Source organism: Stegodyphus dumicola, chromosome 8 (genome assembly GCF_044657685.1).
Source record: "Stegodyphus dumicola isolate Sdum_Otavi_A_Nest chromosome 8, ASM4465768v1".
In the NCBI taxonomy this organism is placed as follows: domain Eukaryota; kingdom Metazoa; phylum Arthropoda; class Arachnida; order Araneae; family Eresidae; genus Stegodyphus; species Stegodyphus dumicola.
In genome coordinates, this window is record NC_140775.1 from 54,673,767 (window position 1) to 54,817,945 (window position 144,179).

Sequence of the window (144,179 nt, forward strand, 5' to 3'; positions counted from 1 at the left end):
AAACAGTCGAGCCACCTAAGTCTAGGTCTCCCGCTTTTTCGGGTTCCGAATGGTCTGGCCGAGAAGATCTTTTTAGTTACTCGATTTTCATCCATTCTGCATAGGTGTCCTGCCAATTTAATTCTCTGAATCCTTATATATTTTACTATGTATATTTCTTTAAAGGATTTATAGAGTTCAAAGGATTTATAGAGTTCTTTTCCAGATAGTGTTAGATTTTATGCCACCAGAAATACTTCTCAAAATTTGACTTTGATGAAATGATACTTTTAGCTTTTTCTGTCATTGCCCAGGTTTCAGCAGAGTCTGTAAGAATGAGTCTGATTAAACTTTTGTAAATTAAAATCTTCATTTTTCTGCTAGTGAAGTTAGACTTCAAGTATTCTTTGAGACCAAAAAAACATCGATTAGCATCTGTGACTCTACTATGAATCTCAGGCATTAAATCATTGAGAGTATTAACTTCTGATCCTAAATATTTAAATTTGCTAACAGTTTCAAATTTGTAATTCCCAATTTCAAAATAGGGGCTGCTGTTATTACCACATGGCATGTATTTAGTTTTATTTTGGTTGATTGCTAGATGCATTTTGCTGGCTGCAGCCTCTAGAGATGTAAAAGCCTCTCTAAGTGACTTGGGAGTGTGTGCGACTATGTCAATATCGTCAGCAAACGCAAAAAATCTGAACAGACTTGTTAAAGATAGTTCCACGAGTATTAATGTTGGAGTCTTTTATTATTTTTTGGAGGGCAAGATTAAAATGCAAGCAGGCCAGTGCATTACCCTGTCTGAGCCTATTTGAGACAATAATAGGCTCAGAAAGATTATTCTGGATTTTAACCCTAAGTTTTTTCTCAGTAAGAGTAATGGTGACCAAATTTATAAGTTTTTCAGGTATTCCAAATTCTCTCATAGCTTCAATTAAATATTTCATAAAAGTGCATACACACATACATGTATTTCTGAATCCAGTTCCAATAACAGAAGAGTACATAGATTTTTCTATATATAAAACATAAAATTTATGTGTGTAGTTTCTTATAAGGAACAATATTTCTGACTCGAATCAGTTGTCATCAACTAATGTAAAGTGCAAATGAAAAACAAAAGAATAATTATATAGAATTAAGATGTAATGTATATTTAAAAATATTTCATTCTTGTAACTATTCTTTTATTCATAGAACATTATACTTCTATATTCATTTATTAAATTAGTAACAGTTAAAAGTGAATAGTGATTGGCTAAATATGGATATGTTCTTGTGTGTTTCATGTGATTCTATTTTCGGTATTTACTCTGTAACATACTGAATTCCATTTTTATTTGGAAATTGAATAAATTAATTGTGATGGTGTGTGCTGAGAGATGGAATTTTGTGAAGAATATTTAATACATGCCAATAAAAATAGGAATAATTTTAAAGTTTCTATCAGCATTTTTTATATTGTTATCAAAATGTGACTTTCAAAAATTCTTTTATCATTTTATTTTAATTCCTTCATGAAAGTAGTTAATCTAAAAGACACACAGATCTCATTAACATATGAAAAACATAGCTCAAGTAAGTTTTATAGGCATATTGAAAAGAAAGAAAGGAAAAAAAAAAAGGGGGGGGGATATTCAAAGATGTTTTAAAGCAAAAGAAAAGAAAACTGTACACTATAGTTCTATTAGCAACTCAAAATATATATTGTGATATATTCTTAAAGCAAAAATCATATAATACATAATGATATAAATTAAATATAGATATAATAAATATATAAAACTCTATAATGAATAATGATCATAATTGTATAATAAATGCGAACACACACTATATCATCATATATAGCACTGCTGTGAAAGGAAGAATATTTGATTAGAAATTTACCTTTTATATATAAGGAGTGGCTATTAATTTCCAGGACTGCTCTAATAACACCAGAAGAGATGATGTGAAAAACGTAACCTTTTAATATGTTTCGAAGTAATCCCCATCTGCCGTAATACACTTCTGTGCTTGGTTGTATAAGTTGTGGAAACAACTTTTAAAGTCCTCTTTCAGAAGGTTGTTCAATATCGACGTCACGTTGCATGACAATGCCTGCCCCACATTGCGTTGCCAGTGAAGAGGTTTTTGGCCAAGAATGAGGTCGTGAAGCTGCACCATCCGCCATACTCTCCTGACTTGTCCCCCGCAGACTTCATTTTGTTTCCCAAACTCAAAACTGTGATCAAAGGAACACACTTTGTGGATGTTGAAGACATCAAGAAGAACGTGACGTTGACATTGAAGAGCCTTCCGAAAGAGGACTTTAAAAGTTGTATAGCCAAGCACAGAAGTGTATTACAGCAGATGGGGATTACTTGGAAACATATTAAAAGGTTACGTTTCTCACATCATCTATTCTGATGTTATTAGAGCAGTCCTGGAAATTAATAGCCACACCTTGTATATTTGATCACACAGAAGAGTAAAATATAAAGATGACAAAAAGTTATGAAAACAGGCTATGCAGCATAAGAAACAACAAGTTATATGAAATAACCCTTTAAGTTACTGCAATATCATGAGACACCATAAATAACCATATCATACATCACTAACACCATAAAAAACCATATCATAAGACACTATAACTTAAGACAATATCTTAAGACATATTACCAAGATTAAATACAATTTGTTCCTTCTTTTACATCATTAATAAGTTTTTCTTTAAAAATTTTAATATCGAATGCTAAAACAAATTTATTATTGGTGCCTTTGATGCAAGGTCACACAAAGATAAACTTGATTTAGCAAATTTCTGAAAACATTAAAATCAAACGTGTTAAATTACAGTAACATCTATTAAACTATTTTAAGTTCAATAGAAGTTAAGAAAGCAATTGTCTGGCAAATTTTAATTCTTATAATGAAAACTGAATTAAATTGTGAATAAGTGACTAAGCTTGTACAGTTTTTTAGAAGATATTTCATGTTCATACATTTGAAAAAAATTGCTCTTAAATGAAAGAGCTGGAAATATAGTCTGCATGATGCATAAAATATGATCAAATCTATTTGTTTAATATTTAAATTAATGCTTACTTTCAGGGATGTAGCTAGAGGGGGACAGTTTTTATATATCATTTTGAGAAATAACTTAAAATTGATTTGCAACACTTGGTATAAATAAAGATATTTTTACCAAAGAATTAATATTATTTTCAGACTTTTTACTGTCACACTAAATGTAGAAGCTAGACGATTTGAATATTTCATCTAGCCTCTTCATTTAATAGACTTAATGTATTTTTGCTCATCCGAAATATTTTAATGACAAATTTATTCATTCATTTAGAATGTTTATCAGATAATATCAAATCAATAGGTATATCTGGTGTATCAAATATATCTGGTGTTGTTAAAGGTTTTATTATTCTTAGCATTTTTTATATGTATTATAATTTTCTTAGTAAAAGTCCTGTATGCAAAAAATTACATACTGGCAATGAAAATTTTCTGATTGTGCCAGTGTTGACAGTGAAGAGGTTTTTGTTTCACAAAAAAGCAGCAAATATTTGTAGAATAATGTCTAATAAACAATTTTTAGCCACGAGTTAAAAAAAAAATCGCTAAATTTTCTTAAAAGCACTGATGAGGCCTCCAATATGCATATATTTTTTATGAGGCTTATATTCACAGGTATCAACACTGCATAGAATCTATATAAGCAACGCGATAAAATGAAATTTTTATAATGACATAATAATAGGTAAGAGAATTAATGCATATTTGCCCTAGGTATACAACTAACACAGAATATGTTTGAGAATATAAATATGGTTGCATCTTTAAATAACTATGCAAAATCTTATTTCTTGCAACTAAAAGGCTGTGTATTCATGTATTATTCTTATTATACTAAATGTTCTTATGCTTCTAAATAAAAGCTTGTTATAAATAAAATAGGAATGCATAAGCAATCTAATAAATTACTGATCTGATCCAAATCACTGTCCTTGCCTTTATTTGCTAACCTGTATATTTGCATACACGTGTCTGTGCACGCGGTTTCATTTACTCCAAAGTTAATTAGTTATATGCAATCATACTTTGAATAATGGCTGAGAAATGAAATTACCTAAAAGTCTCTTCCCTATCAATATTTATCACTGAACAAATACTTGGGTGTTTTACATTACAGAACAACATAAGCCAAAAAATTTTCGCAAAAAAGATACATGTGCCTGTTTGATACTTCCAATGAGAAAACATACCTTCATCATTAGCTAATTTTCACCATGGAAAAATTTTTCTAAACTACTTTTAAAACTTTTTATTACTAATATTTACTTCAAAACGAACACTGCTATAAAAGATAAGAAAAAATGTTTAACTGTGCTCAGCGAGTAACAGTGGTATGTATATCGTTCTATAAGAAATGGTTTGGTGCATGCTATTCTATAGTGGAAAAGATTTAATATCTGTAATACTTTTTATACTATTACTCATACCAGATAACCATAGCTATTTTCTGAACTTGAAATTTTTTATGCTAACTATCCTCAACTACTGTAAACGGCTGTAAATAGTTTAAGAGGAAATGACTCGCACGTAGAAATTTTAACATTACTAGAATATAAAATTCAAAGTTCATTTAACGTTAAAATACTTAACTCTTATTTTTATATGTGTCATGCTATAAATTTTCATTTAAATCATTGCTAACATTAACTGAAACAGAATTTAAATTTCTTCAGGTAAAATATGTATGAAAACCTAATTGTATATGTATGTTTATTAATAATATTTAAGAGATCAATGAGCTATAATGATTTATACTTCAGTATTCAAATATGCATGTTTACTTTTGAAGAACACACACCATTTATGTATACATAATATACGAGAAAGAAATTTTGCACATATAAAGAAAACTTTTCTGATGAAAAAAAAATGTAATCAGTTTTTTTTTTTTTTTTTTTTTTTTTTTTTTTTTTTAAATGTTTAGAACGCACTTTCATATAATGTCCAATTTTCTTTCCAATTCGAAATATGCAAATCCACTCTTTTCTTCGTTTTGCTATTTTGTTCAATATTTTTCGAACCAAGAATGTGATGGAAGCATAACTCAGGCCCCTTGCAAGCTCGTGAATTACACTGGGGTACACAACAAAACGTGTGGTCTATACTTCTTTCTAAGTTATACATAATGCTCACAACAATCAGAAATAAATGTTTACTTTTCAATCACAACACATTTCACAAGCTACATAGTATTGTTAATGTACAGTGGATGGACAAAAATATGGAAACACCTTGTGAAATGCATGTTTGAAAAGAAAGATTGATTTTAATGAAATATGTAGGTGGCGCTGGCATTTTTGACTACTGACGCCACCTATACAACTTCGTAAATGTGCTAAACAGTTCAGTTGTTGTTGGAGTACTATTATGTGAGGTTGTCATTGCATTATGTCAGAGTTAACAGACTTCGAACGTGGGCAAATTGTTGGAGCACGTATGGTAGGTGCTTCCGTAAGCAAGATAGCAGAGGTGTTTAGTGTTTCAAGAGGTACTGTATCGAAGATTTATTCCGCATATTTGAAAAGCGGAAAAACATCATCTGCTAAATCACAGCACGGACGAAAGTGTGTCCTGAGTGATCATGACAGACGAACATTAAGGGCAATTGTGACGAAATATAAGAAGACCACAGCTGCAAAAGTTACTGCTGAAATGAATGTTGTGTTACCGAACCCTGTGAGTACCAAAACAATTAGAAGGAAGCTTCATAAACAGGGAATTGCTGGCCGTGCTGCAATTGAGAAGCCACTCATCAATGATGCTAATGCCCGTAACAGGAAAAGGTGGTGTTTAAGTCATAAAGCCTGGACTATGGAGCAGTGGAAGCGAGTAATATGGTCTGACGAGTCTTCTTTCACATTGTTTCCCACTTCTGGCCGAGTTTACGTCTGGAGAACGCCATCTCAAGCCTATAATACAGACTGCTTATTGCCAAGAGTGAAACATGGCGGGGGTTCTGTTATGGTTTGGGCAGCCATATCATGGTTCTCTGCTAGCCCCATGATAACTGTGTCAGGGCACATGACTGCCAAGACTTATGTGAACATTTTGGCCGATCAAGTTCATCCCATGGTACAAACTTTGTTCCCCGATGGTGATGGTGTCTTTCAAGATGACAAAGCCCCTGTTCACACAGCTCACATTGTCCAGGACTGGTTTTCTGAGCACGAGGATGAGTTGTCCCATCTCCCCTGGCCACCACAGTCACCAGACCTGAATATTATCGAACCTTTGTGGTCTACATTGGAACGGAAAGTGCGTTCTCGTTATCCACCGCCAATATCATTATCTGAACTTGCCACCGTTTTGCAGGAAGAATGGTATAATATTCCCTTGGCAAACATTCAGGAACTGTATTTATCCATTCTGAGAAGACTGCAAGCTGTTTTAAATGCCAACGGGTTTCCTACACCATATTAAGCAAAGAAACATGTTTTTTTAGAGGTGTTTCCATATTTTTGTCCAACCCCTGTATATACCGTTTTTTTTATGTTTCCACCTTTTAGCCACTAGATGGCATATCAGAGCGCTGGAATTGCAGATATTATTTCTTTAAAAATAATGCATCGAGATAATATTTGATGGCAACATCGTTTTATTCATATTGCAATTTATTTTTTTTATATTATCTGTATTATTTCTTTAAAAAATACATAGTGGTAACATTTGGTGGCAACATTTGAAGAAATATGAACAAAAAAGTGAGGTTTCAGACTAATATAGCACTAGATGTGTCAATAGAAATTTTATTTTATTTTTGTGTCTTTGTTATAGGGATTTTTTTAACTAATCTTCGTGAGATCTGTAATATTTTTTGTAGTGTGATGTGTATATTTTACAGAGAAATACGTTGCAGTTTGGAAGAAAATTACTTCCGATTTTAGATGTTTGTGAGAAATTTTCATATTTTTATGCATTTTCATATTTTATGACATTTATTATGTTGCATATTTCCATGCTTTTTTCTATTTTCAGTTGTGATGCCATAAATACTATATCAAGAATTTGTTGCCTTTTGCAAGGACATCCAGAATTACTTCAGGGTTTTGGAATGTTTCTGCCACCAAGTCTCAATCTGCAGTTGCAAACAAGTGGCAGTTTTCTTATTAAAGCTATGAAAAATCAAACCAGTGATTCTAATAGTTTTTATGCAGGCAAATGGAGAAAAATTTCAGAATTATTATTCATTTGGTGAAGTAAGTCCATGATTATGGAAAGTTTTAAAAACTGTAATGACATGAAAGTTTTGGTTAAGATAGTACTTTATTTTTTTAATTGTATAGGTAAGTCCTGTGATAAATGGTGAAGGTTTAGATGATAGTATGGATTATTTAAATGAATCACTCTTAGAAGAAAAAGAAATCTATGCTACAAAAGAAGTTGATGATGATTATGCTATCTTATTTCTAAGTAAAGTAAAGGTAAGTATTAAACTTACCTTATTAAGGTATAATGTTATTTGATTTGTTTATATTCATGTCTATATAATTGAATATATAAATATAAGTTTTTCAAAGTATATATATTATTCATTTTTTTAAAATCTGGTTTTAACCAATGCATTTCTTTTTCCGTAACATTTTTCGTAAAAAAAGAGTCTATGGTAAAATTTCTGTAATTCAAAATTTTTGATAAGTTGAATTGAATGTTTTCCACTGATAATATAGGTAATGGTATTGTTTCTTGGTAAGTCAGATTTCTGTAAATAAAGAAATCAATAAAATAATTTATTTTAATAGTCATTGAAATTTTCCACTGTTTTTAATTTCTTAATAAATTAAATCAATTATTGTTCCCAAAACATAAAAGTATAATGCTTCAAACCTTGTAGAATTGAAGCTTGAAGGTAGGAAGTTCGTAGAATTCTCAAACATATAGAAGTAATTTGCATATCAACAAAAAGTCATATTTTTGCTTTCATGATTATTTAACAATGTATTTTTTATGGAAATTTAAATTTTTATCCGAATTGTAATCTGTATTTCTATGTGGAACTGAGTCGAGCTGTTAAATTAATCAACTGTTTATCATTTTGCATTTTTTTTCTTTGTTTGAAAATGCTTCTTATATTTTTTTAAATAAATGAAAATAATGTCTTTTAAAATATTGTTTTGGTTATTTTGTTTTTGTTAATATATTCATATAATAGTTCTTCTATTGAAAGACAACGAAAGGAAACAAAAAAGGAGAGGAAAAAGAAATGAATAAATGAAAGAATTATAAATTTCATTATTACTTTTATTATTAGGTTATTACTTAATGGACATAATTTTATCTATTTCTGCAAAAGAGCTGTATGATTTCATATCACTATCACTTTCTCAGAACACCAACCCTCCTTTTTTTTAATTTTTGAAATTTATGGTGGTATATTTCTCAGATTTCATTGTTTCAACACAATACTTTTCATGATTATAGCTATACAATAATTTTTAACCTTCTTTTTGAAATATTTGAAGATGTTCATGTGTTTTTAGATATAATGTACCTTGAAATTTTGATTACTTGTATTTATTTGTGTTCCCTTCAATTTTGGCTTATCTGTGTATGATCATTTCAACACCTGTCAGAATAAATAAAAGCCAATATAGTACCTTAAATTTCAAATAAATAAACACAAAGTATTTGCATAAAGTACAACAATAATGGGCCTTAAATGCTAAATCCTAAATTTTTAATACAATTAGTAATTTAAAAATTGATATGCGTTTAAAAATATTTCTTATTAATTATGTATACTGACGATTTCAGCATCTATTTATTTATTTTAAGCTTTGCTGTTAATGTTTAGCTACTGTATTTTAGTGTCGCGGTGTGCGGAATGTGACAATTAATATCTGAGATTCAGGCACGCGGTTGGCGAGTAACAAAAACAAGTTCCTTTAGTATCCCCCACAGTAGAAAGTTGAAAAGTTTTGAGCTTCACATGGGAAAGAAGTGGTGCTAGATAGTTGAAATATTGTAGAATGTTATGTTGGAGTCTTGTGACGCACTATAATTATATAAAGTCAACTTGTTTGCTTCTCTGTTTTTTTAACGTGGAAAGTTAATGAAGTTTCAAAGAAGAGAGTGGCTGACAGGGCCATGATTTAGTATCTCTGTCAGAAAAGCCTCAAAATAAGAGAAAATTACCAGGACATGTTGCAGATGTTAGAAAATGGAGACCTATATTTAAAATTTTTAAATAGTCATTGAATCAGTGGTATAGTAGCTGAAGACAAATCATTCTGTAAATAACTGTAAGCAAATTACAGAAAACATAAGTGCTTCGATATATAGAGGATGAGATAATTACATAAAGAAATCATGAACAGAAACTGTGACTCAGTTTTTTTTTTTTTTTCTCTTCACCCCTTTTGTTGTATAAATATATCAGAATGGTAAAGTTTTCTTTAACAAAAGGTCTTTAAGATTAATTTTTTCCTTATAGTGTATAAATGAATGAATCATATCAAATTGGAAATCATTCTTATCTTGAAAGTTTGAGTAAAAGAAGAAAGGGCGAATTGTTATTTACCATCGGGAAACACAACAATGTTAAAAGATGGTGGCCAAATTCTTAGGTCAGAAAGCAAGCGAAATATGCAGATTTCACTGTTATACAGGAAAATAAATTCACGAGGAATAATGTAATACATTTATAATGAAAAAGATGCAAATTGTTAATGGTATAATTTTTTGCTTATATATTAGCATTTTCTTGCTTGTTTTATTATAATAATGTAAAATGTAGTAAATTTCTATTGTATATGAAGTTTCTGCAGGAAAAAAAATGAGAGTAAAAAACTGTAGTGATTGATACTTGATTTAAAACCTATCTGTCTATAAAATGGTGAACTGTCATGTTTATAATGAATAAATACTTCTTATTGTGAATTTTTTTTAAAAATTTTTTTATGGATTCATGTAAAGCCCATATCACACACACATTTGTTTCACACAAACAACTGTTTCGGACAGTCTTTCTGCCTGGTTTACTATTGAAGGAAAGGTGTGCGATTTTTTCCATCCTTTCGAAAAGAATTGCGAGTTTTTCGTTTTCAACCAATTAGCTATCAACTTTGAATGCTATCAGCTTGTTTGTAATGGAGAGTCAGTTTCCTCTGTGTTAACTGCAAAGCAATCTGTGGTGATTGGCCCTTGTGACAAAGCAGAAAAATTGTTCCAAACAGTTGTTCTTTAGAAACAAACGGATATGTGATAGCAGCCTTAGGGATGCAACTGATATCAGATTGGCCAGATGTTGCATACTGAATATTTGGTTTGGTTCTAAACCAGATATGCAGTTATCTGTTTATCAAACATGAAATAGCTATTTATTTACTTAGACTATTTATTTAGTTAAATTCTGCGTAAAATAAGGTTGAAATTATAATTCCAATGTTATTCAAAATTCAATGTTACTTGAATAATTTCAATGTTGAGCAGTATTTTCACAAAACATATAGTGGAAGTTACTGAATTTTTCTGAACTGCAGCAATAGAAGTAAATGAAAAAAGTAAAACATTCTAGAAAAGGGATTCAAAAGGAGGTATTTAACTTTTAACCATATAATTGATGCTTGCTATGATGGTATAATTAATGCTTATATATTATTAACTGTATAACTATAACTGATGCTTGTAAATGAAAAAAGTATGAACTTCTTTTTTATCTGTATCATGTTCATTGGCCTATACTTCAAATGCACATATACAGCATGTTCTGATTAATATTATTATTAGCATTAAAGAAGTAATGCTTTTTAGAATTTTCTTAAAACATATAATTGGGGCACTGGATAAAATCCAAAAAGATAATAGTTCTGTTGCATATGGTTGGCACTTACTGCTGATATTAATCTTATGAAAACTTATAACAGAATAAATGTTATATAATATAGAATAAAGAAACAGAATAAATGTTAATCGGTTAGAAATAATTGATATCATATGCTAGCTTTTATGCATTACCTAAATTATATGGCTTCTGAATTTTCTATTAAGCTGGAAGAAAGTGCAAGGACATTACTTCATGGTCATAAAATATAATAGCTTTACATCATGCATGTTGAAGCAAAATCAGCTCATTTTCTTAATACATATTTGTCTAATGAAGTGTTGCAAAATGTTTCTGCTTTTGTATGGTGGTCTAGTTTTAAGAAAATAATTGTAAGTGAAGATTTTATGACTCTTATTTGTGTAATGATGATATTGCTTACAAGTAAAGCTAGTTGAAAGAATTTCAGCAGCTTTTCATTCATTTAGAAGAATATTCTCCAGTTTTTTATTCACAGTAAATTGAGAAATTCTTTAGACTTTAAAATTGCAGTTAAATTGGCCTTATGCTATAGGACTACTTCATGGAAAAAGTCAGATTGAATTTTAATGGTGATATGCAACTTTTAACGACTTTTAATAAGTGTTGTAAACATTCTACTTGAACTTGTTCTGTTTAAAAAAAAATCCTTCGGCTACTTACAATATTTGAATTTTTGCCAGTTATTGCCTCTTATGGCAGAAATTGGTTTTTACCATGCTGGTTTTTAACTATGAGTATTTTGATAGAATGCATACCCTCATTTATTATAGTCTTATCGTTTGGGAACATTTTATATTTTTCACTGTAATGGAATATTCATTATAATGACTGATCATTAAGGCAAGCATCAACTGTATATAGATAAATAATTAGTTTGTTATGATATGGTTTTAATTTTGTAAAAAAATCTTTACTTGGTGAAATTCATTGAAAACTCAGATTTTTACCCATAATGTAGTTGATTTGTCTATTTTATTCTAAATATTTATATTTTAAATATAAAGATTGTTTAAAATGATGTTGAGATTCATGAACAACATTTTTACAGCATAGTGAATGTGTTATCTATATTGTCATACAGATGACATATTCAGTAAGTGCATACTGAGTGTAATAAAATTCTAAGTTTTTCAGAATATCATTGGCTACTAGTTGGAAATTGTTTACATTGTCTTGGATCTTTTAAAGAAACTATTAATGGAGTAAGATCACCAAAATCAGTAATTTTAGAAGTTATTCCAGTAACTTCAAATTGATCCTCAAAACCAATTCAAAACATTGTGAATTATGTGTTGTTGAAACCGCAAAAGGTTTATTGAAGGGAAACATATAACAACATTTTTCATTAAATGAGTAAAATGAAAAATTTTTAGTAGCAGTTACAGAAAACTATCTTGTAGTGGCCATCTAATAAAGAGATCAATATTTCTAATTATGTGAATAATCATTTATTCTGGACATTGCCTCTCCAAGATAATTGCTTCACAAAAGATCAAAATCACTTGGTACTGGGGATGGTACAAAGGGTTTGCTATGTTTTTGGATACAAAATTTACTATATTTTCAATAAAGACCAAGATTACAATGAGATGAATGACTAAACATATTTCTCTCTTATAAATAAATAAATAAATAAAAAACTGGAATCAGAATGCTCTCAAAGAAAATCAAAGATCGTTATTAATGGAATTAAAGTCCAAAATCCTTAAACTTCTAATTACGTTAATAAACTCCATCATTTTTTAACGTCTTTTGCACTTAAGTAATCTGCACTTCAAATATGTAGGATATACAACCAGATGACCAATTAATTTTTATTCTGTTGTTAAAAATTCTGTAGTTATTATCTTGTTTTTGGTGTTAATACCTTTCTAAAGCAGTTATAGAAACATAAACATCACTATTTTTCTGGTGGAAAAAGAAGACAGTTGAAACAGTATTAGTTCTGCTATGTCTAAAACAGTTATCTTCTGATATATCTAAAATGGTTACTCATCAGCTAGTTAGTATGTTTAGTGAAAGACTGTTTTGAAGAATGAATGTACTTTATGAAAAGAAGCACAGCAGAATTTTGCCAAAACATGTTGCACATTTATATTTTTTGCACCATAATTTTACTAATTCTGAAAGTAACAAGAATGTATAAATACTCAGTGAAGAAACTTTGAAGCATTATGTTATTTTGTAAAATTAATATATTTGGTACGAAAAAAATAGTTTGATTGTTTTTAATTAAAATGTATTTTGTCATGGTAATTTTAAAGCAATAAAAATTCAGTGAAAGCCTTGAAATATAGAAGGGACAAAAGTTGGGAAATTTTTTTGTTTCTTTTTTTCATACTAATTTTGCTGAGTAATTGTAACTGTTGCTGAATATTTGCCATTTAGATTGGATATGCCAGGTAACAGTGTTAGATTTATCAACACTCTTAATTCACTTATTTCATATTACAACGATTTCAGATTTCAGTCTGTGGTGCATTTTTAGTTTTTGAGATGGAAGCTAAAGAATCAGATTTAAAATATATAGTTTACATTTTTGATAGATTTGCAGTAAGACGGCAGTCTAGTTAGTAGAAAGTAAAGTGCATTATATTCAAGATGAAATCTTAATTCAGACTTAGTTTTGGTACTCTATGCATTTTGAATGAAAAATTAATACCGCTGTAAAATTATTATTGGCTGTTTGAGTTTTAGTTCCATTTACATCATCAGAATTATGTAAGAGTCATGTGACAGGAATTAGTCTCGAAATGATACTGTGCAAAGAAAAATTACTAGATTTTAAAAGAGAGAAGAGAAATTCAATTATAATTTATCTTTCATATACTCTTTATTTTTCTTACATAATATAGATGGAAATACAAATAATTTTTTAAAGGAAAATTTATAATCCTTCCAAGAATTTCTGTGCATTATGCCACTGAAAATTGATCAGTAAATATGTAAAAAAAAAGAAATTTAGAACCAATTTTTCGCAAAGACCAAAAATTGAAATTCACAAGCAGTAAATTTCAAAAAATTGTATAAATGTACAAAAGAAGAATTTAGCAAATGTTAAAACTAAAATTCTGCAAACAAGTAAAACCCAAATTCAAAATTTAATGAAAAAAAAAAAAAAAGGAAAGAAGAGGAATTCAAATAAATTTCAATGCCATGTCATCAGGAGGAAACATTGAAACCAATTAAAATCTCTCTTCCATAAAAAAATCCGTGCTTTTTCTGTATCCAGAATTAGCTGATGATTCCAATATATTTAAATTATAATAGTTCACCTGAAAATTCTGGCCCCTACCCAAAGCAAAGGAAAATGGCAAAAATACAAAGTAAAAACATAAAAAATATCTTCCAGTTTAAGAAGATTTTTCTAATCTAAAAAGAATCTTAAATAAAAATGAAAACTTACCCTTAAAATGTAGAAAATTTTAAAATTCTACATTGAAAAAAAAAGAAATTTCAAAATAATCTCAACACAAAACTTTGCTGGAACATCTCATCAAACACCAGTGAAAGTGAAGGAAAATGGCAAAAATGCAAAGTAAAATATTAAAAAGATCTTCCAATTTTATATATACATAAACTTAAAGCATCTAAATTAATTAGAAAATTGGAATAAAAGCTAGGCAATTCCTCTTATAATAATTGCAACCGTGTATAATAGCTAAAGCTTAGGATAGGTTTAAAAAAATGTTATTCGAATTTTTAGCCTATATATATATATATATATATATATATATATATATATAATATTTAGCTTTGTAATAAGTGTTTTAACATTTTAAGAGGTTTTTTTTTTCCTTTTTTTTTATTTTTCAGTAAATGAATACTAGTATATAAAAACATTATAGTAATTATTTTTATATTTCCCAAATTGATTTTCTTATACTTTGTAAGTTTTAGCTGTGTGATTTATATAAGTGTGTTTTTGTATATTAAATAGTTATTGTTATATGTACCTTACATAATCAGTAATTTCTTAATTTTACTTGAAGGAACGTTTTTTAAATGTACCTGATGTGTTTGAAAAATTTCTGCAACTATTAGACTCAGTTAGGAAAGATTGCATTGTAAGTGTTTTTGATTTCATTTATAGATTTTTTATATCATTTTACAGTTTTTCATATTTCTTATATTAATCAAAAGTGCAGCAGTTGGGTAATTTGTGGAAAAATATTCATAATTAAAGTCTTCATCAGTTAAAAGTTTATGTGTTCTGATTATATAACCCATATCAGTCAATGATGTTACATTTCCCTTAATTCCCTTAAAATTTAAAGTGTTCCCTTAAATTTATGTGTTATTGATGCATTTCATGTAAACATTTAATTTTTTTAAATATATGTAAATTTTATTGTATAATATTGAAAGAATATTTTTATTGTGTGATTTATTAATTCTTTTATTTTGTTTCTAATTAATCACTGCTTTAATTAAAGCAGTAATTAAGATATGCTGTGATAGTTCCAGCATTAGTTCACTTTCTTTGCTATTGCATCTGATTATTCAGAAAGTCCTGAGTTTTTTTTTTTTTTTTTAATGATACATACAAATGAAGGAGTATAAAAGTTAAGGAATTTTTATTGAATTACCTAAGCATCATTTTAATTTGCTGTTGCCAGCAGCTAGAAAAATCATTTTAAAAAGGTCATTAGATTTATTCCTAAAAAAATTACTTAGGTGGGCTCTGCCAGTCTCCAAAGAAATAAACTCCAGCTCCAATGGAGAGATAATTTTGAAATGATCTGAAGAGATGAAATTCCATTGGGGCAAGATCTAATGAATATGGGGTTAACACAAACATCCCAGCCATTCATCAAAATATGAGGCCAAGCATTGTCATGATGGAAGTCAATACTTCGATGATTGGTCAATTCTGCATTTAAAACTGCCATTTGGGAACAGTATTTTTCTGAATTTATTATCTGACTTTGGTGGAACAAATCATAGCATACAATTTCAGGTCCACCATACAAAGAGTATTACTCTTTTGGGATGTAGCTGCCATCTTGATCTTAGTAAAGGAGAACCATTTGACTTACCCATGATCATTTTCTTGTAACATTACTTTACAGTAGCTATGCTTTGTCTCCAAAAACGAGCTGTTTCAAAAAAGCAGCTTCTTCCCCAACAAAGAATCATCACATACCAAAACTTCAAACAAGCATATTCTGCTTTATTAAAGTATGGTGTACCTTGTATTAGCATTTTACATCCCCAGTCTCCTTCAAATGACAGTGTGCTGTATTTTTGGAATATTTGATCTCTCTTATAACTCCTGTATTACATGAATTTTCAGCAATAGCTTCTTTTGGTAGGTCCTTGTTTACAGAGGATGGTTATTATACTTGTTACAGTGGACATCGCATTCAAGGCTGAAATTTCAGTGCTTAAATTTCTCAAATTACATTTGAACTGTGTCATATCTTTTGAAATAATGGGAAGAGATCCAAGCCACAGCAAAGCGGTGACATCTCAGCTAAACTGAGGTGATCAGAGTGGCAGATCTGTTCAGTGACAATGCCATGTTCTATTCCAGGATCATCATAAAACAATTTAAAAAGGAAGAAACTCGCTTAAATAATTTTTTTTTAAACTTGGATCATCCAGAAGCCAAAGGCAGATGGAGAAGACTGGCAAAGACAATTTAAATTTCTACATTCTGTGAAAAAGATTGAAAAGTCAGACTAAACTTGATTAAAAAGTTTTGGAAGTGTGTACATATGCAGTGTTCGTAAATATTTTTTAGAATATCCCAGCATTTTAAGCATCATTTGTGTTTTTAATGTATTGTAAAATTTGCTTACAGTATTTTAGGATTTTCATTTGAGCTTGATAGCTGTAAAAATTGTTCCCAAAATGAACTAGGGAGAACACCATACAATGAATATTTACTGTCTTGGAACAGATTGAGATGTGATACACCTCTGTGTTTTTCTCTTAAATTATGATATTTATTGTTGCATTAAATGTGTCCTCTTCATTAAGTATTTCAAAACTTTTAAAATTATAGACTAATCATCAAGTATTTAATAACCTTAAATCAAATAATTTTTATTAGTTGATATATTATATGTTTTTTAATATATAGGCAGTAATTTTAGTAATAATAACTGCATAAAGTGGAGAGCTAATGTTATTGCTACATACTTAATAAACCACTTCACCATTTCCTCCGAGACTGACTCATCGCTTGAAAAATGTCATCAGTAGATTTAAATGTTTTTAATAATTTAAATAATATCAAAAGGCCAATGCCCATCTTAAATGCCGAAGCAGTTGTGTAAAAATATGTACAATTTACATTTTGTATAAGCTAGTTCAAAACTTCTGACAACACTTTTCAAATCAACAAGTCTGTTTCAAGGAAAACGATGAAGTGGTTAATGCTTAAAGTGAAAAGTTATTTTGTTGAACTGTGAGGACTTTTTTTGTAGTTAATTGGAAGCCAATGCACCTTGCTGTGTTATTTTATAATACTGAAAACCTTCCTTTGATTTTTTAGAAGGATCTAGCATGTATAAAGCTTTGTAATAGCTGAGATAATTTCAGGTATTGAGTATTAAAGAATTGAGAATTCAATTTTCTAAGTAATGAGGTTTAAGTGCTAAAATTTTCTGTGAGTGCATTGTACAATTGCTCTGCAGTCATCACGTTATTGATTTATGAAGCATTCTAGTCAAATAAATTTACAGTTATTGCACTTTAAAAAAAAATTCAATGCATTAAGTCTAATTTTTATTGATTCTTTTACTCTATCTTATGGATTTGTAAATAATTATTTTTTCATGAGCTCTTTGTTTTCATCTCTATTTAAGTATTTGAATTTGCATTGGTTGTTATCATATTCACATCAATGTTTCCATTCATTTTATAAAATTTTCCCTTTATTATGTAATAAATTTAATTAAAAGTTTTAGCTTTTGAATAAAATCATATGCTAAAATTCATAATTCATAAGCTACAATTCAAGTGCTATTTGAAGTTGAATTTCCATAATTTTTTCCTATAGGGTGCTCAAACAGATATTGAAACTGATGTATATTTGGAGGTTTGTGATTTATTTCAAGGCCATGATGATTTAGTTGAAGAATTTAAGACTTTTGTGCCTAATGCAACATATATGGACCAAGAACAAGTACGATTTTTATGCTATATTCAAATGCCAACGATATTTCGCAGATTTAAAACTTAATTGTTTATTACATTCAAAAATGTATCATAAAATTCAAATAAAAAGGAAATTTGAAAAGTGGTTTTTAGTCCAAAGGGATTTGAATCCCGAAGGACTATTAGTTTCGTTTTGGCATTTTGCGTCGGACGGATAAATGTCGTTTCACTTTTCAAACTGTTGCCATAAAATGTTAGAGTCCTGCATTATATTTGAAGAAATTAAATAATGAAAATCTGCATAAATGTATGTATATTTCTCACATTGTCATAAAATAACGGTACATAGAGTCATCGAATTTTGAATAACGTAATCCTCCAACGAATATGAGCATGTGGAAGACCAAATTTGAAATTTGTTTTATGATAGATTTCCTATTTTTTAAAACTTTGGTGAATTTTTGATTAACAAACTCAAGGATTTCAAAGCGAGCAATGGCAACGTTGTGCAGAAAAAACATTTTTATCTCCAGCGCGTGAGTCTCTGTATCGGAAATTCTAAAGATATGCTCATTTTAAAACTATTTTGCGATATTGCTGTTGCACTAGATCTTATGGTTTAAGTGCGAGGAACATGATATTTAATAAAGAAAGGTAACACACAAAATGTTAAAAAACGCCCCTTTGGACGTAATTTAAAATCTGAAACATTTAAGATTTTTTTTAATTTTTTTTTTTTTTTTTTTTTTTTGCAGGCATATTCATGTATAGTTAAATTAGTAAATGCAATGATGATACAGGTGGATAAAAAAGATCTTAAGAAATGGATAAAAGTATCCTTAAAATGCAATTATATTAAACATTTGTACCATAAAATTAAAAATGTTTAAATTTAACTTTTGAATAGAAGTATTTTTATTTGCATAGAACTTTGTATGATATATATACTATTTCATGTCTTTCAGGATTGTGTAGTAACACCAGATGCAACAGCATTTAGCAGTGAAATAATTATGTCTTCATATGAGTCTTCTGATTATGTGAGTGAAAAGTTTATAATATGATTATACAAACCTGTTTTTAAAATTTTATTGACTTTTGCTTAAGTTTTGTTGTATTTTAATGACTAAGTTTCTTTTTAATGAAATATAAAGCCTGACATGTAAAAGAAATTAAGGTAGGAACAGTTTTTGGAGTATTTGCTCACATTTTTCATTATCATATGTCATTATTCAATAAATTTTTGGTTTATAAGATTATCCAGTTTTCTATATTGTTTCTTTTTCTTTTTGCAATTTTCTTTCTCAAAAAAACTAGATAAAGTTTAATTTTGTGTAATTTTTGTTCCTAGCAGTGTTTGTCACTAAAAATACCCCCACAATAATGTTTTTAATCATTCTACATTTCCGAAAATTTCATATTTACTTTTTCTTCAAATTTTTGTATGCAGATGTGCAGCTATCATATATTATATTTTTGAGACAGTATGTAAATTTTTCTATCTATGAATAAAAATGTAGGCTCTCTGAATAAAGATGAATTTACTAATGATATGCTATGATTGCTCAATTTTCACCTGAATGATCACACAGTAAATGGTGATCACCAAATATTATATTTGAAGGTAAATTAAGTGTCAATGGATTTTATTTTTGCTTTAAACAGTTGCAGCTTATTATTTTTTAGCCTGGATGCTATTTTTTTTATTAAATGTAAACTAAAGAATTATGTGGATTACAAAACATCAGATGCAATGAGCAGATGCAAAAGGTAGCCATATTATGAACTAAAATGTGGGATAATAATGTGACATTTAATTTCAGCCTGGAACTTACTCTATAGTGCATGACCCATCCATTGCTCCTGTTGCAAAGTATGGTTCATATGAAGAACATGAATTTTTTGACAAAGTAAGTCATGTATATAAAATCTTAGTGTATATAATCAAGTGTATATAAAATCTTATATTTATTTTTTGTAGATACTGTAGATATTATGCGTTCTAGATACTGTAGATATTTTTAACAAAATAAGTTCATGAAGTCTCTCTATTTTAAAATGCATAACTTATTTATGATAGAAAAGTATTGTATGGGTTTGTAATAGATTGAATGCACCAGTCCAATAACAGGTTAATAAAATTTATTGTTATCAAAAGGAATATATCACAACTCTGAAATTTCCCTCAGAGATATTTGTACAGGTATTCACAATATTACTCAGTATAATCAGTAGTTCTACTTCAAACTACTAAGAATGTTAAACGTAGTGCAATGCGAAGCTCATACAAAGAGAAAGCTAACTCGGATATCAGTTCACTCGGAACTAAACAACTCACAACAACAGTAACTAAGCAACTGAGAGCAGATGCTCTCTCTTCAGCCTTAAATAGTTTTCAACCAGCTATGCGAGATATTTCTACTACTTTTTGCTTCTCGAGATTTCTGAAAAGCAAAAAAGAGTGTGGAATTATGGTTGCAGCTAACACAGGGGTCAATTAGTTCAATTTCAATGCAAATTACCGAGATACCCATTTACTCAATGTTAAGTGCTTGTGCCCCTGTATTCTTACTTTTCTGGCACAGCTTTCTCTTAAGATTTGTATTACCCTGCATTGAATGGGGAAATACAACAATTTTAGTTGTAATTCTATTAAAATTGTCTATCTAAATACATTCTAAATAAATTAACATTATTATCCAATCACTTTCGTAAAAGTTTTCCAATTTTGAATGATATTAGTTGTGTGAAAAGAATTAAATCTGACACACTTCTTTCCTTCTCTGTCTCCTTTTTTTTTTTTTTTTTTTTTTTTTTTCTTACTGATGCACACTCCAACCAAATGTTTTGCATTCTGCAAATTTAGACAGTGGCTGAAACTGTGCCAATATACTACCTGATTGGAGACACGACTTTTTGAATAAACCACACAGAATTTGAAGGTATTCAAACTAACTGACATCTGAATTATCACACTATTCACAGGAATCTGACTTATGAATATTGTATTCCCAGAGGTAAACAGATCTTAGGTAATACAATAAATAATCCAATGGGGATTTTTAATTGGTTTTTTTTTTATATTGTTACAAAATGTACAGGCGCGGTAAGATGGCTTCCCCGCACAGCAGTTTTAGGGTTGCCATAAAATGGTGAAAGAGAAGGCAGGCTTGCTACATCTGGTGCTACATCTGGTCGCCCATTTGGCGACAAATGGGCGCTATCAAAAAGGCCATAGAACATTTCCATCATCATTATCTCTATGGCAGAAAATTCTTATTGCAGACCAACCATGCTTCTCTAATCTGGCTACTGAATTTCAAAAATCCCGAAGGACAAGATAGCCAGATGGATTCAAAGACTGCAGGAATATGACTTTGAGATAAAACATCGTAAAGGTTACTCCCACTGAAATGTGGATGCTTTATCCAGGAAGCCTTGTCTTGCACACTGCAGTCATTGTTCAAGAGCCGAGGCTAAGTATGGGTTGGCGAATCCAAGTATCCCGCAAGTAACATCTTCAACATCAACTGATCCAGATCCGTGGAGTGATGAAAAAGTTAGAGAAGACGAATCAGTGGATCCTGACATTAGGCCAATAATAGAACTGAAGGAATCATCCAGTACAAAACCCAAATGGCAGGACATTTCCATTTTAAGCAAAGCACCTAAAAGGTACTAGGCTCTCTGGCATTCACTCCACTTCTGAAATGGAGTCTTATACAGTACAAAGTATATAATCTGGATGTCTATAATCCGGAATGATCGATAATCCAGACCTCAAAGCTACAAACTTTACGCATATGCGTTTAATGCGCGTAAAGAGAAGAGATACTGTTTATAGAGAGAGACTGTTTATAGAAGAGACATGTTTTAAAGGAATATACATAAATTTATTACATATTAAGTGATTTTATGTTAAATTAAGAACTTTTAATAAACTTTACTGATTTTGATCAACCAGGTGCCTTCTCAAGATCACATGACTTTTCCTCTGACTCCTCCACGCCAGCATAGCACAAGACAAAGAACATCTTTTGTTCTTATCTTACATACTCATGAACTCACATTTTGAACTTCCGCCTCGTGCGACAATGTACTAGAAGTACATCTTTGATTTCTTTTAAAACCAAGCAAATGTTTAAATGGTTATAATTTCCAGGATATTGGTTAGAACTCTTTATAGTTAATTCCAGCTGTAAAGATAAGATCCAAGATCCATAGAAGAGAGAATTAAAGAGAACGTATTAGCACAAAAAACGAAGCAACTTCAACAACTTACATTGAAAGAAATGTTTAATAAAGTAAACAAATAAATATTAAGCTTTTTTTTGTAAATTTTGATATCCTTTAGATCATAATTGCTCTTTATTTCATAAATTACGGTTTCATATTTTTAATTTTATAATTTCTGCATGCCATCTTACCAGATTTAAATTGATGATCTATAACCCAGAAAAACTCCTAATCCGAAATCGCCGAAGTCCCAACGATTCCGAATTAAAGACTTTGTACTGTATCGACTATGGGAAAGTGACAATGGAACTAGTAAGAGGTGGCAGCTGCTGCTTCCTCGAAACCGAATACCTGATGTTCTGAAGGAAATACACAACAGCTCAACAGGAGGACATTTTGGCTGTATGAAGGCACTAAACAAGGTCCGAGAGTGCTTCTTCTGGAGTTGAGATGTTGAGAAGTGATGCCGATCTTGTGATGCTTGCACAGCCAGGAAAGGACCGAAGGGACATAGCCGAGAAAGGCTGCAACGATACAATGTAGGAGTGCCTTTCGAGCGAATTGCCCTCAACATACTTGGACCTTTTCCTCGGACCACGGATGGCAACAAATACATCCTCATTGTCATGAACTACTTTACGAAGTGGCATGAAGCTTACCCAGTTCCAGATCAAAAGGCTGTCACAACAGCTGAAGTTCCATTACAGAATTGGGTGTCCAGATTTGGGACCTCCCACCAGATTCATTCCGACCAAGGCAGGAACTTCACTTCAGCTGTGTTCAAGGGACTCTGCGAGTTGTTGGAAATCAAGAAAACGCAGATTACCCCATTACATCCGCAGTCTAATGGCATGGTGGAGAGGTTTAACCGTACAATCCTCAACCACCTCTCGCTCATGGCTTCCAAAAACCTGGGATCGCACACTGCCCCTGTTCCTGCTTGCTTACCGTAGTGCCGTCCATGAAAGCACCGGCTATTCTCCATCACAGATGCTCTTTGGTCGCAATCTCCGCCTGCCAAGTGACCTGCTCTTCGGCCACCCTCCGGATGTACATTCCTCGACTGAGGAGTACGTGCAAGACCTCCAGGCCTGGTTGCAAGCAGTACACAGGTTTTCTCAAGAGCAGATCAACATCTTGATGGACAGGATGAAGATATGATGCAAGAGCCACCGAACATCAATTCCAGGAAAACAACAAGGTTTGGCTGTGGAATCAAAGTCGTCGTAAGGGTGTTTCTCCCAAACTGCAGTCGCATTGGGAGGGTCCCTATACAGTCCTCAACAGATTGAACGACGTTGTGATACGGATCCGTATATCCCCCAATTCAAAACCCGAGGTCGTTCATTATGACAGATTAGCCCCATACTATGGCCATAGTATTTAGTGCTTCTCATTCTTAGGGGTACCCATAATTCTTGTGCATGAGTTTTCTTACCTAGTTTCTGTGTAAAGTTTGTATGTAGTGTTAATGTTTGTTTCTTTAGTTATGTTATTTGTTTGTTTTATTACCTTTTGTTTGTATCGAACTTCTTCCAAGTTTGTATCGAACTTCTTCCAATTTGTTTGTTTTATTACCTTTTGTTCCGTCAAACTTCTTGGCTTCTGACCAAGGTTGTACTGCCCGGGACGTGCAGTCCTTGGGAGGGGGCAGTGTTACGAAATGTACAGGCACGGTAAGATGGCTTCCCCGCAAAGCAGTTTAAGGTTTGCCATAAAATAGCAAGGGAAGGCAGAGTTGCCACATTTGGCGAGAAATCGCCTATTTGGCAACAAAATTGGCGCTATACCGTGGACGGATGGCAGGGTTGCCACGCTACCTGGAAAACCGGGAGAACCGGGAAAAGTCAGGGAGTTCGAAAATTGACCAAAATATTCAGGGAAAAGTCAGGGAATTTAAGTATTATTGTCAAAATCTGGAAAAGTCAGGGAAGTTCATACAACGATCCCGCCAAAAAAAGCGATTTTTGCGCTGACGTCGGAAGAGGTAACCTTTTTGGCGAATTATGCATCACGTGAGTGTCATTCGGGTAGCTGGCATAGAGCCAATTTTCGCAGCTCCAATTTGATTGTCTTTTAGAAAGGCAAAGTAACTTTCCCGCAACTTTTGGTTTCCAGTATTCTTGAGAATCGCATGTGCAGTGCATGAACTAAAGAAAGTACCTGTTCTTGTATAAAACAAAATGGGTTTAATCCTAGTATACAGTACCATGAAGGTTAGAATCAAAGAAATATGTATTGTAAAGAAAGAAAACCTCTCTGCAACAGACGTGGCTGTGGCTCCGTTCCATCATAGAGGGAAACAGCTGTGCATGTCTGATATATCTGTTGCCAAAGCTCGAAACCGGTGTCGAAGTTCGAAGGTCACGTTATCAAGAGTTCATAAAATGAATATCGTTTAAAATTTCTTTAACCACTTGCGCTAAAAAGACGTGCCACGCACGTCAAGATGCTTTTGTCTCAAACCGCAAGCGACGTGAACACCACGTCGATAAGCATTTATCGCAAAAATGAAAATAACGTGGTGCACATGTCGCCTAACAACGAGATTGTTTATTTCTCGAGTTACAGCTCTGGATTGCACTCGCAGATGCAGAGCGGCATAAATGAGACACTTTACCGCTTGTTATATTGTAGCGCACGGCACCGCAACCGTGAAGTTTACTTAGCGGAAGTGGTTAAACTCTAAAGGAAAAGAAAATATTTTTTGGCGCAAGTAAATTAATTCATGGATTAGTTATTTTCAGGGAAAAAAAAAACTACGAAAATCCGTTTTTAAAATTATTGCGAAAAATCCAAGAAGAAACGTCCTTTGATAAAACGTTTCTTCTTGGATTTTTCGCAATAATTTAAAAACGGATTTTCGTAGTTTTCTTTTTGTCAAAGAGTGTTTCTTCTTAACACGTGTTTCTCAATTTCCTGTACACATCGCGGAGAGGGAAATTCTGGCTGCCAGGTTCCGTCGCCAAATCCCTTGGCAAATTTTCCCTCCGCATTCTAGTGGCGTAATAGCATTTTACTTGTATGGAACCTTTTCTTCTTTACATAGACGTTCTTTGGTTAGAATAATAATGGGATTTGGCGACATCTTGATGCGCAGTAAACGGGTCATTTTGGTCTTGGCGACAATTTTCAAAATCGTGCCAAAGCCTTACCATATACTAGAATTTTACCGCAAAATCTTTTAGCCTTACCATATACTAGAATTTTACCGCAAAATCTTTTTAAACCTTTTTTTTTTCTTTTTAATAAATACCTTGTCATTTTGCAGTAAAATAAAAAAATAGTAATCAGTCATCTAGGCTAGCCATGTAATATAACTATATTCGCTAAAATATCGTTGATTATTCTAATTCAATTTTTAAGTAATTATTTTTATGTTATTCATATAATTTAATGTTGCTTCTTCCCTCTAAATTTATTTATCATTAGTAAATAATGTTTCCAAATTTCAGGAAATTTTCTCTGGCATAATCCTGAAATTAATTATAGCAGTATGATGACATACCATCACGAAATATAATGCACATATTTTTTCCTTATGTATGCTGCAAAATAAATATAAAATACCTCAATTTATTAAAATAGATTTCTTTCTTTCGTTTAGCTGCAGAATGTCTGCAAAAAAAGCCTTATTTTATTCCAGATTGGGAAGATTCTAATCTCAATCTTCAATGGAGAAAACAACAACTATTATAATTATATTTGTGTTTTCAAGTGTTAAGGTGCCTTTTAAGAACATACCTCACGCAAATTAAATTTACCTAAAATCTAACCAAACTATTTAACATTGCGTTGTGATTTATAAGGACCGGATTAGCCTCGTGTTGAACTGGTGATGATCATGAGTAATAATTAAATAAAACATACATTTGTTATCCAATATATATATCTTAAATTTTATTAAGTTTCTTAAGTGGAAAACTAAACAAAATTATCAAACAAAGTATACCAAGAATAATTAAGAATAAATGTCCTCTGGGATTTATTGAATAATTAAGTGAATTTGCTACACAATACAAGTAATACCATAATTAATTTACATCTTAGCACAGCCAACGTACATTACGCGGATAGACTGGAATTTTCTTGAAACACCTGGAAAACCTGGAAAAGTCAGGGAATTTCATTCTCCTGTTTGAGTGGCAACCTTGGGATGGAGAACCTTCTGGAACGAATTCTTACTGGTTTAGCCCAGGATGTTCATAAGCCGAAAGCTATGTAAACCCTGCTGGTCCGCAGTCAGTGTGTGTGTGTGTGCCTCTTCTAGCGAGCTGATAGTCAGTCATTGAGCGAGTGTCTCAAAGTCTAGCGCCAAGTTGGTCATTGAGTGCATTGAGAGAGTCTTTTAGTGCACCGTCGAGTTTTGTTTTAGACTGTGCTGAGTCAAGAGCTATACTCTTGTGTATTGTTGAGTGCATCATGTGGAGGGTATCAAGAGTATGTGGAGTTCGGAGAACGACCAAGCAGAGTTGGGAGCTGTACTCAGGTGCTTTGCAGTGAAGCTGTCCCCACAGTTATTGCCTGACAGTCTGAAGGCTGTGTCGCTGAACGTGTCAGCGTGTTTATAACAGTTCGACGACTGTAAAAGTGATTTTGGAGCTATCTGATTAATATTGGTAAATAAAGTGTGTTTCGATACTTCATCAAGTGTCGTTATTCACTCTAAATCTACAGACCCCACGAACGTGAAGGAAGAAAATAACGTAACATTATTGTAACTGAAAAATATGGTTGTATCAATGAATAATGATAATAACATATTTGAAATTCCTCATGATTATCAATTATCAAATTTAATTATTGAGGCAAATATTGTTCTTGTCTATATTTGCCATTTCGATGATATAGCTCTAGTTGTATATGAGTAATGCATGTATGTAATTATATATTGAGATATGCATTGAGATGTATTATATCAGAGTAATGTTTGAGTATAGTTATGTTATACATATAAAAAAGTTCTATAGAAGTAATGTGTACTACATAATATAGTGTTAGAATTTTGTAACATTCAGCATTGTATTCTCAGGTTACTTTCTTCAATTGTATGCCCAGTTCTTTGATACAATTGAATCTTGCTATAAAGAACCTGGCTTATAATGAACATGGAATATGATAATTGAACCTTTTAGTCCTGACATTTTCTATGCACTTAATGTTATTTTACATGCTGTAGCAAACTTTCAAAAGTATGAAAATAGGCATAATGAGCTGTATGGGTATCTTTGATTAGAATTTTTTGTTTTTTCCTCATTTCTTCCAGAATTTCTGCAAATCTTAATGAAAACATTATTAATTAAAAAAGTCATCATGTTTAAAATGTTAGGATCAACTTTCCATTCACATTCCACCTATAAAAGAAAACACCTGTTCATGATGTTACTTCTGTCTTCATCCCTACTTTTCAATTTGTTCTAATTAATGACTATGTGAGACAGGTATGACACGTAAGGCTTGGAGAACAAGGACACAAAAAGCATATCTTAGAGAATCATGTGGTGTATATGACATTAAACAAACAAACAAAAAAAAAAAAAAAAAAAAATTGAATGGTTTGTCTATTTCCATTCAGATTCTTTGATTGGACTGTGAGATGCAAGCTTTCTCTGAGTAATGAAAATTTTCATTACCCAGGGAAAGATTGCATAGTAAATTTTATGCCTTGGAGCTATACAGTTTATTATCTTCTAAAGATAAAAAGATTCTTCTTCTAAAAAGATTCTCAATTCAAAGAATGCATAACCCACTAATATCTGGACAAATACTTCAAACAAAAGTGAATGAATTTGTCAGATACTGTGGAGAGATAGCCTTTTTGTGCTCAAATAGCTGGCTGGATGGGCAGAATAACATTTCTTCAGGAAAATTTGTCAGAGAATCAGCCATTATTTCAAAACTAGATGGTGTGAAGTGTAAAAAATAATGTTTCAGATGATATCTCTAGCCAGCACCAGGGAAAAGACATTTTAAACTATGATATGGCCAGAGTTTTCTACAAAATGAGCCAAATTAAGCATTAAAATTTAAAGATCAAAAATACATTTGCAGAAAATTGTCAAAAGTGGGAAACAAAGTTCTAGTATGTGCTAATATGAACGGCATTGAGCGTCACAGGCTTTTGATAAGTGTAAAATATCATAAGCAAAGAGGTTAAAAATTGTGAAAACTCATCCTGTTTCCTATACATCCAATCATAATTTAATCCAATGCAATTTTAATGCTGCAACTAATGGACCAAGCTGTGATTAGGAGTTGAAGTGTCATTACAGGAAGCAGCTCCTTTTAAGTATGATGATGACATCAGTTATAAAATTTCACTTCTTGATAGAATGCTAGCACTAGAAAATCTTGGTGACTTTTTACAATAGTCTAATAAAGAGTAGTTAAGAGGAAGATGGAAACTAAGCAGCTGGGGGAAAAAAATGACATTTCAGCATTTTCAGAATGTGATATGGAGAAATTCATATGATGAAGGTATTGTGACAGATATTGTGAGAAATCTTTTGATGAAGATTCTTCTTCTGATGTTGATGAAAGCATTGAAGGAACACAATACGTGAAAAATGAGTTCACACAGCAGATGCCATTGGTGTGATGTGTGTCCTCTATCAGTTTTTGTTCATATTAATTGCAGAACTGAAAGTTATGGAATCCTTTCAGTTTTAAACAAAATACAGATAAAATCTTCTTGTTTTCTATATCACATTGCCTGAGAGTTAGAGGTTTTTTTTTTACATTCTGGAGTTAAATAAAAGTTAAAGATAATTTTGTCAATATTTTTTTATTATTAATTTTTAGTGGTTGTATATTGTTAGGGATAAAATATTTATTCATAGTTATTAATGTATGATTTAATCTAAGTAATTTAATTAATGAATGCAAAATTATGAACATATGGAACATTGGAAAAGAATGAACAACAGATTTAATAACTTTGTGTAATTATTATTATTATTTTGTTTTTTATCATATGCCCGTCCGCGGCAATTCTGCCATTAAGCGACAAGCAGCCCAGTAAATATTGAAAGTACTTGAATATGCCTCAACGTGTTTTTTATAGCATCTTCTGCCAAACCATCAATGTACACAGGGAGCCAATCATGAGGGTACCTACTATGTATAATAACCAGAGCAACACTTTTTAATTCTTTTTGTAAGGAGAGCTGTTTATTGACATTCCAAACAAGATCCAGGTGGCCCTCCAATATAGTTGATCTAGAACAATTCTTGAGAATTCTTGAGAAAAAACTTGGCAATTGGGTGTAGGAATATCGTAGGTATCGTAAAGATCATGGACAGTAGAAGGAAGAAATTGTGGGTTTTTAATCTTTCGTTTGCTGATCTGTAATAATTTAGAAAGTTATTTTTTCTTCTTAAGATTTTTTCAACGAGGTTTATGGGCCCCGTTTGGCACATTTCACTTAATGGTTCTAATTCAGTCTGAAGTAGCAACTATGGGGGTTGATCTAGCACCATCAGTGATCAATCTCATCATATTGTTTTGGAATAGGTTAGCTTGTTTTTAACAGGGCCTGAGGCAGTTATCAAGGCCTCCTTTCCATATTCCACTATAGGCAAACATAACTTCTATAGGCTGCACACAAGACATCTTGGGTTGAGCCCCAAGTGACACCAGCTAAACATTTAAATAGTCTTGATCTGGCATATCCTTTATAAACGGCTGAGTCAACATGTTTTGTCCAATTTAATTTTGGGTCTAAGTGACTACCTAAGTAGATGCTATCAAAAGTTCTATTCAGGTCTTTGTCATTAAACTGAAGTTGGATGTCGTGATGTTTTATACTGAGGGAAAAGAATTGAAAGGTTGTTTTATCAGTATTTATGACCATATTATTATCATAAGTCCAGGTGTTAAAAACATTAAAGGCCTGCTGTAGTGCACTCTCCATGCCAGCAAAATCAGATCCTGTAGTACTTATCATCACATCATCAACAAATAGTAAAATATTCACACGCTGGATAGAACTGGAAATAGTGTCTATTAAATCATTGATCATTATATAAAAAGAATCTGGCTCTGAACAGCTCCTTGGGGTAAACCCTGTTTGGTTTGACTATAACCTGACACAAGCATAACGATATCACTTATAGAGCTTTGGTCAAGAAAACTTTTATTCCATTTAAACAATTAGCCTGTGCCACAGGAAATCAGCTTCCTATGCAGTCTAGTTCTCCAGACCCTATCAAATGAATTTTTAAAGTCCACAAATACTGCAAGGGTACTTTGCCTTCTTTGAAAGCCATCTTTTACCTCTTGGGACAATTTGTTCAAATGCGCATCTGTATCTACGAAAACACCTGTCTTTCAGATATTAAACCAATTTTGTCAAGCACAAAATTTAACCTGTTAGTAATCAATCTCTCAGTTAATTTACACATTATGATTGTAAGAGAAATCGGGTGGTAACTGGCCATATTTTCAGCCAGTTTGTTAGGTTTGAGAATTGGTATTATCATGGCCTTTCTCCAAGTATTTGGCAAGCCATTTTTTCAAGTTTGGTTAATGAATGCCAACAAAGTTATTTTTGCAGTTTCTCATATTTACAAGGAACTCAGGACCTGCACTTTTACCTTTAACTAAGGTATTAAGATCATTTTTAATTTTCCAAATAGAGAAATCAGCATTAAAAAGTTGTTCAAAATCTGGAGAATTGTTGTCCTGAGGTAGTTTCAAATCATTTTTTATTTTTATTTTAATAGTAGGCCTGTAATTGCTTACCCTAGCATTATGCCTATGCACAGCATTTGAAATATCTTTATAAGCTCTTTAAAACCATTTTTTTTCCAAAGAGGCTTTGTCCTTGAAGGACTATAGTTTTCGTTTTGCGATTTTGCGTGGGTTTACTATAAATGTCCGTTTCTCTTTTCAAACTATTGCCACCAAATGTTAGAGTCTTGCATTATATTCGAAGAAATTAAATAATGAAAAATCTGTATAAAGTACGTATATTTCTTGCATTGTGATAAAACAATGGTACCTAGAGCCATCGAATTTTGAATGATGTAAAATCCTACTGCGAATATGGGCATATGGAATCCCAAATTTGAAATTTGGAATTTGTTTCATTATCGATTTCATATTTTGTAAATCTTCAACGAATTTTTTACTAACAAACTCAAGGGTTTCAAAGCGAGCAATGGCAACATTGTACAGAAAAAACATTTTTATTTCCAGTGCGTCAGACTGTGTATCAGAAATTCTAAAGATATGCTCAATTTAAAACTATTTTGCGATATTGCTCTTGAATTGAATTTTTGGTGTAAGTGCAAAGAATGTGATAGTTAATAAATAAAGGTAAAAGACAAAATAATTAAAAAATGCCCCTTTGAACATAATTTAAAATCTGAACGTAGTGGGATTAATAATTATGCTTATTCCGGTGCCTTTGGCTGCTGGATTGATTTTCAGAGGCTTCATTTAGCTTCATAGTCCTCTAGATTAAAATATTCTTCATCAAAGGTGACAGGTCTTTTAAGCTGCAAGACAATTTTTCTTGTTGCCTCCTCTTCGACACGGATGTGTAGGGGAAGGAGGCCAGACAACAAGAGAAATATACCCCTTTTGGGAATGAGAAATTGCAGAAACTTCGTAAGACAGAAATAAGGCTCATGAGAAGGCTCAAAATACCGGCCTTAGTAAGGACTGTATAGTTTTGCATATGAAACAGGCTATCTTAAAAAAAGCAATAATTGAAGCAAAGCCTTCCTCATATAAAAAATTTCTAGAAAAACTGGACTTTAGGAGGGATGGCATAAAAGCTCATAATTTCTTGTCCCAGATAAACAATCAAAACATCAGAAGAAATGAACATAATTTAAAATCTGAAAACTTTCAGATTTTTAATATGTTCATTTCTTCACACATCCCCTACACATCCGTGTCGAAGAGGAGGCAACAAGACAAATTGTCCTGCAGCTTAAAAAGACCTGTCACCTTTGATGAAGAATATTTTAATCTAGAGGACTATGAAGTTAAATGCTGCCCTCTGAAAATCCATCCAGCAGCGAAAGGCACCAAAATAAGCGTAATTATTAATCCCACTACGGCCCACCGTCCAGCACAGATTACCATCTTCACGGACGGGTTGAAGATAAATGAAAAAGTGGGAAGTGCCTATGTGTTTATGCTGCAAGATACAGTCATAGATCAATGGAAGGGTCAACTAAGGCAATTTAATAGCGTTTTTCAGGGAGAAGCAGTGGCCATTGCGCAAGCAATCCGCTACCTGCAATCTCACCACTCCCGCAACGCTACAATAAAGACAGACAGTCTTTCTTCACTATATACTATAGGAAACCCTGACCACCCATCCGGTATTATTCAGAGAATACAGGAAGATCTGCGAAAAAATTCCCAACTCCATACAAGACTTGAATGGATCAAAGCGCATGCCAGCCACCATGGCATTGAGTTGGCTGACCATCTGGCCAAAGAAGCTGCCACAGGACCAACAAATCAACATCCTATGGCCAGTACCTTACCTGAAAAGAACACTGCGCTTAAAAGCAATCGGGAAATGGAAGCAGACATGGGATAACAGCGATACCAGCCAACGGACTTATTACCATGTCAGCTACATGGACACAACCAAAAATTTTGCAAACATGCAATTGGTTAGATACATTACGGGTCACGGACCATTTCCCGAGTACTTTAACAAACGCGGAATAAGTCAGTGCGCCTGTGGACAGCATTATCTGACCTCCTCTCCCCTTACAGAAGGGCTATACATCAACCTTCCGTCGACCAATCGACAAGCCTTCTGTACGTTTTTGATAAAACAGAGGCACTTGGTTAGAAAAATAGGGCTTTTAATGGATAAACTGGCCGACCTTGACACAGACCTGTGCCATACTTATTCAGCCATATAGACCAATAGTAATTCAGTGTCTAGTACCAACTACTAACACCACATCATAGCTGTGAATTATTGTAAGGTGTATCCAACACTCCTAGTAATATAGCAGGAATCTACTATTTAATCAATTTGCATTATCCCAACCAACCGAATTATGTCTATTACCTGTACTGCAATATGTAAATAAGCACCATCTGTACCTGTTAATAAATGTATCTTAAGTGCCATCACCATGTAGTTATGTTCTATGTATGTATATGTATAATGCACCCAATGATTCTATACTCAATGTTAATTATGCGCCTTGTATTTGTATATATATGCTCTAGTCTAAATGTTACTGTATTTATTATAACTGTATTAATCATTGCTGTATTATTGTATTAATATTATTTAGCATCATAATATTAATAGCACCAATTGCACCTTATTACGTACTTTTAAGTCTAAGTATATTTATGTCTAAGGAATTATATGCATTAAGATTGTTACTATGTGCCCAATACTATGTATATATATCCTCGTATATATGATAATGTAACCAAGCATCCGAATATAACATCACGCAACATGACACTTTATCGCATAGTGTTAATCTAGAGTCTTAATTCTAAAAAATTCATTGCATCTACTAACTTCTATAGCATCTTATTATGTATCGCCTGTATATGTACCATGTATATAATGCTTATAAATCCAATGATTACTATGTGCCTAATAATTGTGTATACGTGTTTTTAGTATGTATATAACTGAATCCATGGCTCCATGCATATCATCCTGTAGCATGGCACTGTATTGCACAGCGTTAAACTAGGATCTTACACTAAAACTAACAGCACCAATGAATTGTACTAAGTATCTTATGTATTATGTATGTATATGCATAATGCACTTAATAATTATGTTAATTATGCACCTAATATTTTTGTATATATATGTATAGTATTAACAAGTAGAAATATTACTGTATTCATGTGTCAGTATTTAACATTGTGTAACATGAAGCCGTTTTGCATAGTGTTAAACTAGAATCTTACTATAAAATTAACTGCATTTATTACTTTCTATAGCACTGTATTATGAACCATCTGTTTATATATATATATGTATATAATGTATCTAATGTCTGAAAATCTGATTATTATATTATAAAAATAATGCATTTATACGCACCTTATAATTGCGTATAAATGCATTATTTTTAAAATTCTATAAAATTAATTGCATCAATTTATCCTCAGTGACACTCTACAATGTACCATCTGCTCATGTATATAAATGTGCCATGTACCTATTGATTATGAAATCGAATGATATAAGTATTGTAAATAGGTAGTACAGTATAGCATTGCAAATAGGAAGCTGTACCCATGCACCCGCATATATTTCTATGTAACGTAACACAGTAAGGCAAAATATCAACCTAGTGCCCTAATATGAATTTAAAAGCACCTATTACTAGTTATAACATTATTTTATAGATCTAGAGTTTATGTAAGTATATGAAGTAAGTAACATATGTTTATGCCACCAATGAATAATATGTACCAAATATAAGCGTATATATGCTTTTGTCTATATGTAATTGTGTTTGTATGCCCTTGTTTATATGTAATTGTACCCATGTATCTATTAGTATTATCACATATCTTGGCACTGTATAGTTGATGTACATCTATTAAGCACTGAATAATCGTGTACCTAATGTGTCTGTACTCAAAATGTCTGTATATGTATGTATATGAATTTATGTTCTGTATATATGATAATGTAACTATGCATTTGCACATTTTATCCTGTCACACGGCACTGTATCCCAAAAATCAAACTAAAAGTCCCACTCTAAAATTAATTGCACCAATTATCTGTTCAGCATTGTATTAAGTACCTATTGTTAATGTATGTTAAAGTAGCACTTACCTAACGCTTGGGTACCCACTGATTACCGTGTACCTAATACACGTGTTTTAATATCTTTGTATATTGGTTAATGTACTTAGGAAACAGCACAAATAATCCAATAGCAAGACACTGTACCACACATACAGTACTAATCTACAGTCTAACTTTTAATTCACTGTACTAATTACTTATTCCAGCATAACATTGCGCACCTAATATTTCAGTATGTGCATGTCTTGTGTATCTAATGGTAATGCTTCAAAGGATCATAGTGTACTCAACATATGAGTACACACGTTATGTATATATGCTATTGTATCCATGCTTTTGCGTACACCTTGTAACATGGCAATGTATTATCCAGTGTCTAACATTAATTAGCTTTAACGCCACTGTATTAAGTACCAAATTTGTATGTATGTTTATGTATTAGTATATTAGCGTAATGACCACGTATGGTTATCTAGATAAAGATAGACGTGGCGCTATACCGATTAACCGTATTGGTAGAGGGGTGATGCCTACGTCCTCCATCGCATATCGCATGTTGTCCTCTTGGGACACATAGAGAAGCACACTTTAGTATAGCATGGGTAAAGAGTTTTGAAGAATGTTCAAGATTTGGGGAAACCAAGGAGTTGGTTATAAATTTATCTGCGAGACCTTTGTAGTTGAACCAGTTTGCCTTTTTAAAGTTCCAGGAAACTTAACGAGGCTTCCTGAGTTGAAAATATTAAATGTTTTTATGATATGACACTAGCTGAACTGATTGAAATCATTACGTATTTGTCTTTTTCCATGATAACTATTTTAGGCTGCTTGGCGGCGCAAGCGCTTGTAGTTAAAGACTTGCATTAGAAGAGACATTTCAAAATCCTTTCAAACGTCCATTGGAACCACTGGTGCAGTTTGGGTGAGATTTCTGCTAACTTTCATGGCCAACGGGAAAAGTACAGCAAAGATTGTATATATTTTAGTTTCAATTATTACTCTGTATAATTTATATGGGTCACCAGTGCTGAGGCCGGGGTGATGCCAAGTGTTTCATGTTGCAGAATGATACCTTCGATCCCAACATCAGCTTTGCATAGCTGCCTCTGCTTTCCCCCTTTCTCAAAGGAATAAATAAATCTGCTATAACCTAATTCGACATAATCCAGAAAAGTCAATAAATAATACACCAATACACGTACCATTAATGATAGCTGCCCTTATGCGCCAACACCAAATGAGTCGATAATCATGATCCGTCAGCACCTGCTCGACCAGCCACTCAGTTGAAGCCACCACAGTTTCGGCAAATTCCGACCAAGTTGTGATTTGCTTCTCCCCCTAGCAAATAGAAAGTGATCGTCTGCCGGTGAACGCAGTTGCCAAGTTTCTAAATCCTTTCCAATCTGTTGGAAGGGGAACGTGATGATGTAATGACTGCCGGCATTTTACTCCCCGCCCCTCCGGGAGGGAGGGCTATGAACCCCAACAGGGGTAATCATAGAGGGATTTGGAAGTCCCTCGGTTCAAATTATTGCTTCGAAAACATTTGCTCAACTAAGGGGATTTATATTTTACCATACTGGATAGAAATATTTTGTCCCAGCATCACCAGGACTATCAATTAACTCATGCTGTATTTTACATGACAGAGCTGGGTGAACTAGGAGTAAATCAGGAGAGACACTTCCATTGTAAGAAAGGTAATCTGGAGAATTTCATTCATTCTCAATGAAATCAATAGGGTTGGAATCAATAAGATTTTCGACTAATACTATTTAATGGTGAATAATCCCAGCAAGTTGGGGGGGGGGGCATTGAAGTTTCCAAGTATAAGTGAATTTCTATCCCAATCGAGTATTAGTCTTTTAAAATAGGGTTTATTATTTGGAGGATTGTACAAGAAGAATATCTTACGTAGTGTATCTTGTCTGCATACATGTATTTTCAGGAGTTCTAAATTATCGTTAGTAATCATCCAGCGAGAGGCAATTAACTTTGCCAACTTTGCCTTTAAAGAAAGTTTTACAAAAACACTAATGCCAGAAGCAATTTGTCTTGATTGCTTTAACACAAATTTCCTATATCCAGGAATATTAAAATAACTTCATTGTTTGCAGCGGCTCCATTCTCAACAATGCCCATTACATCAAAATCATGATTAGAAATAATAGTCTTCAATTCAGTAAATTTATCATGAGTTAAACCACCAAGATTCCAAAAAGAAATCTTATAAGCTGGTTTAGTCCTAGTCTTAGAAAAGACGTTTTGCTTCATTTCTGTCTTTACTTCTAAAAGCCTTAAGAACTTGCACCTATCACCAAGTCAAAAATGCTTTCTACTTCTACATCAATGAGGGCCACTTAAGGCGATAGGTATCAGTTGTTTAGTTTAAATGGGGGCACCACTTGAAACAGACTGATATCACCCCTCACTTTGCATAATTATAATTGTTATTAAATCATATGATTTTTAATTGAGTTATTATTTACTTCTTTTGGCAGGTGTGACAATGTTAATCAGTTTTTAATGCATTATTATAAATTTTTACTTATTTTTGGGAGATGATTCATTTTTCTTAGCTAGTGGGAATAGCAAATTCCTGTATATAGTTAATCAAATTTCCAGTTCCTTGAAGCTTGTTATAATGGGGTTCAATTGTATTTTCAAGATAATTTATCCAATGTTATGTCCAAATTTTGTGTGCTGTTTTGGATATATGTATTCTCAGAGAATCTCCATAATTGAGAGAAGAATAGTGTGGTAGGATGCTATTTCAGTCTCTCAGCTTGGTTTGATTTGGTCTGGTACAGCAAAGCCTCGAGGGCTATCTGCCTAAGGGGAGGGATGCCTTCGTGGAGGGCTTTCTCAGTCTCTCAGGATTAACCTGAACTGAGTACTATCATGTTGCAGTCGTACTGAAATAGTGTCAGAGATATTTAAAATTATTGTGTGCAATCATATGTATTGTGTTTGTTTCCAGATTTTTGGGGTATTATTAAAATTCCTTATATTCACAGAAAGCACATATGTTGACATTTGTAATCATACTGATCTGCATTATCGATGGTTTGTTTGTTAAATTGTTTGTGAGTAGGTCTACTTTCATCTTAACAAATATATATAAGCTTAGCTTATGCTACAATTATGGATTTCATTACAGTTAGCATAATTTTCACATAAATGTATACCACTCTATATTATGACTTATTTTACACATATCTCGCTATAACAAAAAATAGCAATAATAATAATCTATTTATTTTATAGTTTTAATTATGAAGCAGACTACTAGTTAGTATATTTGCTATAAATAATATCTAATGTCTAAATCAGATTATTTTAGAATTTGTATTATATATAAATGAGTTTTATTGATATGATTTAAAAATTCTAGGTGAGAGCAGCAGTGGGACATAGAGAAGTTTATGATAATTTTTTACGTTGCTTAATGCTGTACAATGAAGATGTTGTTACAAGATCTGAACTGCTTCAACTGGCTACCTCATTTTTAGGGTAAAATTTCAAGAGTAAATTTAAAATAAAAAAATGACATAGTTGTAATATATATAGCACAATATTTATCTTTCAATTTCAAACTCTAATTTTTTCCTTCATTTTCAATTTGAGAACATTTATATATATGTGCATTTAAAGTTATATTTTTAAAGTTTTATATATTAAGAATATTTCTATGTGTATTTAATTTGTGTTTTAATGTCAGTGCATTTAGTGAAAAGTAAAACTAACATTATAAAAAAAGAAAGGGAGTAAAAATTTGAAAATATTATAATTAAATAAACTGAAATATTGTCAAAAGTATTAAATGCAGACTTTTTGATGAATGTGAAAATAAATACAAATAATACATTTTTTATGAAGAAATACAAATAATTATTACCACAGTGACCTTCATCAGACAAAACTGTTTGTTTTGTTTTTCATGTCGCTTCAAATTCATAAAGCATTCTGATTGGTGTTATAAATTATAATAAAAATTTTTAACTTGATGAATAAATAGAACATAGTTATATTGCTAATAGTAATGATACTTTTCTGAAAAACTTGAATGTATGAGTATATATTATACTTATTTAAATGAATGATAGAATCAAAGATAAAATTAAATATTTCTTAAAGAAATGTTTGTTATAAATACATTAGTATTATTTTTAGGCATCTGAAATTTTATTGTAGTATTTTATGTTTTAATAAATAAATGACCAGAAAATTTTTAAGTTTTTTAAATTAATTTCAGAATTTGAAAAGAAAGAAAAAAACTTTTTTAATTTAAAAATAAAAGTGTAGTTCTTTGAGAATATAATGCATCTAATTGCTTGAATATCTTCAAATTGCTCTGCACATTTTGCAGCTCCTGTAACATCCAAACAGTATTCTCTAAGTACAATGTAGATAATCCCCCCCAATAACAGATTTTGAACAATTACAAGTGTAACCCAGTCCATTAATCTATACATGGCTGGATGTGGTGGTGTCTTTATTATGGAGGCACCTAATAGGTGGGCCACCATCGCCTTTCCTATGAAGGGACGGACAGTTACAACCATGCCTTCTCCGAGATTCAAAGCCAGGCCATTCGGCATCACAGTCAGCTTCCCTGACCACTATACTGACTGGGCGGCACAGTGTAGATAATTACTGTACTTATCTTAGATTCTTATACAATTTCTTTCATTATTAACTGGCAGTTATTGGAAAATTGAGTTACTTTAAAATCCAGATCCATATTAAAGAAAAATTCTATGTTAGAAAATGGTAAATCCATGTTTACAATTGAGATGCAAGCAATGTGAGCCATAGTATTCCTTCCAGCATTGTGGAGTACATGAGAAAGCCTACACTGATTTCTCATTTAGTTTATGTTTATCCTTATTTAAAAGGTTCTGTAGTCAGCTATTTTGAATCAACTTTTATGGGTATTAACTACTTCATGATGTGAATAACTTACTAATGTTATGGAGATGTTACCAAATTGTATTGCCATAACCATCAAACTTTTGTTGACATCTGATATACATATTCAGTGTTATATTTTTAGTTTATGTAGTTTGTTGAATTTAACTTCACATTTTATTAGTTTATTTATATACTATGTGGCTTTTTTTGGACTTAGAATGTTTAATTGAACAGCTTAATAAATATGCATTATACTTTAGCTTCTCCCCCCAAAAAAGTTTGAGTAAATTATTTGAATTTTATGGTCATGAATAAAATGAAAGACATATAATGAATAGAGAATTCAGAATTTTTCATTTCGCATATAAATTGCAGTTTGTGTATTGGCGCATTATTATACAGAACTAGAACTGAAACTTAAAAATCATGTTCTTTTTCTGGTTAAAGGTGTTTCCCCCCCCTCCCCCTACTAACGTTCTTTTCTTCAATCCCTAGAAAATTTCCTGATCTTCTCAAGAAATTTAAGGATATTTTGGGTTTTAAAGAATCTGGGAATAATATAGAAATAGTGCCAATGAAAATTATAGCATTAGAAAACAGCAGGCTTGATCCTGAGGTGGCATTAGATATTGGTAAGTTTTAAAACTTTTATTGGAATATTTTTCAGTATTTGAATATGCATGCAATTTTTCAGAATTTGTGACAAACCGATCTAACTATATTCAGGCTCTATAGTCTTGCAATATCTGAAAATTTTTCCCACTCTTCTTCCATACCCCTTCTTTTACAATTTGCTGTTTTTCAGATAAAAAGAATTTTTTATTTAAATCCTCCCATTTTGATACATAAATGTAGCTGATAGAAGAATTTAAATGGATTGTGACTAACATAATTTTTAGATAATATGATAAGATATCATTGGTATGCTTTTAGTTGATGTAATTCACAAATACTCAGAAATGAAATACAGTACAAAGTCCAAGATCCGGACTCATTGGGACTTTGGCGATTCCGGATTTGAGATTTTTCCAGATATTAGATCATCAGTTTAAATCTAGTAAGATGGCATGCGGAAATTTAAAAATATGAAATCATGGTTTATGAAATAATGAAGCACTTATGTTCTGAAGTGTGTCAAAATTTAAAAAAAAAATCTGATGTGTGCACCACATGACTTCCTTGTACAGAATATTAAATTATACCCATTTTTTCTTGCATTTTATTTAAATTTATTGGATTGAATTAAATTTACTTCGTCGATTGTGCATAACCCAAAATAGAATAAATGTGCTCTTTAAAATTCACTATATTTGTTTACCATAGTGACACTCTGGCCCTAGGTTCACTTAACAGCATTACATTTCATTCATTTTCTAACTCAGAATGCATAAAATTTATATCATCTTAAGAATTATCTAATCATTGCCACATGTTGTATTCAAATACTATAATAAATCTAAAATGATGTATAAAAGAAATTAAGCAACTAACAACCGAAAAAAAAAAAAAAAAAAAAAAAGAAATAGTTTTTCACAGATGATTCAGTATTTCTCATTCAATTAATTCAATTCTCACTTTGCGACAAGGCAAAAATATATTAAAACTCAAGATGTCTGTATTGAAAATTATGAAGTAAATCTTAAACTCTTATTTCCTCGAATAAAATCCAGAATGGATTAAGCATGATTTAATTCGCAATAATAAAAGAAGGCATTATCTTTGTTATTGTGAAGCTTTGGCAACAAATCTACTATTCTGCTGTTTCAAATGTAAACAAGCAATGGCCGCCATGGAAAAAATTATTAGGCTTAGCGGCACTTAAACAACTTTTAAATTATTGATAATTCCACAATTATTGCATACAGATTTACTAAAGGCATAAAAACCTTAACCGGAAGATAAAGAAAACGTAATTAAATCATTAAAGCAAAAAATGCACAATTTACAAACATATAAGAATTAAAAAACTGAGCTCTCTGAGCTGAGTAACAGTGTGGATATATATATGCATATATTTATATATTTTTTGGTGCGGCTGATTGCAACCAAAATACGACATGTTATAGCAGTCCTACATGTTATAGCTGTCCCATATACAAAATTTCAACGTTCTGAGGCTACTCGTTTTTGAGTTATGCGAGATACATACGTCTTCAGAATTCATTTTAAATTAGTTTTATAATTTTTTTGGGGAAAAAGAGATGTCATGCAAAAACATCATTAAATTGCATTCGATAGCCGTGAAAATGGATATTTGCATTGAAATATGATGCCTGAAACTTTTTGAGATTACCATACTTCCTTTTTACTTCGTACAAGGAAGTAAAAAGGCTTAATATTTATTTGTTTACTTTATTAAACATTTCTTTCAATGTAAGTTCTTTAAGATGCTTTGATTTTTGTGCTAATAATTTCTCTTTAATTCTATATACAGACATAATTTTTTGTTCAGTTACAAAGTACCATTTTTTGTAAGTCCTGTAATTGCTGTGTCAAGAATTCTGACTAAACTTATCAATCAAAATTTTTTCATTTTCAATAACCTCTCTGTCACTTTCTTCACTATCGGTAATGGTATTTTCTGGATCTAGAACCATACTACAAATTTTGCCATCCGCTAATTGATTGATGATTGGGGCATTGCCATCGCAATGAAAAACTTCTGTTATATCATCTTCATTTATTAACACTTCTCCACATTTCTTTACAGAATCCATATATTGGAAAATTTCACCTTTGGTTTGCGATATCCGAAAACCTTCAAATTTGTGGTTATCACCTTCACCATCGTTACCATGAAATATGGTAACTGGCCATATATATATATAATTTACCGTAATTTCCGGAAAAAAGGCCGCATCAGCGCAAACGCCGCACTCAAGAAAAATGGCGGGAAAAAAATTTAAATTACACAGAAACGGCGTATCAGCTTAAACGTCGCAATAGATTAAATTGCGTGTGACATCGTCGTGGGCCGTATAGATGCAAAAACTCAACCTAAGTCCTGACATATGACATACCAGTTAAGAAAAATGTATGAAATGAAACCATAACTCAAAAATAAATTAAAGGTAAGAAATGTGGAAAATATATTTACCTTCACGTATATACCGTATATACCCGCGTATAAGTCGACGCCCCCCCCCACTTCTGAAATCCATCGAGAAACTTCGAAAAAAATGTTTTAAGTACTACATTTATTCTAAATCATCTGAGAAAAAACAGTAAATATACGATAAAAATACCTTGGTAAATAAACAAAATCAAAATCCTTCAACGTCCGATTCATGGTCAGATTCGCCAAACATTTCATAGAACTCTTCTGTCGTCATTGGCTCGTCATCATACATATTTTCAGTCTCGAACTCTGTATTGTTACAATCACTACTAGAGCCTTCGTCGCCATTTTCACTTTCAAAAACAGCATCATCTTCCATGCCGTCTAATACAACATTTTTTAAATGATTTTATAATCATTTCAGAGGGTATTTCGTTCCAAGCATCTTTAACCCACTAAGCAATTAATGTAATATCGGGCTTTTTAATGTTGCCTCCCTTTGTAAATGTTGGTCGATCGGAACTAATCCACTCTGCCCAATATTTTCTAACATTTACTTTGAACGGCTTATTGAGGCAGACATCTAGGGGTTGAATGACGAATGTCAATCCTCCCGGAATTACGGCCACAATCGTTTTTAGATTTTTTTTGACGTGTACGCCTGTTAACAAAAGTATTTCATGAATGAACAATAACTATTATAAAGACTTATACGTACGTAAAAACTATCTGCGTTTCTCTTTTCTTGGCGTGTTGGCTAAACTTTTTTATTGCTCGATATTGATCGGTTGTTCGGGGGCCGAAAATTCTTTGGTTTAATCGAAACTTACTCTAGTTAAAGTATGAAACTCTGTGATTAGTTCATCACATAATTTAAGTCATGAAATTACTTCAAGTAAATGACTTATTTGATAAGTCGTCCAATTTGAGTGCGGGAAGAAAACAACTGCATTATTTATATAAAGAAATTTTTGAACTTCCGATTCTTTTAATTTTCTATGGCCCTGCGTACAAGTCGACACCCCCACTTTGAAGTCTTTTTTTTGTCCAAAATATCTCGACTTATATGCGGTTATATACAGTACTTATATTTACCCACTAAAGAAGTCCATATTTGTAATACTCGACTATATTATAAAAAATGTTGCAACAACAAAATATTAAATTTGCATGACAAAAGGAAATTTTAAATTTTCCTTATGAATTACAGCAAACTATACATCATAGGAAGCCATCAAAATCTGATTTTTCACTATCTGAATTAAAAAGATTTAGTAAATCCTGATCTAAGTCTTCCAGATCGTCACATTCATCCTCTTGGTTTACAGTCTCTTTATCTAAGGATATAATTTCAGCTTCTTTGAACCCTGCTATTATTGACAATGTTTCTACCAATTTCCATGCACTTCCTGCCCACTTTGCAATTTCTTCATAAGATGCTGGACGTATTTTACCGCTTTTGGTTTACGTATGCAATCCTTCACTCATCCAACACTCCCACCGCTTTCAGACTTCAGCTTTGAAGGATTTATTACCTGACAAATCTAACGGTTGTAAGATTTTGTCAAACCACCAGGAATTATTGCTTCGGTCGTAGACAATTTTTGACATCTGGTTTTCACTGACTCAAAGAAATGAGCACGCATGGAATCCATTATCAATACCCTTTGGTTGGAAAAAAGATCCCATATGATACTACCAAACTTTTTGTAGCCACTCATGCATAATTGTTTCGCACATCTAGCCGTTCTCGTTTGAACAAATAATTACGTCATTAGGAAAATCTCGCTTCGGAACAGTCTTTCGTTTAAAAATGATCATTGGCATTAGCTTGTCACCGTTTGCGGCTCAAGCTAACACACATGTAAATGACGTTCTTTCATGCCCCGTCATAAACACAGATACAGTTTTTTCACCAGTTTCGTCAACAGTTTTGTTTGCAGGAGAGTCGAAAGCTAACGGCGTTTCATCCTTATTTATTATCTGTGACCGAATATTTTTTTTTTTTTTTTTTTGTCAATAATAGCTGTCACATATTTTAGAAAAGATGACTTTTTTATCCTGCCAGTCCATTGGTAATTGTTGCCCGATTGTTTTTCTAGTACGCATAGAAATATTTTTTCTTTTCATAAATCTGCTTTACCTCCTTTGAAATCATTTATGTTCATTCGTTTTGCTATAAATTTTGCTTGTAAGCAAATTTTTACAGTCGAAATTGCCATTCCCTTTCCTTGTTGCTCCTTTATCCAGTTTGCAAGGTCGTTCTCTAGATTTGGCCACCTTACAGTACCACTTCTTTTGGCTCATTTCTGTTGTGGCATATGCTTTAAAGTTCTTTTTCAGTTCTGCAACGTCAAATACATCTGTCGTCCACTTCAAACTCTCGAGCTGCTGCTCGATTTCCAATTTGTTTAGCACGTGAAATTACATTAAGCTTAAAACTAGCAGTATAGCTTCTGTGCCGTTTAGGGACATTTTCAAAAAATTTCCGCTCCCTTCTTACTTAAAAACTATCCAACAAGTACTTGTACCCAAACTGATGGGATCTGTATCTGGCAGAATGCCAAGAAAAATCCATTCATGCTGAAGGGGAAATCCGTCAGAGTTCCTTATTGCGAGGCAGGTGGAGTCGTGTCCGCCTTTGAAAAAAATTGCAGAAAAGGCAGGGGTGGGGAGAGGATGGGTCCTGGAAGATTAATTGAATGGCAGAGGAGAGAGACTATTCAAACTGATGAGAATGTTGATTTGAAAGGGAGAAGAATGTTATTGTTCTGAGATCTCGTTTAGGGTGAATAAGGCATGTAGGTCCATTCAAGGGAAAGAATGTAAACAAAATAACGTTCGCAAAAAGCAACTGAGTGGTCTTTTGTGTGGGAACAGCACCAGTCTATGCACAACGACAAGGCCATCCAAACTATGTACAATGACCATCATAGGAAATATTTTATTTTTAGTGCACCTAAACGCTGCACCCGCTGAAAATTTAAGTTTTAAACACGTAAACGCTGCGGCGTTTCTTCCAGAAATTACGGTAAACTAATTAAATTTAAATTTTAACATACATATATATATATATATATATATGTTATTGCTTGGCTTATATATATATATATAAGCCAAGCAATTTCTAAAGTATATCGTATATTGAGACACATCCTCCCACGATCTTGCAATGCTCCACTGAGCAGATTTCATGCTAAAATATTTAAAAAATTCTTGAACATTCTTGCCATTATTAAAGAAATTTAACATGGATTTTAAAAATGCTACTTTATGTTTGCATTTCAGCATGCGCACTATTACGATATCCACAGGCTGAATGATGGCTGTACAGTTTTGGAGGAAAGAACAATATGGATACATTATCTTTCACTAAAACTTTAAGTGAAGTAGGAGCCGAACAGTTGTCTACAGTCAGGACAATTTTTGTGTCATCAGATAAGTGAACCGAATTCAAATGTTGCCGAGCCTCGAGTATGAAATGATTTTAAATCAATCATTCATTAATGCTTGTGTCATCCATGGTCTTTTATTTTCAGGGTGTCTGTTATTTATAATGTTAAAATTCTTTGTTCTTTTAAATGCTGGAGTGTGTATATTTTTTCAATTACGAAAAGTTTACACTTGTGCATTCCTGCAGCATTTCCACATGCTAAAATTGTTAATTTTGCTTTAGAATCTTTGACACCAGTTAGAACTTTTCTATAGAGGTTGCCAAGGTATTTCGCATTACATGTTTCCAGAAAAGAGCAGTTTCATCAGCATTGTAAATTTGTTCTGGAGATAACTTTTCACTATTAACGAGTTCAATGAATTCATTTGCAAATAGTTCAGAAGCTTCAGACTAAGCTGAAGCTTTTTCATCTGAAATTTTTAATTGCCTTATACGATGACAATTTTTAAATATGGTTAGACATCCTGTTTCAGCCTGTGCACTCAGTTTTCAAGTTCATTTCTTCATGAAATATTTTGGTTTGAGCCATTAGCATTGTATCCGTCAATGGCATGCCCTCATTGCGACATTGTCTGACCCATTCAATCATTATTTTGTCATGATCATCACTTCTAGCATAACGAATAATTTTTTCTGTTATTCATTGTGAGTGGGGTGTCAGAATCACCAAAAATTGAAAAAATTCCTTTTTCTGTTTTCTTTTGTCATATACAGTTGATTTTCCAATGCTATACTCATCGCATAATTTAGAGATGGGTATACCTTTATCCATTTTTTAAATTTGAAGCAATTCCACTTTTTGTGTAATGGACATTACATCTTGACTTGATCGAAAGTTCAAACTTTAATTTTCATAAAATTCTTGTAGCCTGCAAAATATAATAAGCTGGATCAAATCAGAAAGTGAAGAAACAGGAGAATCTGCTGTATTAACTGAAATTCCATGGAATCAGTGAAGCATAATTTTAGCCTAGCTTAATAAAGTCCACTTTACATTATTGGCTATGTATCCTGAGATTGGCAATGAAAGATAAGTTCTTCTGCTAAATTCTGTCTTGCTTCTATTAACCACTGAAGCAGTTAAGCCTGAATTACATTAATTTAGTTATTTATTATACTTATGTCTATTTTTTACACATGCTTAAGGCTTATCTGAGTTCTGAATGAATAAATTTGCACATGTACTTAAAGCATATCGAGGGCCAGCGCTAGATATCTTACTGCCTGGTGCAGACTCTGGGGGTCCTAAATTCTGTTACTAGCATCTCCCTAAGTTCTAAACTTTTGCCACCCTTAAGGGCTAACAGAAACCCCTATACCGACAATGTTTAATTGGCCATTTTTGATGTATCTTTTCTCAAAATCTGCTGTAGATACAAGCTTGAAATTTTTTCTGTAATTAAAGTATACCTATATGATTATACTGAAATGTGCTTTTGAAACATTTTGAATTTTAGAGTAAATTACAGAATATTTTGTTAGGCATAGTAAAATTTAGCACTTTTCTCACGCAAAAAAATTAAAAAAATTTTTTTTTCTGAGTTTATTACAAAAAGCTCATTTCAGTAAATATTAGGGAACCTAATAAATAAGCCATAAAAAGTTTAGATACCTGTGAGCAGTAGTTCCTGAGAAAAGGTACATTGAGTATAAAAAAATCACATTTGGAGAAAAACATGTTTTTTTGTAAAAATCCTCATTGATCAAAGCAGTAGATGACAAATTAAAACTAGATTTTTTTACAGTTCTAATTTTCATAGAGATTAAAAAATGGTATTTTTAGAAAGATAAAAGTGTAGAGAATTTGAAAATGCAAAAATCCGAAATTACAATTTTTTAAAGATTTTGGGGTTCCAACACCCCTTAAATTTTGGGTCCCCGTGTTTTCCCTAAATTCTAAAAAATTTGCCATCCCTTAATTTGGTGTTCGGCACTTCTCAAAAGTCCAAAAATTTTGTCTTCCTTAAATTCTGTCACCCGGTGCGGCCATACAAGCTCTGGCATCGGTTCTGGATTTACGTGAATAACAAATCAGCTGCACTTAATTCAAATAGCACTACATATAATCTTCTGGCCTATGAGTATCATTGACAAAGTCTATTTTTAGCATATAGAAAGAAATTTTTGTTAAATTTTTCCTCAACATTTCTTAGCACATAAATCTGTAATCATCACCAAGCATAATGTCAACATAAAAGGTTACCATACTCTTTGTTGTTCAATTACTAATATAAAAAAATTGTTTAGGCATCACTGCCTGAGTCATTCTTCAAGTTGTCATGTGTTGATAAACATGCAGTGATGAAAGCAAAATATAATAAATAATGTATCACTTGGTTGGGTGCCAGGGATATAAAGTATTAGTAGGATTAAATTAGTATAGTATGTGTATCAATAGTGTTTCTATGTAGAATATTTCAGATTGAAATATATGCCAAGCAGATACACAGCTACAGAGCCAAATTATTGACCACAAAAATTTATGCTAAAATAGTTTCTTCAATAATGAGGTATTTTCTTTAATGGCAAACTGAAATTAAGAATCTGGACTCTCTACATGTGTTATTATGCGCGGAGTAAAGCATAAAAAAAAAGTTGGTGGTGGCTTTGAGGTCTGGAATTTAGATTATTCTGGATATTGGACGTCCAGATATCAGACCTTGTTCTGTATATATATATATATACAAAATTTTTTTTTTTAAAAAGGAAATATAAACATGCCTAGTATGTTCACGCATAAGGCTGCGTAAAGTCTATCAGCAAAGACATAAAGTAAGAAATTTAGAACTAATTTTTTACAAAGACCAAATATTGAAATTCATAATTAATAAATTTCAAATAATCCATTAAATGTTACAAAGAATTGAAGAAATGTTAAAACCAAAACTTTTAAACAAGCAATACCCCAATTAAAAATTATAATAGTTCACCTGAAAATTCTGGCTCTTCCCCAAAGCAAGGAAAAAACAAAGTAAATTCTAATTAGAATTTTGACCCTTAAATAAAAATAATTCTATTTTATTTAAAGAATTGAAAATTGTGAGGTAGAGAATGATGGCAGTTAATAATATTTTTCTTGAAATGTTGCTCTTCAAGTAAATCTTGAAATTTTGGCATCATTCTATCTCACAGACATCTTATTATTATTCAAAATTTTGTCAAAGATAAATTCAAAGGAAATAATCTCATTAAAGGATTTAGTACTTGATTTCATAAAATTCAAATTCGACTGTGCTTCTTCCAAAAATAAAAGAATTTTCTGTGCAACTACATAAAAATTATGATGATCTTCAACTTCGTAATATTTTTAAACAAGCCCAACAAAAATTTCAGCTTCCTTCAGGTACAACAAAAAACTTAGTTTTATTTCTAACCATAATGGAGAAAATTTTGCAGCACCATGATTTTGCAACAAAGAAAACTTTCTGCTATTTTTTGACAAAAAGCAAAAGAAAAAAAAGGAAATCTAGATATTATTCAAGATCAAGAGATTAGACTGCTTATGAAAAAGTCTGATGTGTACACCACATGACTTCCTTGTGCAGAATATTAAATTATATGCAATTTTCCTGCATTTCATTTAAACATATTACATTACCAGTTAACAAATTTTGAATTAAATCTACTTCATCGATAGCGCATTAACCACAATAGAATAAATGCACTCTTTAAAGTTCACTGTACTTATTTACCATAGCAACACTTCGGCGCTAGGTTCACTTATTACATCTCATTCATTTTGTAATTCAAAATGCACAAAAATTAGTTCTATTCAAATACTATAATAAATCTAAAACAATGTATAAAAGAAATTAAACAAATAAAAAACAAGCAATCTTTCACAGATGATTCAGCGACGCTTACCTAATGCACATGCCCTACTAATCACTAATTCAGTTCTCACTTCACGGCAAGGCAAAAATACATAAAAATTCAAAATATTTTCATTAAAATTTGAAAGATATATAAAAACATAAAACACCAAGTACTGTTAAAACAGTTATAAAAAATTTACAATTCAAATTACAGTTTCTACGCAAAAACAAACTAGTAACTTAAATGATAATTCCAGAATGAATTAAGCATAAATTAATTTGCAGTAATAAAAGAAGACATTACTTTATTCTTGTGAAGCTTAGTTCCTCTAGATTGGCAACAAGTCCACTAATCTGCTAAGTTTCAAATGTAAACAAATATGGCTGGTATGCTAATCAAAAATTAGGCTTAACTGCACTTAAAAAGCTTTTAAATTATTGATAATTTCCACAATTATTGCATGCAGGTTAACCAGAACAACATGATTCAATCATTTTTAAAGCAAAAACATGCACAATTTACAAACATAAGAATAAAGAAACTGAACTCACTGAGCTGAGTACTAGAGTGGATATATATATGTCATAATAAAAGCAAAGGAAAGGTAAAAGACGGAGCAGTGTCGATGCGAGTTTAGATCCATATTGAAGAAGCATTTTGATTGCGTAGTATGCTAGTAATGCTAACTTGGTAATATCTAAAGAACTTGGCAGTCTTGGCAGTTTTAATTCCATTTTTATTTCCAGTTGATATTTGTGTCCACAATCACTTGGCACTCTAGTTGTGCCTTTCCACAATAGAAAGCAAGTCAGCGAAATTACATCTTAGCAAAGTAGAGAGCAAAAAGCTGAAGTGCATCGTTATGAAAGATGGAAGCACGCGAAGAGAAAAGTTTCGGTTTGCAATTTGGTGATTGGTCGAGAGGGATCTGCATTATGGGTTAAGTAAGATCGCATGATTCGCATGATTAATTTGAATGACGCAGTTAAGACTTAAGCGCTATTTTTAGGACAGATAGAGGAAGTTCTCAAATGAAATAGAAAATAATGGAAGTTATAGTGAATTAAGTTTAGAAGTTTGCTTTCATATTTTTTATCTTACATATATCTTACATATTCCCCCCTTCAAAAAGAAAAAGGCGTAGTGACAGTGAAGCCTTTTTAAAGAGAAAGAGTTAAAGCACTAGCAAATAAAAAAGAAAAACATAACTCATAAAATTTTGATTCTATAATAGTATAATTTATAAATATCAATTTTTTTTTAAAAATAAATTTTTATAGTCCTATTGACTTTTTCAGCATTTCAGTCCAAAAGTCTTTTTGTTTGAGAGTTCACATAATCATAATTCTTTAGGGAAGGTTCTTGTTAACACAGAATATCACAAAATATACTTTTACATAACCTTTACTTATAATTAAATATAATGCGCATAAATATTTATGATACTTATTTCTATACTGATAAATTATAATTTAACATCATAAATAATAGGATTAAGATTTTCAGAATTTATGGTTTCACCGTTATCATCGTTCATTTACAATTCCTTTATTTTACCATACTGGAAGGCCTCGCAATACTTCTAAACAAACATATCCATCAATAGGGCTGTCCTCTTGAGCTAACCAGTGTGTTCTATACACTGGTGGCCTAGGGTGCCTAGGCAGTTACTTGAAAAGGCCTCCGTTCCTTGCATTAAGGTAACTGGCCTTTGAGAACTGCATTAATACATTCCATAATAAAAAATATAATAATAATAATATAAAAATTTACACACACTCATAAAATGAGAGCCTCCAACATTATCTTACTTGAAGAGGGTGAAGGAAACAACTGTACAGAGGTAATTACAGGCCTCTGTTGAAGGAACCAGTACACCCTCATCATACTATACTTAACACACAATAACCCATAAATTTTAACATGCATTTACCATAATTTCATATTACTTATCTGTACTAATTTCACTTATTTTTAACATCTTTATTTTTAGAATAATTATAAAATTCGTATTCAAAATTCTCAACAAAATTTAAAAAACATAAAAACTTATCTTAATATCCTTCCCTATGAATAATTTAAATAGCTTAAAATTAATTACTTAATTTGCTCACACATAATTATGAATAATTAGAAAAATTAATGAACAAGAATTTCAGATTTTCTCAAAACAAATTGCAGAAATTTTAACCAAAGTTGAAATGAAAACTACAGAATCCGCAGCACATTAAATAATTTAGTTCCTGAGCTAAATTCACACGAATGTAATAATTTTTGAGCTGTTGAAAAAGCGGAAGTGCAAATAATTTTCTGTCGCACATACTTGCAAACACTAACTCGGATCAACCTTGAATCCGCTGTAATGCTGAATTCCTAAACGGTAATTCACTGATGATTTCCTTTTCACTAGGCATTCGAACTTCTCAATTTATCGAGAGATTACTTTCAATCTGTAAACACTACACGAGATTATTTTTTGAAGTACTTGCAAAACACCACAGCAGAAGAATGATCTGTTATTTTTTAAACACTGAAAAAACAAACTTGATGATTCACTTCTTTCACATTCTCTTGGATTTATCACAAAACGATGATTTGAAGAGCTGAATTAAATTTTCCATTGAGGTTTATGTAAGATATATGTAAGATAAAAAATATGAAAGCAAACTTCTAAACTTAATTCACTATAACTTCCATTATTTTCTATTTTACCTACTTTACACTTTATTTTGATTATTTTCTCTATATGAACTTGACTAGATATTGAAAATATTTTATCATGAGATTTCAATGAAATTTCTCTAAATTTATCACCAATTTTGTTAAAATATTTTAACGGTAAAACGTTAATTTGCGATCCCGTATCAATAATACTGGGAATTTTTTCCTGTCCAATTTGGACATTCACTTTAAAGTAATATCATTTTTTAACTTCTCTTTTAGGAACCGTGTTATAATTAATAGCAGGTAATTGTGGATATCGAATTGGCCGATATGCATACTGTAGAGGTCGGTATTGCACTTGTTGATAATTAAAAGGTCTCACACTACGAAAACTTTGATAAGGAGTGGCTTGCACTGGTCTGGGATAATAGCACCTCGGAACAGTTTGCCTTGGAGAAACAAATTGATAATTATTATTTCCTAGACCATCCAACGGCATCTGAACTGGAAACAGTTTCCTAGCAAGAGTAATCCAGTCTTTCGGTGTGCCTATGTTTTGCACTGTTAACAGCATTCTTTGAGACTCAGGAAGTCCTTCCGTAAGTGCTTCCACCATTGTGGAATCTGTTAGTTTCAAGCTGGCTCCTAATTTCAACTTATTATGAAAATAAACATCAATATTATTAAATTTCTCGTATTTTAAAGACACAAAATCACTAAAAGTAACAGATTCCGATGTTGTGAAGTATGTCTCGAAAATAGCCTTTATGTTGTCCCAGTCTTTATCTAAACAATCTCGTAAATAGAGGGCTAAAGCCTCTCCTCTAACACACTCTGAGAAAACAAATTTCTTTTCCTTTTCTGGAATGTTCTTTGCGGCACATTTCTCTTCAAACAATAGAAGATATTTGTCTATTGGAAAATTTGTACTTGTGCCATCAAAAATAGGAAATTGAAATTTCATTGTATCCACAATAGCTATGGATTCTTTCTTATCAGTTGACATTTTTGACATTTTTGAGCGTGTTAACATTCCAATCACAAAATCTTGAATTTAAGAGTTCGCATACACATAAATTTGAACACTTTGACCTTAAAACTATGGCATGTCCTCGCCAACAGATCAGCGTGATTACTTGCTGATGGTTGGGGGGTGCTAGGTACAAATATCGAAAAACCTCCGTTGCCTAATAGAAGGTAACTGGTTTTTGGCATTGTACATTACCTCAAAGTGGTGTTAGAAAAATAAAAGATCATATAAAATCAAAATTATAAGACGGATAACTTGTATAATCAAGTTTAAAATATTTTCAATATCTAGTCAAGTTCATATAGAGAAAATAATCAAAGTAAAGTGTAAAGTAGGTAAAATAGAAAATAATGGAAGTTATAGTGAATTAAGTTTAGAAGTTTGCTTTCATATTTTTTATCTTACATATATCTTACATATATATATATACATATATTTATATACTTTTGGTGTGGCCGATTGCAACCAAAATAGGAGGTGCACATCTACATGTTATAGCAGTGTTATACACAAAATTTCAATGTTCTGAGGCTACTTGTTTTTGAGTTATGTGAGATATATACAAATGCCACAAAAAAGTCTCTTCAGAATTCATTTTAAATCAGTTTTATAATTTTTTTTTCGGGGGGGGGGGGGAAACTTTATTCTGTCCTTATGTCCAGATGTCATGCAAAAGCATCGTTAAATTGCTTTTGATAGCGGTCAAAATATATATTTTCATAAAATATGATACCCAAAATTTTTCTCAATGTTTCCTTTTTGCTTCGTATGAGGAAGTAAAAAGGAACGAAGTTTAGACCTATTAAATTCATTAATAAGTTATATTGCATAGAGAGATTTCTACAGATATTGGTAATTTCATCTTGAAAGTTAGTTCTCAACTTAGTTTACCTTCACGTCTATTTAAAGAATGGAAGAATAAGATTATTATTCAAATCAAAAAGAAAATTGAGAAAAATTCAAGGATTTAAAGGAATTAAAAACTGAAAAAATTAACTTCTGAAGTTTTTGCAAGTAAAAAAGCAATTTACCATAACCAAAATGGATAAAGCAAGCAATAATTTCAGTATTTTATGAAAAAAAAATTACAATATTAACTGCTATGCAAACCTCTACATGTCTCTGCTACTCAAAGAAATCTACGAGTCTTTTAAGAAATGACAGAATTTTTTCGTCAAATACTTAATATTCTGGATTTACAAAAATAGAAAGAATTTCTACATTTTTCGCTATACTATAATTATATTAAGCATTCACACTTCTTTTACCTGCAAACAAAGAATTCCAGTGGGAAGTTCATATTCCACAGATATATCACTTAATACTTGCTTTTCCAGCCATTTGATTTTAAAATTTTGCTGGCAAGTTATTTAATTTTAACTTCCTAGTTCAATCTTTAAATTTCTAATTAACTCCTTGTTTTAAATTTAAATTTTAAGGATTATATCATTTTTGATCTTCTTAAAATTTTGAATTAGGTTTTAATGTACTTAATGTATACTTTTGTATTTGAGATTGAAAATGAGAGTATCAGGGATATATCTTTTAAAGTGAACATCCCGTTTAGTTGTGTTCTTAGTGAGCAACTTAAATTTTAAAGAGTATTTGCTATTTATTTTGTTTAACCGGATTCTTTTGGCTTAAATGAACTAATGTCTTTATTCTGATTGAGTATTAATTTATGACTTGTGATTTGGATATAACAAAAAATTTAATGCTTACTTGGCCTAGCATTTGGAAGTAAGACAAAACACTCTCTCTTAATTAGTTGTTGTTAATTGGTGGTAGATTGGTTTATTCCTCTTTATAAGTCGATTAATCTGCAATCAATGACAATAGCTACTTCTCTTTACTTAAAAATGTTTATTTATTTATTTATTTATTTTTTTTTTTTTTTGTGTGTGTGTGTGTGTGTGTCTGTGTGTGTGATTAAAGATTTTTCTGTGCAGATTTTTAAAGCAAGAGGTCTAGAAAATACTAATTAAAATACTGAATAAAAATGTTTTCCTTTTCCTATTTCATGGTTTTAAATTGAATTTCTGTTCCTTGGAGATGGTATATGGAAAGCTTTCTTATAAATTATTATGAATTATTGATACATATATATATATATATATATAATCATCACTAAAGATAACAAAGTCATGATTCTTAACCATCAAATGATATGTGTGCGTATATATATATATATATATATATATCATTCCATGGTTGGAAATCATGTCTCATTATTATCTTTTTGTTAATTTGACTTTCAAAATTATATAAGGGGAATTTAAAATTTCGTAAAGAGAGTTTATACAAATGTTTTGTAATACATTTGTACTAACATGCATGGAGAAGTGCAGAGGCCTGTAGCTTCTAGGTATTTAAGATTTTATAAAATTTATTTGCATTGAATTTTATTTAAAATTATTTTACATGCTTCCCCTCCATATAATCTTGCATATTTCATTAGTGATAATTGTGTACGTCTTCTAGTTTATACTTATAATTAGTAGTGTTTATGAGAATTTGATTGTCAGTTCTATTTTTGTGTATTGTTTTTTCATAGGGATTTTGTGTATGGATACCCGTATTTTTATTGGTTTTGTTTATGGGTTTTTGTCCACTTTTTTTTTGTGTGTGTATGGTCTGTGGGTCTTTGGGTACTTCTTTTTTTTTTTTTTTTTTTTTTTACAGTCCACAGGTACCTGTATAGGTGTAGGTGTTTTTATAGAGATTTGGTCTACCCATACAGGTCTACAGGTTTTTGTCTTCTGGTTTTTATGGGGATTTGTTTTCTGGGTTTCTGTTGACTTTGTTTTTATGGGGATTTTCTTTTGGGTATCCATAGGCCAAATCCCCATACAATTTGTTATGGATCTGTATGGGGCATTTTTAGCAGGGTTGTCTGTATTGCAGGTATAATTGACACAGCTCTCTAGAAGCTGTAATAAAGACCGGTTTTCTTATATTCTAAGAAAATTGATAACAAATAATATAAATGATTCTCCCCTTACCCCGACCCATTCATAAAAGATTCTGAATAAGTCCAAGGAAACAGGTTAGGCTAGATAGCTTTGTCTGTTAAACACTGATAAGAGGTGGACATTAGGATAACAGCCATTAATGTTTAGCAGAAATGCAGGCATCGGGGGGGGGGGTAAGATGGTGCACAGCACGTGGATGGCCAAATTTACCCCGACCCATTCATAAAAGATTCTGAATAAGTCCAAGGAAACAGGTTAGGCCAGATAGCTTTGTCTGTTAAACACTGATAAGAGGTGGACATTAGGATAACAGCCATTAATGTTTAGCAGAAACGCAGGCATAAGGGGGTTAAGATGGTGCACAGCATGTGGATGGCTAAATTTAAAGGCGGCAAAATAAGTAATTAAAGTAATTAATTTTCAGATTTAAAGCATAAGGTTTGTAAAAAAGGGGTTACCAATTTTAATTTGCACCTGGGTGACCGATGGTCTAGGATCAGCACTGAATATGGACACGAGGTCCAGTTGGCTTTTGGTCTAATAAAAGAGCTTGTATTTAGAGAGTCGGAGCTCTGCTACATAGATTAACTCTAGAATTGCCATAGTTATCCGAGGTAAAAAAACAAGGAACCATAACTGATTTAATGAGCCATTCATGGTTTTGCCTTAATACAGCATGTACTTAGACTTGCATGGCTTCATTTTTGAGATAAGCATAGATTACTGGCAAGATGAACCAGGTAGTTTAAACTCTTTCTAAAATATAAAAATGGTTTATTTATAATAGTTGATAAAAGAATTGGCTATACATGCGAGCACAAGATGCATGCAGTGTAATCTTATCAAACATTTAAAAAAATGTGATCATGTCTAAATCTTCCAGCACGCACGCTTGGCAATTTTACATGAGTATGTGCTCATTGTATTTTTATGACATTCGTTATTTTATTGTTTTTGGCATGAAAAACGACAGAAATGAGTGAATATTGATAATAAATTTGTTAAAAAATAAAATATTAATCTTATTATTGCAAAATGCAAATGATATTGCAGTCAAATATAAGTAAATTATTTTTAAGTTCTTATGTTAGTGAGATGGAAATGCAATGATGTATTTCTTTGTAGAACATTTTAAATTTATTATTTAATAATTATATTTTAAAATCGAAGCTAATTTTAATATTCATCAAAGGTAAGTATAGACAAATAAAAAAGGAATACACCTTGGTAGGGAAAAAAGTAAAGTAAATTAGAATTACTTCTGCAAGGAAATTTACTTCGTACTGGTTACAAAACGCACTTTAAACTAACTTTAATATTTTTATTTATTTCTAAAAAATAGAAATAAAAGAAAATAAGGAATGGAAATAGCTATTGTTCTCCCATCCAAAGGTTTCTTTGTCTTCCTTTTCTTCATCAGATATTTCTTGAAGAATGTGAGCAAAATCAGCTGGTTGCGCATATTTTTTTGCCATGAAAATTTATATAAAATTTACAGCGCCAAATGTATTCAAATTAAAATAATACTCGCCAATTAAAAAAAAATATTTTCTGAATTTTCACCCACGAGCATGCGCATGTCGTAACTTTTACAGAAAAGCTGCCACAAAGCACAAATGCCCAGTTTAAAAAAAAAAAAAAGGTCAAATGACTTTCTGTTGGCACATTCCATGATGTGGGGAAGGGTAGAAATGAGAAATAGAAATGACGTTCAGACATCTCAGCTTTGATATGCAAAAAATGTGCATTAAAAACTGAATTTGTCGTAAATTTTGCTCATATGCGTGTACTGGAAGGTTAAAATAAAAAACATGAAAATTTGAGAATGACTTACTGAAATATAATATTCAGTGTTTAGGGAATATATTGCAATTTGACTTCATTTGTAAAGATATCAAAAATAAAAATGAAATTATTCATGAGTATGGCAGCTTTTCATGTCAGTGTGGCTGAATATCAGCATTCAGACTACATGCCTATTAATGCACATGTTGCTATTTAAATATTTAATATGATATATAGAAGATTTTTTGCTGTAATCTCATTGTGAAAAAAAATAAAGGACATGGTGGACAAATGATTATTTTGTAATCAGCTATGTAACATGATGTTGGAAACATTTTCTGTTAATTACATTAAAGGTGTAAATATTGAAAAGGATAATCAGTTCTGTATGTTATAAATTATTTTAATTACATATATTATCACAAAAATAAAATAAAGGTTAAAGACTATTGAAAAGTACAGGTATTATTTTAGCTATTAAATTTGTCATGAATTTTTGTTACTGAAATCAAGGTATTTCTCCAGGACAGGCAAAATCTCTGAGAATTGAAATATCAGCCATTGTAATCAGGTATTATTAAAATAAATATTCATAGTCATGGGTATCATGTGAAACATGATGCATATGCCTTTCTGAAATAGTGCCATAGTGATTTAGTGGTATAGAAATATCTAGATGACAGAACTGTGTTATTGAGAGCATTGTGATCAAGGTTACCAGGTATAATTATTAGAGTGAAGGGTATTTTGAGTGAAAGTGCAGAATATTTTCAGAAAAAGAACAGATTTTGTATGCATTACCATATTAAAACCATTATAAATTAATATAAATACAGTGTTATAAATATTTGCTATTGGATTCTGTTATTTTTCCCAAACAATTCTGTAGAAAAGTATGTGGCTCAAAAACTTTTTTTAAAGTTACAATATAATTCAGATGTATTTTAAATTAAACCAGTTAGCTGTATTAGTGAAGATGTAATAAAGATTTAATTATTAAAAAATGCATTTATTCTTTTTAAAGCAGTGCAGTTAAAATTAGAAAGATGAATTAAATGTCTCGACATACTGAGTGGTGAAACTCCAGGAAAATGCGATAGCAAAATTGCATGGAAGTTAAATTAAATATATAATATTTTGTACAATTGTTGTAATTCTATGGTTGATAAATCTATAGTCATGTAATGTAATATTACATTTCAGAAGTTTCAGAAGAATTCTACTAAAGTTGTTTCTAACATCAAAAGATCTGTTTGGGGTGTTTTATTTGTGAATTTCATATGTATAACAAAGATAGAATTTAAAAATAACTTATTATTTTAACTTATTCTTTGGGTACTGTCCAGAAATTAACTTCTTGAAAGCTAGAATTAATAAAGAGGGTTTTTGTTTGTTTGTTTGTTTGTTGTTGTTGTTTATTTGTTTTGTTATTATAGCAAAAGAGCTATTGGAATATACTTGTTTTATTATTATAAATTAATTAATATAAATTTGGAGTTAAATAATTCAAATAATTAATTAATAAATGATACATTTAACAGTTAGTAATATAAATTTGGAATGATTGCTTCATTCCAAAATGATGATATGTAATTCTGAAGATTTATTAAATTCAAATTTTATCGAAATCATTATATTTTTCTCCAAATGTTAATAAATTCCTAGCCTTGCAAACTCTTAAAATCAGGATAATATATTAATTGATAATTATTAGCATATTTTGCATTGTACAGGGCAGTTAGATTGAAATATTCAATTATTATTAGTAGTTATCTACCAGAATAATATACATTCAAATAATGATGAAATGATCGTTGTTTTTCTCATAATTATTAATACTCTTCAATAAATCCTTTTTCTTATATCTTATAAAACTTATGTATATCAGATATGTGCATTGTGAGTAATTTAATTAAGAATTGCCATTATTGAATTTGAATAATATGTACTTCATTTAGTAATAGTGTTTGATTGCTTTAAGATTATGCAACAGGTGGCAGAAATGGTGCTAGTTATAGGGCTCTTCCAAAAGATCATAAACAACCTAAATGTTCTGGCAGAACTCCATTATGCAAGGAGGTAAATTTTGTTACAGTATCTTTTTTTATATTTATGCAACATTAGGTATCTACCTTAACTGATATTAAAATCTATATTTTGAGGAGACTGTTACTTCATAATTAACCTTGTATATAGGATGTTAATAAGTCAATGAAAATTAGAGTATGTCATAATTTGCAAATAGATAAAACAGTATTCTGCATATAGTCAACTCCTGATTTACTGACGACAGATTAATCAGTTTGTGAATTAACAGGATCTTGTTTTAAAGTGGATGGTGGGATTTGTTTATTGCTGAATGGTTTAAAAAATTACAACATGGTATAAAGATTTCTTCTAAATATTGTCTTTTAATGCCATTTATAAATGTAGTTTCTTCATCACTAATGATATTGATTCTTCCATTATTTACAGTGTGTGGTTCTTACATTCGAGCCACACTTCAAAGGACCAGAAGTTTGGTTCGCATGTTCAGTCCAATGAGAAAAATGTATTATCTCATGAAAACATATAAAAACTGAATGATGAAATATGCTTAACATTGTTACGTCTACCAAAAGAAGTAAATAATAGATTTAATTAAAAAATATATTAAGGATTAATTACAATTATTAATATGTGCTATTGCTAAATTTCATTTTCATTGACTTTCGGTTTCTCTATATGATAAGTTTACAATTGCAACAGTAAATTTGTTATTCATTTTTTTCCAGTCTCTCCAAAGTATCTGGCAGATTTATTGGCCTTTGTTTAATGAATTTGTCGAAACTGAAAGACTACAATTTTTTGAATGGTAAACCATTTCAGCAGTGCTTCTTCAACATCCCTGTGCTCCATCTTTCTTAACTTTTCCTTATATCCAAGTTTTTTACACAAGCAGAAATAATAGAGCTTCAATTTTTTTTCATATGGGGCAACTATAGATTTTTATAAACCATATTTCTGGCAGATACTAATTTGACTGTATACATTTTGTATTTTTCTAATAATGTTCACTTTTTCTTCTGTGCAGAAACTTTATGTTTACAGCGTACTAAGCGAATAAATTTTTCAAATAGGAATAGAGTGCTGAGAATTTGGTCAAAAGTATAAGTGAAGGTTTTGCTCTCATGGAGTATACTTTCGGAAAAGATTGAAAAGAAAGATAATTTTGTCATCTGCATGTCGTATCCAATATCCATGTAGAACACAGTCATTTCCCCAAGATATGTATGGTTATAACACAAAGATTTAATAAGCATTATAAAGAATACTGTACGTTTGGCAAAAGACCTAAAGTTTTCAGAAACTCCTTTTTCAGAGGTAAGAACTTGCATTTATCTCAGATGGAACAAATGGATAAGGTTCTAAACATTTCATACTCTTAAAAGAAGAAACTGCAAGCTCATGAGATTCATTATTATTTCTTTCCCTGAAACTTTCAAAATTTCCATCATCGCATAACCTTATTCATTTGTTCTCTTTGAGTATAAATGCTCTTCAAATTTTTATCTCCAAAAAAGGAGTTTTTTGAAACTTTACATCTTTTTCAAAACAGAAGGTATTCTTTATAAAGATTATTAAATCTTTTTCCTGTAATCTTACATATCTTGGGAAAATAACTGTAGAGTCATTCCCCCAAGGCATCTTGGTCAAAGAACTTGAATAAAATCCATTCGTGTTTTTCAGTTCATGAATAAGGTTTTTAGTTCAATAAGCATATCATAAGACATTATGTCCTAAGATATGCCTATTGTATCCTTGTTCTTCTAGGGTTGGTGCCACACGTGTCTCACGCAGCCTTTGTTAAGAACAATGAGAAAAGTGGAGATCAAGATAAAAGAAGAATATCATAAAGGTATTTTTCTTTACAGAGGAATGTGGAACCTAAATGATGAATTTAACTAAATGAACTTAAATGATGAATCAATAAGCATATCAAAAGATGCTGTGTGGAATTCTAAGATATGCTTATTTTCAGTTCAGTAAGCATATTGTAAGACATTATGTCCTAAAATATGCTTATTGTGTCCTTGTTCTTCTAGGGTTGGTGTCACATAGCTTTTGTTTAGAACAGGGATGGGCAAACTTTTTAGGTTGCGGGCCCAAAATCGAAAAAAAAATGTTTGGCGGGCCAAAATAAATTTTTCTAAAATTTTAAAAACACTATACAAGTATTACAATTTAAATATGTTAATGAGATGAGTGAAATTGCGATTTCATTTTTAAAAGTTCCTTATATTGAGGTTTTAAGTGAGATGTACTGATTCCAAGGAACGAAGCTAAATGCTCATCTGTCAGTCTACTTCTGAAATAATTCTTTCTAAGGTTCATAGTTGAAAACACTTTAGTACTGATTTTCTGAGCGTAAGATATTAAATTTGGGAAACTTACTTTCGATAATGATTTGTAAAACTCTTACTTTGGCATATTTAGAAACAACTGCTTGAGATGATAATTAGATTGCAACTTAATTAATTCAAGCTGAAAATCTGACCTCACTGCTTTACAATTTACGTTGAAAGGCATGGTATCCAGTTCTGTATCCAGTTCTGTTTGAATGGCACTGAAATCTTGAAATCAACGCTCAAACTCAAAATGCAGTTTTTTTTTCAAGCCATCTTAATGATTCTTAAGCTTCCCTTCATTTACTGAGGTTATTGAACTTAACCTTGGGAAATGAGACAAGTCGTTCTTAACTAGCTGCCCAGCAAACAGATTAAATTTTAGTGTAAAACCTTTGATATGGGCCCAGATATTGTCGATAAATTAAATTTTCCCTTGCATCTTGACATTCAAGTTGCTCATATGACAAAGAAGATCTGTGTAAAATGCAAAGTCCGAAAGTCATTTCTGTGTCTTCTGACATTTTGCACTCTGCAGAACACCGTCTCTCATGGAAGAACGACACAATGTTGTCTTTCAGCTGCCAAACTGGCTCAAAAACACATCCTGCACTAAGCCACCTTATTTCGTGTAATACAGTAAGTACATCAAAGTATTCAGATTGCATGGACTGAAGAAATTGCCTGTGAGTAAGCCCACAAGATCGAATAGTATTTACAAGCTTCACGGGTTTCATATTCAATGCAGATTTACACAGAACATCTTAATGTAAAACACAATGTAGAAAAACAACATTGTTCCTGAGATAGTTTTGATTAAAGCTTCCAAGAAATCCAGATTGTTTTCCTAATCCAGATTACATATTTGGTGCTCCATCAGTCATAATATTGCATATATTTGTTATATATATTCAAAGTTAAAAGCCCTCCCTGAAATTCACGAAAATTATCACATCCCGTTCTAGTTCCTTTTAAGGAACGTATGGCACGCCACTTCCTCAGTACTTTCAAAGTTCTCATCAACACCTCTTTTAAATAATACTAATTGAGCAGTATCATTTATATCAGTGCTTTCATCCATAGCTTTGGAGCAAAATTTAAACTGTCCAATCTTTAATTGTGATGTCAAATTTTTACCAATGTCTTCGATTCTAGAAGTCACCATTTTTCAAGATAAGCTTACAGTTTCAAAATTATTTTTCTTATGTGTATAAAACATCACAAACTTTGAGCATGCATTGTTTAATGAACTCTCCATCACTGAGAGCTTTATTAGGGTGTAGCAATATTGTATGCTACAATGTAACTTGCATGTGTAATGCTTCTTGGATACTGTTTACCTTCTTGAAAAAATTTTCGGCCTGGTAATTTTTTGCTAAAACTTTCTGCATTTTGTTTTCTTTCATATTTGATGTTGCTCCATAATTGGAATTCTTATGAATAGATGTGAAAGGACGGGAAATGTTATATTCTTTGAAGACTGCTACAGCTTCATTCCAGATGAGACACACTGGTTTATCTTTCACAACTGTAAAATATATTTCCAGGTCCATTTATCATTAAAAGCATGGCACTCTGAATCAACTTTACATTTTTAGTACCCATTTTGGGATTGAAAAATTTTATGAATAACCCAAACAAGCACTAGCTACTCTTTACTTTTAATATTTTTACCACTATTCACAATAATGCTACATGTCTGCAATCTTTCCATACACAATTAATAATATTAGAACTCACGCCAAAAGAAAAAGCCGCTGGATGGATTTTAAAATGCACAGTCTGCCATATGGGAGGTCTAATTCACCTATATTGGAATCCCATATGTCTGCTCCTTGAGAAAGAAATAACGCTTGTTGGAATCAATCTACAGCTATAACTAACAAGAACTTCTGCTTTTAACACTTTACTGATTGAAAGCTGTCTGTGCTTGCTATTTCTGTCGATTTATGTTTTGTTGAACAAAAATAGAGAAAGTAAAAAGACCGTCAGTCCTTTGAAAAAAAAAAATAATATTTACACAAAGTAGAAAAGAACATGGATATATATAATATATAAATATATATTTCTTTCAATTTACCTCGGACCGGCAAATTAAAATTTTATTTGTGGGCCGTAGTTTGCCCATCCCTGTTTTAGAACAATGAGAAAAGTGGAGATGGAGATAAAAGGTAACCAAAAACGTTCTTGCCATTTTGGACAATCAGAAACAAAAAGTCATAAAACAAATAATAATCACCGCTAATCCTTAAAGTAATCACCTTCATCATCCAGTGCCTTTTGGCAATGAGTAGCTAGCTGTGCGATGCCATCATGGTAAAACTGAGAAGTCTTGAATGCAAAGAAGTCCATAAGAGCCTTTTTGAGATCTGGCTGGTTGTTGAAGGATTTTCCATGAAGACGGTTATCCAGGGAATGGAAAAGTTGGTAGTCTGTTAGCACGAGGTCTGGGGAGTATGGTGAATTAGGTAGTGTCTCCCAGCCCAGTCACTGGATGGTGTCCCTGGCCTCCCGAGCCACATGTACCGCCTTACGATTGACCAATGCTGGCTCTTTATGCATCAGTGCCTGATTGCACATGTTCCAACTGCTGCGAGTACAGGCCTGCCATGATGGTTTGGCCCACTGGCAGGAGCTCATAGTGCACCAGTTGGTGACTAGTCCACCAGATATAAAGCATGATCTTGCATGGATGGAGAAAAGGTCTTGCAATGTGAGGCACGGGGTCCCCATGGTGACAACCAATATGTGGAAAGCCTGGATGTGTCGTACTGGACCCACTTTTCATTGATGGTAAGTACTCCATCAAATATGGATGCATTGCAGTGCCAAGTAAGCAATGACAGACAGACAGCGAGGACACATTGCTTATGTGCATCAGACAGTGAGTGGCGTACTCACTTGCTCAGCTTGTATGCCTTTCCTATGTGGTGCTAATGGAGTCTGATCATTGCATCAGATACCTGAAGTGTGCAGCTAGCTCACCACATGTTTGGCTACTGTCACTCTGTATAGCTGCTCTCAGAGCCTCATTGTTCAGCGCTTGTGACCGACTGCTGTGTGATGCATCACTAAGAGACGTATCCCCTGACCTAAACTTTTGGAACCATTGCCTAGTGGTTCGTTCGTTAATGGCATCATCCCCAAAGGCCTGGCAAACTTGATTCTGCTGCAACAGGCCCACTTTAAAATCATACAGCAAACAGCTCAAAGAGCGCCTTTGATGCATCCATTTCAATCCGTTATGTGTGAGTTATGTTTGAAGTACTAATGCAATGCACTTTTATACTCTTCGTCAATGTCCAGACTCCCATTCTAACCACTTCATCACCAGGTTTGGTGACTATTTTTATGTTGGGGTTCACTCTTCCAATGTCATATCGGAAATGGCAAGAACTTTTTTTGGTAACCTTGTAAAAGAATAACATAAAGGTGCTTTTCTTTATAGACGATTGTGGAATGTGGAACCTAAGTGATGAATTTAACAGTTAGTAATTTTACTTTAAAACTTACAGAAATTCTGGAAAAAATATGAAGAAAAGTTTAAATTGCAGATATACATACAATTCATTAAATTCAGTTTTCATATGTTAAGAGGTTCATTATAACAATATAAAATAGTATTAAATGTAAAACTGAATGGGACCTAAATATTTGGTCATTATATCCAGGGATTCATTATAAGCTGGCTTGATTATAATAGTCTTTTTCTATTAATTATAACACAGGTTCTTCTTCTTTTTTTTTTTTTTTTTTTTTTTTTACCTGCTTTCAGATTAAATAATTTTTGAGTTGCCATTGGTGTTGTTCCTAGTTATCACTCTGGTAAATCGAGAGTTGACTGTATGTCTTCTAGCATAAAATAATTATCTAGCAACTATATTTTCATTTCTTAATTAGTGCTGTTTTAAAATTTTTAGTGTTAGATGTTTTGAAATTTAGCTTGTTTTTATTTATGAATTTTTATATGTTATTGGGCACATAGATATAAATTAACTGTTGGTACTAATTGTTGATTTAGCTTTATGAATATTTAATACTTGTCATAGGTTTTGAATGATACGTGGGTTTCCTTTCCCTCTTGGTCTGAAGATTCAACTTTTGTAACATCTTGCAAAACTCAGTATGAAGAAATGATATATCGCTGTGAGGATGAACGTTTTGAGGTATTTCTTTTTAGGTTTTGGTACAAAAGAGGAATATGAAAAATTTTTTCCCATTGTACAAAAGAGTGGTTCTTTTATATTGATGACAAAAGCTTCCTTTTATGTTAATGAAATAGCTTTTGTCCAAAATTGTGTATTATAATTACTTTTATTACCTTTCTGTCTAAAGCTTCATTTAATGTACAGAATAAAAAATTATCACTGAAAGTGGAGCAGAGCATTTGCTTGGAAAAAGTTCCCAGAAGTAAAATAATTATTTATAGTGCAGCAGCATTGACTCCTCCACACCTTGTTTTAGAGTGTTTTTAACATAGCCTGTGATTCCTTAACTGGGGGAGATTATCTTTGGCACTTAAATTAGTTTATTAGTTTACGTTGTATGCATATAAGTTAATTTTTTTAGCTTTTAGAACTTATCAGAATTTGATTATTAATATAAGAAAATTAGTTGAAGTAAAATATATAAAACTGTAATATTTTGCATAAATCTTTTTTAATAACATACAAAAAGGTTTCAGTTTTGTTGTATTTTATCAGTTTTTTAAATAATAAAACTGAGCAGTCTTTTTGCATAAATAAATGTCTTCATGAAAAACATGCAAAGGAAAAGAAAATTACTCAACTTTTTTTTTTCTTTTATACTATACAATTGTGTTAAGCTCAAAATGAATTTTTCTAAGTAAATTTCATATATTTTATTAATTAAAATAAGTAGTATTGCTGTGCATCTGTCAAAGTTTTGTTTTTTCTTCGTCTGCTGTTGCACATTAATTTTATTTAAAAAATGAACTTATGTGTTTGAGAAATAAACAATTGGTTCTCCTAAATTATGAGATTTTTTGAAAGAAACTGGTTATACATTTCATCAATAAATCGTATTATTGATGCAGAATATAAATAAGTAATATCTTCTTTTGAGTATTTTAACAGAAATCTAATTTGCTTTATAAAATGCACTAACTGATACTGATTTCATCATCCAGTAGAATTAACCTTGTTATGATTGAATAACTTGTTAGTATCTTATATTTTTTACTTTTTTCACCGTATTACAATTCTATGGAAAAGTACCAAAATGTTTATAGTATTTAATTGTGCTGCTGCTTTGATCCAGTTTCTATAAAATGCTTCTTGACTAGGGAATATGCATTTTTAAAAAAATTGTTCTCACTAATTTTACTTATATGAAATTATAAAAAGTGCATAAATAAATATCTTCATGAAAAACATGCAAAGAAAAGAAAAATTGCTCAACATTTTTTTTTCTTTTATAGTATGCAATTATGTTAAGTTCAAATAAATTTTTCTGAATATATTTCCTATATTTTGGGAATTAAAACAAGTGGAATTGCTGTGCATCTGTCATTATCAAAGTTTTGTATAAAAATAAAAGCAATCATTATCAAGTATTAATAATAAATGAATTATAGATTTATTTTTTTTTAACTTTGATGTAATTTAAATTATTATTTTTAGCTTGATATGGCAATCAGAACAAATGCTTGTACAATTCAAGTCCTGGAAAATGTCCAAAAGAAAATAAACAAAATGAGTGCTGAAGAAAAAAGTATGTTTTCTTTGGATGATACTCTCGGAGGAACATCAACTGTTCTTCACCAAAAGGCACTCCATCGGTAAAATTGTTATATGTTTTTTATTTTATTTTATTGTCCTCTTTGTAAGTTATATAAGTTTTGTGTAAATTCTTACGAGTAAGATCTATTGAATTCTTATTTGTCATTCATTAAATCATATTTAAAGCAATTTAAAATCAAATTCAGTTTCATAAAAATGACTGTTAAAGGAAAATGAGTGTAATTTTTACGTGGGATAGATTTGGAGAATGATACCATTAAATGAGTTCTGTCATGCTAATTTTTTTAAAAACGTCTGGATACTGTGTTTAACTTCCCATGGAATTCTGTTTTATTCAGGATAAAGGAACAAAGGTTATGTAATAAAAGGATTTTCTTTCATTAAATAGAATTTCCTGGAAAAGAATGCATTCCAGGAAAATAATATTGTACTAATAATATAGATCTAATATTTCCTTAGTAAAAATTTTCTTCTTTGTAAATTGATGAATTTTAAATTTTACCAACATAAAAGTTTTAATATTGCTATTGAAAAAATATTCAAAAAACTTCATAGATTACGAAATGTTGGACATATGCGGCAAAATCTATGCTGTTCAGGAACTATCAGTTGCAAGAATAAAATTTCAAAATGGTAAATTCTGTTTCCAAGTTAATTTTTTTTTTTTCAAATTTCTTTTCTGAAATAATTTGTAAAGTTTAAATGAGTTAACGTATTTAAACTTTACATAGCTTAAATAAAGTAACTACTTTTTAATCTAGTACCTTTTAAAAAAAGTATGTACTGTTAAAAAGAAAAGTCATGTTCAGAATGAGTTTTAAATTTTTATTTAATCTGAAATTCATGAATTCTTGCAATTCAGTCAGGCCATATGAGCTTTTAAAACATGAATGAACAAACCAATTGTTTTGCACTTGAACATTTTCCTTTCCAGTAGTGGATTTGATTCATACATAAACTGCCTGGAATGTAAAAAGCAAAGATAATTAGGATAATTGGATATGAATGAAGTAAACACATATGTTCTGTATATTCTACCACCGAACATACTTATTACTAGCATTTGACATCTTGTGTTTGATATTTTATTTAAGAAATTTATCAATAATTTTTAGAAAACATAAATTTTGCTATTATTTTAAGTATTATTTGCTTTATTTATTTATTTTTCAATTCAGATTATATGGATATATGCTAAGCTTATACATATATGTCAATAGAAATAAAAATAATCATTGATTATAATCTGTAGGAATTTTTGACTACCTCCTCCCCACATTGAACAAAGTATTTTATTTGAATCTAAACAAAACAAAACAAAACAAAAAATGTTCTGACTTAAAACCTGTTAGTAGCAATTAATATTTTTCAAAAACTTACATGATGCACTAATTTTTGAAACACTTTCAATTTTTTTAATGTGAGCAGATTTAACCCCTTAACTGCCATGAGCGTATATATACGCTTTGCTCAGCCGATGTGTTAACTGCCACAGGCGTTATATATGTCCTTCCAAAATGCTATCATTTGCTTTGCGCTGCTACCCGTAAAATTATTCACCAAGCTTTGAATGCAGCACCACAATGACCTTGACAAAGTATGCGAAGGACGATACTATTTCAGAAAAGTGTGGGGAGTAATTGGAGAGAGAGATGTGGGGAAGTGGCGAAAGTAATGACTGCGCGGTATTTGCTGGTGTTGTTTAAGTAAAAAAAATTTTTTTTTTTTTTTTAATTCTGTGTCCTCTGTTTTCGTTTACTTTATGTAGTAGGTTCCAGGAATAAAGAAAGATATAATGGATGTTTCAAACCCATTTATCTTTTTTGAATTATTTTTTTATGAACTGCTCGTGCTTCATACTGTTACTGAAACTAACCGTTTTGTAGACAAGTATATGAACCAACACCTTGCTAAGGAAAAATCAAGAACAAAATTGTGGCATTCAACCAGTTCAGAAGAAATATGTTTTTTTAGGCATACTGATTTGATAAGGTATAACACTGAAACCTGTTATTACACTTTACTGGTCTAAAAATAAATTGATCGAAACTCCATTTTAGGGATCTTTTTTATTATAAAAACATCATTTTTCTTATACTTACATCTTTTTATTATACTTTTATTCTAAACATTAAATTTTGTACATTAATTTTTTCCTTTTATTCCTTATTTTGTGAAAATAAACAGTTTTTAGAAAGTAAAACTTGCACTTATTTTTCCCCTAATACATCACATAACTACGCGCACCTGTGTGAAAAACCGTGGCACTGGGAAATAAATGAACCTTGTACGTTTTCCGCGGCAGTTAAGGGGTTAAAAGAATTTAATTAATTAATTTTAACACTTTCCAGCATTCAAATTTTTAATTTAAATTTAAATTGTACTTATAGAGTTTTTAATGTTTATAATTTGTTTTATATTTTTCAAAAATTGAGCTAATTGAACAAAGAATTGAAAAAAATTAATTAGACTTTTAAACTAAAAAAATTAAAAATTAATTAGATTTCTATACATTGATTGTACTATGATGTAATATAAATCAAATAATGCAATATAAATTTAATCCAATAATTAAAATGTAGAGAGCATGCAAAATATGAAAAGAATGCAAGTTTAGAATCATAATGTTTTTTAAAATTTAGTTATTACATTATGGTTTTAAATTCAGTTCAAGTCAAACAGTTTATTTACATTCTGCTTTCCAGTGATATATATTATTAAAATGCATTGCCATGCATTAAAATAATGTCAGTTATGAACTGGTTTGGTATAATGTAAAGATAAGAGTTGCTTTATTCTTTACTTTGCTTTAAAATTATTTTTAGGCTGTACGGGGATAAAACAGATGAGCTTGTTGAAGGCCTAAAACGGAACCCTGTGGTAGCAGTGCCTATCATTCTGAAAAGGTAAAGAACTGTATTTGAATTATGTATTTACTTTTGTCTTTCATATAGTATACTGCTAGAAAAAAGTAAATCTTTTAAAATATTTGCTTTATTAAACTATGAAATATAACTACTTCTGAATTACAGAACTAAAAATGCCAGAAAAATATAGTTTTGGGTGACAACTGTACTTGTCAACAGTGGTACCAATATGAAATAAACTTGAACATGCTTTGGAACTATGTTGGGGGGGGGGACTTTGAAGGAAAAGTAAAATATATAACTTAATAACTGTTATTATTTTAAATATATTAAAAAGATGGGTATCTGCATAATAGCTGGAAAAGTTCATTAGCAAAGAAAATTTCTCAGTTGCAGTATAATATTTTATCCCTTGGGAGTTATTTGCATGCTTTATGAAAGTAACATGCATCGGCAGTTTGAGAGCAATATTACTGCAATGGTAACAATGGTAAATATTACTCCCTCTGTCCCAAATTAGTTGCTACATTTGAATACCTTTGTACTGATTATTGATACTGAAAATTTTATGATTTCATGTAAACATTTTTCAGAAATTTCAGGGTGCTACATTATTAATCAACAACATTTACTTACCAAGCATTTGCTTCTTAAATCAGTACCAAATTAGTTTAAAAAATCCAGTGTACGCACACTCTTAAGCCACGCCCCATTTTGTAAGGACTCTTCCATCAGTAATCGCATAAAACTATCTTCTAGCTAATGAATTGTGAATTCAGTGATCTGTTTTGTGTATACAATTAAGTTCCCATAGAAAATCCTCCACAAAGGCATCCCTTCCCTTAGGCAGACAGCCCTGAAGGCTTAGCCATATAAAGCATGATCTTTCTAATATACTGGTAGTAGCGTCCTTACAAAATGAGGTGTGGTTTAAGAGCGTTTGAATCCTGTAAATTTGCTTCGAAAACAATGTCTCAAATTAAGTGTTACATTTGTGTAAAATAAAAACTGCGAATGAAAACCTAGTACACAGAGTTATATTCATTGTAATACATTGTATAATTTTACAGCTGTCAATCTAGACTGCATCGAAAGTTATTTATGACTCCACCTACTTGAAATGTAACAACTATTTTGGGACAAATTTTTTTACCTAAATGTAGCAACTAATTTAGGACAGAGGGAGCATTACTTATCAATTAATGTGGCAGGCTTCCAGTTGAAATGGGATTAATATTAGTTCTTTTGAAAGTCCTTGTATTTTTGGATAAGCAAGAAGAGGTGAAAGTTAACTGATTGTTCCTGTTTAATTTAATGCAACAAACTCGATGTATGATTTTGTTATGATAGTTTAATTTCTCTTGTATATTGAAAACTTATCAATGTATTAAATTATTCTGGAATGCATAGCTGTTTCTTTTCATCATGTCATAGTATATTTTTCAAGACAATCTGTTTGCATTTGTTTGTATAATTTATTTAATCTTAATTTGTTTTTTGTGGTACTTCAATTGCTAAAAAATTGCTTTCTTGAAACCTCTATCAGAAAAATGTTTGAAACGTGTTAAAAAATGCTTCATGCATATTAATGTTCTTTTGTTTCATATGTCTTTATTGTAAATGTCCTTAATGCCATAATGTATTTTGCATTTTTAATCTAAATATTATAATTTATTTTTTCTGTCCTAAAATCTGCACAACCTCTGGTCCCAAACATTGCAGATTTCTGGTCTTCTGCTGTGTTATTAAAGTAGTCAAAAAGTTTTGAGAGAATGTCTAAATATCAAGTTTCTGAGATTTTCATACCTATGATATCAGCAAAATATTCTGTGCTTTTTAATGAAACTGCTATTTTTAGGTTGAAAGGTAAAGATGAAGAATGGAAGGAGAAACAAAGGCAGTTTAATGCTATTTGGAGAGAGCAAATAGATAACTATTATTTAAAATCTCTAGATCACCAAGGCATCAACTTTAAACAGAATGACAGCAAAAGCTTCCGTTCCAAAAGTCTTCTTAATGAAATGGAAATGGTCTATGCTGAGGTGCATATTTTTTTAAATTTCCTTTTTCTAAATTATCTTGATATAATGCTACTAATAATTTTTTTAAATATGAAACAATTGCAATTTTTAATTACAGTATACGAATATCACACATAGGTTTTTTTTGATAATTTTAATCAGAAAAATCAAGGTTTACGGCTTATGCGAAACAAAACAATATAGGGCAGGTAAATGCAAGTTGGTCGGCATAAATTATTTCTTTTCAAAGCTACAGTATGCCCAAAAAATATAACAATATATTATGCTACTGTACCCTCTCAAATAATAAATCCTGGCCAGGGATTTGTAGAGGATATACACCTTTTTTCACCAAATTGTTATTCTCTGAATTTTTTTTGCTGAACTTGGCTTCTTAGAAATTGCACAAGAACTTGTTAAGAGCTTCAAAAAGTTCAGAATATCAAATAGCATGGATGGAAATGATTATTAAGCAGTGTGGGATGATAAGTTCCAGACTAAAGTTTCCAGAATAAAAAAGTGAGAAGTACCTACCTGTAGATTTTAGAGGATCACTCGGGACTTTTAAATTTATATTTAGTGCAGTGATTGTTCCCGACTGAAGCTATTGTTTAACAAATGAAATTTTATATAGCATACTTAAATTAGCAGTTTTTTCTTTCTGCCATAGAATTAAATTCGGCTAACCAATTTATTCCTTCCCATTAAAATGTTACTGGGCATGTATTGCTACGACCTTAGGTAGGAGCTGCAAAAGCTGCTAGTGGTAGCTCAGTATCATATTTCTTTGTTTCTTTATGCTCGTAATCCAGAAAAAAGATTTTTCCTGTAAATTAAGCTTTCCATGGGCTTGATGAAAATATGTACGTCATATTCGCAGGCATTTTTTCCTTTTTTGGAGCATTAAAAAAAAAATCGGGTGCGCATCTTATTCGGTGGCATGTGGTATTCGTGAACATAACGGTATACTACGAGATTTATTTTCCAGTTTGAATTTTTTAAAGTTCGCCATAATTTTTTCTTCTTAATATTTAAAGGCATTTAAGTTGAAACTATTTTTATCTTGATGTGTTAGTTCTTTTAAGATGCCACATGCTGCATTCATATAATGCATCTACAAATTCTTAGGACTGAATTTTTTTGTGCTAATCTTGGTGAAGCTGTGAGGTTAGTTCCAGTGATGAATAACTGCAGTCTTTCTCTGTCTGTCTCTCTCTTTTAAGTATTGTCTGCTTATGAAAAGTTTAAAGGGAGATTTTATTACACATACAAACATTTGTTATTATAGATTCAAAGATTAAGTTATAAGAAATAATAAAGTTTGGATTGGACTGAAAGATAGTTATTCTGATTTTTTCCCACATGAATAGTCATGAAAGTTGAGTATATTGCTCAAGACAGCATAATAATCGTCTACATGGATAGGAAAAAATTATATTGGCAACTGAAACATTGGTTTGAATAGTCAGTAAAGAGCATGTTGATGTTTAAGAGGCTGATTTTCAATTTCATTTGAAGGTGCAGATAATGAACTATGCTAACTAAAAAGAAGCTGACTTCTCAAAAGAAATCACCCTTTTAAAAGCTTATTTCATTTTTATTGCATGATGATATCTTTTTGCACAATGCATTTATCATCAAGTAATTTATTACAAAGGAAATTTTAACTGTAAAAATACTGATTTTTATTTAAGCTTTAGATTATTTTACGTTAAGCTATTCTTAACATTTATTCTTTGTAGTTTTCAGATTTCACATCAGTAGAATCTTTTTCAATCTTGAAAGGAAATTTCACATTAAAGGAGAAGAGTATTTAAGAAAATAAAATTTAAAAAAAAAATAGAATGAGGACATTAAAGATTATTATAATAATTAATTTCTACAGAGAATTATTTGTTGTCTATTAAAATTGGTTTCTTCAAGTATTAAATTGTTATGAATATAAGTTTCAAATTTAAGGCCGCTATGTGTGCAACCAAATTGATTCCTATAATTCCAGCCTGTAAACACCTCTAATTCTGCCTATGATTACACTTGAAATAAAACTAGTTTTCATCATAAGTGAGTTCCCCCCTCCCAACAGTATGACTCTAATGTTGCTTTCTGAGACAGGTTTCCCTGAAAACTCTTAATAATATTTGGCTGTATGTTTTGTGAACAGTTGAACTAGTAGCATAGTTATAAAAGATATTCCTAATGCAGAACTTCCTTTCTAACTCTTCTGCCTTCACTTTGTCTGCATCAAAAATAAAGACTGATGAAAATGTTAAAATCTAATATTGCATTAATTTCAACAGTCTGCATATTTCTGTCTACTTTTAATTTTTAAAGTAGTAATGTACCTTTACAAAGTATTTTGACAATTTTTGGTTTATATCGTTCTATTTTCAAAATAGAAATACAGAAACAAAAATCTTTTAAAATTGAAATACTTGATTATCAGTTAAATTTGTCTTTTATATATCTGGCAACAAGGCTGGTCTGTTTGCATTCAGAATACCATGATTCATGGTTGTGTTATTAGACTTTTTATGGCTTTTATGCATTCAGTCATGGAATTAATCCTTGCAAAATTTTTTCAAGGAAGGACTTCTAATTAATTGTCAAGAATCTTTAATTATTTAATGAAAGTTTTAGCATTCAATTTTTGACATGTAAATTTTTAGAGAGTCAGAGAGGAAATATCTGCAAGATAAACTCAATTGAACTTGCTTTACTATGGTAAAAAAATATGCAGAAAGTAAGGGCATCTGATGGCTAATTTAATTAATTTAATATTTCTTTGTAAGTGGACTCTTGACATTATCATCCTAAATTTAATAGTGTTTATCTAATTGAAAAATTTAAATTAAACTGAAATATGAGTTTCTTACTAGTGTAACATTTAACATTCATTAACTTGTAATATTTCAAGTTAAATTATGAATTGATCATTAGTAGAAAGGGGAATGGCCTTATAAAGAGCCATTAGAATCTGTTAAAGTGTATTTTTATGTAAATTTGAATGACCTATGTAGTAGACAACTGACTATTCAGTGTAACAGTAATGTGCAGAAATTAACTTCTTTTACAGAGGCAGGTGCAATATTGTTGCTTCTTTGAAATTTTCTCATGAAAAACTCAGTTATCATACATCATCTTATAATAAGTCATAAAAAGTGTACAAATGGCCTTTTCTCATTTGAGCTGATCATGTGAGATAAAGTTACTTGCTAATGCAAGTGCCTCAAAGGTTCAGATTTATTAGATGCTGTGATAGTTGTTATCAGGCTAAGTATAGTTTACAGTGCCTTATTTCCTGTGACCTGATGCAGTTGATTAAAAAGATTGTCATAAAAAGGTACATCAAAATTTATTATTGACTACCACAGCATTTCATAAATTCCTATTATAAATATGCTGCACAAAGCCTGAGATCAGGGCTTGTTGAAACTTTTGATTTCGGATTTGGAATTTTTCTAGATATTAGATTATCAGTTTAAAGCTAGTGAGATGACATGTAGAAATTATAAAATTAAAGATATGAAATAGTGGTTTATGAAATAATGAAACATTTATGACCTTAAGGTATGAAAACTTACAAAAAAAGAGGGGGAAAGGCTCAGTATTTATTTGGTTGCTGTATTATGCAAGTTGTTTAAAATGCTTTGTTTTTCATGCTAATACTTTTTCTTTAACTGTATAGATGGGCATAATATCTTGTTCAGTTACAAAGTCATTTATAAAATGTATCTTTTGCATATGGAAAGAAATTTCTCACATTTCTTGCTGTAAACACACTCAACACTTAGCAGAGTTAACTGAAGTCTGTAATCATTATCAAGTGTAAGGTCAGCATAAATGATAAAAGGTTACCATGCTCTTTGGTATTAAGTTATCAATATTTAAAAAAAAAATTGCTTAGACTTCATTAGGTGAATTATTTCTCAAGTTGATAGTGATGTGGAGATGAAAGCAAAAAACTAGTAAATAATGATCCATAGGGTTGGCATCAGGAATATAGATTAGTCAGTAGGTATAAAATAAACAATATTTTGGTTTGATATGTAGTGCCAGGCAAAAAGGTGCTGTGGTGCCAAATTATTAGTCATACAGATTTTATGCTAATAAATTATTGTTTCTTCAGTATAAAGGCATTTTATTTAGTGCCAAAGTGAAATTGAGAATCAGGACTTTCCACATGTTTTATTATGAAAGAATATGAAATATGCATGCTTAAAAAAATGCATTAAAAAAAAGTTGCTGATGGCCCAGAGATCCAATATCTGGATTTTAAACTTTGTACTGCATACATGTATGCATGTATCAATGTAATTTTTGTGTGTTTGATCCATTCAAGCACACAACATTATTTTGACCATTTATATTTTAAGACATGTAATTCATAAAAATTTTCTTTTTAGAAAAAAGAAAATGGTGGAGCTAATTCATCAGCTCCTCATTTCTTGTTGGACTTTAAAGAGAAATGTATATTTCCAGATGCAATAAATTTGATATGCCAATATTTAAAAAAGCTACCAGGTAATTTTTTTAATTTCACATTATTGCAAGGGAAAAAAAAAATAGAGTATCTTCTCTCTTTTTTTTTCATTTATTATTTGACTACAAGTAGTAACCATTTTTACCATGTAAACGATTTTTTTCAGTTCATTAAGAGAAAATTAGAATACTGCATTTTAATTAAAAAATGCAAGTGTCCACATTTTTAAAAATTTTATACTATAATGCTATTAAGTATATTATTAAAATTATATATAAAATTATAACTAAAATATTAATTTGCTTGTTTTGTTGTTCCATAATGCTTTCAATTTTGTTGATGACATTGTTGATTTTTTAATATTGTGCTGTTTAATTGATTCACATAAAATCAATTAATTTTAAAATGTTGGTATTACAAATATTATAATTCATTTGATACAGAGAAATATAATAATATAGAATCAAACAAACAAAAATTGAATAACATGATCATTCATATCTTGAAGTATCCATAAAAGAAATATAAAATTTCATATTGTATTCAAAAAACAATTTGATTGATAATAAATTATAAAAAGCTTTTATTTTGAAAGACATGACAACTTGTAGAGTCCTTTTACTGTATGATTTATATATGTTTTCATATGCACTGCTTTGGTTGCCTAAAAATATGTCAGTGATAAGTTATTTTCATTCATTCATATCATTTTTATTTAATAAGAATCTCGATTCCAGGGATTGAAATTCTCTAAATTCTTTTCTATCAGGCATAAGAAAACTTTTGAATTGTTAACTATCATAGTTTTCATGAAAATACAATATAAAACTGTCTCATTTATGGACACCATTTGTAAAAGTTGGAATCAAAAGCTATGCTAAAATTGCATAAGGCTATGATATTTTAAATTATGTTTGCTAGATTTTTTTTTAATTTAATAGTTTGAAGAAATTGAACACATTAACTGCTGACTCACATTAGGATCAATTTGAGCAGAGTGGTTTAAAGTCCAAAGATATTTATGTTTTCATATAAAACTGCAGGAAAATTGACTCACCAGTGGTACATGTGTGGAAATTACTTATATTCCATAATTGGTGGTTCATCGTATCATATTGCATTGAATAAAGGCACTCTTCTTTAAACTAATTCTACTTTATGTATCAAATACTATGTACAAGTAATATATACAGATTACATGATATTTGGTTTTTATACCACTCTCAACCTCTCTCAACCACATGCTCTTAACTCTCTCTGGTGAAAACTCTTAATTAGCTAAACATACGAGCTGTGCAGTGCCCTCTATCTCTTTTTTTTTTTTCCTACATCGCTCCCTGCTTGTACTCTTTAATAAGGGTACACCAACTTACTTACGTATCACTATTACCATTAATTAATGATACTTTATAGTACGACATATATAAATCAATAATATATACTAGTACACATCAAAACCACAAATAAACATAATAATTAATAATGTAGTAAAAACTCAAATAATATCAAAAATTCTAAATTAAATTTCGAAAGGATTTGGATCGATCTTGTACTTTGGGCGTGCGAATGAGGCACGCTCGAACATGTCCATCACGTTTTCAATTACACGCATGTACCAAAGTAGTTTGGATTGTTTTGGTCCTTCTACCAACACAACGTCTCCAGTCTTAAGATTCTGCTCAATTGTAGGATTAGCAAAGTTATGTGCATTTCTGAGATGGAGTAATGTAAAGCAGATTCATAAAAAATAAAATTAAAAATTAATTAATTAAATTAATAACAAATAATTGAACAATAAATTAAAATAACGGAACATATTTTATTTTGGGCTTCGCCTGAATTAAAACCCTATATGTGTACAGAAAAGAGAGTCAACCAAAATAAAATTAAGGAAATTAAAAACATATATCTGTGCATAACTTTGTTATTATACACTCACTTCCAAAAGTTAAGCATGGAGAGGAAAATGCTAATTTCCACAAGCCATTCAGAATTGAAGAGGATACAATTTGCTACAGAGGTAGATGGAAGTATGCAAATATGTTAGGTAACAGCCAATCGCACTTTCATGTCAAGAAATATGCAAAAAACGCAGTTTTATATGAAGCCAGCTTTATGAAAGGTTATAGAAGTTGATTGTAAGTGCTGATAGAAGGTGTTTAAAACTTTTGTACAATTTGTTTTCAAGACATACATGTTTCTATGACTTCCAGAAGACGAATAGAAGATTCTGAGCGCTGGCATGCTGTGGGGCGCATTGAAGCAGGACAGTCGATCACAGATGTTGCTCTTTTCTTCAGCGTTCATCATTCTGTAATTTCACGTTTATGGAAACAATTCCAAACCACACAGACAGTCGTCCGAAGGCCCGTAGCCGGTCGCCCAAGTGTTACAATCCCCTCGGAAGATCGATATATTGCTATTGTAGCCAAGCGGAATCGCAGAGCGACCTCCACACGTGTGTCATCTATGGTTACAGCGTCCATTGGCAAGGCAATATCTGCAGCTACTGTACGCCGAAGATTACATATGAAGGGACTGTATGCCCGGGTACCTCAAGTTTGTGTTCCTCTATCCGTCCAATCAAGACGGGCACGGTTACAGTGGTGCTGGGAACATGTCAATTGGAATGTGTCTGACCGGTGCAATGTCATGTTTACTGATGAGTCAAGATTTGCTCGAGCCAGATGACAAGCGTATAAGGATATGGTATGAACAATGAACACGCAATCAGTCCCAAAACATCACCGAACATTATGCAATCCGAGGCAGAATCATTATGGTGTGGGCAGGGATTTCATTAGGATGCCGCAACGACCTGCATATCTTTAACCCTTTGATGTGCGGTGGTCGCGCCTTGAAACCACCAATTTTCAAATTTTTTATCCTCTTCCTTCTGAAACTTTGAGTGAAAATCAATTAATTACTGATCTTTTACCTACTACTGAAATGACTACAGAATCATACTTGTTTTAGGTCTTAGTACTTCAAATCAGATGCCTTTTAAAATTCGTTTTCAATGAGAAACAAAAAAACTTTCTTTTATTAATATAAACAACTTTAAATTTCAAAAGTTATTCATCACACATCATGATTTCTATCATAAACAATAAAAAATAGGAATAATTAAACTCCATATATAAAAAAAACCCCTCTATATGTATGGCATTTGCTTTGTGGTTTCAGGGCGTGACCACTGCCCCACTACTGCATTGTGTCACAATGCTCTAGAGGCTCGGTGGTCGCACCTTGAAACCACTGCTCTTCACAATGGTGTTTTCTTGCTTCTCAAACAGGAATGTTTATTTTTACCCGGATAGGTTTTTGGGTTTTGAAACCAAAGAGTTATTTTATTACTAAACAATACATGCACCTGCCCAGTAAAAAGGTCTTTTTTTTCCAGAGACTTTTCTCTGACCTCAACACACTTGCTCCCCAAGCTAGTATTGTGATTTTATAAATTATTTCCTGTGGTTTAAATTTAATGTAAATGTACTTTGCTGTAATTAAAAATAGAAATCGCGTAAAGTTTTATTTAAATTAAAAATATTTTCTGAATATTTTGAGACGAAATACGAATAAAATAAGTATGAATGGGAAGCGAATGATCCATACCAAAGCCAAAAAGACCAAGCACCCCCTTCCCATTAACATAAAAAAAACCACAAATTTCATATGCCAGATGAAAGGAAACTAAATAACGCTGGACATGTACTGGTGAAATTTAGATCCAATCAGTGTACATTTTGTAGCACAGGGAAGTAACATCATAGAAGAAAATACATGTACGAAACATGCAGTGTGGGTCTATGCACGTACCAAAAAGACAAAACATGCTTTGAACAGTGTCACAAAAAATATTTGTTCTTTAAAATTAAAAAAAAAAAAAAAAAGAAAAAAAAAAAAAAAAAAAAAACCACTGAGTCTTTTTTTTTAATCTTTATTGTACTGAGTTTTTTAATCCATGTAGTCAAATGTCCTTATTATGTAGGTACTTATACTTTCACTGCTATAGAAAAATTACATAAATGTTTATTTTTTAATTTTTTCTGACGATTTAGTTTGTAAAATAATGTAAAAAGTATATATATTATGCAATTCTTACATGCATTTTGTTTTAAATTCATAAATTTCATAGAGTTTTTAGTTAAAAAATTATAAAAATAATATTGCACATGTCAAAGGGTTAAACGGGGTTCTTTGATGGCTGTCCGGAATCGGATGAAGTCCTAGAACCGATTGTAAGATTGTACACTGTAGCAGTTGGCCCTACTTTTGTTTTAATGGACGATAACGCACGTCCCCATAGAGCTGACATTGTCGATGACTACCTGGAGAGTGAAGGGATTGCGCATATGGCTTGGCCAGAATATTTGCCTGACCTTAATCCCATTGAAAATCTTGGGATGCTCTCGTCTGTGCTGTATCTTCATGTTTCCCACCTCCAGCCACTCTTATTGAGCTGGAAACTGCTCTACAAGAAGAATGGCAATTGCTTAATTCTGCGGTGGTTGACCACCTAATTGAAAGCATGGTCACAAGGTGTAAACTTTGTATACAGATAAGGGGGGATCACATACCCTATTAATGTCCTTTTTTTCATTTTATGCTGTTTATTTTCACCTTATACATAATTCTGTTTAAGTCACTAGTATGTCGTTATCTGTCATTTCTGTATATAATTATTGATTTTGTTTTATGCATGAATATATATGCTACTTTCCTGCCGAATTTTGTGTCGATCAAAGCAGTGTTTGTTGATTTTTTTGCATTTTACATCTTCGTGCTTAACGTTTGGAAGTGAGTGTATTTGTGTGACAAAGGGAAGTGTCCCTTGTATAAGTCCGACAAAGGTCTCAGATTCGACAAAAATCTCAGATTACATGGAACTATCACTGGGAAATGACGTTTAGGTCCGGCATACTCCTTTTTAAGGCATTGCAGTGTGATGATGGGATTGCGTTTTGAGCCAATTTTGGTTGCCTATTTGCATTCGGCGATGCAACTTATACCTCATATGTATATTGTTTGTTTTAACTCCCATTTGTATTTTCGTACCTTTTCTTTTAGCATTTTTTCTTTTAGTATTTTTTTAGCATGACTGTATAGTCTTGCTTTGCTGTCTTTTTATGGTGAGTAAACTTATGGCATTATTTTAATAAAGCTTGCAATATATCTTTCTATATATGTGATTTTATAAGTGAGTTTTTGTTTCTCTCTCCATTTTTTTAAAATGCCCTAAGATAGTAATATTAACTCTTGTTAACTTATAACTTGTATTATTAGTAATATTAACTCTCGTTAACTTATAACTTGTATTATTAAAGGTATTTTCCGTGATGACAGATGCAGAATAGAGCATGTTGCTCGTTTTTTTATTCCTGATTTTTTTGGCTTTCCCCGCATTACAATACCTGAAGATGAAATGGAAGATGAAGAGGAAGATGATGGTCAGTAGTGTTATTGTTTTATTTTGTATTCTAGCAAAATTTGCAAATTTTCATAATTTAATTCATTTACATTAATTATTCAGTTGCTTAATTTGAAAATATGATGTTATTAATGACTGTAATTATAGAAAGAGATATGCAATATTAAATTGTATATGTTGTTAAAATAGTTTTAGTGGAATAAGAAACATTTTTCTCTAAGCTTTTAAGAATGAAGTCTGTAATTGTAATTCAAATTTTTTGTGCATGAGAGTTTTCAAAGTCCCCCCCCCCCCAATTATGATCGTATTTTCTAATAATGAGTAGCATAAAGGAGATGAGGGTTTTCTTCGGAAGTCTTCTGTGAAATGCTTTTTCTTTGAAATGGGTAATTAATTTAAATTAAATTGCTGTGATCTGCAAATGAATAGTGCAGTATACTTTTAACCAATGCAAAATATTAAAAATTAATTGCAGATTTTTTTTAAAAATAACCATTGCACCTAGATTTACAATATTTTTAGGGTTGTTCGACTTAACTATTATGAGTGAAAAAATATTAAATAGACTTGAAAATAAATTAGAATAGTTTTATATTTTTATCAAGCACTAGTAATTTGAGTCTCAAATTATACTATTTCATTTTGCACAAGGTAGCTTGCATAAATTTTAACACAATCTACAAAAAATTAGTGTCAAAGTAAACTGTTGATCTGAACTATAATCTTTTAATTAGTTCAATTTTTAAAATTAATTAAACATTAATGTTAAAATGTAATTAATGCTAATTTTTTGGATGCAATTATGCTGAAAAAATACATTTTATTTAATGCATCTTCATAATTATGGTTTATGTAAATTGTCCTGATATTATGGATGCAATTATGCTGAAAAAAATACATTTTATTTAATGCATCTTCATAATTATAGTTTATTTAAATTGTTGTCCTGATATTTATGCTCTGAAAATTTTGAGAGCAAGTCAAAATAATAATAATAATAATAATAATAATAATGTTTTGAGAAAAAGCCATTTAAAGTTAAAATTTCACTTTTGAAATTTAAATTTAATTTTAATGACAGTAAGTTGCTTTCTGTGTGATAATTGAACATTTAAAAATAACACCTGGTGATATTAGGATAATGATTTGTAAAATGGCACAAAATATACTACCAAAGGACAGAAATTTTTTTAATGTTAATGTATGCTGTTGAACAATTGCTCAGGACAGACAATACTATCACCTATAGAGAAAAAAAGGAAACCACAAAATAAAAGAAAGCAAAATGTGAAAAATTAGAATAAGTGCAGAAAATAAGAAGTGTCAATTCATACCTGTTTAAGTAATTACAATTTTTAATTAAAATTTTAATATTATCTTGATACTAAAAATAATAATTTTTCATTGTTGCAACTATTGATGTTATAACAGTATTGGATATTTTAAATTTTCAACTGATTAGCTTGAATAAAATTAGATAAACTTATAATAGTTTTATAAATTAAAATTTTCTCTCTTTTTGATATAAGCCTTATTTCTGTATTTAAAAAACTTCAAAAGTTATACTGATTCTCTTTATTTTTTCTTGTATCTTTTACTATTTAAATTTAATAGAATTTTGTTGCTAACAATGCACATGCTCAAATATGAAACTGCACTTGATATAAAACACTTTATACATAAGTAAATATTTATTCCAGCCACAAAAATTTATATGACATTATAAGAATTTCATATAAACGTATTGCTAAATTATTTATTTTTATACATAAACTACTTTTGTATTTTATGTATAAAAATAAATAATTTAGCAATTTTTGGCAACTTGCTAAAAACAGCTTTCATCTAGTTTTTATAACAGTACCTTAAACCTCATATTACATTACCTGTAAATCCACTTTTTCAGTCATAATAAAATTATTGTCATTATTTTTATATTTATTATATATATATCTTCTTTTTTATTTTTAATATTATATTTTTAACTATAGTATAATATTACCTTAAATGTTCCATTGATATGTATATCATGTTTATTTAACCATTTTATAATCATATTCACTTATTATTTCTACAAAGATATTTTTCTCTATTGTAATACAAATTTCCTTACTTTTTGTTATAATAACTATATGTCTAATATATGTCTAATATATGTCTAATATATGTCTACATCATAAAATGAGTCATCTCAATGTGATGCCAGATAGTAACTCTGAATATGATCTTACAACTGAGTCCATCGTAGATGAATCACAGGATCTCATCCAGAATCAGAAAAGTGCTGCACTAAATATTAAAGACGTCAAATTTTAAGTCGAGTATCACTCTCTAAATACACTTTGATCAACGAAAATCTACTGTATCTAAAGAAGACAAATGCTGAGACTTCTTCCCAAGCTTTATTAATGAAATTTAAACAATTTAGGATGTTGAAGTGATAATTCCAAAATTCTGTCAGTGTAAGGCTTGTATTTTTGGTTACTTCAAAACACCTTTGAAACAATTCCTTCGTGTACAGGTTCTTAAAGTTGAAAATAACTTACTGTCCATAGTCTGGAGAAGTGGAGTGTTGTTAGGAGGAAGAAACTTGATTTTTATGAACTAAAATTCCTCCGACAAATCATCTCCAAACCCTGGAGGATGCACAGGAACATTATCAAGGATGACCAAAGCCTTGAGTGGCAACTTATTGTTGTGAAGGTATTTCTTCACTGAGGGATTAAAAACTTCACTGAGCCACTTAATGAAAAATTACCATGTTACCCAGAATTTGCTGTTGTCCCACCACATCACATTCATTTGGTTTTTCTGCACCTTCCGCCTCTTGAAAGCTCATAGATTTTTCTGAGTGGTAGAGGAGCAATGGCTTGATTTTACAATCTCCGTTTGTGTTGGCGCAAAACAAGAGGGTAAACCTATCTTTCATTGCCTTATGGCTAGGCAAAGATTTCTCCTCTTGTATGATGTAGGACCTCTTAGGCATTTTCTTCCATAAAAGACCTGTGTAGTCACAACTAAACACTTGCTGGGGAAGAAAACCCTCATCATTATTAAATTGTAGAAACTCAGGCCGAAATTTATTAGCAGCAGCTGTATCAGAGCTTGCAGCCTCCCCGTATCACACAACACTGTGAGCACTGGTTCCCTTTTAAAAATTTTTTTTACCATCCACAGCTTGCCTTAAATGCCATCTCATCTTCAGTCAATGTACCTGGTGTTTTTTTGGAGAAGGTCCAAGTGCAGATCAGCATCTTTCAGGTGTTTTGGATGGTGCTTGGAAGTAGCATGACTCCTTTAGCCATATCAAGTTTCTTAATTTATTCCTTCTTCTTCAGAACAGTGCATATTTTCAATGTCAAACAGCCATAAATCTTTGCCAATTCCTTCCCTTTTACACCATGCTTAAGTTTATCTATGATTTCTTTCTTAATTTCAACGGTCAAGCCTTCCTTCTTTTCCTTTGCAGCATTATCTGAGGCAATAATCTTCTTGGGAAGCATCATGAAATAGTTATTTTCATATTAAATGTAAAAAACAATTAACTGATAAGCTCACAAACACAGAGATCAAAGAACACTAAGTGATCTCACAAGGGGATTCTCCGAGTCAAGCTAGAATGGGAAATGCGGCACTTATACCAACAGCCTGGCTCGTTGCTCATTACTGGAATCAGTGCTCATATTTAGAGATGAAATTTTTGCTCATACTTTCCTTGCATCTCATATTTCTCATATATAAAGATGCTTGAATCTCGAGGTTCCAGTATATTTACTTATTTATTTGATCAGTTTTGAACTTAAATTTTGGTATTAACGCAGCAGGTGATCTACCTATTATGTATTAGTTATTTAGTTAGTTCTTAGATGGCGCTACTGTTAAACATATTGAAATAATAATAATAAATGAATTAATTAAAACTATATTGAATTAATAATAAAAAAACAAATTTATTAAAAATAAATGGAATTAGTTTATTTAATTTAAAATTTTATCGAGTTTTCATTTCCATTAAACTTTACAAAAACAGAAACAGAATTGACCTTTAAAAAGATCATTTACCTATACAGAATACAAATGTCACTCAATATGGCCCAAAACTGCTCTTCACTTTTATTAATGGATCTCCACCAAGCTTCAGCAAGGTGACGTGGAAGCATTTCTGCTGTAGTACACAGCATGTTTCATAAAATTTTCGGTTTCGAAATCCCCCCAACACTATTCAGTCGTTTGGGTGTTGGTGCCATCTGCAGGATTCATAAAGTTCTTTTGGTGGTTTATGGTTCAATGATTATATCCCAGTTGACTTGGCCCTTTATAAAGTGGCCATTCATCACTCATGATAGTTAAACTGCATCTTATTTCCCACTATATTATTTGTTGTAACATTGTGGCATCTCTCCATTCAATGATGAAAAAATGTGTTTCCATTTTATCCATTCGCCACGCTCTACCCAGGGTCCTTCAATTTGTTTTTCAGAGTTTCTTTTATTTACAATGTCTTCTGTGTCAGAATCATCTGAAGACAGCTCTTCCCCTTTTTCATTTCCAAGAAGCATGCGACCCCCCCCCCCTTATATTTTCATTTTCCTCATTTCTTCATCAATTTCCACCATTTGCCCGGGGTTTCCCAAGGGTTGTCTCTTTTCGAACATCTCTACACTGACATCATGACACAAATTGTACTAATCGCACACAGTGTGATGTGTTTTATCAGTAAAATTCTGAGTAGTTACTTGGGAAGTTTCATAGTTCCAAAATCTCTGGTAATGAAAGTTTGCTATTTCAGCGACTTCTAACATCCTCAAAGGTAAAAAAAGAGTTTTGTTTTCGATTGATACATTTGGCATCCTTTGTAGGAACCTCTTAGACTTTTGTATTTTTCATCTTTTTTTTTTTTTTTTTTTTCCCTTGTTATTTTTCGGTTTTCAGCACCACACTTTAGACAGGTAGGAAGGCTATTTTGTGATGGGAGCAACCCATCTTGGCGAAGAAATTGAATAGTTGTCTTAGCGTCGGGATTCTTTTCTTACATCCACTATGCGTATCTTTTTGATTTTGCATTGTTATTTAACAGGACAGAAATTCACAACCAACATCATCAAAATACTTTATTCTACTACTCTTTTAAAAAGTGCATGAGTAATTAATATCGTCTGCCACCGTGGTTAAATTCCTTATGTCTTTTTTTTTTTTTTTAATTACAAATGCTTTGAATGTTTTTTAATATCATGACGCGCCATCTAGTGGTAGACTGTGGAAATTGCTAACAGTTGATTCGTTGATGGCTATGATTTGATAAAATTCAGCAGCTTTCATATTCGAATGTGCCATAAAGAATGATTAATTTTAAAAGCATAAAAACACAATGTGAAAAACCACAAGATGATCTGTTTTATGGGGAGGAGCTGTATTTATAGTTATCAACATCTTCTCAAATTCTGTGCCATCTAAGAATTAACTAAATACCGTATATACCCGCGTATAAGTCGAGATATTTTGGACCAAAAAAAAAAAAAAAAAAAGACTTCAAAGGGGGGGTCGACTTATACGCGGGGCCATAAAAAATTAAAAGAATCGGAAGTTCAAAAATTTCTTTACATAATGCAGTTGTTTTCTTCCCGCACTCAAATTGGATGACTTATCAAATAAGTCACTTACTTGAAGTAATTTCATGACTTAAATTATGTGACGAACTAATCACAGAGTTTCATACTTTAACTAGAGTAAGTTTCGATTAAACCAAAGAATTTTCGGCCCCCGAACAACCGATCAATATCGAGCAATAAAAAAGTTTCACCAACACACCAAAAAAATGCAGATATTTTTTACGTACGTATAAGTCTTTATAATATTTATTGTTCATTCATGAAATACTTTTGTTAACAGGTGTTTCGGCTACCAGAGCTCTCTGCCTGTCTGTTAGATATTATTTCGCAATGCGCAGATTGTATGCGTAGTTCGCATTTTGTTCTTGCATTCTTAAAACCGCTAATTGTAACTCTGTCGTTTTACTTTGTGCTGTGTTGTGTTCGAAAGTTCAAACCGCGAATAAAGGTTAAATTTACTGTCCACTCGCAGTGATGTATTCTTAGGTTTATTAATTTAAAGTTAAGATACCGCTTCGCTACATTATTTAGTCGTCCTATGCCGGAGCTTCGAGAAAAACCCGCGCTTGTGAATAAGAATTCTACGTGTCCGTAATGAAGTTGATACTGCAATTTCGGTTTAGAATTCTCAAGACTTACGGAATGGATACAGTGTTCGAGGTGAGTGAAATAGTTAACGCATTTTAATTGCATTTGAGATTTCCTTATTGCTACTATTGTTGTGTTTAAAGTATTAGTAAAATCGAGAATTTAGAATATTTTCAAAATGTCAGATATAGAAAAAAAGCGAAAGAAAATTTTGAAAACACAGTTAACTAAATTCATTGAGAGAATAGATTATGATAACTTAGATAATGCTGAAGCTGAATTAATCTTAGAAAAATGTAAAATCTTTAAGGAAGATTTTAAATCTCTATTTAGAGAAATTTATACAAATTGTGATGATGAAAAAATAGACACTTTCGTTGAGGAAGAACAGTCGATTTTAGAGAAAATTGAGGAGGTTCACTTGAAAATTATTCGTAAGTTAAAGGTTTACAAAGTCGTAAATGCAAATGGCGACAAACCTGTCGTACCTGAATCAATCTCTGAAAGTTTAAAGTTACCGAAATTATCTTTACCCACATTTAACGGAAATTTAACTGAATGGATAACATTTAAAGATTTATTTAACGCTAGTGTTCGCAACAATCCAAATCTTTCTGGAGCTCAAAAATTACAATATTTAAAGAGTTCTTTGAAAAATGATGCTTATCGCATTATTCAGTCAATTCCCATAGCTGATCAAAATTTCAGTATTGCTTGGAATTTACTAGAAGAGAGATTTTCTAATAAGAGAGAACAGATATTTGCTTTTATTAAAAGAATTCTTAACGTTTCACAATTACAAACGGAATCTGCATCCTCGATATTAAGTTTAGTAGATAACGTAAACGAAATAACTCGCTCATTTGAAATATTAGATCAAAGGATAGATAATTTTAGTGATACTTTGTTGTTGTATATTATTTTGCAAAAACTTGACGTTTCGACAAAGTTGTGGTGGGAGCGTCAATTAAAAAAGATGAAATACCAAAGTTGAATGACTTGATAGAATTTTTGAAGAATTACGCTAGAACATTACAGAACAGTAAACCTTTAATTAGTAAAATGCATAAATCAGATAAACCAGTGTATAATAGGGTTACTTCTCTGATTTCTAATTCTACTTGCTTATTTTGTAAAGAAGATCATTTTTTATACAGGTGTTCTAATTTTTTAAATTTACCAGTGCAAAACCGAATAGAGTTTGTTAAGACTAATAAACTTTGTTTTAATTGCTTGTCTAATGTCCATAAAGTTAAAATGTGTAAGAGTGCAAACACCTGCAAGCATTGTTTTAAGCATCATCATAGCATTTTGCATTTAGAAAATAATTTCAAACCAAAAAATGCATCTAGATTCCCTTCACCGGAAGCACAAGTGTTTGTTCCGAAATCGCAAATTAAACCAGAAAACAACTTGAGTGAGGTTTCTCCAACTGTTTGTGCAAACAACTATGAAAATAAACATTTTGGTGCTCATGCTAATGGTAAACGTAGTCATGTACTTTTGTGTACTGCTTTAATTAAGGTTCAAAACTCAAACCAGGAATTCATAAATTGTAGATGTTTACTAGATTCAGGTAGTGAAAAATCATTCATTCGTCGGAAAACAGCTATCAATTTAGGATTGAGCATAAAGGATTCGAAGATATTAGTGTCATGCTTAGGTACTTTCAATACAACTACTACTGGAGAAGTTGACTTGTTGTTTCACCTCATTTTAATACTAATTACAGAATTTCAACGTCCGCTTACATAATAGACAAAATTACAGGAAACAATCCAAGTGTAACATTACCTTTGAATTTATATGAAAGTTTCGGGGATTTAACTTTAGCAGATCCTACATTTCATGAATCGGGAGAAATTGATATTTTACTTAAAGTTAATGTATTCCTTACTTTAATAAATGGCGAGGTAATTAAAAGGGGCAAAAATCTTCCATTTGCATGTTGTTCTAAGTTAGGATGGATAATTGCTGGAACTACACATTTTGAATTCCCAAACCGTAAGCAGGTTTCTGTCAATACGCTAAACGCAAACACGGAGGAATTAGTTAAATCATTTTGGGATTTGGAACAAATTCTCACATCGAAACATTTAACTAAAGAGGAAAGATTGTGTGAAAATCATTTCGTGGAAAATCACGTGCGTAGTGAAAAGGGTCGTTACTCAGTAAAACTGCCATTCAAGCCTAAAAGAAATGAGTTGGGTAATTCCAGACCATCAGCCTTTCGCAAGTTTCTTAGTGTGGAACAAAAATTAATAAAAACTCCTGAAGTATATCAACAGTACTTCATGTCCGAATATTTATCACTTGGACACATGGAAGAATTATCCGATGATAATCCAGATAAAGTAAATTTTCAGTATTATATACCTCATCATCACGTGCTAAAAGAATCAAGTCTTACCACAAAATTACGCGTCGTTTTCAATGCTAGTGCCAAAACTACATCAGGTATATCGCTTAATGACACGCTAATGAATGGTCCCAAGGTACAAGACGACTTATTTACTATTCTTTTGAGGTTTAGATGCTATCCCATAGCCATTACTAGCAACTTATTGAAAATGTATCGACAAGTTCAAATTCATGATGAAGATCGCGATTACCAAAAAATATTTTGGAGAGATGATCCATCGAAGCCAATTAAAACTTACAGGTTGTGCACAGTTACGTACGGCACTACTTCCGCTTCATACCTGGCTACTCGCGTACTCAAACAACTAACAATTGACGAAGGAACTAAATTCCCAAAGGCAGCTGAAATAATATTACACAATTGTTATATTGATGATGTCCTATTTGGTTCAGACACAGTAGAAGACGCAGTAGAGTTAATTTCACAACTGAGTGAACTTGTACAAAAAGGTGGCTTTTAATTGCATAAATGGTGTACTAATGATCGCTCGATTTTGGAAACTGCTTTGAGTGCTCAGAACTCAAATTCTTCATGTGCAGTAGTTGATACTAAATCAATAAAATTATTGGGTTTGGAGTGGTATCCAACGCAAGACGAGTTTACTTGTCACTTTGGAAATCTCGAAAACAGAGAGTGTTCTACTAAAAGAATAATTTTATCTTCTATTTCGAAAATCTTTGATCCACTTGGTTGGTTAGCACCTTTTATAGTTGCAGCAAAAATCTTGCTTCAAGACATATGGAAATTACAAATCTCGTGGGATGATCCCTTGCCAGATGAAATCAATCAAAGATGGAAAATCTATTGTGAAGATGATATCGCAAATCTTGAATGCATTCACATTCCTAGGAGAGTATTATTGCCCAAATCTACAAATGTAGAACTTCATTGTTTCTGTGACGCATCAGAGAAAGCTTATGCCGCAGTGATTTATTTAAAGTCTTCAAATCATTCTTCAATTTCGGTGCAGCTACTAACATCAAAACCTCGCGTAGCTCCCCTGAAAGTAATCTCTATTCCTCGTTTAGAACTCTGCTCTGCAGTTCTATTAGTGCATTTGGTTCAAGCTGTGCAGAATTCATTGCAAATTCATGTTGACAGTATTTACGCACGGAGTGATTCAATGATAGTTTTGTCCTGGATACAATCAGAACCAACACGCTGGCAAACATTTGTAGCCAACCGCGTTTCAGAAATTCAATCAGTCTTACCTTCATCGCATTGGAATCACATAAAAGGAAAGGAGAATCCAGCTGATTGCGCATCAAGAGGTCTTTTGCCTTCAGAGCTTTCTACTCATGACTTGTGGTGGACAGGTCCTCAGTGGCTTAATTCAAATAATATTCCGTTCTCTATCAACTTACCATTTTCAGAAGAGTCTTTAAGGGAACAACGGAAAAATATTTCTTGTTCAATTGGAACAGTCGCTTTGCAAATTCCAGTCCTTAATGAAGTTTCATCATTTTTGAAACTTAAAAGAATCATCGCATGGTGTTTTCGGTTTGCGAATAATTCAGCTAAATCTACCGCAACAAGAATTAAGGGTTACCTTAAAACCGAAGAATTGCAATACGCTAGAAATGCAATTGTTAGAGTAGTTCAAATGGATGAGTTTTTTAATGAATATAATCTTCTGAAAAAGAATCAACCGTTAAACTCAAATAGTAAGATCCTTTCTTTGAACCCGTTTATCGATAAGAATGGACTTATACGCATTGGAGGAAGATTAAGACAATCCAACATCGCGCAGGACAGAAAATATCCTATTTTGTTGCCCAAGAAACATCACATAATACAGATTATAGTGAATCATTTTCATATATTCCATCTTCATGCAGGCCCCCTGCTATTGCTATCAGTAATTAGAAGAGAATATTGGATAATCCACGCTAGGTCAGTTGTAAGACAACAGATTTGGAAATGTGTGAAATGTCATCGTGTAAGAGCTAAAACATCTACTCAGATAATGTCTGATTTATCATCGTCTAGAGTTGTTCCGTCAAAGGTTTTCTCCAAAGTTGGAATTGACTACGCCGGGCCATTTCAAGTGAAGCCCAGGCAAGGTCGAGGAGTAAAACCAATGAAATGCTACATTTGTGTATTCGTGTGTTTTACTACAAGAGCTATACATATTGAATTAGTAGGTAATCTTACATCAGAATCATTTATTGCCACTTTGAAGCGCTTTGTATCTCGAAGAGGAAAACCAATAGAAGTGCATAGCGATTGTGGCACAAATTTTATTGCTGCAGATAAGGAATTGAAAAGAGTAATAAACTCCTTGAAGGAAAATGAATTGGTTAATAAATATTGCTCTACTGAAGGTATTAAGTGGATATTTAATCCTCCCGCAGCGCCACATTTTGGAGGATTATGGGAAGCTGCAGTCAAATTTACAAAGTTACATCTCAAGCGAACCATAGGTGAACAACTTCTAACGCAAGAAGAATTTACGACATTGCTAGCTCAAATTGAAGCTTGTTTAAATTCGCGACCTTTGTGTCCACTGTCTGAAGATCCATCAGAATTTTCTGCACTTACGCCAGGCCATTTTTTAATTGGTACCCCGCTAACTGCCTTACCAGAAGAAAGTTTACACGTTCAAAAAATTCCTATATTGCAACGTTGGAAGCTTGTTGAGAAAATGTTTCAAAGCTTTTGGAAAAGATAGTCCAATGAATACATTTCTAATTTGCAACGACGTTCAAAATGGTTGAAAGTGCAACCTAATTTAAAGGTTAATGATTTAGTTATCATAAAGGAAGACAATTTACCCCCGCTACGATGGAAATTAGGAAGGGTGCTGGAAGTTTTTCCTAGCTCAGATAATATTGTGCGTATCGTGAAGATCAAAACCGCTAACGGAGTATTCAAAAGGCCAATTCACAAACTTAGTGTTTTGCCTATCAATGATTAAGTTTTTTTCCTAAAGCATTATAACTTTGTACTTTGCTTTAGCTATAATTAAGTTCCTGAATTGTATCAAGGCTTCTGTGCATCTGTTTTGAGAATAATTTAGTTTCATTGCATAATTTCATATAATGTTTTCTTGTGAATATTTTGATGATACATTTTTGCATAATTTAATATTGTTATGATAATTTCATTTTGTAAAAGCTTAGTTTGAAATGATGTTTCAACGCCGGGCGCAATGTTTCGGCTACCAGAGCTCTCTGCCTGTCTGTTAGATATTATTTCGCAATGCGCAGATTGTATGCGTAGTTCGCATTTTGTTCTTGCATTCTTAAAACCGCTAATTGTAACTCTGTTGTTTTACTTTGTGCTGTGTTGTGTTCAAAAGTTCAAACCGCGAATAAAGGTTAAATTTACTGTCCACTCGCAGTGATGTATTCTTAGGTTTATTAATTTAAAGTTAAGATACCGCTTCGCTACAACAGGAGTACACGTCAAAATTAAAAAAAAATAGCCCACGCAATAACTGAACAGTTTTGAATATTTCTTTTAACTTTTAAAAAGGGAAAGTGCAGATAGATAATTTTGATTTTGTTTATTTACCGAGGTATTTTTTATCGTATATTTACTTTTTTTCTCAGGTGATTTTGAATAAATGTAGTACTTAAAAAATTGTTTCCGAAGTTTCTCGATCGATTTCGGAAGTGGGGGGTCGACTTATACACGGGTATATATGGTAACTAATATATTCTTAAATTCTGCACCAGTAGTGCCATCTAAGAAAACTAAACAACTAATAAAAAATAGGTATATTGCCTGCTACATTAATACCAAAACTTCTGTTGGCTTCTTCTCACCTCATGCAGCCTGTTAGTATCACAATTTTGAGTTTTTCTTTCTGGGCTGAATATCATGCTGTACTATTGCTAAATGTTTTTAGATTTTATCCTTAATTTCTCCAGTTACATAATTTATATATGATATGATAGTTACACAGCTATCAATTTATCAGTTCATATATTTCGGAATGATCAATGTAATATTTCTTATGATACTGTTGCATGCGTATGGGTTTGTTACGAAATGAATGCACAAGTCCGATGAAAAATGAACAAAATTTATTATTATCACAACAAATAAGCTTAAATTTCCTCAGATATTCATGCAGTGTTATGATATCTCACAGTGGTTATTATCTTTTAACTACTCGAACATTCAAGAGAACTTAATTCAAAACAGCTAGAGAAAGTTAATCCACGAATTCGCTACAGTCAACAAGAGCAGTTTTCTAAACAACTCTTAAAACAACAACAAACTAACTAACTGAACTGAGAGGTTTTCCTCCTTTTTATAAGATTTTTAAATCGCGCGCGAGAATTTTCTGCAATTTTCTCGAAATCGAAAAGAGATATTTATTTATTATATGTTAAATGCACATGCTTGTGTATTTTTAATTTTCCGGCTTAACTTTCCTTTAATATTCATCACGCGCTGCACTGTACAGGGAATAAACCAGTTTAATTTATAATTCAACTAACATTAGCTATTTAAATACCAAATCCATAACAATACATTTCATCATGTTATTTTCATTATTAATAAACTTTTTTTTTTGTATCTTCTTTTTAGTTTTTCAGTGTTTTTCATGTGTCTGCTTTTTACTGTTTTACTTAAAGCTTTATAGCAAGTAAAAATACTCTGAAAATACTGATCAAACTAAAAATTTTCTTTTACTTTTCTGTCTCTCCCTCCCTCCCCCACTGGAAGTTTAAGCCACCTGAACTTTTTTATCAAGAGAATGAGCGAAAATTGGTAAAATCATCAAATCCTAAAAGCATTCATGTGTATATAGATTTTTATATATGCATCCATGGATATTAACTTTTTGTTAAAAATTGTGCCTATATTTTAAAATTTGAACCTTGGGTATGAGATGCAAACATTGCAAAATTGTGGAGTTGGCTGCAGAATTTTTAAACACATTTTGATGTAATGCTTCATTTCTAAATTTTAGAAATTGCTATAACTGTAATTTGTTAGAATAGTTCAATACAATTTATGAGTTTTTTAAAAAGATATATGTAAATGTAAAGAATTCATATAATTTGAGAACCTAATGCAGTAGTTGATCTATATTTAGAACCAGAAGAAGAAATGGATGCAGGGAATGAAGGTGATGAAAGAAGTGGACATACCTCACCGTCAGGAAGTGGAGTCTTTCTAAGAGATGAAGGGTCGAGTGATCAAGATGAATCTAATTCTGTGGAAGAGAATGAGCTCTCTGATGAAATGGACAAAAATAATTTTATTGAAGAAAGTGATGTTTTTGACAAAATGGATCCTCTTCAAACAACAGTGAGATCTGTTATCATCAGTCACTGTGTTCATTGTAATAACATATTTAAATTGGTAGATCATAACATAAGTTGTTCAAAAATGCATTTATGCATTTAACTGCCAGCAGACTAAAATCAAAATTCATACAAGTTTCAAATTTCTTACGTCATAATTTGCTGCTTTGTATTTTGAGAATCATAATCAACTGGTCAGTAAAATTTAGACTTCATATTAAAATGTTCATATGGTTATCAGTTATTGTTATGGTTACATGAACCATCACAGCACAGGATTAATTTTAAAATCTGAATTTTTAAACAACCAATCAGTTCAATGTGCAGTCACAAGCCTTCATCCTAAATTATTTGCTTTCCTTTTCATACTTGATTATAGTTAAGAGTCTAGAACCAAATGTTAAGTGTCCATTGGATTTTCAACAAATTTCATATGTTGCTGTGTAACATGTTTGCAACCTTATTTTCCAGTAATGCCAATCTATATATACTAATATTAAAAAAAATCATTAGATCTAGAAAGTTAATTGATTATTTTTCAGTATTTTTTTTTTAAACTGAACTTGGTGCTTGCAATTTCATTTATATTTATGTATTTATGGTATTTACTTTTCATTGTACTTTTTAATGGTGAATGCAAATTCTTTGAGCTATTTAATTACTTAGAAAAATTCATATTGTATTTTTATTAATGTTCTGCAATAATAATAGTAATAATAATATTTCAATAAATTTGAAGCAATGAAAATTCACCATAATTGGGCTACTAATTATAATGTGATAGGAACTTTTAAAATTTTAAATCAGAAAACCAAGTTGAGAAAATAGCAATAGGTTTCTTCAAATATTTGGACCCCTTAGCCATCCTATTTTGAGCTCATTAAATATATTTGAATTGTTATTTATCCATAATTGTCATAAAATTGAGCTACTTTTAATTTTATGTACCTATTGTAATGGAATTGTTCTGGAAATGTGGTTGAAATTTTGTGCCTGATGAAATATTACACAAATGATGTCAATTTTGCACAGTTGTGTTATGGAATCATTACTGATGCCATTTCTGACAATACTGGTATTTTCTCCCTCTGATTCCCTCTTACTCTTTCTTGAATATGCTGCATATATTAATTTGATAGCATTTTTAATTCAATTGTGATTATGTTTATTTAAAATTCTTTGACCAGATCTGACAATATTCAAGGACTTATATAAAGGAGTGGCTTATATATATAATAATTTATACTTATATAAGGACTGATTTTATACTCTACAACTAAAGAGTCACTGTTCTTGGAAAACTTGGACTACATTTAACGGCTGGTAAATGAAAATGCTAATTTTGTGTAATGGAAATGCTAATTTAATGTAATTGAAAATTTTCTTTAATAAAAATTACAGTTCAATGTGTCATGTAAATTTTATAATTTTGCTAGATTTTTCTTGATAAAAATTAAACTCAGCACATACTTTTAGAAGTATTCACTTTCACTAGCTGTGTTTACAGTCATGTTTTCCTTGAATTTATCAAGGTAGGCATCATTATTCTTCCATAGATTTCAAGAGATATTCAACCTTCAGCATAGTTTGCATTTATTTTTGGTTAGTTCTTCTAGAACTTTCATATAAGTGTAGTCTTATGATTACTCAGAAAGCCATTAACTACATCTGTATTATCCCAAGCCTTCTTTTGGTTATACTGAGTTTCTTGGAGAATTTCTTTCTTTTTATGACCTGGCCTATTTTCAAATTTGCATACGTATTCTGGCCCACAAGAAAAGAAAAAAAGTCAATGTAAATTATTTTTAAAGTTTAATTTGAGCAATGCATTGCATAAAGATGACTATAAGTATATTTCTACAGTTCAAAATATATAAAAAAATTGAAATTTTTTAGCTATAAATCTTAAAATGTGTGATCATATGCAAAAATGCCTGTCCCTTTCGAGTTTCATGTTATTCAACCTCTTTATTTTGCAACCTAATTATTTTTTTAAATAAAGAATTTAAATTATTTTAAATATGAACTATTAGTATATTATTGATGAAACTATTAGTATATTCATGATGAACTATTATTATATTCATGATGAAAATTAATTATAGAAGTTTTTTTCTTTAACAAATCAATAGAAAAATAATTTGTCTTCCATTTCATGCCAAGTCCGTTATCTTGAGATTATTTTACCCAAAATTAGTTTGTAAATCTGTCTAAAAGGGGCAATACATATTCAGTGACATAGATAAACTAGTCAAGCTAAGTTTGACTACTGTGAATATGTACTGCCTCCTTTAGGCAGATTTACAAACTAATTGGGCATAAAATAATCTCAAGGTAATGAACTTGACATAAAGTGGAAGCCAAATTATTTTTATCGATTTGCTAAATTTTTCTAAAAATTTTCAATTCATATTTTTATATTTTAAATTGTAGAAATATATTTATAGTCATTTTATGCAATGCATTGCTCAAATTAAACTTTAATTTATCTTGAATTTTCTTTCTTTTCTTCTAGGACAGCATGTGTAAGCAAAATTTGAAAATGAACCATGTGCTTTGCATGCTATGAAGGAAAAGCTTTTGCTTTCTGAAGATTGTTTAAATAACAAATTCTGAAGTAATTTGAGATCAACATATTTGATATCTCAGTTCTTTAGTTTATATATTTTTAGCTGTTAATATGAGGTATTTGTGGCAATAGTGTATTGAGTCTAGGTAATTTAGTTCTCATGCAATGAAATTAACTCTTTGTATCACTTTTATAACATTTTTATATTTAGTGGGTGAATTCAGTTTTAATTATTATGACTACTTTAATATAAATATTTCTATACATTTTCTTTTCACATAATTTTGGGTTTATTTGAATGTGAAGGTCTCACTACTGCAGTTTCAAAATTTATTCCTTCAGTCCTCTTAGAGCTAATATTGAATACTATTCTTTCAGAATGTACCATTTTCTTTGTTTTTTGTGAGCAAGAACTGGTATGTTTTCTTTCGGCAATTTCACATTCTTTGTGAACGGTTAGCAAGGTTGCTGCATGAGAGTACTAGGAAGGATGTTTCCACCTTTAAAAGAACTGAGGAAGATGGTAGTGAGCAAGATATGGACACAGGTAAATTTTGATAATAACTAACCTATTTTTTAACTTTTATAAGTTAGGAGAGGACAATGTATTAAATATTTACGTTTTAGAAATAATTGAAGTAATTAAATATATTTTATTTATAATTGATTTATTTTGTAATGATAATAAGCATTTGATAATATTAATTTATAGTATATATAGTTTGTTTGTTTAATATGTGAAGTATGAACCTTGTCAGAAAGAGGTAATGTATATATATTTTGTGCTCTGTTTTAAATATAATTAGATTACATTAAGAAATCATATTTTGTTTCAAATTCTGATTTTAGTATAGTTACATCAATAACCTGCCATATTTTTTAGTGATAAAAATTATTTCATAGACCTATCATTTAATTTCTTTGTCTGCTTTTAAGTTAAAGTCTTACTTTAAAGCTATGTTTCCATTATTGAACTTGAAAGAACTTGAAGAACTTGAAAGAAAGAAATTTAATTATTTATAATTACATAATTTTAATGTAAATTTATATAATTTTAATTGTATATGTTTTTCATATGTATATATATAGGCTCTGTGTTTGCAATTGCCCATTTCATTTTAATATTATTTATTAATTTCAACTTATTTATTATAGTGTATCACTAAACTGTTAACATTTTCATTTATACATTTTTACATGTTTATTTTTATTTTGACTTTATGGTGTGCATAACACAGCACAGTTTCTTGGGAAACGATTTTTCTTTTCCTATGTTATTTATAATATTAAATAGCCATAAGTAAGTTATTTTTATGTATTTTAAGATTATAAGCCATCATATACAGAGCTAATAAACAAACTGAGCCAGTTACTTAGTGGATCCCTTGATTATGCACAGTTTGAAGATGAAGCAAGGTCACTCTTTGGCATACATGCATTTGTGAGTTTCACTATGGACAAACTAATCCTTAATATTGTAAGACAAGTAAGTATAATTCTGGGCACATTCAATAATTTTAATTTGTTTTTGAAATTTAGTTATATATGGATTCATTTGCAAGATTAAATTTCATCTCTGTATGAAATATAATTATTTATATTTTGAAAAGCATAGTGTAATGCTTTGCTTGTCTAAGAAAAGAAAATTTTAATTATAAAATTTTTGTAATGAAATGTTATTGGAATATACATTTTTAAATAATCCATAATCTGATGGTGCTATTTTGTTGTTAAAAATACCTTAAATCTAGACTTTCTTTGTTTCATACCACATTATGTTATGTAATCATGGCTTTAATCAGCTGCACAGATTGGCAAATTGCCATAAACTGTTACAGGAGAAGATCTTTAATTTATTATTCAAGTTATAACTTAACATAGCAAAGAAAGATTTGGAAACAGTGTACATATTCTTTAATAATTTCTATTATCATTTTATATTTTAGTGTAATATTTATTTTATGTAATTTGTTGTAAATCTGAGTAATAATTTTTTAAGCATTTACACCATTAATGGCATCTAATAATAATATAATTAATAACATCTTTTCTCATACCATGTTTTTTGCATTTAATTATAGAATAATTGTTTAAATTTGTCATGAAATTATGCAAATAATATGAAAACAGAAATTGCAAGCATATTCACAAATGAACCCAAACCAATTAAAAGCCCAGAACAGTTTTAGTTTTGAAGAAATAGAATGTATAAGAGACTTTTTATTTTATTCTCAGATCATATTTATAGGCTTCTAATTAGTTAGATATGCTTGCTATTTGAATGCTAACTTAGCACTTTCGTATGATATTATAATTGATTCATTTAAAATTATTCTTGAAGAATTTCATGATGACGAATATGTGCCGTGTAACCATGCTGCACTTTTTATATAAGACTCTGAAGGAGTATTTAACTTTTATTCTTTATTATTAAAACTTTGTGTAATAAATGACCTTTATGAATATGTATATTTCTCTTTCTAATTTACATGTTTCTTGTGATTTACTTACATTATATTAGTTTATATTTGTGTGGATTTAGAAGTAAATGCTTAAATAGTTGCAGATTCAATCAATATATAATGACAGAAGCCAAAGTTAATATTTGAACTGAATTTTTATTGATCAAATTTTCCATTTGACTGATAAAAATCAATTTTTTTTTCTTTGTTTTCACTATTTTTAAGTTTTTAGTTAAGAGCCAATATCTAGTTTCATCGTAATATTCTGTGATTATAAGTAAGGTTGATGTATATTATTTTTAAATTGCAAAAATGGTATCATCATAGGATTTCTCAGTCCTCTATATATTACTGTTTTTCAGTTGCAGCAAATAGTGACTGATGACATATGTAAACAATGCACAGCATTTTTTTTCCAACACACAAAAGCTGTTGCTGTAGGGGGGTTCACATCTCCTTTAGAAACTTCAAATATGGATTCAGATTATTTGAAAAAAGTTGAGAAAATTTTAGGAGATGAAAAATGTTTTAAGATTTTATGGGTGAGTTGATCTCTTTTCTCTATAAAAAGAATGCTTTATTTTTTAATTTATATGTATATTTACTTGATAATATCCTTGATTTCTCTCTTTTCATATTAGATTCTTTCAATCTATATTTTAAAATATTATTAGAGAAATTAATTTTTTGTAACTTCAAAGGCTGCATTTATTCATAATTCTATTTTCCTAATGCTAGCTTAAAAAAGATCACATTCTGACTATTGAACTTATGGAATATGATACTGAGGATAATGTTGTAGATCCTTGTGAAGCAGAGAAATGGTCAAATTATTTAGATACTTATGTCACTGAAGAAAATGTATCTGAAGAAATTTTAGCACTTGAACAGGGTTTACCAGTGTTTTTACCAAGGTAAATATTTCAAGTATATTTTGAATGTCTTTTATAGCATCATGTTGCATTTATTTAGGCATATGTTTTTCATGACATAAATTTGATGCATTTCTTTAAAATTTTTTACATTTTAATGCATGCTTATATATTTTCTGATGTATAATCTCCCAGAACTGTAATGCATTTTACTTTTTGCATAATTGTAATAGTTGCAGCTTTGAATGGGGTATTTGAATTTTTGTGTCATATTGTTTCTTATATTTTAAAGACAAAATTGTTTATTAATTTTTTTAATGTATATAATGTAGGTTGTATAATAACTACTTTTCTTAATTTAAAGCATTGAGCATTTTTAGACTTTAAACCCTCTGAGCAGCATAACCAGCCTTATCCAGCATGAGTTTTTTTGTCACATGTATATATTAGCTTATCATTATGTATATAATATTATAATATATATATATTATCCTTTAAGATATATATATATATATATATATATATATTGAGAGAGAGCTTAATCATTTACAATCATTTGCTTTCTTCCTAATGTAAATGTCATCTTAATAAATGTAAATTTATGAAAATAGAGACTAAAAGAAGTAATAATACAGATTTATCTAATAAATGCTGTTTAAGTACAAGTCTTTTTGTCAGATTCAAAAACCTGCACTGCTCAGAGGGAATTTATTGAATAATTTTTATTGAAAATTTTATACTCTTAGAAGCATTGAAAATTGTAATGCTTGTATTTCAATTGGTCCTCAACCATTTAGTATCTTACACTGTACTTTTAAGTTTGATCTTTAATTGCTGTACATCATATTATATAAGAAAAAGGGACATGCTAAAATAAATCTCTTCCTAAAAAAAATTCCTTTTATGTTTTACAGAATAGGTATTACTTGGTTTTATTAGAGATTTATAATATGCTTTCTGCTTATTTATATATGATTTGCTGTTATGAATTAAAACCAATGGCCTTACTATATCAGCTGATATATTAAATGGCCTCTGTTTTAAAGCAATGGCCTTAATATATCAGCTGATAGTTTTCCTTAAACTTTCCCTCTCTTTATAATCTTACAATTTAAAAAAAAAAAAAATTGTTGAATAATTAATATTGTTTGTCATCATTCAGTAAGTAAATGATGTAACCAACAACAGTTCAATCATAAATATTTACAGCAGCAGATCTAGCTATAAACTATCATAAATCAGCTATAAGTTATAAACTAGTTTTAAATTATCATTAAATCAGGATAATGAATTTTTATTTTACCAAACTATAAGTTTACCAAATCCAGTTATTTTAATTTAATTTAAATTAAAATAACTGGATTTGGTAAACTGTTTTGAAGTACTGTTCTGAAGTTTTTTAATAAATTCCTGAATATGTTTTATTGCAATTAATTTGGGAAATTAGCACTGAATTTTAGTATCTCAAAACTCTGAGATGCTAATTGTTTTCTAATGTGAATGAAGGTATACATGAATATAGTTTATGTTTAAGTAGTAGTAAATTGAATTCGGAAGGTTTCTGATTTTCAAAATGAGTATAATTTCACAATTTATATCAGCTCTTTGACATAAACTGTGTAGTTATGAGCTAGTTGACTTTTTGTCATTTTTTTTACTTACTTTCTTATTTAACTTTCACAGTAGAAAGTTATACAGGTAAGACACTGTTACACAGTAAGATAACAAATATTATTCCATATTTATTAATTTAAGAGAAGTTGTGTGTTTTTGAATTTTTGATTTTTATATTTTATAATGTTGTTAGACGTAATTATTAATGGGAATGTTCATTACAGGAATTTAAGGAAGCAACAAGAATATTGGAAAAGGAAAGTAGTATATGTAGAAAATTTATGGAAAAACAGGTATTCTAGCAAGTTTCTTAAAAACAATCCACCACTGTTTTCTCGTAAAAGGAAAGCCGAATTTGCTTCTATTAAACAGAGTCATTCTGCTGGCAAAGTGAAGAATGAAAATGTTGATATTTCAAGCACAGAAGCTAAGGAAAATTCTATTGAATATTGTGAAAACAGTAATCAGAATGTTCCTGAAAATCAGGAAATTTTACAAGAAAATGTTGAACTCGATGACTCGCATGATTCAGCCATGAAAAAAATAGAAGATATTGTTGAGGAGAATATAAGAACAATAGCTCTTGCTCTTGAAGCTGTTAATGATTGTGTGGTTTCTAATACTAATGACAATTTAGATGATTCAATAAATGAACTTAATTCTATAGAAATAGTCCAAGAAACTTCTGTTTTGGATTTAAAGAATGAAATTACAACTGAATGCTTTTATGGTGATGAATCTGCTATTACTGAAATTGGTTTAAATAAAGATGAAATAGTATCTATGCAGATAGAAAGCAAATTCTCTTCTTTGAATGCTTGTAATGATGAAGAAAGTAGCAAGGATGTTTTAAACAGAGCTAAGGAAAATACTTCCTCAGAATCTAAAAGTGAATCACCAAGCAAAACCTGTCATGTTGGTGAAGATGATCCTGATTGTCAAATTGAAATGACAATTGAAACACCATCTCACGTGATTGATACTATAACTGTTTCCGACTCACCAGAAGAAACTAACACTGTTAGTGATTCTGATTCTAAAGAGAAAAAACGTTCTAGAGGCAAAGAGACTCTGATGAGCAAACAAATTCGTATCAAAAATGAAAAGCATGCAGCTAGGCAAAAATGTGGTAGAAAAATGAGTGATTATGCCATCAGGACAAGAAAAAACAGGATTTATCAGGATTATGTTAAACGAAGAATAAAGAAAAATACACTAAAATCAGCCCATTCAAATGCCCACCGAGAAAAAAAGAGTAAGCAGATAACTCGCAAATCTGAGGAATTTGATGATGTCACTTTTGACTATGCTTATTTTTCAGAACTCTCAGATGAAGATAAATGTCAGTATTTAGCAATGAAATATGTAATAGTTCAGGATGATACAGAAGGTGCTTTTAAGAAAGATAGTTATAAAGTATATTTTGTTCAATGCTGTGACACATATGTGTATCGTAGAGACTGCCTATGCCGAGCAAAACTGGTGAGTGTTTCTTTGGCTTAGCAAATTTTTATGAAATATTCTTACATCACAAAATTTTTCTTTAAAGAAACATTTGTAATTCTGTTTGCCATTCTTTGAAATAAATTGGATTAGTTAGAAGTATTTCTTTGAGCTTCTCTGTTGAGGCTTTAATAATGTGTGTCATCATTCAGTAATTATTTTCATTCATCATAAGGACTTTTAACTAAAATAAAATTTTAACATCCTACATCCTATATCTATATTTATAATTTTTATGGAGTAGAATATTATCAACAAACTGTAAAATGTTTGTGAATTAGTTTATTTCTATTGAATAGTTGTATTTATTTTTTAAAAAAAACTGCCTGCACAGCTCGCTGCCTTAAAATAATATCTGTTATTAAATAGTGAAGCATCTCTATGTACATATGTATGTTCCTCACATTTTAGAAAAATGGCAGTACTGAAAGTCACCAAATTTTGAAGCACTTGTAGACCTCCAAGCATGTTCATCTCCCACTTTGGATTTTGAATTCAAAATTTAAAATCATTTGACCAAAAATAACATATTTGTTTCAAATTTAATCAGCAAATTTGGTGCTTTAAAATAGATGTATACCACTAAACAAAGCATAACATCTTTCAAATTTAATCAACAAACTCGGTGATTTAAAAGAAACATGTTACCACTGCCAAAATAAAATATTTTTATCTTCATGTGCCATAGTGTTGCCTTTTGACAAGGCATAAGATATTTAATTTTTGTTTTAAATTTAATATCTCTGTTATCAATTAAAATGCTAAGTAATTTTAAAGCAATAAACACAGTTCTTTGTCTATATTTTTATTAATTACCAGCTAGACCAATGAAATTACATTAGCTGGACTCATTAATCAAATAATTTTTTCTTTGTATAATAATTATTTTAGGAAGCTGATTGTGCAAGAAGTTACTTGTAGAAAACTATATCATGATTTAATGAGTTCATCTATTGTAATTTTATAAAAAGAAAATTATGTTTTTTGGTTAGACATATCATAAATCAAATGTATATTTATTTAATAATCAGATTCAAAAGGGGAAAAAATATTATTTTTAAGAACTGCATTTATTTACATAATTTAATTTGTTAATCTGTAACAGGCAAATATAAACTTTAAAGTTAAATACACAATGCTTTGCTCAGTGGCAGTGCATTAGCATGTAAAACGCTAAATATTTTGTTTCAGGCAATGACAAAACATTGCTTTTAAGTAGCAGAATTGGTCAATTCAGTTTGAATATAAATGTCTTACACTTTACAGAATGGGAAACCAGCGTGCCAAAGATGAAAATGTTTCATTTTGAGTACTGACAACACACTGCGTTTAAATTGCTGAGTTTATTAATAAAAATTCATTAGCTGTGCACATTATATGAAATAAATAAAAAAACAGATTTGAAATTCAAAATTCGGGCTTTGAAGTGCACGCTGAGTTTTAATCTAATTAATTTTAATTAAGTACAGTGTGTTTTAATTAATTAGAATATGGGAGGAGAGAGGAGGAAATATGTGTATTCACAGTTTGGTGGCTCTAAGTGCTGCCCTTTTCCCGTGATGCCAGAAACATACATACATACAGATTCTTCATTATTAGCAATAAAGATTAAAGATTAATAGATGTAGCACTATTCATTAGCTTTACAAAAACATTTAGTGTTTTATAGAATATTTTTAAAAAATTTTTTGTAAAGATTTAAAAAAAGTGAATCAGAGACCGATGATAATTAAGTAGAGGCTTTATTAAATGATGGAATTTCACGCACATGGAACAGCACGTTTCTACATATGAAACCATGACCAAGAACTACTACAACTGTTGCCAGATCAACCTAAGCAAAAGTATAAAACAGTTACGGTTAAAATACATGACATTAAATCAGAAACGGGGAGTATGTGTGATTATTCTCAACACCCTCCCTTAATCACATGTTATTTTACATTTATCTCTTAAATAACATAATCTTGGTTTAGGCAAGCATTTTGTAAACAAATCAGCTAACTGATTTTCACTAGAAACATATACAAGATTGATATCATACAATTTTACAATATCCCTAATATACTTTAATTTAATGTCCAAATGTTTTAGTCTAGCACAATTACTTTCATTTAATACTGCTTTAATTACAGACTGATTATCCTCATAAACTGAAACTTTAATATTGTCGACTCTTAAAATTTCTTTAGATACATTATAAAATACAGTTAGGTCTTGAATAGCTATTGCTAAAGCCAAAATTTCTGCCTCAGTAGAGGACAGAGCAAAGATGTTTGCTTTTTAACAGACCAAGTTACAGGACAATCATTAAAGAAAATAATGTACCCTGAAATAGATTTTCTATCATTTGTATCTGACCCCCAATCAGCATCAACATAGACATTTAACATAATATCAACACTATTAGATTTACAAAATAATAATTTCAGTTCAGATGCCCCTTTTAAATATTGAAGAATTTGCTTCAGACCAGCCCAAGTACTGTTAGTGGGTTGTTCTTGTATCTGACTCAGACAGTTCACAGAAAACAGAATATCACTACAAGTTGTCATAGATAGGTACAGCAAAGCACCTACAAGTTCACGATAAGGGCCATGAAATCTTTCACCATTCACAAAATTTGATGAAGTTGACTTAGGCACTAGAGGAGTATCAGATGGCTTACAATCTAACATTCTAAATCTATTTAACAATTTTTCAACATAAGACTTTTGGCCTAAAGTAAGTTTGTTCTGTGAATATTCAAAACTCATTCCTATAAATTCATTTGCAACTTCAGCCTTGGACATCTCAAATTCATTTCTAAGTAGTTCAATCACAATTCTTACCTCTGAATCATTAGAACCAGCAATTAGCAAGTCATCCACATACAGCACAATAAATATTTCACTCTGTTTAGTTCTTCTTACAAAAGTACATGCTTCACAGTTAAGTTGTTGGAAGTTTAACAGAATTATAAAATCAATAAATCTCTTGAACCACTGCCTTGGCGCTTGCTTAAGTCCATAAAGACTCTTAAGAAGCTTGTACACATGACTACTGTTGTCACTGTAGCCCATTGGTTGTTCCATGTAGATTGTTTCTTGGAGATCACCATTCAGAAATGCAGTCTTTACATCTAATGCATAGATTTCAAGATTCTTTTGAACAATGATAGCCAGCACAAGTCGAAGTGATGATGTACTAATTACAGGAGCATAGGTATCAAAGTATTCAATGCCTGGCTTCTGTTCAAAGCCACGAGCAACCAATCTAGCTTTGTAAACATTGTTTCGTTCGATGCGCAACACCCATTTACAGGATATTGGCTTTTCATCCTTTGGCAAGTTGATTAATTCCCACACTTCATTTTTATTAAGAGAAGCTATTTCCTCATCCATGGCTTTCCTCCATAGGACTTGCTCTTCTTTTGGCAATGATGTTATATCCTCATATGTTACTGTACCAAGAGTTGCCACATTAGCTTCATACACAAAGTAATCATTCAACTTTACAGGTAATTTTATATTTCTTCTTTGCCTAGTAATTTCTTCATGACTTTCTTCTAGATTTCTTGATTCTACATCACTTGAATCATATACTACTTCATCTTTAGCAGGATCTTTACTTTCTATGGAAAAATCATCGTGAACTGAGATACATTTCTTTTTCTCTTCATTGAACAATACATTTCGAGAAACCACAACATGATTTGTGACTGGGTCCAGTAAACGATAACCCATGGTAGAGTATCCAATAAAAATCATCTTTTTTGATTTTGGATCCAATTTCTTTCTTAAGTTATCAGGAACTCTCATGTATGCATCAGATCCAAACACCTTAATAATATTCAAATCAGGCAGCTTCCCATATTTGAGCTCATAAGGTACATTTTCAACAGTCTGATTTGGAATTCTATTCTTAAGATATGCAGCTGTCTGTACAGCATAGCCCCAGAAGGATTTAGAAAGCTTTGCTTCACATATTAGAGCTCATGCCTTCTCTAAAAGATATCTGTTGGCTCTCTCAGCCACACCATTTAAAGGAGGTGAATATGGAGGAGCAGGATCTATCATAACACCATTTTTCTTGCAATAACGAGCTAGTTCACCAGACACATATTCCTTGGCACGTATTCCTTCACACCGGATTTTGTAGAGATCAGGATTCTGCTTTAGGAACAATTTAAACACTTCATTTATGTCACTCTTGTGCTTTAAGAGATGCACTTCAGTAAATCTAGAAAAATCATCTATGATTGTAGCAAAATACTTTTCACTTCCCTAGTGGGTGGATCAATGGGACCACATATGTTAGTGTGTACCATTCTCATTGGCACATGCTCTCTGCTTCTAGGACCTTTGTTCATAGGGGTGTTGGAATGTTTTGCCAGTACGCACTCTTCACAAAAGCTTGAAGGTGACTCAGATACTGGCAAACTCATTTCTTTTAATATTTTATCAGATGAGTGCCCCATGCCCCTGTGCCATAATTCTGCACTATGATTTGCAATGTATTTTGAAGCTTTAACTGGTTCAAATTGACTCACATACTGTCCTTTCTCATTGAGTTTAGCAAACTCAAATTTTTCATTCCTCTTTTCAATAACAGCTACATTATTCTTAAGAATTACACTGTAACCTGCTTTTTGAATATTCTTCACAGATATTAATTGACCGTTCAACTCGGGGACATATAACACATCTTTAAGTAATATTTTCTTCCATTTAATGTTCCAGGTACTGTACCCAATACCTTCTAGATTTAAAACGTCATTTTTAGAAGCACATGCAACAATTCCAGAAAAAGGTTTAATTCCTTCAAACCACTCACCTTTATTACACATGTGTGTAGATGCTTCAGAATTCAGAATGAAATTTCCAGCAGGCTCGCCAACCATGAATGTTACTGCAGCTGATTCTCTATAATCTGATTTGTGCTTAAATCTGCAATCCTTTGTGTAATGCCCTGGGTGTCCACATCCAAAGCAAACTAATTTTTTCTTGCAAAGCTTGGCAATATGACCTTTACTTTTACATTTGTGGCAGATGGTATCACGCTTATCAGCGCTAAAAGCTACGTTATTACTTGAGCAAGAAACACGAGAATAGTAAGAATTTCTTTCACCTTGCAATTCTTCAGCATTCAAGAGGCTTTGCATAACAAAGTCCAGTGTAAGCATTTCATTTGGCTGGTTCTCAATTGTTGATTTAATAATGTCGTACTCAGAAGGTAGCGACATCAACAAATAAATAATCATATCCATATCTTTGACTTCAGCACCCGAGAGCCGCAGTTCATTTACGATCGCCAACAGTTCGTTAATATGTGACTGCATACTGCAATCTCGTTGTTTCTTCAGTGTCGATAATTTCTTTCGTACTAATATTTGACTAACTGCACTCACCTTATGGTATTTATTCTTTAAACTTCTCCAAATTTCACATGCAGAAGATTCACTCGACATGGTCGCCAATATGGCATCATCTAGAAAGGTTAGCAGCAATGCGTAAGCCTTTTTTGCATCTTTGATTTCAGCAACTTTTGTTTCATCCGCTTCAACATCTAAATATTTATCAAGTTCTTTGGCCGCAAACATAGCTTCACGGCGCTTAAACAGAGAAAAGTTTTTACTGTTAAACGACTCAACACAATACATTGTGTTCTCATCACGTACTGCCATTTCAAATTTCACTTAACGTGCGATTCCATTCCAAACAAATAAGTTCCACAAAACAAATATAAATGCTTCGCCTCTAGCATGTTCAGTATCAGAACCACGCTCTGCTGTAAAGATTTTAAAAAAGTGAATCAGAGGCCGATGATAATTAAGTAGAGGCTTTATTAACTGATGGAATTTTACACACATGGAGCAGCACGTTTCTACATATCAAACCATGACCAAGAACTACTACAACTGTTGCCAGATCAACCTAAGCAAAAGTATAAAACAGTTACGGTTAAAATACATGGCATTAAATCAGTAACGGGAGTACGTGTGATTAGTCTCAACAATTTTAATACTAGCTTTTTATCTAGTTTAGGAACAATTTCCTTTCTATGAAATAATTAGCAATGCTGATAATGTACAGTCAAAAGCCGTTAATCCGGACTCGTCGGGACTTCGGCGATTCCGGATTATAGATCATCAGTTTAAATCTGGTAAGATGGCATGCAGAATTTATAAAATTAAAAATATGAAACTGTAATTTATGAAATAAAGAACAATTATGATCTAGAGGCTATCAAAATTTACAAAAAAAAAAAAAAAAAAAGCTTAACATTTGTTTACTTTATTAAACATTTCTTTCAATGTAAGTTGTTTAAGTTGCTTCATTTTTTATGTGATAATACATTCTCTTTAATTCTATAAACAGGCATAATTTCTTGTTCAGTTATAAAGTTCCGCTGTTCAAGTCCTATAATTGCTGTGTCGAGAATACTGACTAATTTGTCAATCAAAATTTTTTCGTTTTCAATAATCTCCGTTACTTTTTTCGCTATCAGGAGCAAATTATAATGACGAGGAATTTGATTTAAATCATATCAAAGATGGAGTACATCGAGATGAAATACTACATTTAGTAAGGAATTATAAGCCAAATAAAAACATCTGCCCTAAAGATAAGGATAGTGCTGACAGATCAACTTCCAATTCATTGTGCGCCGCGGCGTTAAAGATAAACAAATTTTAGATAAACAAAATTTATGCCTTTATGCATTTTTTGCAGCAATTCCACTTTTTGTTTAATGGACTTCGAAACATACTTTCGCTTTGTAAATCCTTTACATATTAGTAAATATATATCAGAAATTCTATTTGGCATAATCGAAAGTTCAAGCTTACTTTTATAAAATTGCTCTAACAGTCTGCAAAAAAATAATAAGCCGAATCCAATTCGAAGATTAAGGAACAATGCAATCTGCAACATTAACTGAATTAGATAATTTTAGCTTAGCTTATACCGTCCGTTATACATTAAATGCACATTCGTAAACGTATTTTGCGCACGCGCACATGCATATTCGCAGCCGTAAAGGTCTTACGCGCATGTGTCAACGCGACGCATGCGCAGAAAGTTTATAGCTTTGAGGTGCGGATTATAGATCATTCCGGATTATGGGTGTCCGAATTAACGACTTTTGACTGTATTAAATTTACTTATAAGTTTTCAAGAATTTAAAAAATTTTTCATTAGTAACTCATGCTTGTCAAAATCAAACTAAATAAAACTCCTCCAAAAACATTTGGACTTTTTTTTTCTTTTTTTAAACTAGTGACAGGCTTTTAAATTGCATTTCCATTCTAGGATAGTAATTGACAAGATATGAATATCTATTACTTGCTTATTGAAAATATTAAAAAACAGAAATAATTTTTAGTAATATTTAGGACTTCAGTATTCTGCATAGACCCGTAACATCTTATTGAGTTTACATATGTAATTATTCTAAAATTCATTTGTAATTATTATGGCTGGGGTTTCCTTCCATGTACCTTTAAAAGTATTGTAATCTGAGAATTCTGAATGTGGTTTGTATTAAAAATCGCAGCTTTTAAAAGAATTTTTTTAATTTATTGTATAACACATTTTTTTAATTTACAGATTCATAAGAAAATTTCTGAGATCAAGACTTCAAATTTCAATGCTTGGCACAGAGTTTGGCTAGACAGATATGTTACTCCAGCCATGTTAAAGTTTTGCAGTGATTGGCTTCTGAGAAATGATCCTGAGAAATATAAGCTAGTGTGTTTGACAATAAGTGATTGTACGAAACCTCCATATATTCCTTATAGTAAATATAAAGTCAGATATTATAAAACAGAGCAGTAATTGAATATGCTTGGTGCTTTTTTCTATCAAAATGGCTTCCGTATCATCATACAGACATTATTTTTTTCTGTTATCTACATGTATTTTGAATTTTTCTGATACTGTCTAATTGTCTGATAATCTAACTATCAATAAAATGCTCATTCTATTGTAATCTATTTAAATGTTAATTTTATTTTCTTAACATTATATTAAATGTTGTTTTCTGAAATTACATGAGTTACAGCGCAAATCTTACAGTGAAATGATGTTTGGAAAAATTATATTTCTTCAGACTGATAATAATTTGCATTGTAAGTTGAAATAACTATTATTTATATTTGCTATAAAAAGTTGTGTCTACAAGTAGTGAAAATGTGAATATCAAAAACTTGCTATATTAATTTTAAATATTAAAATAGTGTTCACAGTACATTCTTCATAATTATTAAAAAGTGTACTAGAAAAAATATTTACCTTAAATTTGGTTCAAAAACAGAAAGTCTGTTGATTTTTGAAAATTTATTCTGAGCCAGTTACTATGTACGTTTTAAACACAAAAAATTGCATTTAGGAGTTTAATGCAAGGGGAAAGCAAACACTTAATATATTTTTTCAATCAAAATTAATTTTGAAGAAACTGTAGTTTTGAATGTGTATGAATGGTATATTTGTAATTCTGGTATCAGCCTTTGCTGTGTGAGACTACTATGCATTTGTTATGGTATTATCATTTAAATATTATAATTAAAGAGAAAGATTGTAAATATATTACAGGACCTGTAGTAGAGTATTTGTTTTTCTTAAATAAATATTTAAAAATGCCAATTGTATGATACTTCTAAAGCTTTCTTATTTAAATTCCATTTTTAATTAATTTATACATATATTATTGCTGAGAGTTAATGTATTACTATAGAAATTGTTTTGTTTTTCTTTGAACAGTAAACTTATCTTGAAATCCTTTATTAATAACAGAAATGACATGCATAAGGAATTTTTTAAATCACGTGGTTTTGTTTTAGAATTGTAATTAATCATGATTTTAAATTAAAATAATGAGTTTATCAATATTATTATAGGAATTATGCTGAATAATAGTATTTTTCTGTATAGTTTTCTAATTATTTTGAACTTAAAATGTCTTCTTATTAATCCCACTTATCTGAATCAGATTTGATCAATAGTTCATTTGCCTTCGAACATGAAATTAGGTTTCTATAGCAGATCTTCATGTGTGCAGCACAACTAAATAGATGTTGCACAGCAGCTTCATGATTTTTATATTTGGTGCAAGTGGGAAACGTTTTAGTACCACAGGAATATCCAAGGGTCCTTAAATGTTCTGAAGTCAACTGGGCCAAAGCCGTTTGGTCCTTTTTGTAACCCCTGTAACCAATAGCAGTACCAAGACCTGTACTACGATAACATGAATGCGTCAGTAGTTTCTCCAAGAACTGTTTCTTCTCAAATATAGTTCAAGGTAGGTCAAAGGTTCAGCATAAACCTGAAGCACAGAAGTACCTTTCTTTGCTAGTCTGTCAGCTATATTATTATATTTTAGATTTATATGAGATGGCATCCATTGTAGATGGAGGATGGAATAATGGAACAAGGTCTTGAGTAATTTTTAACGAGCATTTTAAGCTAAACATACGGTTCTGAAGAATAATGGTCAACTTAATATAACATGTGACATGACGAAAATATAGTCAGCCTATTTTTGAACTTATACTTAACATCTGGATTTATTGTAAAATGAAGACTAAGAAAACGCATAATTCAAGGAAACTAACATTTTATACTTTTAGTTTCGCACATTTAAATATTCTGGCACTTTTTTAGGAAACTACACATATTCGATTACATTTGGATATCAAACATTTTACTTTAATTGTATATTGAATTCCTACATACAAACAGATCACGAATATAAATATTTTCGCTCTAGTGTAGAACTGACTGCCCCTTCGCTTCACGACAACTTTTTTAAATTTTGGCGATGAAACCTTACTTCTGGTTACCATGATAGTTTTAACTCTGTTTTAGCTTCCTGATTTTATTTAAATGAAAATAGATTGATGTGTACATGGGCAAATTTAAGGCAGTGCGCAATGCCTAGTTTGTGCAATTCTAGGATTTTTTTTTAAGTGAAAACAGATCAATGTGTTCATGGACACAGAGTCTGTACAATTCTTTGACTTCTTATTTTTGTTTTGTGTAGCGACCATCAAGAAATTGTACCTTCCTGGTGCCGATCTTGGCATCAAAAAAAGAATCGCCAAAAAACAAGGGGCACCCAATTGTAAACTTTTACCAATATTTTGTGTATTTGAAAAAATATATATATAAGTGAATACATACACAGCAAGCCTTTTGAAGCGTTCTTCTTCATCACCCGCATCAATATCCATTGAAGTCTCGGAACTTTTAAAAAGAAAAGCACACGGTAAATAACACATTTGTTCATTGGCGCAAACACAACCAGCGAATCAGCTTTACGTTTCAACGTTGCCAAATCGCGCAATTTTCGACAAAACTATGCTGCCAAAATTCATGTGCTTGCGTTTTTGGGAAATTTTCGCTGCTCTTTTTTCTTAAACGCACATATGTTAAAATAACTTTTCTATTAAAATTAATTTTAATAAAAAGATCTTGCCCCCCAGATGGTATAGTGTTTAGGAGCTACTCTAATTTTTCATTATTTAATTTCTTCAAATATAATGCAAGACTCTAACATTTGGTGGCAACAGTTTGAAAAGTAAAACGAACATTTATAATAGTGATTCAACGGGGAGATCAGAGATCATTATTCGTTAAGTAGTGTTCGACCCGAGGGCCTTTACCACTACATGTTTATCAATCCCCTAAGGACCTGTAAAAGTTCGTTAAATTCCATAAACTGGAAAAGTCATATGCATTTGTAATAAAAGTGCAAAGTCTTCAGTAGTGAAGAAGTTGATCAGGGGTGACGCTGTAGCCTTGGCTACTAATGTTTAAAATTAATTTATGACTAGTAACAGCATGAATTATAAACAAATAGCTAAGTTATTGCATTTTATTTTCCAGCTATCGAAATGCGACGCTACGAACAACGTTTTGAAACCAAAACCTAGCAATCATGAATCAGAACTAGAACTAGTTGCCATTCAGCATAAAGAAATTTAAATATAAATATGAATATTAACAAAATATTAAAGTTAATTTTATAAAATAATTAAACACATGAACAAATATATGAAATAAAAAATAATTATTTCTCATGCAATAACTGGGCCACTATACTACTCCCCCACCAGTAACTAAGTTACGTTACGAAGATGGAGAAATAGGTAGTAACTAGTATTGCAGTGTTAACCACTATCAAAATAATTTAGTCAGTCCTTGAATCTAACAGGTAAACGTATAGTTCTGCCTGTGCGAGAAGGTTTTTGATTCACATCCGAATTTGAGTCCGGTCTCTGCAAATTACTGTAGTCAGGTTGTATCAACTGAGAATTTTCCTCAGCTAAAATATATGCTGGTTTCAGGCGATCCAGGGATACATTAACATGTTTTCCTTTTGTGCTAATAGTAAAATATTTGTCCTTGCGATCAATAACAGGAAATGGTCCTTTATAAGGAGGTTCCAAAGGTTTTTTTTATCCGATCTATTCGCTGAAACACATGAGAACAAGTTTTTAAGTCTTTATGGACAAATATCTGTTCAGATGAATTTTTACGAATTAGTCTCGGTCCAACAACTTCCATCTGTTTCTGGAGTTTATTAGCAAAAGTCTCCGATGCTGTCTGGATACTTGGTTCGCTGAAAAACTCGCCAGGAAGTCTGAGACTCTGGCCATAAACTACTTGCGCAATAGAATGATTGGTATCTTCTTGAATAGTACTGTTGAATAGTTTACAAACCCAAAAGTACTGTTGGTAACGTGTCCGTCCAAGATATGTTGTTGTGGGCTTTTAATGCTGTTTTCAATGTTTGATGAAGGCGCTCAACATTGCCATTACACGAGGGGTGGTAGACAGTAGTGTGTTGTAAATTGATGCCACAGATTTTGGACAAAGCTCGTAATGTATCACTTTTAAATTGGGATCCACGATCACTAATGAGTTTACTTGGCGTTCCGAAACGCGCAATCCAGTTGCTATAAAAGGTTCTTGCGACGTTCTCAGCAGAAATATTTTCTAAAAGAATTGCTTCCATCCAATTCGAAAATCTATCTATGCAAGTAAGACAATAAATATTCCCTTTAGATGGTGGAAGTGGTCCTATGAGATCGTTATGGATGACAGAAAATCTTCCTGGTAATACTTCAAACTCACCTAATTTTGTTTTGGTGTGCCGATTGATTTTAGCTTTTTGGCAATGAATGCAGGTTCTTGTCCACAACTGTACATCTTTTTTTATGTTAGGCCAAATGAATTTTGATGTCATTAATTTCATAGCCGATTTTATTCCTGGATGTGATAAACCATGAATTCTTTGAAAGACGTGTTTTCTGAAAGCCTGAGGAATATACGGCCGAACATGTTTAGTTGATGTATCACACCACAAATATTTCCCCGATGGTAGAGAACATTGCTTGAAATTCAAGGAAGTAGTGGTTTGCAAACTCTTCAGTTCTTCATCTTGAGTTTGTTCATCAGCTATTTTGTCATAATCTATCGATGAAATTTCATTAACTCTAGATAACGTATCCGCCACAATATTATTCTCACGTTTTAAATATTTGATATCAGTCGAAACCTGGGAGATGTATTGAAGTTGGCGAGCATGTCTAGGTGTTGCTTTGTCAAGTTTTTGACGAAAGGCGAATATTAAGGGCTTGTGATCTGTATAAATTGTAAATACTCTTCCTTCTAGATAATGCTTAAAGTGTCTAACTGAAAGATATATGCTTAATAGTTCTCTATCATAGGTGCTATATTTTTGCTGAGTATCACTTAATTTTTTAGAAAAAAATGCTATTGGCTTCCACGAGGAGTTTTCATATTGTTGCAACACTGAGCCAATCGCCGTATCTGAAGCATCTGTAAATAACGCCAGAGGTAATTCAGAATTGGGAAAAGACAACAGTGCCGTGTTCACCAGGTCATTCTTGCACGTTTCAAACTGTTTTTCAGCTTCTTCAGTCCATTCGATTTTACGTTTGTCCCTCTTTTTAGCTCCCTTGAGATACGCATGTAACAATGCTTGATTCTTCGCTGCATCCTTTATATAACGACGATAAAAGTTAAGTATTCCAAGAAAGGTTCTAAGTTCATGAATTGTTTCTGGTCGTTTGTAGTTAGTAATAGCTTGAACTCTTTCTGGCAAAGGACGGAACCCTTAGGTGTAATTAGGTAGCCTAGAAACTCGATTTGGGGAACAGCAAAGACAGATTTTGAAACATTAATTCTTAACCCAAATGTATGTAATCTTTCGAAAACTAATTTAAGGTGATTTTCGTGTTCTTCATGGGTACTGGATGCAATGAGTATATCGTCTAAATAGGGATAAACGAATTCTAATCCTCTAAAGACTTCGTGAATAAATCTTTGGAACGTTGCAGGAGCATTTTTTAAACCGAAACTCATTACATTAAATTCGTATAAACCGAAAGGAGTGATGATAGCCGTTTTACATTTGTCTTCTTCTTCAATGGGAATTTGAAAATAAGCTTTGAATAAATCAATTTTAGAAAAAATATTTGTACCTCTTAAAATATGATGAAAATCTTCAATGCGAGGAATTGGGTATCGATCAGGTATCGTCTGCGCATTCAATCGTCGGTAGTCTCCGCAAGGACGATATGAACCATCCTTTTTCGTAACAAGGTGCAAGGGGCTTGACCACTAGGAGTTTGATGGACGAATTATTCCATTGTCAAGCATAAATTTAAATTCCTCTTTAGCTATAGCTAAGCGTTTTGGATCGAGCTGTCGTGCCTTTGAATAAACGGGTTGACCAACAGTCGAAATAAAATGTGTAACACCATGTTTAATTTGTGTAGGAAAAAGGTTAGGTTTAGAAATTTCGGGATATTTCGACAGTAAATCGAAAATTTTTATGGATTTATTTAATGTGGTTACTGAGTAATCACTGGAAATAGCAGCGACATCACACTGGACACAAAGCTGTGTTACGCCATCAATTAATTTTTTCTTATTTATATCGACAAGCAATTTATATTTGTGAAGAAAGTCAGCTCCTAAAATACCTTTTGTGACATCAGCAATTATGAATGGAAACTGAAAATCACGACGTAATCCCAAATCAAGAGTTAGCGTTTTTATGCCATAAGTGGAAATATCTGTGCCATTAGCTGCATAACAGTTTATATTCAGTTTTACATTTATTCTGTGAAGTAGCAGAAATTATGCTTACGTCAGCTCCGCTATCAATAAGAAAGTGGAAATTTGATCTTCGGTCACGAACGAATAAACGAAATTTGCGACAATCCTTTATATTTTCTGCAGCAGCGTTTGCCGCTGAACCTACTGCAGATTCGAGTTTTCCTGGTTTTTGAAATCGTTTTTTACCCAAGCACACGGAGGCTTGCATTTCTCTAGAATGAATTTTGCTCCAAAACGAAAGTGATAAAAACAAAATTTGCCAGTAGGGTCATATCGTTTACGAGGTTGGCTTCGAGATCGTGAACGTGAATTACGTAAATCCGAGTCCCTTCGTCTTGAGCGAATGGTTACTTGATCAATTTTTTGTTCAAGAAAGGTAATTCTTTGCAACAAATCATTTGCGGGAACAGAAGGAGCATTAGTACTAAATACTTCTGGTTTCCGATTCATATCACTAATTTTATCTGCCATAGACGCTAACTTGGTTACATCTTCATCACTAACTAATAATATATTTTTTATGGAGTCAGGTAGCTTCTCCAGCCATAAAGTTTTGATTAGATTTTCAGACACATCTGTAGTAGCAACTGATCTCAACTTCTGCAAAAGTTGGCTTGGTTTCATGTCTCCAAGTTCGATACCAGTAATCAAACGTTTAATCCGTACATTTTCACTTTCTTTGAATAAATGTAATAACCTAATTTTAGCATCCGAATATTTTGTGGCACTATCGTTCGTTACAATGTCCCAAATATTTTCGACGAACTTAGGTTCAAGCTGTGAAACTAAATAATTAAATTTCGTTTCTTCTGAAACGATATTTCTAAGTTTGAACTGAGCTTCAACTTGAAAAAAACCATATTTCCGGTTTATCAATCCAAAAAGGAGGTATTTTCACACTCACCTTATGAAGCTCCGGTGACTGTATCGTATCTTTCATAGCAGTTTCAGAAGAGTCATTTGTTGACATTTCGAAAATTAATCAGGGTCACCACGATGTAGCCTTGGCTACTAATGTTTAAAATTAATTTATGACTAGTAACAGCATGAATTATAAACAAATAGCTAAGTTATTGCATTTTATTTTCCAGCTATCGAAATGCGACGCTACGAGCAACGTTTTGAAACCAAAACCTAGCAATCATGAATCAGAACTAGAACTAGTTGCCATTCAGCATAAAGAAATTTAAATATAAATATGAATATTAACAAAATATTAAAGTTAATTTTATAAAATAATTAAACACATGAACAAATATATGAAATAAAAAATAATTATTTCTCATGCAATAACTGGGCCACTACAACGCCATATATCGGCCACAGATGAAGTTTTCGTTGGATAAGCTATAATAGCAACTAATAATTTTGGCATATCTTTTACACATTATCGTAGATTTGACACAGTATCGTACAGTAAAAATGGAAAATAATATATACAAGTCCCAGAATTTTTTTTTCTTTCGTCTGAGGCGAAAGTACCTATATCTTAATACTCATAGGGAAGGAGACGCGTATTTCCAAACCCTACCCCACTTTTCAAATTTTTGACGTCACGGAAATATCGACTAGTTTGGCAAGACGCCTACCCCACTTTTGACTACTACGGTGCGCTTTCGAAAGAATTGTGCTCCTGAATAGTGTGTTTAGGTGCTAATTGTGAGATTTTCGCAATTTAAATTATTATGAGTGGAAATTTACGCAAAATCTTTAGTGAATGGTTATTGTTTAACGCCGTAGTGTATTTGAGGAAAGAGGAGAATAATTCACTGCTGATGTATACATTAACAGTATGAAAAGTCTGGAAGGTGATACTCGGCAATAAATGTGCTGCATTTCATCGCAAAATTCAGCGACGCCAGTAAAATAAACGAAAGTGTTTGAAAAACTTATCCACATCTGAAGCCACTATACAAAAATTATATGTGTGCCAACACAGCAATTTAAATAAAAAAAAAAAAAAATTGCAGAAAACTTCAGATCAAGGAATAAGAATTGCAGTGCCTCTATGTGCTTAAAAACTACGAAGCATTCTGCAGACTTTCGTGCCAAAATCAAGTTTGACAAATAGATTAATACATTTTATTGTTTCTTTTAGTGTATATATTTCAAAATTATTAAAATAACTTGAACAGTTGTTTAATTGCTTAAAACAGCAATAAAGTTCATTTATAAAGATACAGAAGGAACTTCATAATTCATTGCTTTGATGAACAACTGAAATTTACTAAATTACCTAACTTTATAACATTAAATATCTTTGTAACTGTGTTATTATGCTCTGTTTTATAAAAGCTTAACTACTTCTAAAAGCTAACTACTAACTAAAAGCTTAGTTACTTACTATTCATTTGTTATACATTAAAATATTTTCTGATTTATTTACTAAATGTATTAATAATTTCCATACATGCTTGTGCAGTGTGAATGCATGTTTGTGTAATGAACTTTGATTTTCATGAACGAAAAAGAAATACAATCTCCGAATAAGTACTTTTTGTTTTCCAGTTCCTGTGTTTAGCTGTAAAAGTAAATTCACTTCAGGTATGTGTCTGTGTAATTTTGACGATGTAAATGCTGAAATGTATGTATAGTAAAAACTCGACAAAAAAAATATCCGGAAAGCTCTTGAAATTTTGGATAGCCGAGCATATAAAAAATGAAATATTGTAATAAGTGAATGTAAGAATAAACTTAGTCTAAAATCATAAAAACAGTTCATCTTATTTGTATCAACTTGACTATCAAAAGCCAATATTTAATATTATGCACGATTTTGAAAAAAATGTATGCTGCTGATCTTTGGAATATGATAACGGGTGATTTTTACAATGGTTGTTATGTGGATTAAGACTGCAAGTTGAGACTTTAAATATGAACAATAGTAATCTGAAAATTTGAAGTAGTAATTTCATATCCAACAATCTCTGCCAAATAACTTCTATGTTTTAAGTAATTAAAAAATATATTTTAACCACTTATTATTAATTTTATAAAGTATATTCTATAATTTAAATTTTATTTACTTTCATCTATTTTTAATGTTTGCCATTATAAATTTCATACTATGTAATTTTTTAAGATTTCATAGTTGCTAATTAAACTTCCTTTACAATTTATTTAGTTATTCTATACTTACAGTTATATTTTATGTAAGAAACGGATTTATGTGCAAGAGATATACAGTGAAAATCATTTAACACAAAACTGTGGGGACTGAAATATTTTTTCGTGTTAAAGAATATTGAAAAGAAAAAAAAAGCATATATTCAACAAAATTAAGCTTAGCTAAATTAAGCTAATCCGATCCCTAAAGATCCTTCACCTTCGGACTTATCCAAAATAAAAACTGCGATCAAATCTTCGCAAATCATTTCAAGCAACTTAAAACATTCGCTTATCCCATCTGTTGCGAATTGTGCCAGATTATATGTTCTTCCCAAAATTCATAAAAGTGGTATTCCTTTCCGCCCTATTGTATCAAATTTAGATACTGCCTCGTATCCATTAGCTAAATATTTAGTTTCTAGATTTTCCACTCTATTAGACAATAACATTTACACCATAAAAAATTCAATAGAGTTTGTAAAAAAGGTTAAAAACATTTCTCCTCGTAATTTACTCATGGTTTCTTTTGATGTAAAATCATTATTCACCAATGTCCCAGTGGTGGGTGCATTAAGATGTCTAGAAACCAGACTTCGCGAATTTCATTTCTCTTGCATCGAAATTGATGAGCTAATTTCTCTCACTCAACTCTGTTTGAAACAAACACATTTTGTTTTCCAAAATAAATATTACAAGCAAACTGAGGGATTATCCATGGGAAGCCCCCTCAGTCCCATCCTGGCTGATATCTGCATGCATTATTATGAATCAAAATTGTTTGAAACTTTAAACTTCCCGGCATGGTTCCGCTACGTAGACGATACTTTTACCCTGTTTGAAGGTAATAAAGATGATTTAAATAGAGTTCTTTCAACAATGAATTCTATTGATCCTGCTATTCAGTTCACTTTTGAACTTGAGACTTGCAATTCTCTTCCGTTTCTCGACATTCTGGTCACACGCAACACATCCAACTTCAGTACTGCAGTTTACCGTAAACCTTCATCGGTTTGCCTTCCACCACACTTTAAATCATGTCATCCGACTAAACAAAAGTTAGCTTCATTTTATTCCTATGTTTTCCGTGCTCTTCAAGTTTGCTCCTCCAAACTAGCCCTTGATGAAGAACTAAATTATTTAAAAGCAATAGCTATTGACAGGGGCTTTTTACCTAACATTATTAATCAAGCAGTTAAAAAATTCTCATCTCAACACACTAAAAGCCACACTCTTATTTTAGGAGATTATAAAAATTCTGTTGTTATTCCCTTCTTTCCATCAATTAGCTATAAAGTTGCACATATTTTGCAGAAATTTAACTTTCGGGTTGTTTACTCTCCCATCAATAAAATTCCAACTTCTAAACTCAAGGACCCCATTCCGGATATGAATTCCTGGGGTATTTATAGGATTCCTTGCCAGTGCGGTTTAATTTACATTGGCCAAACTAAGAGAGCCTTAAAATTTCGCGTCAAAGAACATGAGGCATATGTTAGAAAAAAGGAAACACAGAAGTCTTCTGTTGCTCAACATTGTTGGTCCGAAAATCACACTTTCAATCTTTCTGCTGCCAAAATTATTCAAAAAACATCTTCCATTGGAGAACTGGATTTTCTAGAGGCATTTCACATTCATAAAAATCTTTCTGTTCTAGTTAACGATCCTAATTCCAATCCAAATTTGCCTTCGGCTTTTAGAGAAATTATGTTTTAGTTCTGGTTTCGCCAACAGATGACGCCACTTGCTTATTCTTGTCCAGGCTTTCTTATCTTATCTAAACATTATTTCCTATCTTGTTCATTTGCGGTTTTGCAGCTGAAGATGATGGTTCGGTAAAACCATCGAAACTAGTCCTGTGAAAATTTTGTAAATTAACGCTGATTTTTGTTGTTTGACTTCTGAATTAGTGTTATATATATTATATATATATATATATATATATATATATATATATATATGTATATAATCGTATAAAAATATGTTACCTTGAAAGACCGAAATTAAAGAATGTCGACTTTCACCGGAGAATGTTAACATTCACCAAATACGTCGGTGAAAGATGGAATATTGTATTACATTCTTCTACATTCGGACCTTCACCTGTGTATGTCGACAATCACAGATATGCTCTGGTGTAGATTGAAAAGAGAGGAGTGTATGTACACACTCTTATTGCAAAAGGAAGTGTTCCACAAATAAATGCAGTTGTAAAAGCAAGGGCCTCTTGTGCAATTGAAAGTGACATAACAGTTTAAGTTGTTGCAATAAATAAGATTTGAATCACGTAATTTAGTAAACATAGCTTGAGTAAGCTCCCTTTTCCGAGTCAGGATAGTTCATGTTTCCAAAGCAAGTAAAGAGGAATACAAGTCCTGATAGTGGCGCCCGACGAAGAAGAATAACCATGGCCGAGTTTCAAGAAGAACCTTTGTTGCCTGCAGAAGCGGCTCAGAATCCAGAAATGCCAGCGGCCGCCCTGGAAGGATTTGGGTACATCGTACAGACCATGCGCGCATTGATGAAACCAGAAGCAACATTTAATGGAAACTCACCGGTAACCAGTTTTTTGGAAAAATTGGACGACCACTTCATGCTGTATCCAGTCCATGAGTTCCATAAAGTCACCTTAGCTACCAGCGCTTTGAGGGGCCAAGCGCTTAATTGGTTCAAATGTATAGGCAGAAGCCACTTGTTTCAAGCGGGAAGTCCCACCTATACTTACGAAAATTTTAAGACTGCCTTAGTAAAAGCCTTCCCTGTCGTAAGAGATCGTGCAAGTTTAGAAACGGAACTCTTCAGTATATACCAGCAACGAATCGAAAATCTTTCCACCTTTATTTTAAGAAAAATTCACGTCTTTAAACTCTTGTATGGAAACCGTCCGGATCCTGAGATAATCCAAGTGATTTTGCCGACTTTAGTACCCCAAGTACAAGACTTTATTTAATTAAGGAATCCGACTACACTGGAAAAGTTATTTGAGCTAGCAATCCAGTTTGAAAGTAGAAGAACGGCGGACATCGAATGAAGACGCCAGTATGAGCGACGAAGCCAATTTGGTGCGCCAAGACCACAGCAAAGGCAAGAACACGGCTACGGAAGCAAATCGAATCAGAGGGCAAGGACCAAAAAGTATCCAAAAACAACCGGCGAACGTCGACAGTTCAATAGTAAGCCAGAAAAAAAGTCTGAAGGCCAGTGGAAAAACAAGGAAGGCATGGAAGGGAAGAAAGAAAATTTAAACTAAAACGGATTTCTGCTGACGGGAGGGTGCGGAAATCCGAAGGCGAAGAAAAGTCCTCTTATATACAAATACAGTTTTATACAAATACAGTTATTGTGAAAAATTTGACTCTTCCAAAGATTGAAGTTAGAGTTTTATAAAAGATTTTGCAGCTATTGTTGAACCATTGTTAAAATTAAAAAGGAAAAAGGCAAGATTCTCGTGGACGGCCGAAGCCAAGAGTGCTTTCGAAAAATTAAAGCAAGCATTAACGCAAGCCCCTGTTTTGAAATTTCCTGAAAACGATGAGAATTTAGAAATTTCAGTGGATGCTTCGGATTATGCGGTAGGAGCGATACTTTCGCAAAATCAGAAGCCCGTGGCATTTTTTAGTAGAACTTTAAATCAAACGCAAAGAAATTATTCCGCGACTGAGAGAGATTCACTTGCAGTTCTGTTAGCAGTGCAAAAGTTCCGAGTCTATTTTGGAAAGGATCCAATAACAGTGTATTCTGATCATGCGGCGGGAACTAGATTGTACTCAGGGAAAAACTTATCCCCAAGGTTAATAAGATGGGCACTAAAGTTACAAGAGTATAATCTGGTAATTAAGCACACGCCCCGGAAAGGAAAATATCGTAGCTAATGCCCTATCCAGAATAAAAATAGATGAAGAAGGTGATACTGTAAAGGTGGCAATGCTCACAGCATGTAAGTTACATTCCCGAGAAACTGTGATAACCGAACTGGGTAAGGATCCTGAATTTAAAAATATTTATGATTATTTAAAGGATCCTGAAAATTTTAGCCACCAATATATTGTGGCGATAAGAAATAGGGCGGCCCATTACGAACTAATAGATGGTCTATTATTTTATACAAAAACTACGAATTCCAACAACGAATTTCGACCTGTTATCCCAGCTAGTCTTAGATTAAATATACTGCAGGAGTTACACGACTCCCCTTTAGCTTCTCATGCTGGTATTCGAAAAACCATCCAACGCGTACGCGAAGCAGTTTATTTTCCTGAGCTGCAAAAGTTAACAAGGGCGTATGTCCAGTCCTGCCCAACATGTCAAGCAGTTAATTATATTAATTTCCGCCCGGCCGGGTTTCTAAATAGTATTAAATCCGAATTTCCAAATGAAATAATAGGCATCGATTTATCGGGCCCTTTCCCAAAAAGTCAGTTAAATAAATGTCGCTATCTTCTTGTTATGGTTGATCATTTTAGTAAGTGGATCGAAATTGTTCCCTTAAAACGAGCCTCCGCGAAATTAGTTACTGATTCTATTTTAAATAAATATATTTTAAAATACGGGGCGCCCCTAAAAGTAATATCGGATAATGGTCCTCAATTTGTAAGTAATGTATTTGAAGAGATGTGCCAAAAACTGGGCATACGCCATTTAAAAATGGTCCCGTATCGGCCGCAATCAAATATAGCGGAACGGGTGAATAGAAATATAGTGAAAATTATCCGTAGTTATGTTAACAATTTTCATAAAAGCTGGGTTAACTATGTCAATGAATTAGGTTTCGCCCTTAGGACCGCAAAACATGATACGACGGGCAAAACTCCTGCTGAGTTATTTTTAGGCAGAAAGATTATAACGCCGTTAGATAAATTACTTTATGTTCAACAAAGAGCCCCAGAATTTAAAATGGGCAATATAGAAAAATAAATTAAAGAAGCAAAAAAGAACACTGAAGTAGCACAGAGAAAACAGAAGCTTTATTATGATATGAAACGACGGGGAGTAACTTATAAAGTAGGAGATGAAGTGTTAAAAATTAAGCATTAACTTTCTTCAGCACCAGAAGATAAAACTGCCAAATTTTATCCACGATTTGAAGGACCATATGTCATAGAAAAAGTAACTCAGGCTTAGTGGTGTTAAAAGCCAGGAATGGTGAAACCTGCACCGCAAACGTAGACCAGATAAAACCATTTTATAATCGTAATAAAATGCCACTATTTCAAGATCTTTTGCAGGATCCGGCACGGCAGGCACAAGCTCCAGAGGTGGAACAACGACAATCCCAAGGGCAAGCCATTAGTAGACAGGAGGAATTGAAAAGAAAGTTCCCCCGTTGGAAAACTGAAGGTAACAAGAAAAAGAAGTCGTTCCACCGACCAGAGAAGAGAGGGCACGACCACCCCCAGAATGAAGAAGGGAGAAGTACGACTAATGCAAAGAAAGCCAGGAGAAATGACAGCAACTATAACACGGCTCCAAAACAGAAGATCTACCCATCGGATAGGAGTCTACGCAGCAAATGTCGACGAATTGATGAAGGAAGACCAGCTGCAGATGCAAAGACGCAAGAAAAATTTGAACAGCCAGCAACGAGATCCAGGCAACAACGAGAGACAGTTGTCCCGGTTCCGCCAAGACCAGCTGCCATCAAACGGCCGAGACCACAGGCAGATGCTAAAAAAAGGTCTTCAAGGGTGACCGAACTGGAAGAAAAAGAAAGCTCATGGAGGAAGGAACCGAAGGGCGAACCCGCACAAGAAGGAAGATCAACCAGACCGTAGTCTTCGCTACCTTCCAAGACTGGGCAGAAAAAAGGATGTCTGAATATCGCAAAGATAAGTAAAAGTTTATCTTACTTTGAAACCGTAAGTTAATTTTTCAATCTTACTGCAAGTGGCAGAATTCAAGAACTTTTACCTCATGTGAGGCCTACCTTTATCGCCAAAAAGGCGAGAAAGGAGTTGTTACCTATTTTGGTATTGTTTTTCAATTACTCGCGAGTAAAACTAAAATTAATGTATTATAGGAATGTGTAAATACTTGAATATTGAAAAAGCATTGATAATCTTTGAGAAAGGTACTTTAAGAAAATTGTAAAAATTATTGTATAAAATTTTATTTAAAAGATTCTGGCAAGAAAGAAGTTTTAATCTGAAAGACTTTTGAAATGTAGAATTTCAATGCAGAAGAATTGGCACTTGCTTGGAAAAGAATAGAAGTTAACAATGTACTACTAATGTATGTTTTAAAATGCGTAAAATTAACGGCATGTTAATATGTCCTTATATACAATGTGAACTGTTATCTTAAAAGTTAAGAAATATTGTGATATGTTAAAAGTAAAAATATTAGAGTAATGCCAAAAATTTTAACTTATTCGTGTGACTGTAAAAAGAGCAAATTATTGTGAATATGTGATAAAGGTTGAATGAATGTAGTTAGGCTCTCTGACGCTACACTTCAGAGTTAGCCACTTTTCAGAATAGTACCTCAGGGTTTAGAGATGAATATAAGGTGTGTTCTGAGGTCTTGTTATGTTGAATTTTAACACGTTAGTGTTTTGATTGCAGGCGGTAGTGTTGAACACTTGTACATAGACACGCTCGTGTTTGGTGTTTTTCTTTACAACACAAGACAGAGAGCACGGGGAGATAATTAAATAACGTCATGAATGAAATATGAATTTTAAAGGAGAAATATAAATATTCAAGTTACTTGCCATTTGATTGTGTAACATTTCATTAAACTAGTTTTCCTTCCATAAGGAACCAGATTTCAACAAAGAAACTCCTGTTTATAGATGCAGTACAGATGAAAATACTTGTCCATAGAGATGATAATGTAAAAACGACTTTTTAATATCTAGTTTCTAGAGAGAAATGTTTGTAAAAGATTGGCCTCGCGTTAGATTCTAGAGCTAAAAGTTTTCAACAAGGTCGTTTTAGACCTCAGTTTCAAACTAATTAACTCTGGCGGGTAGTATGTAAGGGTCCTAAGTTTTACTAACGTTTTTGATGTAATTTAAAACGCTTAATTACAGGGCCGTAGTACAATACACAACCCCCCCCAACCCCAGAAGTATAGCGATATACAATAGTGACGTGATCGAAGATTCTTTGGAAATAATCGTTGTCATCGAATGACATGCATATTCTATTTAAGTAATCGTAGTCATCGGCTTTTAATATTCTTTGCAAATGATCATTGTCATCAAATAATCATTGTAAAGAATCATTCTCATCGGATAATCATTGAAAATAATCCTTGTCGTTACATAAAGGGGCATAGTAGCTGATGTATAAAGAATTGTACTCAAATTCTAATCAAAAGAATCGCATATATATGCAATTTATCATATGATCATTATTTATAGCAATGATTCTTATATGTTTTCGACCTACGGCTCCTAATGACGCCACGGAAAACTTGCGCAACAGTGACAAAAAGAATATTTAAAAATACAATAAAAGCTTGAAAGCTAGGGAAAATGTGTGAATTTATTTTCTTTTTATTTAAATGAAGCTTAATGTTTTTAAAGGAAATTGAATATTGTAAACAGGAGTCAGCAGTTTAAATATATTTGGGATTTTGCCTCTTTGTTTTTTTTTTCTTCGTAACATCATATCCTCCGGAACGGGGGGGGGGAGATTTGAGTTTAAAAGGAGGTACCCTCGGATTTCAAAAATTCTTGGTAAAACTTTTCGACTATTGTTATCTTCCTACGACTATCACTCGAGATGTTATATAAAATTTCGGAAAGCGCTGGAGATCAAATTGCTTTATTTAGAAAAATGATGGCTCTTCTCACTCTCAAATCGTATTGTTTAAGAGAAATTTTTAAGTTAAAAAAATATGAAATAAATAGTCTTGCCAAACTCGAAATTTATTGTTATTATTTACGGTTATATTCTGAGTTGAAGAAAGCACGTGATTACATATAACGTCACTGTATGTCGAAAAATATTTCGTTAATTTCAGTATTTTAAATGAATAGCTGCTTTTGGCAACGTTTATGTTTCACCTTTAGATACGTGACACGATATGCTATCGCTACGTTAGTTCTTTTATTGAGATTTTGCAAATTTGTTATATTAAAATTAATTTAAATCATAACTTCAAATGTATTACCCCAAGTGTCAAAGGTCTTCGTTTCCTGACTTGGCAAGAAAAATTTATTTACGAATAGCTGGTTGCTTGGAAAGAATGAATACATTTACTTCATAGTGAAATGTTACTATGCATTTTATGCTATTCTAATTTTATTTATAAAAATTTAATTTCTTTTATTGTATAGTTCCTTTCTGAGTAGAAGTTTAAACTTCTGTAGGTATTTAACATATTTTAGATGCAATGTTACTTTACTACAGTTACATAATTTTTTTTTTCAATTTACTAAAATGTCTGAACGCAAGAAGACAGCACAAACGTTACAGCGAGCTACAGAAAAAATGACGTAAAAAGCACTAGGAGACTCAGCAGGCAAGTACAAGAAACTTGTCGCAAGTAAACGAAGGATACAATACTGTCCGCGTCATCGTCAGATTCGACAGGAAATACCAGAACAGCTCAAGAAGCTGCATAAACAACTCAAGAAGCTGCAGATTACGGGCAATTTCGGTTCGAAGAGGCAGAGCTCATACGAGGAAACAAGCTTCGCATGAACGCATCGCGACATACACGTAGTACTCTTCACAATGCAGGAAGTTTACTTTGAGCAACACACTGTATACGTAGAGCTCGTAGACATATATAGTAAAGATTTTGCTTTGTCAACAGCCCCCTAGTAAAATGTATGAAGTTTATATTGACATCTCACAATACCTGAAAGAAATTTTTCTATTTACTTCTTTATTTACTATTTCCTTAAATTTCTTATCAGTAATCCTGTCTATATATTATAGATATCAAAATCAGAAAAAATTAATTAATTATCTTTAAATGTATCTAAGTGATGAATACTTCGCCACTGTTCGTACCGAAACAACACGATGTAATTGTAGATACCTAGAAAGTAAAATGTATTCAGCAGGCTGTACAGCAAGCGACAACTATAAATGGTGATAACACAAGAATGTTATATAATGTTATATACTGGCAGAATTTTAAAAAAAGAACATATACATCAGTGTTTTAAAAATACGAATTTTGCATCAAATTGCAAAACAAATATCTTAAAATCTGCTTTTCCATGCATAAGAGTTCAGAATTCGGAAAATTATATTTTCGTAAGCGGTTTAGCAAAAATATCAAAAATTATTGCCTTGAAAAATGGATAATCTTGGTATGAATACGAATTACGCCAAGACTACTCGTCAATGGTTGTTTTGAACACGCCCTTAATGTATATATATAACCCTTAAAAAACGTAAAGTGAGTGAATCTACTGTTCGAGTGTGTCTTTATATCTTGTGTATTTAAGAAATAAGAATTGCATTTATCTATCTCGAAAGAGCTAACGCTATTGCCCGAATAACAACGTTTATTTAACACTTGATATAACCAACTTCGTATATATCTTGAAATAAAACATAAATTTCCTAATCAGATACTACCAATTGCAGAAAAAATACAAAAATAATGGAATTTCTAATAACACTACAAGTAACATACCGAGAAATAAATTGCGCTGCAAAACTGATGCAATCTACAATATGTAAACCACAAAATTTATGTACCGCTATAGAAATGCAATAGAATGAGAAATGAAACTGTGATGAGATTTATAATGAAAAATTTACCATAAAGTATTAGTATATGATATAAGTAAATATATACTTTTAATACTATTCATTTAAATATGTTCAAACGTTCATAATATTCATTACTTACAAACGCTTCTTCATCCATCGAAGCATAGCACAAGCCATTCTCAATTCTGTGCTGGTGCACGTCAATAAAATAAGGATAAATCCAAATTTTTACAAAAAAATCAATCGCTTTGACTCGTTTCTCAAAAAACGTATATCTACAAATGCATTATTAATATATCACATCAATATAATTCGGGATCATAAAATCACCAAACAACGCATTAAACGCAAAAAATCGCATTAAGGCAGAATGAAGAATTTTCACTCTTACAATGACTTTTACAACAATATATAATAGAATCGAATTTCTAAACTAAGTGTTCATTGTTACACCATATTTCATTCTTGGGGAACCTTTCATGGTTGTTCAGTAATTCTAACTGTTAACTGGTATAAAAAGAATTATGATTTCATATATATGCACAGACTTATATATGTATTATATTAACACGTATCTGTAGTAACATACATCATCTTATATTATATGTATTCGCATAATTCTAAATTAATTATACTAGTCAACATAATTTGTATATTGATAGCAGCAGAGTTTTAAAATTATTATTACTATCTGCTTGCTAACGATTATATAATTAAGTACAGTGGTACCTTGACATACGAGTTTAATATGTTTCGTAACCTTGCTCGTATCTCAAAGCAATTTTCCGCATTGAAAGAAATCGAAATGCCATTAATCCGTTCCAGCTCCCAAAACACGACCTCAGCTGTTTTTTTAAGTGTTTTTGAATAAGAAAAATGTAGTTTCTTATTCAAAAACAAGAAGAAACATTTATTTATAAATAACAAATACATATTCTATAAAAACATAATTAAAAGAAAAAGTGCCTACGGAAGCGCTTAATTTTTGTCACTGGTCTTCGCTCTTTTTGTCATGATCTGCTCATTTTCACCCGCAGATCGTTTAAAAAAACTGTCCAAGGAGGTTTGTTTCTTCCTACCTGTCAAGGTATTGCGTAATCGAGTTAGGCAAGTTTCGTTGAACAACTCCGATTTAGGACTAGTTGCAACTTTTTCGCGGTGATTTTTATCCACGAACTCTACAACTTTATCCCACATTCTCAAGATCTGTTTTATATCTCTTGCAGGGATAACCTCCTCCATCTCTGGCTCCTCTTCAAAACTAATTTTTCGTTGAACCACCGTATGCTGCTGCAAATGCAGATCGTGTAACTCCTCGGTTGTCAGCTCCTGAGACTGTTCCTCTACGAGTTCGTTCACACCTCTCTCCTCCACCTCCAGAATCATGGATTTTCCCAGAGAAACAAGCTCCTCTACCACTGACACTTTGGGTTCCAATCCTTCGAATTCTCTTTCAGCTACAGCCTCAGGCCACAGCTTCTTCCATGCAGACGTTGTAACACCCAGCCAGGCCTGAACAATAATTCTTAGGCACATCACGATGTTAAAGTGGTTTTTCCAGAACTCTCGAATGGTAAGGTTTGTGTTCTCTGTCACCTCAAAGCAGCGGCGAAAAATGTGCTTGGTGTACAAATTCTTAAAATTAGAAATCTCCTGCTGATCCATGGGCTGCAGGATAGGAGTGGTGTTGGGTGGTAGGTAGGGAAATTTTATATACTTGAACTCTTCGAGTAAATCATCTTCGAGATTTGATGGGTGAGTAGGGGCATTGTCGAGGCCAAGACCAGAACAGAACACCAGAATTATCCACTCCACAAAGAAGTTCATTCTGTCCCACGCCTTCGGATTTGCCCTCCACATATCTTCTTAAAATTATAACTGGCAGGTTTTCTTTTAAAATATTATATGACTTAAAGCCTCTGGGGTTTTCCGAATGGTATACTAGCGGAGACTTGATTTTACAGTCGCCACTCGCATTGACGGAAATTGCTAGATTTAATCTATCCTTAATGGGTTTGTGACCTGGCATCTTCTCCTCTGCCGTTATGTAAGTTCTATTCGGCATCCTTTTCCAGAAAAGCCCTGTCTCGTCACAGTTGAGGACTTGCTGGGGGAGGGATGTATCCTTTGGCTACTATCTGTTCGGAAAACATTTTGATGTAAACATCAGCTGCCTTTACATCCGGATTTGCTGTCTCACCATGCCTGACGACGGAGTGAAGGTCGGTCCTTTACCTAAGGTTGTCAAACCAGCCCCGACTGGCTTTAAACGGGTCTTCCGATTCCACGTTTGTAGAAGTGTGTGGGATCTTCTTTAGAAAATAACCGTAAATCGCTCGTAAATAACTAGTAATAGTGACTTCTCACATATGATGCTTTGTGTTAAGGTTCCTCCTTGAAGCTGCTTCTCTCTCACTCACACCATCAGTAGTTTCTCCATGTCTTGACGGAGAGAGGTCGGAGCTTAAAAATTATTGTAACGCCCTTAGTTGGCGTTATACTTCATCAAATCCTTTTGTTCAAGCACAGTAAATATCATTGATGTGTTACGCCCGTACATCCTCCCCAAGTCAATTACTCGCACACCTTGCTCATGGTTTTCTATTATTTAACGCTTTAATTCAATAGACATCATCATCTTCTTTTTACCCAGGGTTATAAAAATAAATATGATAATGTTTTCTAAATGTACAAAAAGCAAAAAACGCGAACCCAACTTATCTAAAATGCTTCCAAAACGAGGGAAACAAGCACTCAGAGTGAGGACTAGTCTGAGGTGGGAGAAACTGTTAGACGCTGCACACGACACCTACATGCGCGCGCATGTTGCGGTCGTGTATAGCGGTGTAGTGTGCGATTCCTTGTATCTCAAATCTTGCTCTCGTCTCAAAGCAAAAACATTGCTCGCTCGGTAGCTCCTGTCTCAAAACGCTCGTACGTTGGGGCACTCGTATATCGAGGTACCACTGTAAATACAGCTTATAGTTTTTTTAATGTGACAATCATTATAAGCCATGTAGATTTTTCCTTGTGGCTTCATTTGTTTTCTCTTCCAAAATTTCGAACGTCCAACAGTTTTGTCAGTTTCGCGCTTTTGGTATGGAGAGTGAGAAAATGAGATAAGACTAGAATCAACTTCAGTTCTGAACTTTGCAGTTCAGCATAGAGTAAGGAGTATTGACAGATTTATGTTCGCTCTTTACGTTCGCTTTTCATCGTATTTTCTTCATCATTCTCAGCACTTTAAAGTGATAACTACTAGCAGTGTTCCTTTATATTTCGTATATTTTTGGAATTATATTTTTTTACTCGTACTTTTCGAAAAACTCCAGAATTGTTTAGTGTTTTTTCGGGACAAATAAATTCTAACAAGCTACCAGCTCTTCCGCATGCTTTACGAACCTTTATGCCAGGAACAATTTTGGGTGTTAGAAGTAGGACAGAATGCTAGTGACAAGAACAATTGAGGAGCATCTGAGGCAGCTTGTGACAGTCTTTGCTGCGTTCCAGGAAGATATAAAAGGAGAGGTTGATTCCTTTACAGAAGAGATAAATGCTTCCAACAAAAGAGGGAAAGGGGAAATAATACCAGTTCAAGGAAAGATGGAATCTATCCAAAATTGATACTTAAGCCTGTCAAGAAGAAATAAAAGACAACAGTAGAAGATTTTCGAGGATTTTGAAAGCAGAAATAACATGGTCGAAAGGAGAGTTAGAGAAACTGGAGAACGTGTTTCTGCTGTCAAACAGCAAATCAAAGAATGAGTTAATGCTGTCAAACTACAAATCAAAGAAGAGTTTCTGATGACGAACAACAAATCGATGGCAGAGTTTCTGCTGTTGTCGCCAAAGAATCTGACAGCTTTAACACATTCATAATGACAACTGGAGACGATTCTGATACCTTTAAATTGGTACCTATGTTTTCCGACCCATTTCTCATGCTTTCCATGTGTGATGGAAAAAACATTTGGCATATGTACAAGGCTCAGTTCTGTATAGCTCCAAATGGAAATGGGTAGGATTCCGAAGACAAACCTGTAATTTCGCAGCTTCTCTGAGAATAGAAGAAGACGATATCGGTCCCACTCTTCTAGAAACCCAGAGGCTAGATTTTGATGCTGTACCGGTACGCGAAAGCTCTACTAAGAAGTGTTTAAAAGGCTACAGAAGGCTGCAGTTAATATCTCGATAGTAGAAGCTCACCAAAATAATCCAGAAGCTCGCCACTGATATCGAAATGCTCTCCCATCTCTCCTTTTTTGACTGCTCAACAGAAATACGTGAAGTACAATCCATGAAATACTTCCTCGGTGGCATACGGGAACCTGAGGTATAGAAACAACTGCGAATAGTGGATCTCAAGGATTTAAAAAATGCCTAGAGTGTACGCCATGAAAAAAGTGGCAGTCCTTTCAGAAACTTGCACACACCATTGCCCTATCGGAACTACTCCAACCCAGAAGCTAGTGGACAAGTGACAGCTCGTCCAGGCAGTCTAGCCACTTAAGTAAGTGCCTTGAGGCGGAACAGACGTCAGACGAAAGCAACCTTAGTATGCTAGAACTGCAGTGGTGATGAACACTTACGAAAGAACTGCAGAACACATTAGGACACAGAAGATAATGCTGCTAATCAGCAAGAAGTCACGAAAACAAATCGTGGGTGTTGAGCGGAATTTAGCGGAATTTGCCAGAGATTGCCAGATATTGAGAAGTCCCACATAAAATCCTTTCAGATTTCGGTTATGGTTGGTGGCAATAATGGAATTTTCAATCATGAGGCATACAAATAGAGTTCCCTTAGTATAACAATCGATACATGAGTAATTTACGATCATCGAAAACCTCAAGTCGAGATGATAGAACCAGCATGAACAGAACTTTTCCTTCCAGGTTTATAGCTGAAAACAGAAATTTCCGGTAAGGCATTATGAAATATGCTAAGAACGTTAAGAGCACGAAATGAGTACTAATAATATGTTCTTTCGTTAATTATCTAGGCCGTCATTCCGGTGAAGGTTGAAACGTAAGTGCCAAAGCTAAAGTCATTGGGGAATGCGAAGTGGTTGCATCACGTTCTCCATTGAAATACGTTAAGGGGTCTCGTACACCTTAAAACCCTCAAAATCTCTGAATATGATCCTGTAGTAAGAATTGGGATAACATATTTATTTTTAAAGCTATTACTTCCAGTTTTTTACAGCTGACTACATAGCACAGCTGAATTAGTAAGCAAATAGTTTGTGTTGCCACAAATGTTTTTATAATTTAATCTTCTTTGTGAGGTAATTTTTTATATGTTCACGTAATACTCCCACTTTGCGTGCACAATTTAAAACATTCTGTTATATATTTTAACTTCATAGTTAATATACAGCTTGTATAGCATCTAAAGACTACTGTGAACCAAAAACCTTAAGAATTTCATGTTAAATTCTCATTTTATTTAGAACCAAATTTATACAATGCATTTTAATAAAATTTTTTAATATTTCCATACGTAAAATTTTTGACTATTAAAATATTCAATATAATTTTGGTTCAGTTAGATGATAATACTCATATAAAGAAGTCCATTAAATTTAAAGTGTGTACCAAGAACCGTTTTTATAATATCATGCGCGCAACAGTGAAAATTTATGTTTTGAGATAATCAAGTTTTAATGTAAATATTTTTTTAAATACTTCTCTTGTTATAAAATATATAAAATGCTTATTTTCTGAGAGATATTTTAATATTATACAATTTCCAATAGTTGGTATAAGCATAATTAATGTAAAATAAGCTGCCATCATCAAAGTATAACATATCAACTAAAAATGATTTGAAACTTCTACGCTATCAATGATACAACTAAAATTTTTCTTACAAATTGGAACTTACTTATAGGCAAATGTTTCAGGTAAAGTTCTCTGTAATGTATTATTGTATATCAAACATATAAATCATTTAATAGTTCTTCCACTTGGTAACGTTAGCATACTCTAAATGCTATGTATACAACTGGGAAAAAATGCATTTTAAGAAAATCGAGTTTTGAAGCAAATATTTCAGTATACAACTTTCTAATAATAAAGTGCATAGTATATTTATTTTCAAAATGATATATTTAAAAAGTATAAATCCTAATAAATTGCATAAGCTTTTGTCAATATGAAACACATTAAAATTACCATACTATATAAAATACCATGACAGAATGATAGCCGTGTATTAAAATACGTGTAGCTTATTTGAACAAATAATTTATTTTTACATAACCACATCACTTAAGTACTTTCAAGCATTTAAGCATATGATATGTATCATATTATGCAATATTATTTAAACATAGGTGGGAAAAAACCTTTACGACTTATTTGAAATTGTATGCTAAACTGCTACATTCATTGAAGTATGACATATCGACTAAGAATGATAAAACTAAAACTTCCTTACAAATAAGAATTTACTTACAGCCAAATGTCTTAAAGTTCTCTGTAATATATTACTGTATATCAAACATATAAAACATTTAATAGTTCTTCCAAAATGTAACTTTAGAATACTTTAAATGCTATGTATACAACTGTAAAAAACCATATTTTAAGAAATTTGAGTTTTAATGCCAATACTTAAGTATATAACTTTCTAATAATAAAGTCCATAGTATATTTATTTTCAAAATATATTTAGAAAGTATAAATCCTAATAAATTGCAGAAGCTTTTGTTAGTATGAAACACGTTAAATTTACCTTGCTATATACATTACCATGACAGAATGATAGCCGTATATTAAAATACATGTGGCATATTTGCACAAAAATTTATTTTTACATAACCACTTTAGTTAAATAAACTCAAGCATTTAAGCATATGATATGTATTATATTGTATAATATACATATTATTTAACATGGGTGAAAAAATCTTTTACGACTTACTTCAAATTGTATGCTAAACTGCTAAAATTTTATTTACAAATTAAAACGCACCAGCACAATAAACATCCCCATCATTTTTATGGAGGCCTGCACTTCTTACATTTTTTGCTGCCTTTCAAGGTTACGCTGTTGTTTTGTTTCTGACAAGCCTTTCTTTTCTGCGTTATCTATTCTCTTGTTCTCAAGTTGTAAAATTCCTTCAATAGAAAACTTAATTCTAAAAAGCTGTAGCTCATTCATTACAGAATGTCTACCAACAGACCTTTCGTTAAAAGCAATTACTGCTTCATTTCCAGCAATTTGAACTATCCTGTTACCAGCACGACATGTCTTTGGACAAAATTTCCAAATTAAGGAATTAAATGATTCATTATTATTTTGTGTTTTGCCGCCAAGGCAACGTCTCAATTACAAAGGTTGTGACAAATCTATAAAAACTGGCTTTATTGCCTCCATTACAGCGACTGGTTCAGAATTTATATGCTTATAATCAGCTTTATTTTGCTTAGATTTATTGTATTTGCACCATGTGGTTTCATTTGTAGGACAAACGTCATGAATCGGCTTTTCATCACTCCATATTTTGTGGTAGTAAATTGCCCAAATGGCTTTTCTCATATCACTAACAGACTCATTATATTCTCTAATCGCTTTACCATAATACGAAGTTATTTCATTTATTAACTTATCTGTTGGTCTCCCTTTCCCAGGCAGATTTTACCGTCATTTAATTTTACTTTTTTTCTTTCAAGTTTTAATTTGCGTAGCCATATTCCCATTCGTTTTTGAATATGTCCAACACGCTCAATTTTTTTTATATTTAATGAACCATATGGTTTGGCGTCAGTGATACCTGCAAATGGTTTTGCATCACCTATGTAAGGATCTTAAGTTTTACTAACGTTTATTTTATTTTAAATCTTTACTATCACTTCTTATTTTCTACTTCCGGCCAGAATTAAAAGCGTTAACTTATTTATGCAAAATTTGTCTGTCGAACGCCAAGTACTTAAGTTGTGGCTTTTTGCCAAGCGAGAGAGAGGATGGAGTTAGTCGAAGCAGGCCGCTTACCTTAGAAGTTTTACTCAGTTGCTGGTTGCCTTCCAGGCCAGAGGTTTAATCCTCGTGATAATTTTTAAACGTATTGTAGTGTTAACAGTTCTCTGTACTACATACGGCTTCCTGTTAATATAAGGCCAATCTTCCACGTTTATTATTCCAAAGTTAAGTTAGAGTTTAGTTAAATATTTTTATATTCTTACGTTTAGACCACAAGTAGTGGGTCTTTGTATTCCGAAGTACGGAAATTATTGTAAAGAGAGAAAAACAAAGGGTTTTGTATACCCTTCTTGTGTATCCTGTCTACTTCCCACAGTTATTGAACATAGCTTTAGTAAGCTCTGTGTTCCGAGTCAGGTCCTTGCATGTTCCCGAAGAAAGTAAGACAGAACATTGAACCTGATACCGTCACCAATATAAGAAGTATACTTTACACCTCTTTTTTCCATGGAACATGAAAAATTGTTTATCTTTCCATTCATTTCCATTTTTCCTGAAGAACCAGCATGATTCTCCAAACAGGCCTTGTGTTCACTTACGCCATTTCCTAGAAATGACTCGCAACCTTTGTAATATAAAGACAGTATTTCTGTATCGATTACTGTGTTGCTTTCTGATCCTATTACGGAACAGACTCCAACCAAAGACGTATGTCCTCGATTCTTCCATGTACCGTCTCCACTTACAGTCACATTTAACGACGAATTTGAAAGAACGATGTGCAATCACAGAAGGGAGATCCATAACGCAGCAGAATTTCTGCATAGCAGCTTTCCCTTGACCAAGAGTTCGCATTGCATACGTAAATCTTCTGTTTAGCTCTGATATATTTTTTCGGACACCCATCATATTAGAGTTTCTGAAAGTTCTTTTACATGAACACTTTGAGCATAGTAACTCAAATTTTGAGCTTAAACCATGATGAAATAGTTCACTTAAATGAACATTACAAATTTTACAACATAAATTATTTTCAATAAATTGAAATAGGATATCCAAATCAAATAGTCTATAACCACTAAAATTAGGCTCTAAAGTTATCTTTATCTCTTGGTGGCAAAACAGTGTCACTATTTAATTTTTTAAACGAAAAACTGACACCACACTTCTTATTCATTGTATCATTATGCTGATTTGCCTGGAACTTTCATTTCTTTGGTCGATGTATATAAGATCTTTTATTTTTTACATTTTCCTCACAATTTTCCATAATTATCAGGTGATAAAAATACTAAACAAAAACTGCAATGTTATAATAAAAACACCTTCAAAAAAGTCAAAAGAAATTTAGAAATCGCAAAAGAGCTTGTAAACAATCACGTTTCACGCTAATCCAAAGCTGGAGTAAGATTTCAACACATGCCTATGTTAGATTCCTACGTTAGAATAGTGCTATGTATAAATCTAATATATTCCTAAGTCGCGCTTTCGAGACATGAAAAACGCAGTTTGAATTTTGTCAATCGGCCCAGTAGAACGGGAGATATAGCACAGTCCTCCCTTTTTTTTTTTTTTTTTTTTTTTTTAGCTTGATAACACATCAGCACTGTGTTTCCACCATCTCAAAATAAATTATGAAGATTTGTGCTTATGCAACTAGTTGAATTTCAACAGAAATACACGTTCATATGAAAACGTTGAAGCTCTTTTAAAGGGCCGGTTTTATACCTTTATGCAAATGTAATTCTACCGCATATAGCAGTACTTCCCTGTTAGCTGAATTACTTTCACACTGAGTCTTCCGATGAGAATTTTCCTAATTAAATACCAAAGGATGAATGATTATAAATCTACTATCTTAACGATCCTTTCACTCAAAATCAAATATTCGAAAAGTGAGCAGAAATGCAAAATAGACAATAGCTAAACATGGGAACATTGAATGTGAATAGCACTTTATTGTTGGTCTGCTGCCTTTTACCAGCTAAGATCGTACTTGCCAGAAACCGTAGATTATCCAACTGTGGGCATAGTGGTAAGAAGTCCTTTACTGAGTTCTCCAGCCGAGTAAACGTAAATGCGATTAACCTCTCGAAGCCGGCTGGTACAGCAGTTGTACAAGGAGAATGACTTTCTCAGACGCCGGCATCGGTACAACTGTCGTACCATCCATGCCCTCCCCATTTTAGAGAATCGCCTATCTGTAGATCTTTGGGTGGTCCATTGTCGCTGCTCAGAGTAGCCGCTGGCTACGCATTATTTCCCTCTTCTTATCAGTTTAGCTACATTTTGGCAAAAACCGCAGGTTTCGTCTCGCGCCAATATACTTGAAAATTAAATAGAGGCCATCTCTTTCTCAATCTGTCTCATAATTTTAATGCTATTTTTTTTAGTACTGACTTTTGCTATGATTAAAACGTCAGCGATTTTGCACGCTCTTTAAGCTTATCATATTTAATGTTCTTTAATCATAACAAATAAGAATAGATTAATATTTTAGATTTAATGCCCTTCTAGAAAATAGGTAAAACCGTTTTTATCGTTTACTCGTTTACTTCCTTTTCAAACTTATGAATAATAAGATTTTATTTTGACATTGTTTTGTGGAGTGCATAAAACCCTTAAGAACTGTCAACTCTTTCAAAGTGCTTCTATTATGCAGGCAATTTTGTCTGATTTATCAGGAGATAAATAAGACACAATTGTATGCATAATAGTTTTTCTGATTTTCATTCATTCAGTGATTGCTTTCAATGATTTTCATTGATTGTAAATTAAATAAAATCAATTTATCTTTACACCCTCTTT

The 144,179-nt window shown here is 31.8% G+C and overlaps 1 protein-coding gene across 1 annotated transcript; it reads left to right on the forward strand.

Moving 5' to 3' along the window:
- The first annotated feature begins 7,075 nt into the window (after positions 1–7,075).
- Positions 7,076–115,160, forward strand: LOC118194611 (paired amphipathic helix protein Sin3b-like). Its single transcript, XM_085821869.1, has 22 exons — positions 7,076–7,259; positions 7,347–7,484; positions 14,857–14,931; positions 17,874–17,999; positions 18,937–19,011; positions 19,795–19,881; positions 38,384–38,502; positions 40,399–40,535; positions 60,664–60,761; positions 67,117–67,233; positions 68,710–68,867; positions 71,655–71,735; positions 73,555–73,738; positions 78,121–78,238; positions 83,525–83,647; positions 97,301–97,515; positions 100,459–100,627; positions 101,406–101,566; positions 102,905–103,084; positions 103,281–103,456; positions 105,253–106,510; positions 114,121–115,160. The coding sequence occupies exons 1-22, from the start codon at positions 7,212–7,214 to the stop codon at positions 114,346–114,348; spliced, it is 4,071 nt and encodes a 1,356-aa protein (XP_085677995.1). The 5' UTR covers positions 7,076–7,211; the 3' UTR covers positions 114,349–115,160.
- Positions 115,161–144,179: the final 29,019 nt, after the last annotated feature.

Excerpts from the sequence above, each read along its gene's own strand:
- LOC118194611 (XM_085821869.1), top strand. The coding sequence starts at position 7,212 with ATGCAGGCAAATGGAGAAAAATTTCAGAATTATTATTCATTTGGTGAA. Across the intron at positions 78,239-83,524 it reads ATATTTAAAAAAGCTACCAG|GTATTTTCCGTGATGACAGA; the intron begins GTAATTTTTTTA and ends GTATTATTAAAG. Across the intron at positions 83,648-97,300 it reads AGATGAAGAGGAAGATGATG|AACCAGAAGAAGAAATGGAT; the intron begins GTCAGTAGTGTT and ends ATCTATATTTAG.